Source organism: Chenopodium album, chromosome 8, assembly GCF_948465745.1.
Source record: "Chenopodium album chromosome 8, dcCheAlbu1.1, whole genome shotgun sequence".
Lineage (NCBI taxonomy): Eukaryota > Viridiplantae > Streptophyta > Magnoliopsida > Caryophyllales > Amaranthaceae > Chenopodium > Chenopodium album.
The window spans coordinates 72820914-72965092 of NC_137841.1; the positions used below are offsets into that span (position 1 = coordinate 72820914).

The 144179-nt window shown below is 36.2% G+C and overlaps 10 protein-coding genes and 1 pseudogene across 12 annotated transcripts; 5 read left to right on the top strand and 6 right to left on the bottom strand.

Moving 5' to 3' along the window:
* Positions 1-1442: 1442 nt before the first annotated feature.
* On the top strand, positions 1443-2833 carry LOC145556587 (uncharacterized). Its single transcript, XM_081618241.1, has 2 exons — positions 1443-2542; positions 2643-2833. Exons 1-2 carry the CDS (start codon positions 1531-1533, stop codon positions 2696-2698), a joined length of 1068 nt encoding a protein of 355 aa, XP_081474367.1. The 5' UTR covers positions 1443-1530; the 3' UTR covers positions 2699-2833.
* A 7928-nt stretch (positions 2834-10761) lies between these two features.
* Positions 10762-18404, top strand: LOC145642311 (uncharacterized). Of its 2 annotated transcripts, none has more exons than XM_081693442.1 (7): positions 10762-11837; positions 14221-14355; positions 14757-15112; positions 15669-16413; positions 16511-16607; positions 16693-16747; positions 17942-18404. In XM_081693442.1, exons 1-7 carry the CDS (start codon positions 11288-11290, stop codon positions 18002-18004), a joined length of 2001 nt encoding a protein of 666 aa, XP_081549568.1. In that variant the 5' UTR covers positions 10762-11287; the 3' UTR covers positions 18005-18404. The 2 variants fall into 2 exon arrangements, with proteins under 2 accessions (XP_081549568.1, XP_081549569.1); XM_081693443.1 differs by having other exon boundaries at positions 14227-14355.
* Positions 18405-18684: 280 nt separating this feature from the next.
* LOC145642313 (transmembrane ascorbate ferrireductase 2-like) lies at positions 18685-22028 on the bottom strand. The gene is made up of 4 exons (XM_081693444.1): positions 21526-22028; positions 20232-20280; positions 19501-19700; positions 18685-19210 (listed from the first exon to the last, which is right to left on the bottom strand). Exons 1-4 carry the CDS (start codon positions 21667-21669, stop codon positions 18908-18910), a joined length of 696 nt encoding a protein of 231 aa, XP_081549570.1. The 5' UTR covers positions 21670-22028; the 3' UTR covers positions 18685-18907.
* Positions 22029-29174: 7146 nt separating this feature from the next.
* Positions 29175-36474, bottom strand: LOC145642314 (protein decapping 5-like). The gene is made up of 8 exons (XM_081693445.1): positions 36170-36474; positions 34067-34167; positions 33457-33528; positions 31801-32742; positions 31564-31635; positions 30498-30668; positions 30297-30407; positions 29175-29935 (listed from the first exon to the last, which is right to left on the bottom strand). Exons 1-8 carry the CDS (start codon positions 36318-36320, stop codon positions 29747-29749), a joined length of 1809 nt encoding a protein of 602 aa, XP_081549571.1. The 5' UTR covers positions 36321-36474; the 3' UTR covers positions 29175-29746.
* Positions 36475-38220: 1746 nt separating this feature from the next.
* LOC145642315 (histone acetyltransferase HAC1-like) lies at positions 38221-47945 on the top strand. Its single transcript, XM_081693447.1, has 16 exons — positions 38221-38538; positions 39497-39599; positions 39913-40174; positions 40260-40454; positions 41036-42735; positions 43525-43824; positions 43921-44199; positions 44346-44474; positions 44725-44925; positions 45056-45198; positions 45494-45791; positions 46091-46230; positions 46412-46490; positions 46668-47003; positions 47239-47465; positions 47553-47945. Exons 1-16 carry the CDS (start codon positions 38396-38398, stop codon positions 47587-47589), a joined length of 4572 nt encoding a protein of 1523 aa, XP_081549573.1. The 5' UTR covers positions 38221-38395; the 3' UTR covers positions 47590-47945.
* A 446-nt stretch (positions 47946-48391) lies between these two features.
* On the bottom strand, positions 48392-50733 carry LOC145556588 (pentatricopeptide repeat-containing protein At3g29230 pseudogene; annotated as a pseudogene).
* Positions 50734-59063: 8330 nt separating this feature from the next.
* LOC145555480 (putative disease resistance protein At3g14460) lies at positions 59064-60413 on the bottom strand. Its single transcript, XM_081617217.1, has one exon. It carries the CDS (start codon positions 60411-60413, stop codon positions 59064-59066), a length of 1350 nt encoding a protein of 449 aa, XP_081473343.1.
* A 1892-nt stretch (positions 60414-62305) lies between these two features.
* Positions 62306-69730, bottom strand: LOC145642316 (nuclear matrix constituent protein 1-like). The gene is made up of 8 exons (XM_081693448.1): positions 69180-69730; positions 67184-67393; positions 66539-66792; positions 66169-66439; positions 66007-66090; positions 63773-65838; positions 63040-63202; positions 62306-62920 (listed from the first exon to the last, which is right to left on the bottom strand). The coding sequence occupies exons 1-8, from the start codon at positions 69363-69365 to the stop codon at positions 62690-62692; spliced, it is 3465 nt and encodes a 1154-aa protein (XP_081549574.1). The 5' UTR covers positions 69366-69730; the 3' UTR covers positions 62306-62689.
* A 19680-nt stretch (positions 69731-89410) lies between these two features.
* On the top strand, positions 89411-93269 carry LOC145642317 (putative F-box/FBD/LRR-repeat protein At5g62970). Of its 2 annotated transcripts, XM_081693450.1 has the most exons (6): positions 89411-89565; positions 91104-91194; positions 91358-91382; positions 91470-92217; positions 92307-92450; positions 92889-93269. In XM_081693450.1, exons 4-6 carry the CDS (start codon positions 91474-91476, stop codon positions 93192-93194), a joined length of 1194 nt encoding a protein of 397 aa, XP_081549576.1. In that variant the 5' UTR covers positions 89411-89565; positions 91104-91194; positions 91358-91382; positions 91470-91473; the 3' UTR covers positions 93195-93269. The 2 variants fall into 2 exon arrangements, with proteins under 2 accessions (XP_081549576.1, XP_081549575.1); XM_081693449.1 differs by having other exon boundaries at positions 91358-92217.
* Positions 93270-93667: 398 nt separating this feature from the next.
* On the bottom strand, positions 93668-98136 carry LOC145642318 (uncharacterized). The gene is made up of 9 exons (XM_081693452.1): positions 97761-98136; positions 96169-96277; positions 95973-96085; positions 95433-95558; positions 95233-95353; positions 95056-95140; positions 94220-94333; positions 94078-94117; positions 93668-93940 (listed from the first exon to the last, which is right to left on the bottom strand). The coding sequence occupies exons 1-9, from the start codon at positions 97941-97943 to the stop codon at positions 93788-93790; spliced, it is 1044 nt and encodes a 347-aa protein (XP_081549578.1). The 5' UTR covers positions 97944-98136; the 3' UTR covers positions 93668-93787.
* A 2168-nt stretch (positions 98137-100304) lies between these two features.
* On the top strand, positions 100305-109227 carry LOC145555481 (uncharacterized). Its single transcript, XM_081617218.1, has 22 exons — positions 100305-100802; positions 101818-101894; positions 102025-102094; positions 102355-102435; positions 102850-102924; positions 103049-103150; positions 103236-103373; positions 104029-104094; positions 104189-104332; positions 104428-104518; positions 105003-105160; positions 105262-105305; positions 106135-106245; positions 106463-106647; positions 106737-107066; positions 107148-107394; positions 107486-107770; positions 107859-107945; positions 108116-108148; positions 108229-108288; positions 108390-108532; positions 108668-109227. The coding sequence occupies exons 1-22, from the start codon at positions 100534-100536 to the stop codon at positions 109214-109216; spliced, it is 3345 nt and encodes a 1114-aa protein (XP_081473344.1). The 5' UTR covers positions 100305-100533; the 3' UTR covers positions 109217-109227.
* Positions 109228-144179: the final 34952 nt, after the last annotated feature.

Consider the following 144179-nt stretch of genomic DNA (forward strand, 5'->3'; position numbering starts at 1 on the left):
AATGTGGCGCGTCGCTTCTGGGCGACGACCTAGCAACCCTTGCATACTTATCACTACACCCGGGTCTAGGAAGTGCAGCGCGTCGCTGAGTAGGGAACGCCCCCACGAAAATATCTGTTTGGCTCATGTCATGGGATGTGACGAAGTTTTATACTGGCTGTCACTGGCCTACCGTAACCCTCCTCCTTTATCCAGGCTTGGGACTGGCAGCGGGAAACCCACTGGCGGAGTTATAAAGTACCAACATACTGTAGGAATTTTGTTCAAGTACATTAGGAAGCAAATTTAAAATTAAGTCTCATGTCCCAAAGATTGGACAATGGTATAAATCTATTTTCCGAAACTAGACTATACTTTAGGCGTGATCGATGTGAAAAAAAAATATCTCTTATAAAAAATCCCTTAAAATGTATCCCTTATACATAGTTTTAGCTATATAACATTCACGTGATGCAGTTATCGAGAATGTCAGTGAATTTAACCAGTACAGTCTGTGCTGGGACGCAGGGTGATACCTCCAAAGATATGAACATGTTTAAATGTCATCATCATCATTATGACTCCTTTCAAACCAAAAAGCAAATTTGTCATGCATGCTTTGACCTAATGTTTACAGGTAAATTTAAAAAGTAAAAGAAAAGAAATAGTAAAATAAATAATAATAATAATAAAAAAAAAAAAAAAAAACCTTTCCAATCCAAAAGCTTAAAACCCTAATTCTGCATTTCTGTCATCAAGAAGGCATTAAATGCATATGAATGTTTTACTAACCAATTCAGCAGTCATATAAAAACAGCAGAAAAAACACAACTAGTCATAATAATACTGTATCTGATAAATAATCTTGAAATAAATAATTATCCAAAACTTCATAACTCAAAAAATAAGGGAATTTACAGTCAGATCCAATCACATGACTTGTCCATAAATAATTAAACATCTTAAACTGTTTCAAAAGAGAAACACAGTATTACTCAAAAAGGTCAAAATTCCATATTATAAAAAATACAAAGGCATAAATTAGCTTATCTTTTCAGATATTCATTTACATTCATATTCATTCTTTTTCTCCCTTCTTCTTCATTATTCATTTTATCAGCAACCAAAAACACACATTTTCTCTCTAAATCAATTGAGTGGCTTTCAACTACCTTGCCATCAACTCCTAGATCTGGGTTTTCTCTTCATTGTACTACTAAGCTAGTAGCGTGGATTACTAATCGAGTCGTGACTTCGACTTCAAAACATCATAAATCTAATCATATTATTATTTCATATTTTTTTTTACCTAATTAATTTTGTTCATACATCATCTACACAATTTTTAACACTCAGTTTTTTTGTTTTTTTTTTTTTTTTTTTTTTTTTTTTCATTTGTCACTTTCTTCCTTTCACTTTCTCACCTTTCTGTACTACTAGTTTATCTTATGAATTGTAGAAATCACAATCAAGTTTAATTAATTTTCTCCAAAAAATTTCAAAAAAACAAAAAGTTTTTTTTTTTCTTTATCTTTATTTTCATTTTCAAAGATGTTTTCATCAAATAATAATAATAATAACAACAATTCTTATCCTTTGTATTATAATCAATCTCCATCTATTTATACAAATCGCGCTATCCCTGAAAACAACAACATTTTTCTCCAACATTATTATGGAAAATTCTTACCACCAACTTCATACCCTCCAATTTCAGACAACTCAATTGTTAATTTTTCATCTGAAACTTCAATTAACCAACAAAATGGCTTGTTATGCCCTTCGAATGTACGTGTTTCGAGCTCTAGAAGAGCAGCTGGAAAGAAAGATAGACATACCAAGATCACCACTGCTCAAGGGGTTAGAGATAGGAGAGTGAGATTGTCAATGAGCATTGCGCGCGAGTTCTTCAACCTTCAAGACATGTTAGGATTTGATAAGGCTAGCAAAACCCTTGGATGGCTCTTGAATAAGTCTAAGGCCGCCATCGACGAGCTTGCTAGCACTTCAAATTTTAAGTCTCCTGTAACACCATTAGATGATGAAGTCGATGTCACTAGTGAGGAAGATCAACAACAACAAAAAGAATTTTGTAGTAGTAAAAATAATGAGAAATCGTCGAGTAAAAAGAGAAAGAGGAGAGAAAAAAATAACAATACTCGAAATGTTGTTAATGAGTTGAGGAGGAGAGAAGAGGCTAGAGAACGAGCTAGGGAGAGAACTCGAAAGAAGAAGATAGTCAATGATCATCACCAGAAGCATCTAGAGAGTTCGTCGAATTTGGTGATTTGTCAATTAAACCCTGAAATTAGTAATGGAGGAATAAGCAAAGAGGGTGGTAGTAGTAGTACTGTAAGAGAATCTGTTGTTATAAAGGGGAATTATAGTAATAAGTCAAATAATAATTATAATTATGAGATGATTAGTTCGAAAGATGAACAAGATAATTGTAATTATTACAATGATTATTTCAACAAATCTGCATCTGAAAGTTGTAATTACTACAGTGGGATTCTGCAGCCGAATGGGTTTCCTGCTTTGAACATCATCAATCTGTCCACAGGTTAATTAATTTTGTCCAAATTTTACGAGTTAAACAAGTTCGATTAGCAATGCTTTAGTTTGACTAACTAATGTGTTAATTATATGTTTTTTTTTTGCAGAAATTCACATCAATGCTAGACCTTGGGATACTTGCAGCAATCATATCCTGCACTAGGTGATAGTGTGGCGCGAACGAGGTTCAGTATTAGAGTTATTTTTGTCATGTAAGAACTTCTATACATAGCTCCTTCTTGTTGATGATCTTGATTTTTCAGTTGTACTCTTTGCTCGAAATATGTCCATATATTAAGAAAGCTTACATTTGAATTATTTTTCAGTTATATATTGAATGATTGAATATATAGCACATTAATTAGCTTGAATTTTTATTGATGGATTTTTGTCGTTTAAATGAATTACTATCCCATTTTTACCTAGCAACAGATGTTGTTATATGGATTGTGCTATTCGCCTATTAGTGTGAGTAATTCACACTTCCAAGTTTAATTCTGTATTTTTCAATGCATATAATCTGTACTAAAAATTGATTATTATGGAGTGTATAGTTTTTGTAAATATCTTTGTAAAGTCATGTTTCAAGCTGTAATTTTGATATTGGACTCACAATCCTGAAACTTCTCTAGCTAATTTGCTATATAATTCAAGCTGTTTGCTTAATTACATTTTGAACATCAATTGCATTTTTACTTTATAATTCAATCATTCACTTCTAAAAGATAGAAAACATTTTTTCATTTAAAAAAAAAAAGACAGAACCTTTTCATGAAGAAGCACTTAAAAGAAAATACATATATATTGTTTCAATTTCATATAAAGGTGTATGGATATCAATTGTAATACAGTAAAATAAAATTTTTAAACCAAATCAATGACCTCTAACACTAAAAAGCTAAGATGTTTATTGTGATCATACATATACTTTGTGTATTTACAATGTGCAGTGTTCTCATTTATTTGGTGATAAAAAAGATAGGAATTTGTACATTTTTATTAGAATACAAAAAAGGATATGATATATGTAGCCCTAAGGTCGGAATATCATAAGATTAAAAAGGGAAACACTTAATAATAACATTATTGATCAATGTGTGACTAGGCCATAAATTTCTAAACTATTGATCAACTAGGATCGGAAGTACCTATTACGGCTCTATTCTTCTCGCATTATTTTCACTTATTTAAGGTCTAACAAGATAAGATATGAGCTTATAAGTTCTAATAAGATAACATAAGGATTAACAATTCAAATAGTGTAATAGAAGGATTGATATGTTCATACATATAAGATAAGGGGTTTAATAATTTCTAAACGGTCTTAAGAACATGGACCTTATATAAGATAAGATCTCTTAAAATAAGGTATGATAAAGTGTTGATAAGTTGAAGTAAGATAAGATAAGAGTTAATAAGTTCGAGATTAATAATGTAAGTTAAGATAAGAGAAATTTAGGTAACAAAGAGCATTACCTAAATGTAAGAAATTGCTCATCTAAAGCCAAAGATAAAATGAAACTTAGCTTTTAACATGATATGATCAGGTTATCTCTAAGCAGTCAACCAAAATGTTCTAGCCATTTCCCAGGAAATACAAGATTGAATTAGTAAGGAGTTAAGTACATTATACAACTTAAATACATTATGTACAAGTTTCATTCAATTTATTTCTATATCCAAACAATGAAACAAGTCTAAAGTTCTTAGGATATCAATGTATAGAAAGTATTCTTGGGGAATTGAATGTTCATTAATATATACTCGATTTTTTCACTTTTGTTCATTTGGGAGAGCTCTGAATGATCAAAAAATGAGCGTGGGTGTACCATGTTCATGTACACCGGGTATAGTAGATCATCAAGCTAGCTAGTCTATTGCTTTTCATATGCAAATCGTCTTTGCTTGTGTGTGCAGTGTATGTGTGTGTGCTTTGGTGGGAACCTTTCCGAGTTTAGTTCACAATCTTACCCTCTATATACAACCAGATTAGATAATAAGTCTATAAAACCTAAGACAAACATAAGACAGCAAAAAAGTTCATTATTATGTGAAAATTCCATACTGAAACTTTTACTAGCTAGCTAATCTATAATGTTCTTCAAAGTTGTACACTTGTACGTACCTTATTACACACGTTTGTTGGAAGCTGATTAATATCACCATAGACTGATGATTTCCTTCTGGTGCTCTCATTATCTTAGCTAGCTGTTATATAACATATTGCAAAGTCTAATGTCAGATCAAGTAGTAAAAAAACTTCAATTCAGGATAAACGCATATTTCATGATTGATCTATCTGAAGCATTATTCGTTCTTATATATTGACTTTTCAATGCAACTTAAGCTGTATAAGTTTAACTACTGGAAATTTAAGGAGTAAGTTGCTCGAGTTCAGAAAGGTGTACCAGCTTGCCTGTCGAAAAGGAAATGTTGCAGTCGGATGCATTTGTGTGCAAATGAGCATCAGTTTAGCTTCTCTTGAATAATTTTATAGGATGGAGTTGCTATGTCTTTTGTATTTTATTCAGGGAGTTCATTCCAATATTAGAAAACCATGTAAGGTTAGTAAATCTTGAATTACCTAGCCTTCAAATTCAGTAGCTAGCTTAGCTAGCTAAGTAAGGAAGACATGTACCTGAAACAACTATGAGCATGAAACTAAAGTTATATATCCATGTTCGGAATCAATAGTCACACAAACTATACTGGCTCAAACCTCAAAGGTTTATTAGTGATACAGTATAGAATTAATCCTAAGACTCTAACCAAAGCTTTAACAAAAGCTTAAGTTGATGGTTAGTTTCCTGGATTGGTTTTACACTCTATAAAAGTTGATGGTTAGTCCTATGGTTCTATACTCTATCAATTAGGGTTCTATAGCTTCCTTATAGGTTTATTTTTGAGTTACATGCATGATAATTCTCACATGGCCATCTTCATTAAAGCTACTTAAAAAGCACCATTTTGTTTTTTGGGTTTGATTGAATTGAATTAATTATATATTTGTTGCACTTGGGTATTTTATGATGAATTCCTTGGACAAATAGTGCATGTTGAAATCTAAAAGAAGTAGAGCTTCCATATAGACATTGTGTAGCCATGCTTTAGTGGCTCTTTTTTGTTAATGTAGAGAGGCCACAAAACAATGGGCTAAAATCATGTAAATAAGATTTGATAGATCCCCATGTTTTGGGTACCACAGACCTTTAATACTTAAATTAGTTAAGGTTGTTGATTTCCATCCATAATACTTAATTAGTTATGGTTAATTATATACAAAAACTTCATTCATTAGATGAAAGGCTAATGATCAATCAAGATATATAGTAGATGAAATGGTAAATGCCTAATATTTAAGATCAAGTTGGTTTATGATCATAATATATGAGGTAATTGTAAATTTGTAATGCTAAGAGTGCTAACATTATAGTATTATACTGTGGTAACTAACTCTTACTACAAACAATTCAAGAAATAATTTTAATGGGAGAATGTGACTTGAAATGCTCAAAATTATTGCTTGCACAAAATCTTGAGCGGAAGTGCATAGACATTGAGCAAAATTTCAAAAGAGTTTTATTGAACACTAACCTAAAAGCTTAAGTTACACAACTAAGGTGTTTGGTGAAGGGCTTTTTGAGTCTTGATTGTAATTAAGCTCTTTTGCAATAAGTTTATATATATTCAAAACTTATTAATAAGAGTGAGGGATAGCTCAAGTGATTAGAGCTTGAGATTGATTATCATCTCCACTCTTGTGGCCCTCGAAACAACAACAACCCAAAAAAAAAAAAAAAAAAAAAAAACTTATTGAAAGGACATACATATATATCCAATGTTTTAATCCAATTATGTGTGATAGTGTCATACCATGAGACTTATTACTATTTTGATGACATATTGCGGTATTTATGTATGTTGAATATATAAGTTTAGGGGTGCTTATTGGGAGGTTTAGGGTAATGGAAAGTTTAAGGCAAAAAAAAAAAAAAAAAAAAAAAAAAAAAAAAGAGGTTCTCTAACAGTGTGTTGGATAAAGAAAGGGTGGAAGGAAAGAGGAAGGGGAAAATAATAAGTTTTTTTTTTTCCAAATCTCTCAATTGTTGAAGAGATCAATTTTTTACCATTTAATCCCTCGATGTCTCTCCTTTTCAAATCCACTCTTTCCACATTTGTTATCAAAATAAAATATGATCTATCCTTCAATCCAAACAAAGTGTAAAGAGTATGTTCCATTGACAAAGGAATGAGATAGGTTTGAATCTAATAAGCTAATTAAGAAAAAGAAAATTGTAGGATTTTTTATTTTTTATTTACAGGTTTGTGCATGTAATGGTGAAATAATTATGTTATCACTTAGGGTCTGTTTTAATTTACTGAACTGATTGGAGCTGAACATTGTTGTTTATGAGAGAAGGAAATTAAGAACTAAACTGAATGATTGGAGCTGAACTGAATTTAAGCTCAAGAGAGCAGACCCTTACACTTTGTCAAATTTTCTCCTTTACCAAAGATTCCCTCCCCCCCCCCCCCCCCTAATATATTATTTCAATATCCTTAGTTGATTGGTCACATTACCTACTAAAGTATGTAGCAGATACCTAATGTTGATACATCAAATACTTTTACACTAGTAGCTAGCTAGTCAAACTAACTAATATAATCATGTGTATAAGGTCCTATGCTATTCTCATTTTTTTCACTCAATTATTTCTGATTTATTTCAGATTTTATAAGTTCATATAATTTCAAGCTAAGTGAGATAATAAGTTTAGGACAAATAAGTTATGATGATTAAGGGTTACTCAAGTTCAAATTACAACTAAATAAGCTTTAACAAGGTCCAATAGTCTCAATTAAATTCGAATAGCATAGGATAAGATAAGTTCAGATGTAAATGAATATCAGGTTAATAAAACGCAACCTAAATAAACAAACTACTTTATGCACAACTAGCCTCTAATTACCAAACATAACCTTTGACTTTGTTAGTAAAATATTTTAATTCTCAAAAGTCTTTGTTTCAACAATTTGGCTCAAGTGTTTCTTTTCTTTAAAAAACCATATAAATTCAATTTACTGCCTCATGGAAATTACTCCATAGCAAACTACACACAGGTGATACAGAACAACTTAATAAAATTCCAAGAATCAAAGCAAGTTACTAGTTATTACAAAGGCATTACACACTTTAATTGAGTGAAATATTAATTGGTATATGAATTTAGCACTAGGAGGTTCCAAGTGACACATAATAATAATTTATGACTTTGGCATACTAATGTCGTATTTTTCTTTGTTCTTCCTACTTAAACTTTTGTAGTCAAACTTTAGAAATTTGTATATTTTAAGATTTTATTTATCTCAAAAAATAAATTTATCAAGATAAGTTATTACCTTCATAAATCACTAAGGAAGTATGATAAAAGGGTAAAAATTGATATGGAGTGAAATGTGAAAAAAATATTTAATTTATGAGCATAACTTCAAAATGAAGTATGATTTCACATAATTAAGCTAATCTAAGCAACCAAACAACTAGGAATTAAACAACAAGTTAATTAGTTTGAGTACAAATAAACTACATTATTGATTATTTTTTTTTTGTAAGAACTTATTGTCTTTAAATTAATAAATCTTTAAGTGCTAAATTCTCTAATTTTTACAGAAAGATAAATGCAACAGCACATAAAAATACTTTATAATACCTAAAGAATTTGAAGCTTGAAGAAAACACCAAATTGAAACTTAATAATACTCCAAAAGTATATAAAGCTAAAATTAACAGTAAAATCACTATACATTAAATTTACAGTATAAATCCCAAAGCATATAATATATAATATAATATAAATATAAAATGCATGGAATATATGATAAAAACTTCAAACGTACCATGATTTTTCCTCTGTAGCAAAACTGTAAAGCCATTTATTTACAGAGAAAATTGAGAGAAAAATACTAGGATTTTTTGTGAAATTAAAGAAGGTGAAAGCAAGTGTTTCATTATTGCAAAATAAATTTATATAAACAGATGATGAAATATTTTAATTTTTAAAGCTACTAGGTAGTACACGTAGTACTAGGAGTATGGTGAATTGTACGAAAGTTGATATGTGAGGCAAAATCTATTCAAAATCTAATTTTTTATTTCTGAACAAACGGCTGAGATTCAATATATTATTAAAAAAATTAAATCTATTGGTGTAGAATGTCAGCTAGTCCAATACTAAACTCACAAATTGTGTGAATATTGACTACGTCGATTCTTTTAAGGGGACAAAAAATATATTTTTGAAATTTTTGGATTTAAAATTTTACCAAATCAAATCATTTACACCGACTTGAGGACAAATTTCTACTGTAATTTTTTAAAAGGTATGGTAACGATAATAGAATTTGTTATATATATTCGAATGTATAGTACATCCAACTAACTTAATATTAATTTTTTGCTTTTTATTTGATGATAAATTGAAAAACAATCATCAAAATGAAAATAAATACTCATAGGTGTATGATACACCTTGATGTATATAACAATCTCTTGAACAAAAATGTTACATGTAATTCTAAGAGTCAGTTTTGTTTGGATTTAGCTTTGCTTTATTTGAATATGTTTTCAATGTAGCAATGTTGTTGCCTTGTTGGTAACTTAAACTTGTTTTGTTTCAACATTTTGAATAAAAATCTATCTTGTTCAATAAGTCAAACTGTTAATAAAATAGATATTTGTTTTTTTTTTTTTTTTTGGGAGCTCAAGTAAATTATATGATCTGACCCGTCTGTCAACATATATATGTGATTCAACCTATCTAATTCTAGAAAACAAATACCTAATATGGTTTCCTCTAAATTCAATGATTTCGGATTGGATGTGAATTATGTTCGAGACAAATTCAAACGACCTTTAACCAGAATAAAAATATTTTTCCCTACAAAAGGAAATAATTACGATTTTATGACAAATAGTAACTAAAGTTTACTTAAAATAAGACTTGTAATTATCATTTTAAATTTTTTTGAGGGTTCAAAATATTTGGAAATAAACCCAAATATATATAATATCCAAGAAATTGGATTTTTATTCCGATTTTTTCTAAACATAATCATATATGGATTATTCCAAATGAATAACTAATCTTTACAAATTGATCAGATTGGCTAGCCTTAATAAACTGAAATAACAAACAAAAGAAGAAAAAAAAAACAACAACTATATGGCTCTAGAATCTTGTCAATATTGGTTAGTAGGTCCAATAGATAAGCTATGTCAAACTATGATTAGGATGGCAATTAAGTACGATTCGATCCGAACAAAAAAAAAATCCGATTCGAATACGTTTAGAGTTAGTTTGAATCCGAATAGGAGGCGGCAAATCAAACTTGGACCCTACGCAAAGTCCGAATGAGTCCAAGTTTGAGTCCGAGAGTATGAGCATATGCCTTATAACTTGAGACAATTGGTTGTTTGTTTTGTAGCAAAATTTTGTTATGTAACTCAGTTCATAGGTGTATCAAATATTAAAAAAAAAAATATTTGGATTATTTGGAGGGCCGAATAAACGGACCGTATTCGGATCCTAAAATTACGAGTAGGATTGGACTCTAACTTGAATTTTTCAAATTCGGATCCAAGTCTAGGGTCCGTTTACCAAACAAATCGGATTCATTTGGATTTAGCTGCATTCGACTTGAATCCGATGTGTTGCCATTCCTAATTATGACTACCAATATTAATTATTCAACAATCCATGCTTAGAGCCCTAGATGGCTACACCCTAGCCAAGTCTTCCTTGGGCTTGTCCAACATGACTGAGATGAATAATTCTAAAGTTATGCAACCTTTTAACACCATTACTCGTATTAATATTTACATTTTACCTACAGTACTGAGTATACTATTCTTATGGTGGAATTAAAGGATATAACAAATTTTTATGTGTAGTTGGTCATACCATGTGGCCGGGGTTATTTATTAAGGGGTTATTCGATTGGTTATGGGTTATTCAGTCAGCTAGGAGTTACTTAGCCAGTCAAGAGTTACTTTACACTAAAAACGCACTAACCGATTAAGTAACCCTATAAATGAGTAATCATTACCGATTGAGTAACCTCTATATAGGTAGCCCCTAAATCAAGGGTTCTGCCCACACACTGTGACCAGCCACACATAGAAAAATCACCATTTATCACAATTTTTTATATGCGTAAAAAAAGAAATTTGCATTTTATAATATTGATTACATGGATCGCACGTGTGATGTGTCCAATAATCGAATAATTAATCCCTTAATAAAATAAATAAATAAATTAATACTGTAATATAATTGGCATATGAAATTACAAAAATAACCTTCATGAAGATCTGACGTACATGATCATCGATGAGTTTGATGCCGTATCCTCCACCAACACCATCGTTCTCCCTCCAATCCTTCCTTCTTGCTTAAACCCTACCCATTTTCTTTTTTTCTCTCATTATATTTAATTAATTTAATTTAATTTTATTCCAAAAACCCCCAATTTTTCCTCCATTAAAATGAAATTAAACCTTCAAAATTCACTCTAAAATTCCCCCAAAAATTTAAAAAATTAAAAATTCGATATGCCATTTTCATCAATAATTCTTCTTCAACAATCTTATCTTCTTCTTCTTCCTTCATCATCTTCTTCCCTCAAACCCTTCAATTCCTAGCCCTAATTCAAACCCTAACCCTAACCCTAATTTTCTCTCTCCTCCATTTCCATGGATCCTCCTCCTCGCCGCGGCGCTCGTGCTGTCATCGACCCGAAAGTCCGACAAGTCGGGTTTTTCGCGCCCGACAGAACCCGCTCCGATTCCTTCTCTTCTTCGTCGTCGTCTTCTCCGGTCGGCGAGATTTCACCTTCCGGCAACTCCCTTTCTCCGGTGATGATCCCACCACCTCGCCATTCTTCCGACACCCATTTACTGCTATCTTCTTCTCGTCCTGTGGGACCCCATTACCCTCCAGTGCCATCTTCGCCACTTCGTCGTCCTGCTTCTGATGTTGCAAATGCCCATCTTGTTGTTGGGAGCTATAATCCTTCGGATATATTTCCTTCGGAGTCGGAGAATTCGGAAGATGTAATGGTTTCGCCTTCGGGTGGTGGGAAGGGCAGGAAGGGTGGTAGTAAGTTTGCTTCTTCGATGCCGAGTGGCGCCGGTGGTGGGTTTGATTTGATGGTTGGTAAAGCGGGGAGAAATGGCGGTGTTGGAGTGATTAGTGGTAGCTTGATTACAGCTTCTGGGGTTAATTTAGCAGCTGTTGCTTCAGGTACATTGTTGATTTCTTGATGGTTTTGTTGTGATTTTGAGGTTTTTTTTGTTGGTTTAGTTTAGGTATATTGCTGAATTTTTTCTGGGTTTGTTGTGAATTTGTGTTTACTTTTGGATTAAACCAGATACTTTTTCTTATTTTGTTGATCAAATAATTGGCATTTTACATTGTAGAGTATGACTAGCTTTAATGTTTGAATTGCATTGGCAATATAAGACAAAACAATGTGGTTTTGGGAGTTGCTTTTCCATATGTTTGTGTATGGTAGGCAAATTAATTGCGAATTTGAGGTTTTGTCCACATATAAGATGATATACTAAATTGCCTTGAGTTGGAGAGGAGAGTGGAATGTGATTATGTCTCACTGGCAAGGCAATAGGTAGCAAACAAGATCCCGGAATCTACACAGTTTGACAATATTCCTTAATTTGGGACAGATTTTAGGTTTTGCTGCTGTGTAATTGAGAAAGAGTATCAATTGGGTTTCTTGTTAGTTTATCTTGTGACTAGCTTATATGTGAGACTGTGAGGAACTGAAGTATGAAATTGTTAGTTTGCATTGACTGCGCGAGTAGGGTAGGCAATGGGAAGGACTTTTTTATGTTTAGTGATGACCATTAGTAAATAAAATCTCAAATTTCTCCACAAAACCTGCAGAAAAGCTCAACTTGGACGAGCTTGATGTTTTTGTTTGTTAAAAACTTCTGAAATAAATATTAATTGTGTTTGTTGAAAATTAGATGGCTAAGAGAACTAAACCCTCTGTCAAGTGTCTACAGGATGGCATCCAAGAGACCATAAAATTATTAGTGCTCAATATATTTTTTTCCCTTACTATAGGAATATTAAGCATAAAATTATTAAGCTTATTTTTTTTCATAGTCCCACAAATCTCTCTTGCAGTTGCTTGAATTTGGTTTCTCATACAGCCCTGGCTACTAAGTATTGTTAAATGCCAATCAGGAAATGATTTTCCTCTTCCCAAACAAAGGTCCCTCTTTTTTTCTAGAAGAAGGACATGAAACTTCGGATATTGCTTCATCCTTGTGTGATCAAACTCACATTTAGTGCTATTTTATGGATTTCATATAGTATACAGTATATGGGTTGTTGTTGGAAAAATTTTGGTGGGTAGGGGTTGGGGCAAGGAGTGTTTCAGAAAACTGTTGCATGGCTTTAACAATGTTCCCACCTCTCACAACTAGGTGGTACCCATTATGTTTTGGTAAAATAGTATCCAATTGGTTGAAGAGGTTAGACTGTGATAGCATTGGTCCTTGTCCTTGCAAAAATTACTTAGTACTTGAGGTCCTTAGGGATTATTAGAAGTGTTATTGGCCTGTAGGAAGAAGTTAAGGTTGAATTAAGCTCCATTTTAGTTTGGTAGTTGGTTGAATTCAAATGTGAGTTGATGATTCTAAACGGAGCATTTGTGGTGTCCATTTTCTTGGGCAAATCTAAGCAGTGCACCATTTTGTGGCAACTTGAAAGCCATCAATCCATTATGTTCAATATATTCTGCAGTCTGCAACTCTGCACACATGTTTGTCACTTTAATACAAAATCCATTGATCCTTGTAAAAAATTTATTGTGAATATCTTGTTGGGTTGAAGTTAAATTTTGAGATTTACATCATTTTCAACTGGTTATGACTTGACTGTAAAAATACTCCGTAGTTTATTATTTTTTTCCCAGTGATTTTGTATATACTTTTGAGTTAAAGTAATGAGTGTGTTTTTGCTTTTTCTTGATGTATAATCTGTTAGATCTCAATGTTTATATAAGTGCCAATTCATCTATTATTTATTACTTTTATGATTTATTACTACCTATTAGTAAATACTAGTCCACCCAAATCTATATGAAGGATAGAGTAGAAAAGGGATGCAAATATTTATGTGTATGATTAGTTAATGTCTTGATGCTCATGGTCATCACATGACAAATAAGCCTTCTCTTCCTATCGAGTCATTCATTGTGGATCATTTCATAATTAGAGCATATGCTAATTAAACTTTGACCATAATTTCCCAGCCATGAAGGGAAAGTTGGCTTTATATTGTATTCAACTTTTAAACTAATGCTTGTGGACATGTGGTAATTCGATTTGGATAGGACTGCTCATGTTCAGTAAAATATTAGTATAAGTGGAAAGTTAGCTTATCAAGGTACTTTTATTGAGCGGAATACAGTGTTGTGGGCAGAGATCCGTGTTATTATTGTCTTTTATAATATCAACTAGGTCCACCTCCCCACTTTTTCTAGATTTAAGGTTTTTAGCACACTATGCAGATCCATGTCAATTTCTTTGTCTACTATACATCAAATTTGCTTATCTGAGCTGTTGTAGCATTATTAAAAAATGAAGAATTTCCATAGAAAAAGTTGGAGATGCATCAACAGATGCTCAAAGTGAACAACATGGCAATGCAAAGCCATCAAAGGAAAAAATGTCAAAAGCAGAAAGACGTGCACTTCAAGAAGCCCAAAGGGCTGCAAAAGCTGCTGCGAAAGGTATGTATTACCTTATTGTCTTCATTATTTATGAATTTGATGTATACTCCTAAGAAAATTTTGATAGCAGCCGTTCTTCAAGATATATTCTTAAGTGAAAACTCTTGTTGTTTGGAATATGGAATTAGTGGTGTTTGTTGATTTAGGAGGTTTAGATAGCCTAGTCATGCCTCACAATTTATAATTACATATGCATCTAATGTTGTTTGTCTCGTCTATTTTGCAAATGGTTTTTGTTCATTTTTCGTTCCATTTGTTGTCAATACTCCATGTGCTTGTCACTTTGTCAGCAATATTAGAAGGTTTTATTCATTTATTATTTTAATTGACAGTTGTCCCAATTGGCATCTTTTTACACTGTATTGATTATCTATATACTTTGATTTGCTTTGCGTCCGTAGCTGAAATGGGTAAGGCGTCAGCTGCAGCTTCTGGAGTAGGGAGTTCTAAGCAGGTGAAAGCTGCTAAGGCTTCTGTTCAAAATAAAGACAATGTTTCTGTTGCAGCATCTGAGAAGAAAGGCGTTGATCGTCAGTCAGAGAAAGAGAGGAAGAAAGATGTCCCTCATCCGCGCATGCAGTTTGATGATAAGACACGGGTGGAGAAAGCGAAAAAGAGAGCAGTTGTGAACCAAACTGAAGCCAGAAATAGGGTTGAACTTTTTAGGCACCTGCCTCAATATGAGCATGGAACACAGCTTCCAGATCTGGAGTCAAAGTTTTTCCAACTAGAACCAATGCATCCAGCCGTTTACAAGGTATTATCTGAAATGTTTTGCTAGCTTGAAGTAGAGAGGCTGTTTAATGATTAATTATAATACTGCAGACCTCTCTCATTTGATATTGCCTCTGTTTATCTTGTTTCGGTTGAAATTGTAGGTTTCTCGGTGTTGGAATTGGAATGAGATTGATAGTTCTGTTGCTTATAACTCTAGTTTTCTGGATGGTGCCCCTATTAGGACTTGAAGTTATGGGCCTTTTCTATTTGAATGTGGTAATATTTGGTGACAAAAGTCTATAAATCTCTTGACCTTGCTCCATACCTATCTCCTTAGCCCTTTTGTCTTCCACCATACCTTCTGTCCTGTCTTTCCAGTGTCCGCGCTCACCTTCATCTCTTTCCTCCTCCATTTTATTAAACAGTGTAACCACTTAAAAAAGTTATTGTAACAATGATATTGTGAAATAGTGGGAATGGTTTATGGACTGTTTGTAGCTTAGTGTTTATATTTATATATTTAGGTACTATGTTTACTCTTCTAGTTTTTTCCATCAGAGCAAAGGGTTATTGTAATAGTAATAGTTGGATTTCAGGTTGGACTGCGTTATTTGACTGGAGATATTTCTGGTGGCAACGCTCGTTGCATTGCAATGCTTCAAGCATTTCAAGAGGCAATAAACGACTACTCAACACCACCGGAGAAAGCTCTGATCAGAGACCTTACTGCAAGAATCGGTAGTTATGTTTCATTTCTGATCGAGTGCAGGCCCCTTTCAATTAGTATGGGTAATGCGATTAGATTCTTAAAGAATCGAATTGCCAAGCTGCCTATGTGTTTGTCAGAGTCTGAAGCAAAGGCCTCTCTGCAATCAGATATTAATCATTTTATTAGTGAGAAGATACTGATTGCTGACAAAGTGATAGTCAAACATGCTGTGACCAAAATTAGAGACGGGGACGTCCTCCTCACATATGGATCATCCTCAGCTGTGGAAATGATATTGCTACATGCACATGAGATGGGGAAACAATTTCGCGTAGTCATAGTGGACTCTCGTCCAAAGCTTGAGGGTCAACTTTTACTTCGCAGATTGGTGGCTAAGGGTGTTAACTGTACATACACACATATAAATGCTGTTTCGTATACTATGCATGAAGTCACTCGAGTTTTCTTAGGGGCTGCTTCAGTTTTGTCTAATGGAACTGTTTACTCAAGGGTTGGGACTGCTTGTGTAGCTATGGTTGCTCATGCCTTCCATGTTCCGGTATTGGTTTGCTGTGAAGCATATAAGTTTCATGAAAGGGTTCAACTTGATTCCATATGTTTTAATGAACTTGGTATATAATTTTGACCATTTAATTTTCTGTAATCTGATTCTGTTGGTCTCTATCTCTAAATGCTTGGGTTATTCATGACTTTTTGCTTTTTTGCCAGGTGACCCTGATGCAATTTTGAAAGTTCCTGGTAGAAGGGAAATCAATTACTTAAAAGATTGGACTAGTAATGAGAATTTGCAACTTTTAAATTTGATGTAAGTTTCTAGAGTGATTGTCCAATATGCTTGTAAATTAAAATTTTTGTTTTCATAACTCAAAACTCGTCTCGTCTTTCAACAGGTACGATACAACTCCTTCAGATTACATTTCTATGATTATTACGGACTATGGCATGGTGAGTTTTCTGTCAGTTGTAGTGGAGCTGTGGACCTATTGGTCCAGAAAGGCAGAAACCAATATAATCTTGATTTCTCATAGACCTTGTTAAATTTTGATTTTTTTTCGCGTATTATGGTTTGAATAGGATATCTCTAATTGTATACCTGGAATCCATCATGGTTGAATCTAATACTATATATCAAATTCATACTACGTATATAACATGAATATTGGATCATCATCTGAAATACAAAGTAATATCTTTCACGGAATCATGGCAGCTAGTTGGTTTGCTTGAATAGTAAGAATTCTTAATGCTTTGCAACTAGTTTTGATTTGTCATAAGCAATGAACTTATTATGAACATTACCTGGTTAGAAAATAAGGTCATCTTTTATTTTCATTATAATCACTTGAACCCTTATGAACTATGAGTGGTAGTATTGATTATTTGTCAACTATCTCAGTATCAGAATGTGAGATGATATATTTACTTTTCTGTTTTAATGTGTATATTTTGAAAGATTAGTATACCCCTCATGTTTGGATGGAACTTGGAAGACCAAACAGAAAATTTGGAATTCCATTTTCTCTTAGTTGGGCTAAGAGGTGAGGGAAGAAAGTAAGGATATTGATACTAATAACTTCTACAGACTCCCCAGTTTTTAAAATAAGCAAATCACCACATGTCATGTCATGTAAATCAATAAGTCATTGAATTTTTCCTTTTTGGGACTTAGAACTATGCTGTTTATTTTTAGTTACAAGTTCCATATGGCACATGCCGTGTTTTCAAGTCATGAATATTTTGCATCCCACCCCACCCATTTGGTGATGATTCAGGATTAGTGGAAAGAACCTACTTCATTCTAGGGAAAGGGAACTTCCTGTCCTTCCTGTAGATGTAATTTGTGTTATGATTCTTTTCCTGTTCAATTTCTGCCCTTCCTGTTCATGAATGCATTTCTTCTTGATGTTCAGTTATTTAAATTCTGTAGATTTTGTTTTTGTAAATTTCATATTCTCGCTTGGACCTTTGTGTACTCTCTGCACTATAAATTAAGAAGTGGACCTTACTTTCCAATGCTTCCCTTTGCTTTCCTATGAACTTGTGTATGTGTCTCTAAAGCTGATGCAATGATGGATGATTGCCTGATCCAAGCTGCGTCTATCAAGTTTGAATTTACGAGTTTGTGTCTTTGCATTCCAGATTCCACCGACAAGTGTGCCAGTCATTGTGCGGGAATATCGGAGGGAACACTTGTGGGGCTAGGCAAGAGGACAGTAATAACATCACATTTTTGTATCCTGCGGTGAGGACTGTTACCAAATGAATGAAACATGGCAATAAAGCTTGAATCTTCTACTTCACACCATGTTCTTAATTTTGGATTAACATTTTCTTGTATCCAATTTTACCAATGTTTAGTTATTTTTTTGGTCTTAACCTGACTCTGTGTAGAGTGCGAATCCTCGCCTCTCCGGGCAGTTATAGTAATGCATTCCCGGCCCATGTTTGTAGCGAATCCATTTTTCCCCCTTCCCCTTTTTTGGGGTTCCAAATGTACTTTTGGGAGTTAGTTGTAAGAAGCAGAGAGGTGTTAAATTTTCAGAGAACATTATATGTAATTTTGTTATCTCGGCTTATTTATATCTACTACATATTCTCTGTGGCTTAAGCTTTTTTTATGTTAGACTTTTGGTAAGCTCCTTGATTCTCTCAAGGGCGTTTGGATCAGGATCCGTGGTTTCCATTGTAATAGAGAGAGAGAGAAGGCAATGTGGTTGCGTCATTTCATGGGTTGCTATGCTAAGCTTCTTTTTCAAATTCGTTCAATGTAAAGAAGGCAACAAATCTTTTCTTGGCCGTTCAGCTACATTGTTGTAAATATGCTCTAATTTGTAATGTTACAGAGCTCGCCTGCATTAATTGCTTAGCAGCGCAAGTAATAATGTAAAGAACCCGTTAAAACACCTGTAATAAATTAATAATAGTAGAATGTCTAGCAATCAACTCGGAACTACAGCTAAATCCTTTTGGAAAATAATTTTTCAAGCTTTTTAATCATTTATCCCAATTCAAGGGTTAACAATGTGGTTCAAATGAAATTCCCTAAGAATATGTATTGTTAATGTTCATGCCATAAGGAGCCCCAGTTTTGCCAAACGCATAAAGCTATTCTGCAGTTCGGGGAATTTCACCTTTTCCATTCACGGGCGCGACAAGAGCCAGAATAACGAAACCTCCAAGGACCATTATCAAGATACCCATAGAGTTAATCAGCAAAGCTTCAGTGGAGTACCGAGATATAATATGGCTAGCTTGCAGAAACGTAGCTTTCTCTAAGATACCCGTCACAGTTGTAACTATGGCAAAAGCATATATATAGACACCGAGGAAAACATGCCACGGAAGCAAGAAAGCTCTGCTGTTTCTCGAGCCACCAGGGTACCAAAATGTTGTAAAGCCAGCAGCCCACTGTAAAAAAAAAAGGTATCTTAGATAAGACTATTCATCAATGTCACAATACCCGGTGGTCTGACCTAACTCGAAATTGGCCCAACCCAACCAATACATGTACGAGACTACCATTGACTAATTTATCATGATTATAAACACTATTCACAATACACCTAGATATGACCCGATTCAAGATAAAACCAAATGATTTGGTACACGAAAGCAACCCAAACTGAACTCAACATGGAGTAATTTCTAGCTCAAATCACATGACAGAAGAAAAGTGAAGATGGCGTTGTAGCACGTACCTGAAGAGTGAACAGGAAAAGACAGCCAAGACCAAGCCATGAGTGGAGACTGTAGAAGTGGTCAATGCCCTTATCGCTGTGGAACTTGAAAGCAGCCCAGATACCAATAATAGCTAAGCAAAAAGAGAGGAACTGCAGGGAGAGATGGACCAGCTTTTTAAAGGCTTTTGTTCCTGGAACCGTTTTGTATGCTAGCATGGCTACATGAACAAACCACAATTCACATGTCATCAGGTGAACTGAATTCTTCTCATATTAGACTGATACTATACTTGGAGTAAATATCACTTCGGCTTTAGATATACTATATCAATTTTCACAGCACATAACAAAATGCATGTGGTTTATAATTTATATGAATACCTATCATATAGCATGCTACAACAAAAAAAGGTATCTATATAAGGCAACACAGATATGTCCTATGGCAGGGCAGTTATTTTCTATTTTGGATGTTAAATTATACATTAGAAAAAGTATCCAACTTTGGGTATCCATCCAATTCATAACTTACGCAAGTGAACTCAAATTTTAGGCAGATCAAGGTTACAGCCCAGGTAGTCACTAGTCAGGTATATGAAATGTTCAAAATGTGAAAATGTAGTTGAAAATAGAGCATAATCAAGGTGGACTGGCCAAGCATTTCGGTGAGCATCAAGTGGTACCTAGTCTTCATTACATAGTATATAATTGTTGATTATTACATACACAAGGAACCAGTGTAGTATTACCTTCTCCATTTAGCAGTACAAGGCTAATGACCATCAAAGCAGGATGAACCTGCGAGATAGAGAAAAAAACAACCATTATCCTGTGAAGCAATTCCACAAAAGCAATTATTTTCATATCTCCACTTGAAAGAAAGATATGATCAGCAACCAACCAGGCTAATGTTAACATCTGACAGATTGTTAAGGCAGAGTGTGTTAAAGTGCCAAATTAGAGCAACAAATATCAGCACTTATCACAAATTATGGTGATCTAACAATTTTTCAATTAGTGTCCGTTATCAACATGAATATGTTTAGAACTCCTGCATAAAATATTCCTCACATCCTTTTTGTAATCCTTTACCATGAGTGAATTATTCATTTATACCCTAAGACAAAAAGATTACTCCGAAGTCCAAACAATATATAGGAATCAGCTAATACTCATGATAATATAGAGGTCATTGTGATCAGTCCACTCAACTGCTCAAGTGATATCCTTTGACTCATCAAGAGAAGCATACCCACTCAAAAAGGATGACATGATACACATCACAAATAAATACAAGACAAATAGGCGAAATATCATCAGCCTTTAGCACATGTGATGCTGAATTACAATCCATTAACATATACTTCGTAATAATTTTAAGAATCACTCGAACAAGTGCCCTTTGGTCCTCTACAAAATAATTTGTTCAACAAACTACCTATGCCCCTATAATCCTGTCCGAGTACAATCTCTAAAAAAAACTTAAAACTCTTACAACCTGAGACGCTTATTCAAAGTGCAAACACGAACTAATAGGAATCAAACCAACCAATGGACATGAGAATGCAGCTCTCACATTGTCATACATCAACAACCAAAACATTAACGAGTAATGATTCCTAGGCATTCCTTAATTTGACCATTAACTGTTCAATCACACAGTACAATGTATAAAATCTAGGGCAATTATACCTTAATATGATCTAAACTTTAGCAAAATTACAGCGATTCTTCTCAAAACATGAACTCGAAATTTACCCAAAAGAAAAAATCTTGTAGCACCAGGACTTTTACAATGCTGAGCTGCAATAATAACAATTTCCTCCATCAAAATCTACTATTTCTTAAACAGTTTCGTGTAATCAACCAAAATTTCTCCTATTCATCATTTTCATCAATCATTCCAAAAATCCCACAATCAAATATAACATTACAAACATATAAACTAGAAATTCAACTTTAACACATTAAGAACAATCCCAATTAAAATTCAAACGTTCATTAAAATTAATTTAGAAAAGAAAATAGGGAGAGAGAGATTACATTGAAGATTTGAGCTTTATTATCAGAGATAAGAGCAAGGCCACCTCTATAATGAAGAGTCCAGGTGAAAACAAGAGCAGCCACTATGATTCCGATCAATCTAATCACCATGTAAATGGGAAATTTCACCACTGGAACCGCCATTTTTGTACCTCCAAAGCTTCACCCGGAAAACCCAGAATTAATTTAACAAGAAATCAGAAAAACAATCAAGGGTTTTTGAGGAATGAATCAAAGAATGAAAGATTCCAAATTGAGGAGTAAAAGGTTATGGATTTGAGTTGAAGTAATAACAATGGAAGAATATTCTTGAATTGAAGTAATTAGAGGGAAAATTTAGATGATGGAGATGAGATTCGATCTGGGACAGAAGGATAATTGTGAAAGTGTAACAGAAATGAATTGAAGGGAAATTTTGAAAGTGCAAATTTCTGGGTTTATGCTATGGCAACCATTACTTTGCCATTACTTTAGTAAGTTGACATGAATTTCTCAAGTGTGTATCGCACACATTGGTCAAAGGAAAGGTGATGATACAGATAAGGAAAGGTCATTTTCAAATCGGGTCATTCTCGGGTTCAAGTCGGATTCAGTTCAAGTCGATAATTTGCGGGTTATAATCAGGTTGGGTCATTTCCAAGTCGGGTCATTCTCGGATTCAAGTCGGATTATGTTCAAATCAATAATTTGCAGGTTACAATCAGGTCAAGTCATTTCCAAGTCAGGCCTCAACTAACTATAAATAGATAATTATCATTTTTATCAAGCTAATTATTTCCTTTGACTATAATATATTTGACAATATACTAGGGAAATATAGTCTATAATTTAGGAAGATAATTATCTCCTTTGACCATACAACAAATATATACTATATTTAACTCTTAAATTTGAGAATGATGCTCCTTTCTTTTGCTGGCCTGGACCGACTTGGTCTCCCTAGACAAAATGCTTTGATAAACAATAATAAGGTGGTCTAAGTTGCATTTAAGGTGATTTGAAATCGGGTGAGGAACAATTTGGGTTAAATTTAGGTCGGGTCAATAACAAGTCGAATTAATTTCGAGTCAGGTTAGTAACAGATCGAGTTGAATTTATGGGTAGGGTAAATAATATGTTTGGTAAAATTCGGGTCGGGCCAATAACAAGTCAGGTTGAATTTGGGTCAGGTCAATAACAAGTCGGGTTGATTTCGGGTCAGGTTTGTAACAGATTGGGTTAAATTCAGGTCGGGTTAGGAACAGGTCGGGTTGAATTCAAGTTAGGTTAGTGACAAGTCGGGTTAAATTCGGGTTTTGACGGGTTAAAACGGGTTTGGGTCAATTTCGGTGCAAGTTAATTATTTTGGCCGTTGTAAACCGGTAAATTGGCCGTTTAAAAGCAAATTGGATGGTTCCACACACCCAATTGGACTCCTTGAAAGTATTAGGGACCATGGTAAACATTTTGGCAATTTTTATTTCCGTGCGAAAAAAAGTCAAAAAATTCCAAAATTGTAGGCTAATATCCACGATTTTTGAGAAATTTTGGAGGTTTCGGGGCCCGGTGTCGAAAAGTTTTGAAATTATTAGGGATACATCTCGGGGTCATATAATGCCGTTTGGAACCATATATGATCATTATTTGTTGTCATAAATGTTCGTGGTAGGCTTGAGTTAATTAAATCGGTGCAAGTTGTAAACCGGCAAATTGATCGTTTAAAGGCAAATTGGATGGTTCCACCCACCCAATTGGACTCCCGGAGGGTATTAGGGACCATGGTAAACATTTCGGCAATTTTTATTTTTTGGCGAAAAAAGTCAAAAAATTTAAAAATTGAAGGCCAATATGCACGCTTTTTGTGAAATTTTAGAGGTTTCGGGGCCCGGTGTAGAAAGTCTTGATATTTTAGGAGATACATATCGGGGTCATATTATTCCGTTTGGAACCATATATGATCATTATATGTTGTCATAAATGTTCGTAGTAGGCTTGAATTAATGAAATCCGTGCAAGTTATAAACCGGTAAATTGGTTGTTTAAAAGAAAATTGGATGGTTCCACCAATCCAATTGGACTCCTGGAGGATATTAGGGATCATGGTAAACTTTTCGGAAATTTTAATTTCCGGGCGAAAAAAAATTCAAAAATTTTCAAATTGAAGGCTAATATCCACGCTTTTTAAGAAATTTTGGAGGATTCGGGGCCCGGAGTCAAAAAATCTTGAAATTTTAGGGGATGCATCTCGGGGTCATATAATGCCGTTTGGAACCATATATGATCATTATTTGTTGTCATAAATGTTCGTGGTAGGTTAGAGTTAATGAAATCGGTGCAAGTTGTAAACCGGTAGATTGGCCGTTTAAAGGCAAATTGGATGGTTTCAATCACCCAATTGGACTCTCGGAGGTCATTAGGAACCATGACAAACATTTCGGTAATTTTTATTTCTAGGCGAAAAAAGTCAAGAATTCCAAAATTAAAGGCTAATATCCATGCTTTTGGAACAAATTTTGGAGGTTTCAGTGCCTGGTATCGAATAGCCTTGAGATTCTAGGGAATACATCTCGGGGTCATATAATGTCGTTTGGAACCATATATGATCATTATTTGTTGTCATAAATGTTCGTGATAGGCTTGAGTTAATGAAATCGGTTCAAGTGGTAAACCGGTAATTGGCCGTTTAAAGGCAAATTGGATCGTTCCACCCACCGAATCGAACTACCGGAGGATATTAGGGATCATGATAAACATTTCGACAATTTTTATTTTCGATCGAAAAAAGGTGATTTTTTTTAAAATTAAGGGCTAATTTTCACACTTTTTGAGAAATTCTGGAGATTTTAAGGCCCGGTGTCGCAAAGTATTGGGATTTTAGGGAATACATCTGCGGGTTATATAATGCCGTTTGGAACCATACATGATCATTATATATTGACATAGATGTTCATGGTAGGCTTGATTTAATGAAATCGTTGCTAGTTGTAAACCGGTACATTGGTCTTTTAAAGGCAAATTGGATGGTTTCACCCACCCAATTGGTCTCCCGGAGGGTATTAGGCACCATGGTAAACATTTCGACAATTTTTATTTCCGTGCGTAAAAAAAGTTTAAAAATTCCAAAATTGTAGGCTAATATCCACGTTTTTTGAGAAATTTTGGATGTTTCAAGGCCCAGTGTCGAAAAGTCTTGAAATTCTATGGGATACATCTCGAGGTCATATAATGCCGTTTGAAACCATATATGATCATAATTTGTTGTCATAAATGTTCGTGGTAGGCTTGAATTAATAATGAAATTGGTGCAAGTTGTAAATCGGTAAATTGGTCGTTTAAAGGTAAATTGGATGGATACACTCACCCAATTGGACTCCTAGAGGGTACTAGGGACCATGGTAAATATTTTGTCCATTTTTAATTTCGGGCGAAAAAATTCAAAAAATTGCAAAATTAAAGGCTTAAATCCACGCTTTTTGAGAAATTTTGTAGGTTTCGGAGCACGGTGTCAAAAAGCCTTGAGATTTTAGGGAATTGATATGTCTAGTTTATATAGTGTTTTATCCCCGCCCCGTGGTCGTTATTAGTAGTGTTTTTGGCTCTTTCGGGCCACTTTTATTACTAATTTGTGTGTTCTAGTGTTTTCGTAGTTTTAGTTGTATTTTACAGGAAATTGCACTCTTGGAGCATTTTCCCGGACTTTATTGGATCGACTACGGAAGGTAGAAGGACACGACCACTTTTGGAGCCCAAGATCGGTGAGAGCCGGTGATTAAGGGCTCGGTAATTGGGATCACGAGGCATTTGGGCCATGTATTCGAGACCCGAGAGGAAATATGGATTGGGCCGAGAAATTTAGCCCAATCGAAGTCCAAGCCTCGAAGAAGAAGACCGGGCCCGATCGGGCAAGCATACGCCCGATCGGGCGGATGAGCGCAAAGGCACTCTCAAGGGAGAGGCGCGCCCGATCGGGTGAGCATAGGCTCGATCGGGCGCGGCACATTAGTATAGGCGTTGTGAAAAAGGCGAGCCCGAACGGGCGGCCCTTCGCCCGATCGGGCGCGTGTTTTCCTAGAGTCTGATTAGTTTAGTTTTAATTCGTGTTTTAGGAAAGGTTTAAATACGATTTGTACGGAATTAGGACTTATCTCTTTTCTTAGACTTTCTCTCTCTACTTAGTTTTCTCTCTCTCTTAATCTCTCTCTAAACCTTTGTTCTTAATTATTTTCATTAATTCCAGATTTATTTTGGTAACGATTTTTTTTCCCTTAATCTTAGTTATTTATTTTATTCTTATCACCATGATTTATTTTATTACTTTGATTAGTTTAGTTTTTAATATGTGTGAGTAGTTTAATTTCTAGGGTTTATGGGGATCTAATAAATAATATGATGGGGTAAATTATTGTTGTTGATTATCAATGCTAGATTAATTTCCTATTGATTGATTTAATGCTCTGTGACTAGATTAGGCCTATCTTTTATGCATGAGTTTGACAATATTGATTCAAGAATCGAGAGATGAGAATTAATGTTTAGGTCTAGTTTCAATAGGCAAGTTAATTTATAAATGGTTAAGTCAAGATTCGAGAGATGAGATTTAATACCGGTAAATTAATTGTGTGATTGTAATACGTAGCGAGAGCCCTTTACAATTTGGTTAATTGATGCATTGATGATTGACTATTATTGATTATTGGTATTGCATGATAATTTTTTATTGGATTGTTTTAATGTTTTACAATTGCGGCTTGTAAAAGTATAGCAATATTAAATTGATGAATCGAGCAGATGTTAATTTGATATTAAAGGCTATTTTCAATAAGAACTTAGATCTAGTAAATTACGAGAGCCTGTTAGATCTATGTTGATTAATAAATTGCGAGAGCCTGTTAATCATGTTATTTATGCGATGTCAATGATTGATTACTATGTTTTACCCTGGAGTATTATTTATTGGTGAACCTATGCCCTAGATCCTTTCATATATTGTTTTCTTCCCATTCTCAACCTTAGTAGTTTAATCTTTTACTTAATTATAAATATTGGTTACTTAAATAATTTAGATTATAATATTTAATTAGGAGTAAAAAGACTTATTTCCTTGTGGAGATCGACCCTACTTCCCTATCTACCTTAGTTAGTGATTTAGGTAATTATTTTTGATTAGGGGATACGACTTTACCCTGTCAGGAATACATCTCGGGGTCATATAATGCCGTTTGTAACCATATATGATCATTATATGTTGTCATAAAATTTTGTGGTAGGCTTGAATTAATGAAATAGGTGCAAGTTGTAAACCGGTAAATTGGTCGTTTAAAAGCAAATTGGATGGTTCCACCCACCCAATTGGAATCCCGAAGGATATTAGGGACCATGGTAAATATTTTGGCAATTTTTATTTATGGGCGTAAAAAGGTCAAAAAATTTCAATATTGAAGGCTAATAATATGCACGCTTTTTGAGAAATTTTAGAGGTTTCGTGGCCCGGTGTAGAAAAGTCTTGATATTTTAGGGGATACATCTCGGGGTCATATAATGTCGTTTGGAACCATAAATGATCAGTATATGTTGTATAAATGTTCGTTGTAGGCTTGAATTAATGAAATCCGTGCAAGTTGTAAAACGGTAAATTGGCCGTTTAAAGGCAAATGGGATGGTTCCACCAACCCAATTGGACTCCCGGAGAATATTAGGGACCATGGTAAATATTTCGGCAATTTTTATTTCCGAGCGTAAAAAAGTCAAAAAAATTCCAAAATTGAATACATATCCATGCTTTTTGAGAAATTTGGAGGTTTCGGGGTCCGGTTTCAAAAAGTTTTCAAATTCTTGGGGATACATCTCTGGGTCATAAAATGCCGATTGGAACCATATATGATCATCATTTGTTGTCATAAATGTTCGTGGTAGGCTTTAGTTAATGAAATCGGTGCAAGTTGTAAACCGGTAAATTGGTCGTTTAAAGGCAAATTGGATGGTTCCACCCACTCATTGGGACTCCCGGACGGTATTAGGGACCATGGTAAACATTTCGACAATTTTTATTTCCAGCCGAAAAAGAAAGTCAAAATTTTCAAAATTAAAGGCTAATGTTCACGCTTTTTGAGAAATTTTGGAGGCTTCGGCGGCAGATGTTGAAAAGTCTTGAAATTTTAGGGAATACATCTCGAGGTCATATAATGTCGTTTGAAACCATATATGATCATTATTTGTTGTCATAAATTTTCGTGGTAGGCTTGAGTTAATGAAATTGATGCAGGTTGTAAACAGGTAAATTGGGTTGAATTTGGGGTCATGTTAATAGCAAGTCGGGTTGATTTCGGGTCGGGTTTGTAACAGGTTGGGTTAAATTCGGGTCAGGTTAGGAACGGGTCGGGTTGAATTCAGATCTGGTTAGTAACAAGTTGGGTTAAATTCGGGTTTTGACGGGTTAAAACGGGTTTTTGTAAATTTTGATTTAAGTCGAGTTCGTTTCAGGTCAATAATTTACGGGTTACATTCAGATCGGGTCATATCCTGGTCTGTTCATGTTCGGGTTCGGGTCTCACATACTCGGGTCAACTCGGGTCTAAGGTTGTTTCAGGTCGGGTTTGAGTCACCTTTTTTCGAGTTCAGATGAGTCAGTTAATAATCGGGTTTGAGTCGGTATTTCGGGTCAGGTCAACTTTTGACAGCTGTAATCATAATAACAATGTAATCTATTTTGTACATTTAACTAGTAAATAAAAAGGAAAATTTTCACAAATAATTACTCGTAAAAAAATCCCTAGACCGAGACTCTTAATTCAGACTCTACCACGTCAGCTTTCCACTAAGTTTAAATTATTTTTTAATTATAAGACTCATATCAGACTTTCTCCACTTTTAATACATTATCTCAAGACTCACTTTAGATTTACTATTTATATATCTATTTCTTTTATATAAATCAACAACTTTTTTGAGCTGATGAGTTGCCAGCTCTTTATTGGCCAACAAAAAAAAATCAGATTGCTTTTTGTAAATTTGTAGGGTCTTAAGATGAGTTTTAGAATCCAAAACTCATCTCAAGACTCTCCCCATAGTTTTGCACCACTTGATTGCAAAAACTATATAGTCTGGTATGTGAGTCTTGAGTTAAGACTCCACTCAAGACTCACCGATAAACTCACCCTTAGTCTAAATTGGTATAACGAAAGACATAAACAACATTGCCACTTTTAGATTTTATTTCTTTTCATTAATGTTCTTCGTCGTTTTAGTCTTCCATCGAATGTGAAGATGTTTAATCCATCAAAAGTTTGATAATTAAAATTAAAATGTTCAGATTAGATCTCTATCATACTTTCTTGCTTGTTGATTTCTTATTTATTATATAAAAAAAAAAAAAAAAAACCATGTATAATCAACGTCTTCTGCACCCTTTAAAATTTAACCACTACAATGCTTATACTTCAAAGTCTTCTTTTTTTTTTACCAATTGTTGATAAGAATATGTAACACCCACATAATTTACTAGCTCAACGAGGTTGAATACATGTAAATATGTCATTGAACAGTGTAGATAAAGAAGAGGTTGAATTTCAAAGGTCGAAACGATGAAGAGAAAGGGTGGTAAAAAACTCAAAATAGGAGACGGTGAAATTGTAAATTATTGAATTGTCTTTGACACCAGCCAACACCAAAACTGATAAAACGGAAACTCATAAAACACTAATAAATGCAAACTTGTTTGAAACACAGAAATACAATACCAAAGCAATGGTCATCAAATTGCTCCCTTGACTAATGTACTCAATATCAAGATCAAGTTCACAATTACTCAATTTACTCCAAGTACATGTCAATGACAACTGCAAACTACAGAGTTCAAAGTAACATAATTCATTGCCAGCATAAACGCATAACTTAGGTTTATTCTACTGCAGCAGATACTAAAATCATCTGCTGCTGAAGCCACCGCCAACTTTTGCCAGGAGTTACATAGAATCTACCTCAAACTAAACAGAATACATAAGATGTGAGCGATATGTGCCCATTAAGGAAGAGATTGTGAATCCTATGCCAGAATACCAACAATTAAGGAAAGTATTCTTCAATCTGCCAAACAAGGATATTGGGTTTAACCTAATTACGCCTATTGCCAAACCTCTAAATCTTGGTCTTGGGGTCTCTCTATAAACAAGCCAAACCACTATAACCACAAACGAGATCAGCAAACCTTAGCTTTTGCATCACTAGGATACTGTCAGTGTGCCAACTACATGGCACGGTACACATTATTCCCATAACCCTGCCCCTGCCCCTGCCCCTGCCCCTGCCCTTGCCCCCGCCCCCTTCCAACATAACCGTAGCCATAACCCCTCCCGTAATAACCACCTCGTGATCTTCCACCACCGGGTCCTCGCCCACCTCGAAATCCCCTGTTTCTTGGGAAATTGCCAAACGTCTGCATGGATGAACACCGAGATTACAATTAGAAGTAAAACTCTGCATCAGAGAAGGAAAAAAAAAAAAAAAGAAAAAAAAAAAAAAGAAAACCTAGTCGTCCAGCAAAACAACCACAAGCATATGAATTATACAAATACATCAACCTCAAGCAATTTAAAAAGCTGGGGAGTATCCAAAGGACTAACACCACCCAACAATGATCTGCCAAGGTTTGGGAAGGTCCAGATATATGCTTCCGTACAAGCCCCAACCAATACAGACTATACAATATAGATCATATACACCCCACCCTCCACCCCACATGTTTTACAGCAATATGATCATTGTACAACAATAAACAAAGAGGGCAAGATCCATACCTCAGTATCTAGCCTCATTTGATCAGAAAACCGAGTCCTTCCATTACGAGATTCGCGATCAAGTGCATTGCAAGACAGGGTGTCAAAGAAATCGTCCTTCTTATAAACAGGCTACATCACAAAAATCAGTCAAGACATCAGAACTCGATATTAGTCATAGAAGGAAAACAGAATAAAATACGACACGGGAAGATAAAGCACCTTTGAATCATTTTGTAGCACATCAACATCATCTTCATCTTGATCCTCTAACCCATCATCAGCCTTCGATTTATTCTTACCCAGATGCCCCCACACCTCATCTTTCTTGAATTTCTCATTCATTGCCTCGAAATCAAAGTCTTCAGTGAAGTTGGCCACAGGACGAGAAAACTGCAAGAGCAGGCAAAGAATGGCAGTCAATTTACAAAGCTTTTGAATAATTAGCTATCTTGCTTGCTTTTCTCACCTTAATTAGGTATAGGAGCTAGGAAAGGCAGGATAATATTAGTAAAGAATAAAACATACATTTGATGAGGGAAGAAAGAAGATTTCAAAGCAAAAAATATCATACACAACTATTAGATTAATATTGCCCAAAAACTTAGTAATAGCCATTCTTTTCAATTACTTAAGAGAAAAATTTACAAGATAATCTCTCTACTGGACCATCACATGATAAAAAATTAATAAATGTAACTACTAAAAGTCTAAAAGCATACAGGATAAATCCAACTGCACTGGCTAAATAAGAACAAAACTGGGTTTAAAGTCATTTAACATGTACACATTAATAGTTGGGTTTAATATGATTTGGTGGCAAATCATGGGTGAATATTCCAATTAATTTTTCCTAAATTTAAATTTCTGACTGAGCCATCCCAACAATGGAGTTACACTACCAATTTACAGCCAAGGATATGTTCAATTCTGCTTATTTATAAATGCTTAATTAAGAAATGATCAGACCAGTGGAATTAATAAATCATCAAATTTCAGATATTTGGAAAGTACACATAGATACAAAAACCTAATGACATCTCATTAGATAATATTTAATGTTAAGGATTAGGGTATATATAAGGTCAAGTCAAATCCAGAGATCACATCAAATCAAAACTTCCTATGGAGGAAACAAAGATATAATTTCCAAACTTTACACACATACTTCTATTTCTCAAAAGACAAAAGGTGAAGTGTTAAACAAGCATACAGAATATGACCACCTTCACTCAAGTAGGATTCAAAAACAAAATGCATTGTAAGTGCTGTAAGAGGTAAGTGTTACCTCATTTCCTCCTCTTCTTCCTCCACGGCCACCCCGATTGACATAACGAGTTTGAGAAGGAAACCCATTTACCTATAGAAAAAGAGGCATCGAGCAGCTAAAGCATTAGCAAGTTTGCATACAAATCACAAGCACTTTTAAAGCAATATAGAGACTACTCTGCAGCTAATGATAAGAACGAAACAAGGAAAGAAAATTATGAACAGCGGTGAGAGTAACAGAACATCAAAAACTTACCTTTGAATTTGATGGTGAGGGAAGCGGCAAAAGTGGTGCCTGAGCTTCTGCTGTTCCTGGAGCATTCCCTGCTGTTGATGAAATTGTAGATGGTTGTGGTGATGACACCAAAGCAGGTACCTGAACCACTTCAACATCCTTCTGCTCTGTTTGTGCACTCTGGGATACGGTGGGTCCAGGTTGTAAAAATTGGCCTGGAGTCACCAGTGCAGGTGAAGTGGACTTCCCCCCAGCAGCAGATAGGGATTCAGAAAAGCTGTTGAAGGGCATAGTAGCAGTAGACATAGGTTTTGCCTGATTAGGGATCAACGGTCCAACAGTGCTTTTATCCAACACATTAGATGTGACAGGTGGCACAAGAGGCGAGTTAGTACTCTGGGATGATACAGCTTGAGCAGGAACCAAGGAGGGCATCCTATTAGTTGAGGAGTCTTGAGCTACCACAGAAGACTGATCAGGAAGCACATTGGATTGCATAGACACAGTGCTGCTAACAATAGGCTGTAGCAACAGAGGGGGAAAGTCCACGGATTGCGAATCTGGTATGTTGGAAGCTCCAGTGGGTATAGATGAATTCATTATCGGATACTGAATGGGTTGTTGAGCTCCAGCGGGTAGAGGCTGCATTGAGGGTGGCATTGAAAAACCTTGACCAGGTCGAACCAATGGCTGTTGTTGTGCCTGTTGGGAGCCTGAGGGTCCATAATATCCTTGATAATACATCGGCACAGAGATACCATTGACATTAGTTGTGGGTGGATTTGAAGGATTCCATTGAGCCAAAATTCCTCCAGGTGGATACATGGGGACACTGTTCTGATATGTAGTTATTGGAACTCCAGGCTGTGACATTTGGTTACTAAAATCTGACAAGGATCCAGCAGCAGAAGGAACAGAAGCAGTAGGAATACTTGAAGATGCAGTTGGAGTGGTATAGTGAGACTGTCCCAAGGAAGAAAATGTTATTCATAGCGTGTGCCATTTTAAGTATGTGCATGCTCAAATTTCAGTATAAGGAAAAATCTAGTTTTCAATTGAATTGCATGGAACTAACAATTTAAATATGTGCATACTCAAATTTCAGTACAAGGAAATATCTATTTTTCAATTGAATTGCATGGAGTAGATGTCAATGTAGTGTCATCATTCGACAGCCATGCAAATTTGGAACATAGTAATAAAAGATCAAAAGGTGCAAAATGAGATGTCATCCAGAAATCATTTTCATATTTAACAGGAATCTCAGCATTAGAAGCAATTTGATTGAAGAAACTGACAGCAGGATGATGAACAGATATCAAGACAATCCAAAAAAGATTCAGATACCAAGGAATACCTTTCAGCAGATCACTTAAGGAAATATAACCCACAGGAAACTACGATATTGCACATAATACATAATATATCTACAGTGAAGATTTCTAATTAGACAAAACTGAGAAAACAAGCAAAAAATAGCATTAACTTAGTATTAAGAGACAAGAAGATTCACAAATAAATGTCAAACATTAACCCAACATACTCCTCTTCTTAATCTAGAACACAATACTTGATTAAAGCTTATAAAGGGATATCTTGACATAGTTCCTACTTCATTAAAATATGACCTGAGATTACTTGCGCTTGGACTTCTATAAGATTGTATTGACCAATTACCTGTATGATAGCTGGATCGCTATGAACTGGCGGAGCAGTCTGTACGGGTGGGGAAGATTTGACCTGCAAGTCCTGTACGAAAAGGAAAAAAAAATGTAAAATTATTCAGCTTTACAATAATATCTTCGGAAATCTTTCCAACAATATTTATAAAAAAAAAAAAAAAAAACAGTGCAAAATTACAAATGGCATGGTGCAAGGACAATGAGCTGAGGGGAAATTAAGGTGCCAAAAAAATTCTTCTACAAAATGTCTTACTAGAGTACAACATTGGAGAATAACTATACACTGTTTCCAATTCAGTATAAGATGACTTGACTGAAGGAAATGACAACTTAATGTATGCGTTACTTAATACCAGGCACCAAAAAGGAAAAATCTTTGCAATACAAGTAGTAGGTAAATGAAGTGCAATATAGTCAATGGATCAAGACTATAAGATGGCACATATTGATATATCATACAAATTACAAACTCAAGACACTCAGAAAGCAGCAAAAAATAACAAAGTATATAACATAATACGAGGTTGAAGGACAATTGTTGTTTACAAGATAATAGAATAGTTTCCCGTCCAAGAGTTTCAAGTTTCAAGCAAGGTTAAGTTTACCTTGATATCACTTCCTCTAAATACTATATATTCATAAACTTTGTCACTTGCAGGAACTTGTTGACCATCCTTTCTGCGACCTTCTGTTCCAAAAGATCGAACTGCAAAAATTATCATTATCAGGATCTTAATTTTTCAAGCAATGATAAACTTCTGTTAAGCACTAAGAAGCAAGTTATACTTAACTACATTCTAAAATGAACTCCAACTATTCATTGGACAACTTTTGGAAAAGAAACCGTACCAAATTAATGAGTAACATACCAAGATGAAGCACATTTGCAAAAATATCTGTCTATTTATTGAAGACATCTCAACAAGAAGATGAGCAACTTTAATTTACCATGTTGCAATTTGCAGGCATTGCAGCTGATAGACACGAGAAAAATGTCCATAATTGACAATAATTTCAATGAACAAGATTACTTGTAAGCAGAAAATTCTAAATCTCCAACTCCTTCCACCAATAAACCATTTTTCATTTGGTAACTAAAAAGAATCATAATGCAGCATAAAAAATTCTGACTTAGGTAGCTTTACGCAATTCCAGAGAAAACAGATATATAACCAACGATAAAACAGGTGGACATGGACAGTCACGTGACATCACTCTTTTGCTCGACATCTCAGAGAGAATTTCTTACTTCTACTAATCACCAGAGTCATCCAATTAAACAAATCATTCAAGTCTAAAATCACACCGCATTACCTTTGAAGAAGCATCAACTTTAAAGCATGTTAAGAGGAATCAATTTTTAAATTTAAAGCACAAGCCTACAATATATAGCAAACTTTAACCAACACATGATCTACAACTCTACTACGTAACATCCCTGCTGGGCCAATAGGTTGTTATAACGGACATGAGGAGTGAGAAGACAGAAAAACAACGAAACGCAAATTTCCGATAAATGATGCAGAAGCAGCTAACTACTCTGTCAAATCAAAGATACAAACAGCCAAGAGCCCAGGGCATCTAAAAACACGGTAAAGTAGTGAAAAACCCTCCATCTTTTTCCTTTTTTTTTTTTAAAAAAAACACGGAAATTTCAGTGTCAGGTCATAATTAATTTTAAAATGGAAACAAACCTAGGAGAAAGCCCCATCCTAGATTCAATAGGTGAGCAATTCACAAGCCTTTCAAAGGTGCTAACCAAACTTCTTGTGTAAAGAGCAGCCTCTAGACCATTTCATCAGGAGTTATGGTAAGGAAAGGCATGGAAAGGAAGCCACTTTCTAGCTCTAGCTTTTGGTTTCATCAATTGTGTGGAGCAAGATGAAAATAAGAGAGCGGCAATCAGGTAATCTTTATAATAACTTCAATTCCTTCCCGAACTGATGCATTTTCTTATGGAAACAAAGCTAATAACTTAAATTCACTTAATTTCTTCAAATTCTTTCAATTCCAAGATTTCCAACCATTTTAACCAACTAACATCGCTACCTCCCTTCCATTTATCTCTCCTCCGTTCTCTCCTTTCAAACTGACCAACCAACTTCTCTTCCTATCTTTCCCTCCCATCCCCTCCTCTTCCTTTCCTTTCTAATCTATTATCTTTTTAATCCAAATAAAAACTAGTTAAGCTAAGCTCTGTCAAAAGTTCCACCTAAACCAAAGCGAACGCCATATCAGACCGGAATAGTTGGAATGCCTCTCGAGGCTTACCATATCAGACCGAATAGGTGGAATGCTTCTAAAGTAAGCTTCGGAGACCTGGACCTTATAACAAAAGAATCTTATCCTTCAAATTAGAGGCGCAACCATCAAACAACAAATCCAAATAATCAAACTTTCGAATTTATGTAATCGTAACATTAAACACTTGAAAATCTTAGCAAAGAACAGAAACACAACAATTAAAAAAAAAAAATCTACATCTTCAAATTTCCTCAAGTACAAAGAACTCATGTCCTATAACATTTAATCAAATCCTAGTATTCAACCTCAATATCAAAATATTCATCCTTAACCCTAACATCAAATAAACAAAACCTAACCAACTAACAATCAATCAATTCAACAAAAACAAATGAAAATCAACGCCAAAAAAAACCTAAAAAATCGAAAAAAACAAATCGCAAGAAACTAAAAGAGTTTAATACCATTGCGAAGACCGATGCTAGCTTCATCGGTATTGATATTGAAGAGAATGCCTTCGTATCGGATTTCAGACTTGGAAGTTAAGCTAATCAAACTGCCGAGATAAGAATCTGCGGAACCAGTAGCAGCAGATCTAGAAGCTTCGGCCGCCATTGTTGTTCGCTACTATCGAACACTGGAAGCGAGGAGAGAGAGTGAGAGAAAAAGATTGTTGATTGATTGATTGAATTAATTTTTTGATTTTCTGGATTTGTGAATTTTGTTTTCGGAGAAAAATGGGATGAGGGAGACAAACCCTATATGTCTCTTTCGATGTTTGGAAAATTAAGGAGACTATTTCTTCTTTGGGTTGAAGATTCATTTTATAAGGATTTTCTTGACTTTTTTATGATTTTTTTTTAAGAGTAATTAATAATTGCATGGATAATAGGTTTTTTTTTTTCTTAATTATTGGATTTTTTTTATTATTACTATTACACTTAAGTCTTCAGCTTATTTTCAATTTAATTAAGCTCAAATCAATTCAGTTCCTAATTTCCTTCTCTCATAAAATATTTAGTTCAATTCCGTTCAGTAAATCTGAACAAACCCTAAGTTTGTAACAATAACTTTTAAGCGGGTTATTTGTGGGAAAATACTTTTTACAAAAAAATGACACATTAGGATCTCAAAATATATTTTTGTCGGGTGGAGTCTTTGCTCAGATTTACAATCATTGACTCACTTTCTGACGTTTACATGCAAAACATGTGTGTTATCAAACGTCTTGATTGTCTCCCTTTCTTCTTTGCGGCCACCCTATTTGCCATCTCACTACCATTTCATTGCCATTCAATCATATTCCCAATTCCCATCACCATCTTACTTAACATCATGCATAAGGAATTAAACGCGGGGAAGGAAGCTAAAGAGGGTTGTTTGGGACTTTGAGGTGTTGTCCTTACTAGGTCTATGTGGTAGAAATAATGGAGAAGATAGCACAAGAGGGAGAGTGATAGACTTATAGTGAAGAAATGAAAAGCAATAATGTGGTAGGTTATGGTGGTTTAACCGTTTAAGGGGTATGTAAGCATAATGGTAAGGTGATTGTGTGAGTTGGTAGCGTGGCTATCACAAACCCTTTGTGGTGGCTTGAGATCGATGGTGATGGTTAGGTGGTAAAAATGGTGGTTAGTGTTGGTATAGTAGCTATTAAATGGTGGGGGTACAAGGCTAGGGATGGCGGGCATGGTGGATGACTGGATGGGAAAGAAAAAGGAAAAATATGAAGTTATATGGTAAAACTACGATGGTTTTGGCTGGAAAGTATAGGTCAATGACCAAAAAAAAAAAAAAAAAAAAAAAATCATATTACGACTTACAAGTATGGTATTTTTTGAGTCTTACAAAATTTTCTTTTAAATTATACTTTTACATTCCCTTCGTATTTAATTAATTATTTCCGTTCCTTTAGCGATCATATTTAAATAGTTGCTCAATTTTCTTTTTTGAAAACTTTTAACAATATTTACTATTTTCTTCTTCATTAGAGGTCGGTTATCTCATCATATTTTAATGCGCGTATTTACACCCACTTTCGTTTTTTCAAATTTTTATATTTTTCAATCTACCACACTTTAATAATAAATTAATGCTTTTCTAAATTCCTCTTTTAAGGCCCCGTTCTATTCACCTTTTTTTTGCCGAACTGAAATTATTTTTACTGAAACAAAATTATATTTGCTAAACTTAAATTATTTTTACCGAACTTAAATTAATATTATTGAACTGAATTTTTTTTGCTGAACTCAAAAAAAATTTTTATACTAAACTGAACTTAATTTTACTGAACTGTACTTATTTTAACTGAACTGAAATTATTTTTACTTAATATTAATTTTTTTAAGGTGAAGAGAACAGGCTTAACACAGTGTTCAAAAGACTTGGATCAATTATTTAAACCCGAAGGAAATACTGTATACACCGTATAAAAAATCCACTTCTTGTTAGGTCAATACGAGTACACTTCTACTATAAGTATACAAGTACTTGTACACACTTTAGATTTGGCGGTCTTATTTGATACGGAGTACAATATCTATTTGCCCTAGAATTTCCCCCAATTCCTCAAAACTTGGGTTTCAATTTTTTTTCTTGATTTTAATTTCTCATCGCCTTTTCTTAATTCTTTCATGAATTGAAATTTTTATACCAATTTGATTTGTCGCTGTGCTTCGCGTTATGTGATCATGGCGAGTATTCACTATTCTCCCGCTTTCAATTTGTCGGAAGACGGAAAATTAGGGTTTTGTCGCCCCGAATCGGATCCCCAATTCAATTGGCGCAACAATCCAAATATTGATTCGTATCGTGAACTCGTTAGAAACAGAATGTTGGTGATGTTTCCCTTTTTTCTTTTTCCATTCCAATTTTTTGCTATAATTTTAACTCCAATTTAGGTATTATTATTATTATTGTTGAATTTCATTTATGATCATAGTTATGATATGATTATATATAAGCATATTGGAGATCAACTGGGTCTTTTTTTTAATATTCTGAATTAATGAAAGTGATTGAATTACACTATTAATTAATTTTTTGTAAAGGTGCTGTTTTTATGTTAAGGTGTTAGATGGCATGTTTCTGGGATTTGGGCGGGAAATTTTCCTTTTGAGGATATGCTTTTATCTGGGAATGGGGTGGTACTATCTTCAGTGTTCTAGTGGGGTGATTTGTTTAAGGAATCTTAACTAAATGTTAGCATCAGGGTAATTGATTGCCAAACTCGAATCATTGTGGGTAATCTGTTGTTTAAGGAATCTTAACTTAATGTTATGATTGAGGTAATTGATTACCGAACTCGAATCATCGTGTATAGAGTGCTATCGGCCTATTTGGTAAATGGTAATAAATGGTGGTAAACTGGTAATGGGAATGAGTCAATGTCCACTCTCATGATAATGATAGATCACCACATATTATTTTGTTCTTCACAAATTTCCATTACCATTTAAGGATGTTATTGGACATTTATGAAGTAAAACACAAGTTTGGATATGTGATTACATTACTATGGAGATTAGGATAAATCTTGCTGGCCTAATTACACGCAATCCTATTCCCATTACCGCTTTTTACAAATGGCTACCAAATGGGTCATGCAAGTAGTTTTTAGCACTGAGGTAATTGATCGTAAAACTTGAATTATCTCATACAGAGTACTACAAGTAGTATATATGGTGTATTTGGAATAACTTAATCATCTTTGAGAGCTTTACCTTTCCTTTTAAACAGGGCTGTGAAATATTTCTTCTATTGATTTTTTTTTTTGTTTTCCATTTTTAAAGCCAGGTGTTTCTTGCCCAATATGCATTTCAGCAGTATGCGTTACAAATCCCTTTTGTTGCTGCCAGTCTGGAAAATCAAATCTTCATGGATGCTCTTTCCGAGGTCTACTGTCTTTATCTTTCTTTTTTCTTTTATTTTCTTGAACTTTTAATAGTTTACTGTGTTGATTGACTAGTATTGTAGTATTTGCACTACTTTTTTTCATGAAATTTAATCATCTTTGCATTGTGAACTGAGGATAGCTTGTGCTTTATTTTTCTTGCCCAAAAGTGTTCTTACGTATTGATCTTAAAAATTTACTGCATTTGGAAATTGGTTTTAGTGGATTAAATCTGAATGTCTGTCTTTTAGTGAAAATGTATTGATTTTTCCCCTTCCATTGTAGTTTATTAAGAGTAACATTTATTTGTTTCAGAATGACTACCTGGATCAACAGAATTTTCTTGATCGCCTTATGAAGGTAATTAAACGGAGTTGGGAGTCCGGTCAGCATGAAGCAATGCATACCACTACATCACTACCAAAAAATGTTTCTGCTTCAACCCTTGCAACGAAAAATATTTTTTGCAAAAACATTGATAAGCCACACCGTGATAAATATGTTAGTGATGATGCTTGCTTTAAGTCGGATCATGCACCAGAGCTTTTAGCTGATGTACCCAGGAGTAGGATATATGGTAATGAATCTAGTTGTTGTATAGATTAAAATAATAATAATATTATTTCTTTTATGTCTTAGTGTTGGGCATGTGTTTTTTGCAGGATCACAAAAATGTATATTGGATGCCAATGTGTGGCAACCTGAGCTGGTGCTACCTAATAATTATTCTTCTGGGATGGGTTTTTTTAATGCTGATTCTGGTGATAGTGAAATTACCTATACTGGAAGTGGGTTGCAGTATGATTCTGAGGCATCCTTTGAGAGTCATTGCAATCAATACCAGAACTCTGCCAAAGGTGTGCTTTCTTTTCTTTTCTTTTTTTTTCACCCTCTTTTTAATTTATTATTTATTTATTTTTTAACGTATCTACCTCAGTAGCTGTAAATCATCCTCTCTGTCGCTTGCAATCTTTTATAACGGGGCTTTTCATATTGGTTGTTGTCTTCACTACCCACAACTACTTTCTGAATTGTTCTCGCTCTCTCTTGCTGAAGTATTCATTTTGTTATACTACAAAGAAAGTGATGAGTTGTAGTAATATAGCATCAGTGTTCTTTAGCTAGATATATTGATAGACTGAACTAAACATCTTCATTTTTTGGCTGCATTGATATGGTATTGTTTGAGGTGATTTTGAAATCTTTCAGCACGGTGGTATCTTCATTCTTACCACCGTGCTGAGTGTTTTTTCTGGACAATTCTTGTCATAGGATTTTAATTAGCTTTACTCTTTTCCAAGTTGTGATTTGATCTTGCTCATGTGCTTCATCAAGAATAAGATAATGAGCATAGAAACTATGGGAAGAACTCTGTTCCTTTGTATGTAATGAATGAAATTGGTTTTTCTTTGTCTGACTTGTCTCTTTGGTTCATAAGGTGAAACGAATTTCAACATCTTTAGTGACCAGAATGATCCTTCTTTGTATTCACCTGCTACGGTGAGGGAGAACTTGAAATTTGAAGTGTCCACTGTCTCTGATGGTTTGCATATGCGACAGCCAGTTCTGGGACCCCTGCAGTTTAATCAACCGCTCCTACATTGTGATGGACACTTTACGGAGATTAAAACTGTTGGAAGCTTACCAGTGCAAAATAGAAATTTGTATACCTCTCCGCGCGCCACATCAACCCCTAGAGATACACAGCAGCTTTCTAAGCAGACAGAGAATCTCAACATCCTATACAGTTATATTAATTACAAAAAAGATGGGCATAAAGTTCCCTTTTTGGAATACATACATTCACTGAAGTGCAAAGATGGCTGTGAATGTGAGACATATAGGGGGTTGCTTACACATTACGACAGTTGTGGCTCTGCTGACTGTGATACTTGTGGATCTGCTGCAAAGGGTTTTATACAATCTGGATTAAGAAATCAAGGAAATGGCTTTGTTAGGCTGACACATGGTAATGATTCTGGCAAGAGAGTCCGTGCTAACACTTCTGAAGACTTTATATACTCTGCAAAATTAAGGAAGTTGGATTCGTCTCCTAGACGTGATTCACCATGTGATGTTTCTGCATTAAGTGAGGAGCCATTCAGTCCTTCAGGACCTTTGAACTTTGAGCAACTGTCTAAATCCCCAGTAATGGCTACTCCTGTTAACCCAGGGGAAAATGCTTATATTACCACTAGTCATACTGATGATGTTTTAAGAATTAGTGAATCTGACAACAGTCATCTGGACGATGCTCTGGGATTTAAATATGGGGATGCTATCATTCCTTCTGAAGGCCCGTCTTTTGATTGTTCGCAGAAGGTTGAAAGAGTCTCTTGTCATATTGATGATGCTGCAAGAATAAGTCTACAAGGTAATGTCACCATTGCCTTGTATGATACTCGTGGAAGTAACTCTGGTGATGCTACTAATTTTGCCGATCATCCATCTGCTGATTCCTGTCAGAAGGAGATTGAACCTGTAGTCAATGAACTCAAAGATACAGTTCCTGACCCTGGTTGTGATTTGCCATCTGATTATGTTCCATACCTGTTTGAAGACAAGTCTATTGCTCAAAGGGTAGAGTTTATACCACGGAGTGATTCAGAAGAAATTCATCAGACAGCTGGTTCTAGGACTTGGATGAAGGGATTTAAGTCTGGGGATGCTATCATTCCTTCTGAAGGCCCGTCTTCTAATTGTTCGCAGAAGGTTGAAAGAGCCTCTTGTCATATTGATGATGCTGCAAGAATTAGTCAACAAGGCAATGGTGCCACTGCCTTGTATGATACTTGTGGAAGTAAATCTGATAATGCTACCAATTTTGCCGACGATCCATCTGCTTATTCCTATCAGAAGGAGATCGAACCTGTAGTCGATGAACTCAAAGATACAGTTTCTGACCCTGGTTGTGATTTGCCATCTGATTATGTTCCAAACCTGTTTGAAGACAAGCCTATTGCTCAGAAGGTAGAGTTTATCCCACGGAGTGATTCAAAAGAAATTCATCAGATAGCTGGTCCTAGGACTCGGATGAAGTCAGAAAAACAAAAGGTGGATGGCATCAGTTTAATTGACTTTTTCACGCCTGAGGAAATCAAACGACATTTGTCTAGTCTCAAGCAGAGAGATGATCAGGTAATTCCCCTTTTTCATTAGATATATATCCAAAGTAGGCATTATAGCTGTAATCCAGGCTGTCTCTCAGTGAAAACCTTTTTGAAAAAAAAAAAAAAAATTCTCGTAGGGGCAATTTTTTTGTACCTTCAAGAGGTTTTGCTGGTGTTGTGCTGTTGTCTAATTGATGGTATTTATATTTTATATTTTTGATATCCAAGTCCTTTGTTTTCGATGTATTATTAGGTGTAGCACAATAATCTGCAATTATAGTCCTTAATATTTGGACTAATTTGTTTGTAATGCTTCTCCAGGCTCAGCTATTACAACTTGGATTGAAAAGTTTTTGGTTCATGTTGTTTAAACAAAGGTTTTGGCCATCCCATAGTGGAACCAATTTAAAATTCTATGATGTTCTAGACTGTTTCTATTGATTATGTAATTTATCTTGAAACTCTCATGTAGGATAAAGATGCTCATATGTATGACTGATGATTGGAGTGCTATAAATTCTATTTTGATCCGTTTCCCATCATAATAAAGTTTTTAATTTCATGGACATTAATAATCATGTTGCAGTGTATGGTTTTTTCCGTACAATTCTGGTAACTCCTTTTTTCTTTATCCAATGGGGTGCTTGACTAGATGAGTATTGGAGTTAAATGTACAATAGGAATCCCATTTCCATAAAATTTAATATTATTTAACTTTCCTCCTTTCTCTTTATATTGTTGTTACCTCTTCAAGGTTTTTTCTTCTCTTGACCATTCAATTATGACTTTGCCAGCTGATGATGCACTTATTTTGTAGGGCATAGCTGGAAAAATGGCTGAAAATGGAGCAAGCTGTTCACTCAGTGAAAACTTCTGCCAGCTATGTGCTTTGCCTCAGCTTGCATTTTCACCAATGCCGCTGTATTGTTTATTCTGCGGGGCACGTATAAAGAACCATGCAACATATTACGCCACAATCGATAAAACCTCTGATCAATTATGCTTTTGCACCACATGCTATAACAAGTGTCACCGTGGTACTTTCACATTATATGGGTTGTCTATATCTAAGTCCAATCTCAAGACCCAAAAGAATGATTTGGTGACTGTAGAATCGGTGAGATATACTGCTTTATTGTGTTAACTATTTTTTGTTCTTGTTTTTTTTTGTATTTTATTATTACAGCTCATGCATATGGCTTTGATCTTGTAGTGGGTTCAATGTGATAGATGTGAAGGATGGCAACACCAGATATGTGCCCTCTTTAATGATAAAAAAGACTTAGGAGGTGATTCAGAGTATCTTTGTCCAAAGTGCTACTTAGAAGACCTAGAATTTGAGGGGCTAATGCCTTTGCCACGTTCTTCTTCTTTGGATGCACATCACCTTCCTCAAACTTTGCTTAGTGATCATCTTGAGCAACGACTCTTTGGACGTCTTAAGCAAGAGAGAGAAAACAGGGCAAAAGCTGCAGGAAAGAATCCTGAAGAGGTAAGATGTTAGGCTTCGTTTATCTGACAATTTTAGTTTGCTGGTTGTCTATGTGGTGGGTTCTGTCTTTTGTTCATGTGTTCCACTTACACATATATATATGTATATTTAAAATTAACTGTCAACTTCTGTAATTTATATGATAGGTGCCATGTCCTGCTGATCTTGCTGTAAGGGTGGTATCATCTGTTGACAAAAGACTGAAAGTGAAGCAACAATTTTTGGACATATTTCCTGAAAATGGTTACCCTGCAGAGTTTCCTTACAGATCAAAAGTAAGCTTAATTGCATCTGAATTATCTGTTGTATAGGAGTGACGAGTGAACTTTCTTCTGGTGGATACTACTTTTGGAAATTATTGTTAGCTCTGGTAACAATTAGAGTTTGAAAGGTTTATGTTATGCATGTGCAGTCATGACTCTGAGCTTTTAATGAGTTTTAAGTATGAAGTGGCTCTTTCCAGTTCTCTACTATGAGAGTTTATTCATTGAATCATGTGTGATTTTTATAATATTTCCATCCCAGGTTATTCTTTTATTTCAAAGGATTGAAGGTGTAGATGTGTGCCTTTTTGCCATGTATGTCCAAGAGTTTGGATCAGCCTGCAGCCTACCAAATCAAAGATGCGTCTATATATCATATCTTGATTCTGTCAAGTATTTTAGGCCTGAGACAAAAACTCTGAAAGGAGAAGCTCTTCGAACTTTTGTTTATCATGAAATTTTGGTATATTTCTACGACTGATTTTTTTTTATTTTTTTTCCTTTCTAATCTTGTTGTCTTTTTTATAATCTAAAGAGAATAATAACTGGAGATAATTTCATAATTGTCTGGCATTGTCTATTCTTTTTCTTAGATTGGATACCTTGATTATTGCAAGAAACGAGGCTTTGCCACCTGCTATATATGGGCTTGTCCACCTGTGAAGGGAGAAGACTACATTCTATACTGTCATCCAGAGACGCAAAAAACCCCCAAACCTGACAAGCTGCGGCTATGGTATACCTTTAATATATATATTTTTTGACAATGACATGTGTTATGATATTATTAGCTTTCTCATTTTCTCATTTCTCATTCTAGCAATTCTACTACGTATATTTTTTTCCCCCCTCTACTTACAAAATTCATGATTATTTATTTTCATTCAATTTCATTATATCCTCATGTTCATACAATTCTTGTGCTGATTTTTGGGTTGATTTAACTATTGTTTTATTGTATTTCTTCTTTTTTTCAATTACTTTGATCATGGTTATAGGTACTTACTGAATTGATTTTTGTACCAAATCAGGTATCAGTCAATGCTAAAGAAAGCAACAGAAGAAAAGATTGTAGTGAATTTTTCAAATTTATATGAGAAGTTCTTTGTGCCTACTGGGGAAAGGAAGACCAAAGTTACAGCAGCCAGGTTGCCTTACTTTGATGGTGATTATTGGTCTAGTGTTGTTGAGAGTATGATTAAGAAGATTGATTTAGAAAGTGGAGGAGACCCTGAAAAGCAGCTCAAAAAGAAGTGGAGGAGCGTGAAAGCTTTTGGACATAGTAACCCTTCAGCTAATGATGTGAAAGACGTCTTGTTGATGCAAGCAGTAAGTTTGCTCTCTCAAATTTGTAATTTTATGTGAATGTAGCTTTCTGAATTAGCGGTGAAGGGGTGAAATTTATGTCATTTTGTGAGGACAGTAACCATATAAGATTGGTATCTCTTCCTGTGTTCTTCCTTTTCTTTCCCGGATGACAATATGTCATGTGTAACTTTCAGAAATTACGTGGGTGAGGATGTGTTGAGAGACTGAATTGATGTTCTTAGTAATAAATGAATTTTTACTGTTGTTCATCATCTTCTTCTACTGTCCTTTAATGAATTTTGTTTGCTATTTTCTCGCAGCTTGGACATATTATATCATCAGCAAAGGAAGACTTCATTATTGTGAACTTGCAATCCGTCTGTATAAACTGCCATGAAATCATATTATCAGGGCAAAGGTGGTTTTGTAATCAGTGCAAAAATTATCAGCTATGTGCAAGGTAATTATCGTTAAGTTTGGATGAAATATGCAATATATAGATAGAATTTTCATGCTGAGATTATGACATGGACATCCCTCTCTTTCTTGACTTGCTAATTGAGTTAGAAAATCGGCTACCTATTTTCTGTTAGACTTAAGAACTGTGGTGCGTTTTACATATCTTAATTTTTGATTAGCAGATGCCATGATGTGACTGAATTAGTTGGACCAGGAGACACCCACATATCTAGTGGTGGTCAGAGACATGCTCTCTCTCAGGTATCATTTTAGTTCATCTCCTACCTCATAGGCCTATAATACTCTCTTTTCAACAATCTAAACCAATTTTAAAGAAAAAATTGAATTACGCATTGAGTTTTACTAGAAACTGTACATTTGAAGTGAAAATTAAATCTTTAGGCAACTATGTAAATGTTATGGCTTTTGTTTTTTCAGGAAGTGGTGAATGATGTACCAACTGATACAGAAGACAATGATGCCATAATGGACAACTGTTTTCTAGAAAACAGACATGCTCTTTTGAGTTTCTGTCAAGGAAATCACTATCAGTTTGACTCACTTCGTCGTGCAAAGCACTCCTCTATGATGATTCTGTATTATCTCCACTATCCGAATGGGTCTGTTGCTGGGATTTCCTGCAATTTATGCCTCAAGGAGACAGGTGCTGATCAAAGATGGGTGTGTGAGACATGCCCAGAATTTAATGTTTGTAGCTCATGCTATGATAGACATGGTGCTAATTGTCACAATCATACATTGATTATTTGTTTGGTAAGAACTTAGAAGTGCTCACTCGTATTATTTTTTGTTCTATATTTCCAGTAGATGGGCAGCCTGTTGGTTTAATTTGTTTTAAGTTGTGCTGTAAAGTTGTACTTGTTGAATATACATGTTATAGATCAATCTTCAATAGGACCTGAATTTGGTAATGAATCTCTTGGGAACAAGTTTTTGTACATTTCATTCCTTTCCTACTATATGCTGACATTGCAAACTGGCAATGCAGGTCAAACAGCTGCTTGATGTTCTACTGCATGCATCTCAGTGTCATACTACAGTGAATCTTCCCTGTTCTTATCCAAATTGTTCGATTCTTAGGAGACTCTTTTCCCATGCACATGCATGTAATATTCGAATAGCTGGTGGGTGTCGGCATTGTAAGAAGACGTGGTTTATTCTGTTGATGCATTCTCGAAGGTGTAAAGATCCGAGTTGCAACATCCCTAGATGCATGTATGTTTCACTTCAGTTGTTATTTGTTATAAATTTCTCTTGAACTAGCAGGTCTGAAGTAAAACAATATTTTGATTGCTGTTTCAGGGATTTGAAGAATCATGAAAAAATGCTTGAATCATAACGTGTCTCCCAGTCAGTGTTATAAGCTGATTATAATTTCTCATGTACAGCACCTTTTTTAGATTTGTCGTCAGAGCAGAAAACTGGTTGTAGATTCTTTCAGTGAGAGGCAATTGTACAGGTAGATAGCAGCAGGAGTCTTTCAGAATCGAACTTTTTTTTTCAGAATCAAACTTAGATAGTCATTCAGAAATAATGAGAATTCCGGGGCAAAAATTATTTCTGTTCCTAGGATGGGAAGCTTTGTATAGGATAAAGAAAAAAAAAAATATTTATGATTTTAGTGTTATCCCCATGCTCGGTGTAGCAAGTCCCTTTTGTGTTGCTATAATAAAATCCCAAGCTTAAATTTTTGAAGTGATTTTGTTTTAGCTTAGAAATTCTTTTTGGTTAAGAGAATATTAGCATTTTGGTAACTACAATTGTAAGATTCACATTAAGGGTATTTGCCGTGTTATGTCTTATGTATCATGGTTTTCTGAGTAAATTTCATATGATTGCTACTTGTATTATTCTTGTGAGGCTCCAGCATTTTTGTGCACTAAAATGTATGGGGGGGTTATTTCTATTTTATAAATATTTTTTAATTAATATGGTTAATTTTGATAAGAACCTCACATCTACTGATTTACTCTTAAATCTTTACCTAGTCCTACTCAATCGATCCTTGGTGTAATCTTTAGATGACTTGAGATATGTATATTCTGGAATAAGATGAATTATTTGGTCTAATATGGTGTCCTACTTTACCTTAATCCAAACTATAAATTCATGTTAATTTGCTAATGTGTATTTTTCAAATATCTAATTTTTGTAATTTTTATTGATTCGTAAATAATGTCAAAAATAAACATTTAGTGTTGACAGCCTAACAGGAATAAGAAATTCTATTCTAATCTCGACAATCTTAGTGTTGAGATATGGTAAAAATAGGTTCTTTATGGTAAGCCTTGGTCTCATTGATGTCAATAAAGTTACTCTAAACAATATTCAATGACGGAGTATTTGGAACGCTAGAGGCTAGTGTGATGCCATGCACAGCATACTTCCCTGAAATCTGTAATCAGTCTTATTTTATTACTCTTTCTGGCAAAGTATTGTTCTGTAGATACAGAGGGCGCCGCGGTGGAGAGAGAAAACGACTGTACATCATCTGCTCCACAGTTAAGCAACTTCGACCTCATGTATGGTACCCTACCAGTTTACCGCCACAGTACAAACAACTACGAAGGCCAGTGGCTTGATGGTTATTTAACCATATGTTGGCCTCGGGGCACAGCCAGATTCCTTAAGTTGTGGGCGTAATAAATGGATCATCTGATATATACCTTCTGAATTTGGGTGAGAATCGTCAAATACAGTAAATTCATGAACCTCACCATCCAGGTCAAGAGTACTAGCCCCAGAGGGTTTTTGCACTCCTATATTCTTCATAGTTCGTCTAACATTTGCAACGTTACCCCAATCCCCCGCAGCAGCATATATATTAGATAACATTGAGAAATTTCCGGCTTCTGTTGGATCAACTTTGACCAAATGCTTCAAAACCTCCTGTGCAATTTCCACAGGGTAATGCAACCGGCATGCTCCTAAGAGCGTACCCCAAATGACAGCATTTGGTTCCATTGGCATATTCTGCACAACCTCCAAAGCTTCCTTTAGACGCCCACCCCGACCTAATAGATCAACCAAGCAGCCATAATGCTCTATTTGGGGGACAATGTCATAATCCCTTTCCATAGAATAAAAATAATCAAGACCCTTGTCAACATAACCCATGTGAGTGCAAGCACATAAGATACCAATGAAAGTGAATTTATCAGGTCGAAAACCACTTTTTTTCATCCTTGAGAAAAGCTTGAGTGCTGTCACTCCATCTCCATGCATAGCTAAACCTTGGATAATGGTGTTCCAGGAAACTAAATCTCTTTCAGACATCCCCTGGAATACAACTAATGCTTTTTCTGCACATCCGCACTTGGCATACATATCAATCAATGCATTATTCACTGCGACACTACATCTAAAACCAGTTGCCACAATTGAGGAACGAACTCTCTTCCCAAGTGTGAGCAAACCAGACTCGGCGCAAGCAGCTAGGATACTAATAATGGTCCCATCATCAAATTTCAATCCTAAACTTTCCATTTCATTATACAAAGATATAGCCTCCTTTGTGAATCCATTTCCAGCATACCCAGAAATTATTATTGTCCATGACACCAAATTCTTAACAGGCATCTTATCAAAGAGTAACCTAGCCATATCCAAATCCCCTGCTTTCGTATAACCCGAAACCATGGTAGACCAAGATACAACATTTCTCTCAGGCATCTTCTCAAACAATTGAAACGCAGCATCCATGTCTTTTGCTTTAACATACCCATCTAACATTATATTCCAGCTCACAGCATCTTTCTCAGGCATTTCATCAAACAGTTGGCGAGCATCTTTCAAATTACCCCCTTTAACCAACCCCCTAATCAATGAATTCCAAGAAACAATATCTCTATCCTCCATGAACACAAACAACTTCCTAGCAGAACTAACACCAATCACCCCACACTTACAGTAACTATCAATCAACGAATTGGGTACAAAAATATCACCAAAAAAACCTAACTTTATCATCTGGGTATGAACCATTTGAACCAATTGCAATGAACAGGGTCCACTACAAGCCTTAAGAAGAAAAGGGTATGTAAAATTATCAGGGAAAACGCCATTATTAAGCATATCAAGAAAAGTAATGAAAGCTTGAGAAGATTGAGAATTCTGGGTTTGAGCTCTAATAAGACTATTATACAAATGAACATTGGGAAATTGAACTTGATTGAATACATTAATGGCTAACCCTAATTGATGGCAGAGAGAGAAAGCAGAGATTAATTTAGGTGCTATAAAAGGGTCATTATGAAGATTAGCTTTGAAAATTTGAGCATGAATTTGTTTCAAATGTGATAAATTTGAACATTTGTGAAGTTCAGAAACTTTGAGTTCGAGTTGCCTTCTAGTGGAGAACCAAGTTGGAGCTCTAATGGGAGTTGTCATTGGTGGTCTGAAATTGGTGTGTGGTTGGAGTTTAGCCATATCATAATGTGTAGAATGTAGAAGATGATTGACTGCTCGTTATTTTGAAGTTTGGAATTAACTAATTAACTACTCTTTTCATTTTTTAAAAGTATATCCCGATTTTCGAGTTTCGAGGTGGATTTTTTTATTAATTGACACGGGATTACACAAATTTTTCGATATTCCTGTTTATTGAAAGGAAAATGCTATACATAACTATAAGGGTTGCATATAAGCATTAAATTTGCACTTGAAAATCGTAAAAAGTTAAGAAATCATAAAAATATACACTTATTACACTGATTTACGCGTGTTTTTGTCATGAATTCCTAACTTTATTTAATTTCCAAAAATGCATTTAATGCTTATATATAGCCCTTAGGGCTACATATAGCATTACCCTTATTGAAATGGTAAATTGGGGTAGAAATTACTTTTGTAATTAAGAAACTATAGAGTATTATCTTCGAGAAGTTTTTTGACAATATTATCTTCGACAAGTTTAAATATGTTTTTTTTTTTTTTTTTTTTTTATCAAACTTCATACTTCCTCTTCTCCTGTTCTTTTTTACTACTTATTTATTTTATTATGCTTGCCAATGCAAAACTTTAGCAACCAATAACTTTAATTCTTCATAAGTAAAAATTATAAAAGTTGTATATTATGATAGTACTTATTGAAACGAATTAAAAAATTATCATATGAATATATTTTGCCTTACATAACATTCACAAAAGACGGCCAAAGGAGAGTAATGAATAGTATAAAAGTCAAAGCGGGTCAAGTAAAAAAGAACGGAGGAAGTATATCCTAATAATTACCTTGTTTTGATCGTTTGTTTCATTCATGTTTACGGACTGTTATTTTGACCGTTACGAATATGTTTATTGTAACGGGCATAGCATTGCCCGTTACAAATAAACCGTTACGAATGACAATTTTTCCACTAGTGATGGTTCCAAACGACATTATATGACCCCGAGATGTATCCCCTATAATCTAAAGGCTTTTCGACACCGTGCCTCGAAACCCCTAAAATTTCTCAAAAAGCGTGGATATTAGACTTCAGTTTTGGAATTTTTTTTAATTTTTTTGCCCGGAAATAAAAATTGACGAAATGTTTACCATGGTCCCTAATACCCTCCGAGAGTTTAATTGAGTGGGTGGAACCATCCAATTTGCCTTTAAACGTCCAATTTACCGGTTTACAACTTGCACCGATTTCATTAACTCAAGCCTACCAGAACATTTATGACAACAAATAATGATCATATATGGATCCAAACGACATTATATGACCCCGACATATATCCCTTGAATTTCAAGACTTTTAGACACCGGGCCCCGAAACCTCCAAAATTTATCAAAAAGTTGTGGATATAAGCCTTCAATTTTGAATTTTTTTTGACTTTTTTCGCCCATAAATAAAAATTGCCGAATTGTTTACCAAAGGTTCCTAATACCCTCTTGGAGTCCAATTGGATGGATGAAACCATCCAATTTGCCTTAAATCGGCCAATTTACAGCTATACAACTTGCACCGATTTCATTCACTCAAGCCTACCACGAACATTTATGACAACATATAATGATTATTTATGATTCCAAACGGCGTTTTATGAGACCTAGATGTATCCCTTAAATTTTCAAGGCTTTTCAACACCGAGCCTTGAAATCTCCAAAATTTCTCAAAAATCGTGGATATTAGCCTTTAATTTTGGAAATTTTCGACTTTTTTTCGCCCGGAAATAAAAATTTTCGAAATGTTTACCATGGTCCTTAATACCCTCAGGGAGTCCAATTGGCTGGGTGGAACTATCCAATTTGCCTTTAAACACCCAATTTACCGGGTTACAACTTGCACCGGTTTCATCAACTCAAGCCTACCACGAACATTTATGACAAAAAATAATGATTATATATGATTCCAACCGACATTATATGACCCCGAGATATATCCCTTAAATTTTCGAGGCTTTTCGACACCGGGCCTTGAAATATCAGAAGATTCTCCAAAAGCGTGGATATTAGGCTTCAGTTTTTGAATTTTTCAACTTTTTTTCGCCCGCAAATAAAAATTGCCGAAATGTTTTACCATGGTCACTAATACTCTCCGAGAGTCAAATTAAGTATGTGGAACCACCAATTTTCCTTTAAACGGCTAATTTACCGATTTACAAATTACACCGATTTCATTAACTCAAGCCTACCACGAACATTTATGACAACATATAATGATCATATATGGTTCCAAACGTCATTATATGACCCCGAGATGTATTTCCTAAAATCTCAAGGCTTTTCGACACCGTGACCCGAAACCTCCAAAATTTCTCAAAAAGCGTGGATATTAGCCTCCAATTTTTGACTTTTTTTCGGTTGCCAATAAAAATTGCCAAAATTTTTACTATGGTTCTTAATATCCTCCGGGAGTCCAATCGGGTGGGTTGAACTATCCAATTTGCCTTTAAACGGCTAATTTACCTGTTTACAACTTGCACCGATTTCATTAACTCAAGCCCACCACGAACATTTATGACAACATATGATGATTATAATTTAAATGGCTCCAAACGGCATTATATGAAACCGATATATATCCAATAGAATTTCAAGCCTTTTAGACACCGGGCCCCGAAACCTCCAAAATTTCTCAAAAAGTGTGGATATTAGCCTTCAATTTTGAAATTTTTTTGACTTTTTTCGCCCAGAAATAAAAATTGTCGAATTGTTTACCATGGTCCCTAATACCCTTTTGGAGTCCAATTGGGTGGATGAAACCATCCAATTTGCCTTAAATCGGCCAATTTACAGGTATACAACTTAAACCGATTTCATTAACTCAAGCCTACCACGAACATTTATGACAACATATAATGATTATTTATGATTCCAAACGGCGTTACATGAGACCGAGATGTATCCCTTAAATTTTCAAGGCTTTTCGACACCGAGCCTTGAAATCTCCAAAATTTCTCAAAAATCGTGGATAATAGCCTTTAATTTTGGAAATTTTTGACTTTTTTCGCCCGGAAATAAAAATTTCCGAAATGTTTACCATGGTCCTTAAGACCCTTAGGGAGTCCAATTGAATGGGTGGAACTATCCAATTTGCCTTTAAACACCCAATTTACTGGGTTACAACTTGCACCGGTTTCATCAACTCAAGCCTACAACAAATAGTGATTATATATGATTCCAACAGGCATTATATGACCCCGAGATATATCCCTTAAATTTTCTAGGCTTTTCGACACCAGGCCTTGAAATATCAGAAAATTCTCAAAAAAGCGTGGATATTAGGCTTCAGTTTTTGAATTTTTCGACTTTTTTTCGCCCGGAAATAAAAATTGCCGAAATGTTTACCATGATCACTAATACCCTCCGAGAGTCAAATTAAGTGGGTGGAACCACCAAATTTTCTTTAAACGGCTAATTTACCGATTTACAAATTACACCGATTTCATTAACTCAAGCCTACCACGAACATTTATGACAACATATAATGATCATATATGGTTCCAAACGTCATTATATGACCCCGAGATATATTCCCTAAAATCTCAAGGATTTTCGACACCGTGACCCGAAACTTCTAAAATTTCTCAAAAACCGTGGATATTAGCCTTCAATTTTTGATTTTTTTGACTTTTTTTCGCTTGCAAATAAAAATTGCCAAAATTTTTACCATGGTTCCTAATACCCTCTGGTAGTCCAATTGGGTGGGTTGAACTATCCAATTTGCCTTTAAACGGCTAATTTACCTGGTTATAACTTGCACCGATTTCATTAACTCAAACCCACCACGAACATTTATGAAAACATATAATGATCATAAATGGCTCCAAACGGCATTATATGACCCCGAGATATATCCCCTATAATTTCAAGGCTTTTCGACACCGGTCCCTGAATCCTACAAGATTTCTCAAAAAGCGAGGATATTAGCCTTCAATTTTGAAATTTTTGACTTTTTTAAGCTCGGAAATAAAAATTGCCGAAATGTTTACCATGGTCCCTAATATCCTCCGGGAGTCCAATTGGGTTGGTGGAACCATCCAATTTGCCTTTAAACGGCCAAATTATCGGTTTACAACTTGCACGGGTTTCATTAATTCAAGCATACTATGAACATTAATGACAACATATAATGATCATATATGGTTCCAAACGGCATTATATGACCCTGAGATGTATCCCCTTAAATATCAAGACTTTTCTACACTAGGCCCCGAAACCTCTAATTTTTTCAAAAAACGTGGATATTAGCCTTCAATTTTGGAATTTTTTGACTTTTTCTTCTCCCGGAAATAAAAATTGCCGAAATATTTACCATGGTCCCTAATACATTCCGGGAGTCCAATTGGGTGTGTGGTACCATCCAATTTGACGTTAAACGACCAATATACCGATTTACAACTTGCACCGATTATTAATTCAGGCCTACCACGACCACTTCTGACAACAAATAATGATCATATATGGTTCCAAACGGCATTCTATGACCCCGATATGTATTTCCTAAAATCTCAAGGCTTTTCGACATCGTGACCCGAAACCTCCAAAATTTATCAAAAGCGTGGATATTAGCCTTCAATTTTCGCTTTTTTTGACTTTTTTCGCTTACCAATAAAAATTGCCAAAATTTTTACCATGGTTCCTAATATCCTCCGGGAGTCCAATTAGGTGGGTTGAACTATCCAATTTGCCTTTAAACGGCTAATTTACCTGTTTACAACTTGTACCGATTTTATTAACTCAAGCCCACCACGAACATTTATGACAGCATATGATGATCATAAATGGATCCAAACGGCATTATATGAACCCGAGATATATTCCCTAGAATTTCAAGCCTTTTCAACACCGGTACCCGAATCCTCCAAAATTTCTCAAAAACCGTGGATATTAGCCTTCAATTTGTAATTTTTGACTTTTTAAAGCTCGGAAATAAAAATTGCCGAAATGTTTATCATGGTCCCTAATATCCTCTGGGAGTCCAATTGGGTTGCTGGAACCATCCAATTTGCCTTTAAACGGCCAATTTATAGGTTTACAACTTGTACGGATTTCATTAATTCAAGCATACTATGAACATTAATGACAACATATAATGATCACATATGGTTCCAAACTTCATTATATGACCATGAGATGTATCCCCTTAAATATCAAGACTTTTCTTCACTAGACCCCGAAACCTCTAAAAATTTTCAAAAAACGTGGATATTAGCCTTCAATTTTGGATTTTTTTGACTTTTTCTTCGCCCGAAATAAAAATTGCCGAAATGTTTACCATGGTCCCTAATACATTCCGGGAGTCCAATTGGGCGTGTGGAACCATCCAATTTGCCGTTAAACGACCAATATACCGATTTACAACTTGCACCGATTTCATTAATTCAGGCCTACCATGAACATTTATGACAACAAATAATGATCATATATGGTTCCAAACTGCATTCTATGACCCCGATATGTATTTCCTAAAATCTCAAGGCTTTTCGACACCGTGACCCGAAACCTCCAAAATTTCTCAAAAGCGTGGATATTAGCCTTCAATTTTTTATTTTTTTTGACTTTTTTTCGATTGCAAATAAAAATTGCAAAAATTTTAACTATGGTTCCTAATACCCTCCGGGAGTCCAATTGGGTGGGTTGAACTATCCAATTTGCCTTTAAACGGCTAATTTACCTGTTTACAACTTGCACCGATTTCATTAACTCAAGCCCACCACGAACATTTATGACGGCATATGATGATCATAAATGGCTCCAAACAACATTATATGACCCCGAGATATATCCCCTAGAATTTCAAGCCTTTTCGACACCGGTCCCCGAATCCTCCCAAATTTCTCAAAAACCGTGGATATTAGCCTTCAATTTTGTAATTTTTGACTTTTTTAAGCTCGGAAATAAAAATTGCTGAAATGTTTACCATGGTCCCTAATATCCTCCGGGAGTCCAATTGGGTAGGTGGAACCATCCAATTTGCCTTTAAACGACCAATTTATCAGTTTACAACTTGCACGGATTTCATTAATTCAAGCATACTATGAACATTAATGACAACATATAATGATCATATATGGTTCCAAATGGCATTATATGACCCTGAGATGTATCCCCTTAAATATCAAGACTTTTCTTCACTAGGCCCCGAAACCTCTAAAAATTTTCAAAAAACGTGGATATTAGCCTTCAATTTTGGAATTTTTTTGACCTTTTTTTCTCCTGGAAATAAAAATTGCCGAAATGTTTACCATGGTCCCTAATACATTCCGTGAGTCCAATTGGGTGTGTGGAACCATCCAATTTGCCGTTAAACAACCAATATACCGATTTACAACTTGCACCGATTTCATTAATTCAGGCCTACCACGAACATTTATGACAACAAATAATGATCATATATGGTTTCAAATGACATTATATGACCCTAAGATTTATCCCATTGAATTTCAAGACTGTTCGACACCAAGCCCTGAAACCTCCAAAATTACTCAAAAAGCGTGGATATTAGCCTTCAATTTTGGAATTTTTAGTCTTTTTTTTCCGGAAATAAAAATTGCCGAAATGTTTACCATGGTCCTTAATATCCTACGGGAGTCTAATTTGGTGTGTGGAACCATCCAATTTGTTGTTAAATGGCCAATTTACCGGTTTACAACGACCTATTTAATTAACTTGCACCGGACCCGACTTGAACCGAAATTGACCCTAACATGCATGTTTTAACCCGTCAAAACCCGAATTTAACCCGACTTGTTACTAACCTGACTTGAATTCAGCCCTACTCGTTCCTAATCCGACCTGAATTTAACCAACCTGTTACAATTACGACCCAAAATCAACCCGACTTGTTATTGACCCGACCCAAATTCAACCTGACTTGTTATTGACCGACCCAAATTTCACCAAACCTATTACTTACCCGACCAAAAAAATTCAACCCGATCTGTTACTAACTTGACTCGAAATTAACACGACTTCTTGTTGACCCGACCTAAATTCAAGTATTCAACCCAAATTGTTCCTAACCCGATTTCAAATCACCTTAAATGCAATTTAGACCACCTTAATTATTATTGTTGATCAAAGCATTTTGTCTAGGGAGACCAAGTCGGTCCAGGCCAGCAAAGGAAAGGAGCATCATCCTCAACTTTAAGAGTTAAATATAGTATATATTTGTTGTATGGTCAAATGTGATAATTATCTTCCTAAATTATAGAATATAGTTCCCTAGTATATTGTCATATATATTATAGTCAAAGGAAATAATTAGCTGTATAAAAATGATAATTATCTACTCCCTTCGTGTTTTTTTAAGTGTTACACTTTCTTTTTTGGCAAAAAGCTACATTAAAATATTATATCTCTCTCCTCTCATGGTCCCCACCCAAACCCACTACTACTTTTTTTTATTATATCTTTTCTTTCACATTCATTACTTTTCAATAAACTATTAACCCCATTATCTTTCTTTTACAATTTTTTAATACTCCAACTACTCCACTTACCTCTTATTTTATTTAAGTCAATTAAATTGCCTAAAACTATGTGACGTTCAGACTGTAACACTTAAAAAAACACGGAGGGAGTATTTATAGTTAATTGAACCCGAATATGAACTGACTTGGAAATGACCCGACCTGATTGTAATCTGCAAATTATTGACTTGAACATAACCCTTGAATCCGAGAATGACCCGACTTGGAAATGACCCAACCTGATTATAACCCGCAAATTATTGACTTGAACCTAATCCGACTTGAACCCGAGAATGACCCGACCTGATTATAATCCGCAAATTATTGACGTAAACCGAACCTGACTCAAACCCGAGAATGACCCGACCTGATTCTAACTCGCAAATTATTGACTTGAACCGAACCCGACTCGAACCCGAGAATTACCCTAACCCGTTTTAACCCGTGAAAACCCGACCCGAATATAACCCGACCTGTTATTAACCCGACCTAAACTCGACCCAAACCCGATAAGAAGTATGACCCGATGTGACCCGACTAAAGCATGACCCAACCCAAACCCGACCCGCATAGATTATGGAATTAATCCGAATTGACCCGACCCACTCTTACCCGACCCGTTTACCCAAATTTACAGTTCTACTCCGTAGTAAAATTGCTTTAAGATTCATGACATTCATAAAAAAAAAAATTGGAAACCTTACGTAGCTTTATAAGGAACAAAAATGAAGTACTTCCACAATACGGTGTATGATCAAATGCGTATTTTAAAATACTGTTTTGGCAAATAAACTCTTTCATAGTAATTAATTTTAAAATTATTTAGACATTCACATAGGCATATCAGCCCAACTGTCAAAACTACTTTCATTGTAGGGATTAAGTTTCTTGAGGAGCTTGTTGCCAACTTCACACACATGTTCCTGACAATTCACTATTAACAGTCTTAAGCTTGGGAGGTAGGCAGCTTTCATCTCCCAAGGATTCGAGCTTCGGACAATGCTGAACATGAAGATCACTCAAGTTGGGGAAGTTCCAGGATATGGATTTCAAAGATTGGAAATGACTTATATCCAACTTAGACAAGGATGAGGGTAGTTGAAGATCTGAAATTGGAATGCACTCCACTAAAGCTGATGAGAAGCCTGTATCGCGAAGTCTAAGATCTTGGAGGGAATCGAGGAGGCCTAATCCCCACTCCTCGAGTGGCTGCTTTATGTTCATGTATTCGATGTGAAGTTCTTCAAGGGACCTAGGAAGACCCTCTCCTGGAAAAGACTGGATGTTGGGACACTTTTTAATGCTCAAGTATTTCAGAGAGGTAAAATTTTGTATCTGATTGGGAAGGCCACTAAAATTAGCATTGTCCTCGATCATAAGCTCTTTTATAGCAGGAAGAATTAGATCTTCTGGCAATGACAGAAGTTTAGGACATTCTGCTATTCTTAATACAGCTAGATGTGCAAGTTTCAAGGGAGTTTCAAGGTTTTTGTCTATCCTGTTAATCATCAGAGACTTGAGAGATTCGCAATTGTGTATCTTCAACCAGCTAATCTTCTCTGGAATATCAAGAGTTGTCAGAGACTTACAATCAGAAATGTAGATGTTCTGTACATTAGAGGTCGCGGAAGATGATTTCTTGAGTTCCACAGACTGTATGTCATCACAATTATAAATCTGCAACTGGGTAAGTGTGGCAGGTATCTGATGTAATTTCAAAAGGGAGTGACAATCTGATATGAAGACAGTCTGACAAGAATTTGGCAAAGGAAAGTCTGTGACTTCTGTGACATCAGGAAGGTCCATTGATTCTGAACAAACGATACTAGATGCAGTAGACATCTGCAGTGCTTTACATGTAATTATGGACAGATTCTCGAGCAAAGGGAGGCTTGTAAGTGTGACACTTAACTGATGGCAATATGAGACCGAAATCTTTTTTAATGAAAGGAGACAGGGACGTAAACATCCCTGCAGTGATTCACAATGTGAAAGTGAAAGCTGCTCGAGGTGTGGGAATGCCACCATACTAGTGCTGTCAACTGATGCTGTGTGCAACCACTTCTTCCAGGAACTCATGAGAGAGAATGCTAGAGTTGTCAACGCCGGAAAAGGATTTAAAGACTGTCCATAAAATTCAGGTCCAACCTTCTTTATATTGTCCATTCTTTCAACTCGAAGCTCCTTTAAAGAGGGTAGCAATCCTAGTGGTGGCAAGCTTTCACAGCTCACACAATCCATCAAAATTACGCGGACCATGTATTTGAAAAATCTGTTTCCTAAGCAAGCAGGGAATGCTAAGCCCTGCTTGCATCCTTTAAATTCACAGACTTTCATGCAATTGTGAGGCTGCCGCCACTTCATACCTTTTTTTGGTGTTGCCATCAACCTCAACACTAAAGATGATACAGTCGGAAAGACCCTGGGTCTGAATATCTTGCATGCGGCTGCTCATCTCTTCAATCCTGGATGAAAGGTCTCCGCCTAAGTGTTGAAAACGTTGCACATCTCTAGAATCACCAGTTGAAACGCTCTTCAACTAATCAAAGACAGAAAAGTGAGGCATATATAATCAGTTGCTAAAGAAAGAATTTCATGAGCTATTTAACATAATGGCTTTGTACATAATACAAGTACGTAGTATAATGATAAAAGAACATAAAGGTATGAAGTATGATAAAATGCCATTAACCCGGATCATAGACTACACTCTACAGGACTACAGTTATGATAGCTTTGTACATAGAACTTTGGTAAACAAGAGGATGTTTAAGGCTGTCACAAATCAATAAGGATCACAACGAGAAACTTGAGCTTACATGACCGAGGTAGTGTGGAACACGAATACACAGCCTACTCGGCTACTCATGTTAGTGAAATAAGTACCAATCTGCTCAAATCAGCTTAAGAAAGCCTTTTGTTTGTGAGGATGGTCTGTTTCTTTGCACCATTTTAGATTTTTAGGCTCTCTTTCTTTTTTTATTAATGGCTGAAGTTCAGCAACTAATAATATGATTCTTAGTAAATTTCATTTATGAATACAAACGAATCTGATCTATATAAATACGAGGATATCAGATATAGTTTAAACTCCCCTAATCACAAGTAGAAAAATTCTTTTCATTATTTTCCTGTAGTACTCATCTTCTGTTTACAACACTTAACAAGCAAAATAATTTACATGATTCGAAAATCCTTTTTTTTCCCCATTAATACCTGACCGTCCATTAAATTTCGTAAATAAAAACAAAATCATAGAACAGGATAAAATAAAGGAAGAAAGAAAGAAGAAAGCTGAGATAGATCAATACACACCTTTTTTCTAATTGACCCAAGAATATTATTACATCCAATATCCTTGTTCATTTCATGAAGTTCTCGAGTTTGAGCAACAAAGTCATCCAAAATACCCTCCAACCCGTAAGCCAAGTCTTGTAAATCTTCTAACCATACCTTGATAAGCTTATTTTGACATTGCCTCTGCTCAGCTTCACTTAACAGCGGTTCGATCATCCTTAGCATTTTCTCCCATTCTTGAAAGCAGTCTGTTTCGAGTTGTTTTACCCCTCCTTCAACAACAAACTGACTCACCCCTACAGATGCCAGTTTTTCGATAACTAGTTGAACAGATGCCGCGACAAATATATCTCCGGTCTCCATGTTTGATTCTTCGACGATCAATAGCTGCTCAAATCAAGCAAATGAAAATGATTATGAGATCAGAATGTCAACTGTGGTGAAGAAGTGGCCTTTGGTAAGCTGTTTGGGTTACAGCACAAATCTGTATTATTCTGATTTATGGATTATATAACCATAAATCACAATTACTAAAGTCAACTTCATTGTTTTTTTTACACAGTTTGGAATAAATAAAAAATGGAGTAATAATTTCATGATTATCATTACATTAGCTTAAATTTTAGTGTCATTTTATCATAGTCCTTAATTTTAATTCGTACTTGTATAAATTAACCAGCTTCCTTGTATGCGTAAAATTTTCAAGTTACAGTTTTTCCCTACTCAATAACATCAAACTCCAAAGCTTTTAACTCGTAAACTTCTCCTAGAATAGCCAAGCTGGTAAAGAGGATAGAACACAGGTCAAGGTATCGATAATTAGAGCAAAAGTCTTCACATAGGGAGAATTAAGCAAGAGAATACAAAATGAGCAAAAGATTTCAATCATCTCCAAACCAATGATACAAACAAATTTGAAATTCACTAAAAAAATGTGGTAAGCTAAGTCCTGCGTAAAAAAACGCACAGGCCCACGACTACACTCGTCTAAGCTTCTGTAAATAATAGACAGAAGACATCCCATTACTCCTACCAGAAAGCACAAGACACAGACTAAACAGAACTCTTCCTAAAACTTTGTATAGAGATTCCGTGGCTCACAACTCTAGGTTCAATATGCTAATACACAAGTACATGGACATTCCCGAATGGAAGAATTAAGGGGATAATAATCAATGGTGACGAAATTGAAGAACAAACGCTGAATCAGCTGATAATTGATGCTTCTATATGTGCCATCATGTAGTCAAGAATTTCCACAGCTTCTTTCCTATTGAAGCTTCACCTGGATGCTCAGCCTCTTCATCATCATTGTCATCATCATCCTCTTCCTCCGCAATACTACCATCTTCATCACCATACTCACCATGTCTATCAGGAGTTCCATTTACCTCTTCACTCTGCACAATGCTTTTGACATTCCTTTTAGGTACAGGAGTAGTGTATATGTTTGTCTCCTCAACCTGAACCTGTCAGTGATGAAAAAAATCACTAAGATGGTACAAAATAGACATTCTTTGTCTGTACTTGAGATAAGAATTTGCTTAAGAAAAAGCAACAATACAAGATTGCAAACAATAGTCCTCACCTCCATCAAGTTTATACTCGTTGCACCATCTTCACTAGCGACTCCGGCTGAATGTGAGGGCCCAGGTTTTGAATTTCCATCTAGAATCTCCTTTTGTCCATCTTCTTCATCATTACCTTTACTTGCATCAGATGCTATTTTTACAGCTGCGCCTGTGGCAACTCTATAACCAGCATAAACCCAAAGTAAGAATCAAACCTTGACATGATGCATTATAATCACACTGACAATTTGACAAACCATCTCTGACTTGAGACCAATTCATAATTTTTTAAGGAAATACCTAAACATTTTTGTTGAAAAAATAATAATTAGGAAAAATCAAACGCAAGAATTAATTTACTAGTTTTGCAGATTTAGCAGAGTGTTTCCATCACATAAACATCTAGTTCAAACGCTTGAGCACCCAAAACTCATTAGAAAACCACACAGAACACAATACACCACGAGATAAGAGGCATAGATTCCCTTCACTCTGAACAAATTGTGAATATATGGACAGGTAAAACAAAATTAGGCAAAGAATAGAAAGTTGCTTAAACATAGGAACTACAGCATTAAGGATAAGATACATCATAATTAAAGGCCAAGCAATTTGTAGTTGCCTTCTTACTTATTTATATTTGTTTAAATGTGTCTCTGATCGTTTATAGTTGGGGCAAAATTAAAGGTTAAAACCCCTGACATCACATTAAACAGAAGAAAAAAGTATAAAATTCATAATAATACTTACTTCTTTGGCCTCCGGAGATTATATCGTCTTTCAGCAGGCGCTTGCACACCTGTAGAGACTTTTCGTCGCCTCGTCCTGGGACCTCCAGCCACAACACTGTCGGAACGCCCTTCGCTTTCCCCATCATCCTGCTCACTTGCGGTAGCTTGTGAAGTGAGAGCACGACCGCGTTTTCTTCCCTTTTTTCTATTTTCTTTGTCTGCAAGACTAGAAACCTCCCGACTCCCACCATCCATATGAGTAGAGTCTTCAGCATCACCATTTGGATGCTCACTAACACTTGGTTCAATTGAATCACCAACAATGTCCTTAGCATCTTTAATTACGTCCTTCACCGAGCGTGTCCTGACTCTGAGCCTTTCTCTCTTTCCAGCTCTGTGTTGATCTGAGTTCTGGGAAGGTTCAGGCTCCTTACCACTGTCAGTATTACCCCACGCTCCAACTGAAGGATCTTGATCACCTTCTACCTCCCTGACATTCTCATCAACTGCTGCCTGTACATCTAATGAATCACTTGCCATCCTAAATGACAATTCTTGCACTTCTTCAACATTATCATGTTTATCAGAAGTAAGTCCTGCATTAGCATCCTGGTCTGCTGGAGAACCATCTGATGCAGCTGGTTCTTCTCTTTTGATAGGTGATAAGTTCAGTATCTTTTGTGTGCATTTCCGCAACCAAGACACGGTTTTCCCTGGGGTAAATGACTCCACATTTCCACGAACAGGGGACTCAGGTGAATGGAGATTCTCCTTAAAGCTGTTTCGGATATAATCTTCAGCCAGCTTTGGCAGAGGAAGAATCTCCCTATTCTCCATGTCAGTTAAAAACTGAAGATCAGAAAGCATAAATTCCCGGGTTACTTCACCACATTGTTCACAACTCTTAAATCTCTGAACAAATGAAATGAACCTCTCCCTCTCCTTTACAAGCTGCTCTCTCTGATCCTTTAATTTGTTACTAAGAGCAAAAAGCTCATCAACATCCTTCTGAATTTCAAGTCTACGCCCTTCCAAGTCTTTCTTACTAGCAGCCACTTCTTCTGTCTGCTTTGAAATTCTTCTTTGCTCTTCTTTTAAGTCTGCCATTCCCCTTTCAGCTATTTCTCGCAAGTAATTTAGATTATTCTGCTCCTTTTCTCTTTCTTCCTCAAACAGACGCTCTCTTTCAGAAAGATTTGCTTCCTTCTCTTCAATCACCTTCCGCATTTCAATCTCGAGGTCTCTTTTCTTCCGTTCAAGATCATCAATCATCTTTCTCTTCTCGGTCTCTTCTCTCTCTGACAACAGTGACTTCTGATACTCCATGTGAGCTGCAAATGAATCCTTTTCTAATTCAAAAGCTTTAAGCTCACTTTCCATCTTCTTCTGAGAAGCCAGACTCTCATTCCTCAATCTTTCCTCTTCCAAATGTCTCCATTTTTCCCATTTCTCTTTCTCTTCTGTTAACTTTTTCAGCTCCCGTTCAACTTCCGCCTTCTTCTCATCCAACGATTCCCAATCTTGCTCAAATGCCATCCTTTCCTGTTTCAACTCAGCAGCTTCTTTCAAAAGTACTTCCTTCTGTGATCTGCATTCATCTATCTCCCGCTTTAATTCAGACTGGAGACGCAAATGCTCTGATTTCTCTTCTTCAGTCACTCTAAGCTCTTCCTTCTCTTGTTGTATCCTCAACAGCTGTTTCTCGTTGGCAGCCTTAATATTTTCCAGTTCTTCCTTGAGCTTAAGTAAGTTTTCAGAGTCAATCACTATCTGCTTCTTTTCCTTCTCTAATTGTTTATTCTCTTCCCTTGCAATCTTTTCTTTTTCCTTCAATGCTTTGGTTTTTGATTCTAAGTCCTTCTCTTTCTCCTTACACTTCTCCAATTTCTTGTCCAGAGCCTGTTCACGCTTTGCGATTTTTTCTTCTGCATGACTGATATCAGCTTCCTTTTTCTCTAATTCAACGACCTTACCTTTCAATTCTTCATCAACGGATCTCCTCTTCTTATCCATCTCAAACTCAAACTCCTGCTTCTTAGCATCTAATTGAGCGTTGTGCTCATCAAGAAGACTTTGGAGCTCATTCTGCAGGAGGTGAGAAAAACATAAAGTTAGAAGTCAATGCTACAACAATTTAACAGCTTGTTTATACAAACACAGACTCACTACTGATCAAGCAGTTACAAATTACTCTGGCATAAAAAGGCATTAATGTTTGGACACGAATATATCACCAAATAATTTAAAAATCACCTTTTCTCTCTCATTAAGTTTTTCTTCCTGAGCAGATAGCTCTTTCTCTTTTCCTTCAATTCTCAATTTCATAGCATCAATTTCCTGCAAGCTCAAAAACGATCAGAACAGCAACTATTACAAAATAGAATTTAGATAGACAAGTTTATTTAGTAAATTCACCTTCTCTTTTACAGTCAAGCTGGATAGCCTCTGGCTTATATCCTCCTCTTTCTTCTTCAAATCCATATTAGCTTTATCTATCTTCTTTTGTACCTCAGCCAGTTCTAACTCTTTTTGCTTGCAGCCCTTATCAATTTCATTGGCTCTCTCTTCCCTTTGATTAAGGATTCTCCGAGCCTCACATAATCTCTCTTCTCCTTCTTGTAACTTCCTCTCCCATTCCAGCAAGTCTTCTCTTTGTTTAGACAAAGTAGCATCATGCGCGTCTTTCCTATTGAAAAGAACAATAATATATTAGTTAGGTTATATTGAGCACAAAACATTAGCATAGCCGTTTATATAAGAGATATAACACAAGTCTATCACATACTCTGAGTTAAAAGACAATCGCTCCCTTCGAAGAGCACTTTCTCGACTTTCTAAATCTTGTAATTTTCTCTCTATTTCAGAGCTCTTTCTGCTTGCCTCTGCATACTTAACGTCAGCCGCACGCAGTTTTGCTTCAACTTCTAAAGATTTCTCTTCAATGTTAGCTGCCAGAGAATTGGCTTCGGCCAATTTTGAATCAGCTGTAAATTTAATTTCAGCATATTCTGACCGCATCTCCCGCAAGGCCTTCTCCAGCTACAATAACCAACAATTGACAATTTTAGCCAGTTATAATACAAGATGACCACCAAATGTCTGAAATCTAAATGTGTTTGTCTATGACAGACTGACAATAAGAGAGTTGTAAAAAAGCAGCCACTAACACCAAAGAAATTACAGGAGTCATAAGGTGGGACTGCAAACTCAGAAGCACGCACACAAATCTGAAATATGACTAGTTTGATATATGCCATTAAAGCTCCAATTGATAATTCATAATGCAAGTTTAAACTAAATGAACAATAAAGCAAATTTAGCACAAAAGGCAGAAAGCAAATTGATATCTGAAATACAGACGAAGAATCAATGCATAGGCTCATCTTCGAAGGGTAAAATGAGTAAAGGAGTAATTGAGGGCAAATCTTACATCTTTAACACACTGTTTCTCCACACCCAATGCCTTCTTTAGATCTTCCTCCCTCTTCTCAAGATCAGATATTGCAATCAAATGAGCTGCCTGCTCTCGTTTAAGTGCATCCTTCTGCTCAGCTAATGCATGCTGAAGATCTTCAAACTTCGAACTCCATTCCTTCTTCTCAATCAAGAGAAGTCCCATATTGTATTGGTATTCAAATAACTGTAAGAATCAATCACATGATCAAAAACATGCAGACAAAACCTCTACACAAAACTTAGCATGCATGGCATAAGTGTTGCCACACAGAACTAGTAACCAGATTTTAAACTTCACATAAAATAACAACCGAGCCAAAATACTTCGCTAATAATAAGCCAGACAGATAGTGTTAACTATACTCCCCTGAATTTTCTCACAACAACCAACTTTGCAGAATATGACTATTCATAGTAAATTGAATGACAAAGTTCAGCTAATCCTGGAAACCTTTAATTTCTGTAGCCAAGACAGGGGTTTTTCAAAACAAGAAACTAATTGGGCTCATTCAGGTGGATTTTCCTTGTTCCATGGGGAAGTGGAATCCGGACGAGAAAAATGAGCGTCCAAAAAGAAGATAGGCTTACAAGAATAAATGATGACAGGAATCTACCCCAAAACTAGCTGCTCCCTAAATCAATGACCATCAATTCAAGCAGCAAACCAGCTTTATAAATCCAATTATAGTCCGTAAAAACAACTAAACAAGGCTACAATAGGATCTTAAGCTCCTAAAAATAGGCTATTATCACTGCCCCTTAGACAAAGTAGTTTTTAGGTATAACTATAAAATCCAAAGTTCCTAAATTTTCGCCGAAAAAATCCACAAGTCACAACACCTTATATTCATTAGAGCTGGGCATGGGCCGGGTCAGCACGCGGGCGGCCCGGGCACGGCCCGAGGATGGCCCGGCACGGCACGGCCCGCTGAGTGGCCCGGCCCGGCACGACGGCACGCCCCTCGTGCCTCGTGCGGGCTGCGTTAAAAAAAAAACAAAAAATGGCACGGCCCGGCACGAGCCCGTGAAATGGCCCGCCGGCACGGCCCGAGGCACGGCCCGCCGGCACGGCCCGAGGCACGGCCCGCAGCACGGCCCGTGGGTAACGGCTAGTTGGCAGCAGCTCTATTTCCCTCCAACGGCTATAAACGTTAATATAATTCAAATATAACTTAACTCCATAAAAAATTTAATAATTATTAAATTCAAATATTAAATTGTATAATTATTCAATTCAATTTTTTCTTTCATAAAAAAAATTCAAGTTTTTTTAAAGTTTTTTTTAATTGTTTTTTTTAAAAAAGAAAAAGAAAAAAGGGTAAGCCGTGGGCCGGCACGGTGGCCGGCACGACGGGCGGCCCGGCACGGCACGACCGGCACGGTGGGCCGTGCCGTGCCGTGGACAGGGGAAGCTTGAAGGCCGGCACGGCACGGCACGGCCCGCCTCCACCGTGGGCCGGCACGGCCCGGCACGACACTGTTCATGGCCCGCCTAGGCACGGCCCACGGTAGGCCCGGCACGGCCCATGCCCACCGCTAATATTCATCATACCCACCAACTGATGGTCAATCGACATTTTGGTACAAACGAAGAAGCAAATAACCCAATGCACCTCACATCCACTGCACCAAACACTTCACTGACAACATACACAGCTTCAAGCTTCTTCTTTTTATATGGGTGGGGAATTCCAATTAAAAAAGGGCAAAAAAAACAACTAATTTTCAACCTCGCTTAAGTAGAACCAACATTCATTAATAATATACTGCAAACAATATGAAGTACTTATATTGTTAAGCAAAAAAACAAATCTACACAAAAAATAATGAAAAAAGTAAAGTAAGACCCTCAAAAATAAAGTAAAAACAGAGCAAACCCAGGTGAGCAAAACTCGTAATTCATGCAAAAAAAAAAAAGGGAAATTAAGTAATTAAGATAAAACAGAGCTAATTAACCAAAAAAAACCCACCTCATTTTCAAGCTTAGCAGTTCTTTCATCCAAATCTTCGAGATCGTCTCCATCCCTAACAACAATCGCACCTCCATTTTCAGAAATTCGCGCGCTAGAATTCGAATTCGGCACTGGAGTTTTCTGATTCTCTCTCCTCGGCGACAAAGACCAGCCCGAAAAAACCTTCTTCTGGGGTGTAAACATTGCTTCAAACTACAATTCAACCGATTTACAGCAGCAGAAATCAACCCAGTAACTCAACTTCATCAAAAAAGATGAACAATTTTGGTTAAAGCAAATCAAGATTCGAGTATCTTGAAAACCAACCAAAAACCCTAACCCTAACCCTAGAATTTCGAAATCAGGCGAAAAAAACAAAGGATAAGACAATAAAACCCCCAGAAAACGCCGGACTTGAAAGTTGAAAATCCAATTCACCGGCGAAACGAAGAAGAAAGACGTTTGAAATCCGATAACGTCTCTCCCAACGAACACTTTCTCTCTCTAATAAGAAGTTTTGTTCTTTCTCTCTCTAGAAAAATACTTTATTCTCTCTCCTACTTAGCCACCTTTCGTGGAGCGCGGGGATCAGTAACGTTCGTGTTATTTATTTCTTTTTATTTTTCAACTTTTTTATTTTTAATTTTAATTGTAAAAAATAAAAATAAAATATAAAAAAAACCAAAAAGTGTCCGACAGCAATTTTGTGCTGTGAAAAAGACATTTTTATCCTCAGGCTGTTTTGGAGTTGTAGCATTACTTTAGGGGTAATTTGGGAAGTATAACGGTCTTCTTTTTTGGACTGAACATGGGTTGCTTGGGGTGAAGTGATGAATTGACGAAAATACCCTCATCCATCTTATTAGTGTTAAGGGTGTTAAGGGTATTTTAGTCATTTTAGATGACGGAATGATAAAGAAAGAATATACGAAATTGAAATGCCACGGTGTTGACGGGCTGTTATGTAGCATTATATGAAAATTATTAAATTTAAAATAATAAATTAATAAAAGGAAGGTTTAAACTTTGGGAAATGAAGATGTGAATGACTTTATGAGGATAAGAATCACTTTTATTATCCATTTTGTTAATTATTTAATTTAATTAATATACTATAGTTTTTTATTTGAGGGCCATCATTCATTATTCATTTATACAATTTGGCAAATTGCACTTTACTCTTTGGGTAGGAGAATTTAGTTATTTATCGGTAAAAAAGGACAAAAGTGGTAAAAAAAATGTGCAACAAAAATCTTACATGCATTTGGTGCCTTCTAAAGAATAGTAACTTTGAAGGCAATTCGTTAATAAATATACTATAAAATGTCATTGTTTGATAAAATGTCATTTTGTATGTGTCATTGTCTTAAACTGTTTTCTCTATTAAGTACACTAGTTAAATTTAATTAAGAGATATTTATTGAATGGGTTGTAAGATGTTTATGGTAGGAGTCAACGACTCAATGCTAGGTTAATAGTAATGTTTACATCTATACTACTTTTAATTATTTTTGAATAATACAAATATGCTTTCAACAAGATTCGAACTCATAACCTCCAATATATATAGATAATACTTTTACCATCTCAACTAACTATTATTAATGTTTTAAGTATCACATAATATTATAATATTCCTTTCATTTATTAAGTACTCCCTCCGTTTTTAAATACTTGCTCCATTTTCCTTTTTCGGCCATTTTTAAATACTTGCTCCATTTCCTTATTTGAAAAGTTTTTACAATATTTAACTAATTTCTCTCACCTAGTGGACCCAGCACATATTTTCTCTCCTCCAATCCTCTCCACTACTTTTGCTTTTTACAATTTTATATTCTTCCACTTACCCCACTACATCCATATATTATTATTTTCTCCTAAAACTCCGCGCATGGAGAAATGGAGCAAGTTTTTAAAAACGGAGGGAGTAATATAATTCATTTATTTTCACAAGATTAAAATATTAATACATATGATGTAAAAAAATAAGGTGACATCCAAGGCAATGCCCGAACCACTACACACACTAACTACACAAATAGTCGAACATAATTGTTAAATTAAAGCAACAATTACACAAACTAGCAACCCGGGGCATCGCCCGAGGTACACACTAGTTTATGTATTAAAAAATGGTAAAATCGTATAATTATTATAATTAGCAACGGTATATATATAGAGAGAAAGAAAGTTATTAGCAAATTACATCTTACGAAAAGTTAACATTAATTGACAACATTAAGCAAGTAATTCTTCATAATTCTCCATTGCGATTTATAGATATTTAGGACTTTAATAATTTTTGCTTATAAGCAAGCTGCATTTATGGTTTACATTATTACATTACAATTACGAGTATAATGGTACTTTTTACCATCCTATAAAGTTCTAACTAATTGCTAAATTATCATCCTATATGCGCTGAAATCAATAGGCGCTATGCACCAATTTCAAAGGCAAGCAATGTTACCTCCAAACGGTACTTCATTTTAGCATGTACACAATTTCTTCCACAAGTGCTTGGAAATCGAATTATGATAATGTTGTCTAGAAAGAATCAAGTGATGCGAAAGTTCCATACATATGCATATCAATTCAAGGCAATTGATAACTTTTGTGCAATAATTCTTGTAAGCAAAAGAGTGACTAAGCCTTTTCAGGTCCCTTTCTGATAGATTTGATGTAAATTCACTTGTGTTATGTGATGTACACAGTGAATTAAAGAGTTGGAAAAGAGTTCTCAAAATGCAAGTCTAAAGTGCACAGCTAACCATAATACATTTTAAACCAATAATAAGCTTCAGTGGCATGCTTGGGTTTCATTGCAAAAAACAAATGTGTAAGTGTGACAGGCATCTGATGAACTTTCAGAAGGGAGTGGCAATGCGATATTAAGACAGTCTGACAAAAAAATTGGCATAGCATAGCCTGTGACACCATGATTTCTCATCGATTCTGAACAAATGATAGTAGGTGCAGTAGATATCAATGCTTTACATTTAATCATGCACAAGTCCCTTGAGGCTTGTAAGTATGATACAAAGTTGAGGGCAATATGAGGTGCAGTAGAAAGGAGATAGGGAGGTAAGCACCCTTGCAGTGATTGACAATGTGCAAGTGACAGCTGCTCGAGGTGTGGGAATGCCACCATGTAACCACTTGTTCCAGGAAATAAAAAGAGAGAAAGGAAGAGTAGTTGTTAATGCAGGAAAAGGATTCAAAGACTGTCCATCAAAAACAGGTTCTACCTTGTTAATATATACTGTCCATTCTTTCAACTGAATCAACTCAAATTAAAGCTCCAGCGAGCTTTCGCAGCTCACACAACGTACCCTTCAAACTTATGCATTAGAAAAATCTATGACACACCCAAAGAACACATACTACAGGAATCAAACAGTCTTAACTCAACAAATATGCAAATAGTCCTTTAATTTATTTGTTATGTTTATGTAAGAAAAAACAGAAATGTTAGCAGAAAGTCCAAGGATTTCATATAATCCTTCTCCTGTTGATTCAATACCACAGAAATGTTGAACAGCTAAATGAGAACATTCAGAAGTTCCAGCAGTCAAAGAATTGACCCTTAACACTGAAATTATATGACAATCAGCAATTCGCGTTATTTGCAAGTCATAAAATCCTTGCTGCATAGTATAACTCAGGTGTTGAAACTAGGGCAATCAACACACCAAATATGTAACATAAATTACCAAATACTCAAATTATTACTATCAATTCAGCATTAGTATTACATATAATGCTTCTCATTCATTTAACACCAGTGTTGAAAATTTCATCAAACTAAGAAATAGATAATGGATTAAAGAATGCAATAAGCTCCAAATCCAAAATTTTGATTGCAACAGTAAGTTGAATGTACATCAACCAAAATCAAAACACACCTAATATAGGATGAAACTAGGGTTACCAACTCAAGTTACTCAACAACCTCCTGACCACTCGAGCACGCATCATCATCCTCCGGATCTGACTGTCAGTAGCGCCGGGTCGGATGAAGAACTCCACATGATCACCAGCAAGCTTATCCGCATAATCGAACTCGACGATGTTGCCGACAATAATGGTCTCTGCGTCATGTATGAGTTGATCCAATTGTAATCTCATACCCAAATCCTCCCTCGCAATATCAATGAAGGTATTGTTCTCGTTCAACCATAACTCGGTCTTAACCCCCTCATCAAGAAAAAATGGAGGCGGAATGTCTGAAACGGGAACCTCCATTATCGGAGGAGAGAAAGCTGGTGCATATTCGGCCATGCTCAACAAATCGATTTTCTTTGTTTTCAATTTTTCATTTTTGCGTATTATTACACCGACTTTGTAAACTTTAAATGGCGGCCATGCAGTCATGCTAATGTTATTGTTTCGATTGGGCCGGTTTTTGTTTGTTTTGCTTTGGCACATTTTTTTACCTTAATTTGGGTCCAAAATTATTATTATTTTTTTATTTTGGGTTATACAAATTACTCCGTAGTTATTATTCTTTTAGAATTCAATATACTATGTTCTTAAAAAGGAAATATATATATATATATATATATATATATATATATATATATATATATATATATATATATATATATATATATATATATATATATATATCAATACACTATTGAATGTTTAATTTTTATTTGATTAGATATTCATAAATCGAGTACCCTAATTCATTAAATTTTGAAAGCTAAATAATTTAAAAATTGTGATCTTCGTGGGCTAGTTGTGGTCATGATCCTAGCTATGCTTGGAGAAGCATGTGGAATGCTAAGGTGTTGCTTCTCGATGTTCTCAAGTGGAGCGTGGGAAATAAAAGTGCAATTAACGTGTGTGGTGATGAGTGGCTAGTGGGTAACTCTTCTGCTATTGTGTCAACCCTGTTGCATCGAGGGTAAGTGATTTAATTAATCACAATGGTTGGTGCGGGATTTGGAAGTTCAGACCAGCAATTTTTGTGAGGAGGGTATAGCAAAACTTCTGACTATTCCTTTGTCTCCTCCCCCCCCCCCCCCCCCAAATTTAATGTTTTGATGGTCGTTGAAGGATGGTGCATATAACGTGAAGTCAAGGTACTGATTAGGCTAGAAAGAGTTGAATACGATTCAAAATGTGGATATGAATTAGGTATGGTCCATTGTTTGGTCATTGGTGTTGTTTAGGATAAAAATAACCTATCATGTGGTCCAAGCTCATGACGACACGTGGTCCAATAAAAGGACAACACGTGTCTATAAAGGGCTTATTTGCCCAACTAACTTCACAATCTCGACCCATCGGCTTATATAATGTTGCATACAAAATCATAACAAAAGTGATTATCAATCGCTTGAAGCCAATTCTTCCTGTTTTGATTTCTAATACTCAGGCTAGTTTTGTTCCAGGGAGGCAAATAACAGATAACATTGTAATAATGCAAGAGGTCATTCATACTATGCGTCGGAAACAGAGATCTAAAGAATATATGGTTCTAAAAATCGACTTTGAGAAGGCTTATGATAGATTTTGGTGATCCTTTACTCGGGATACTTTGATCCAAATGAATTTGCCCATAACGGCAGGATTCACAAACAACTATACAAAACACATTTTTTTTTTTTGCTTCCGTGTTTTAATTATGGAGTACGATGGTTGACCACCACCGGCAGCCTCTCTTGTGCTCCGACTTCCCACCACACATATTGAAGATTTGTGCACCACCTCTACCTCTTGGTTCTCCACCTGATACGCCACCTTGCTCACTCATAGTCCTCCATCTTTAGCCTAATCTGTGAGTAAATTGCAAGCTTGCATAACGTATCGTCATCTCCTAATGACTTATAGTAGTCTTGGTTGAGCTAGACTCACGAACCACCCTTTTGTTAGTCTTTTTCTCGATGTCGTTGTTGGCAGGATCTTCCTCAGCAACAAGAACGCCAACAAAGTCGCCCTCCACCACCTTAGTTGTCGTCTCGCTCACTCCGAGCCCCCTTAGCTTTCCCCAGCGGAGGTCTTTTATTTTCTTTGGTTGGATCCTTATTCAACTACACTACAACAACTTTAAGAGGAGGTGTTGGATTATTTTTGTACTAGCAAAAATATGTTTTTGACTTTTTTTTTTTAATTTATTTTTATTTTTACCACAAGTGCATAGCCGCAACTTTGGTTTATTGTTGGTGGGATTTATCTCCTTTTGTGGGTCATTTTTTTTTAGAGGTAAATTTATCAAGTGGTTAAGTGGTGGGAATTTAGTAGCTTCTTGAGCAATTTTATTTGCTTTTCTTCAACTGTGATTTCCTGTAGTAGTGTAGTGTCTTCTCCGCGATGATGGTTTGATCCCTTAGCTTCTTCTTTGGATTTGCAACTTGGCCAAGTCTATGTGCGGCTCTTCTCCTTCTCCTCCGGCTTAAAAGCGCTTATCTTTACTCTATGTAGGTCGTGGTTGTTTCTTCTCATCGTCATCACCGGCACACGTCTACTACTTCTCTTTTGATCATGGGTTACCATACTATCCTTACCGTTTGATGCGCGATTCAGATCCAGTCTGAGCATCCGATTTTCTCCCGCTTCGACTGCGCGGTGTGATAGAGAATATCCATAGAATATTCACATCTTAGATTTAGGATATATTTGGAATATGATTATCTTTTATATTTGTACATATCTTATAGTTACCTAATATGATTAGGTTTCTCATTGTGACCCTATAAATATTGATCAATGGAAATCACTCTAATCAAAGAGTTGATATTATCTGACAATAAAAGATCATTGCACAATAACTCATTAGGGAAAATCAAATCATTTACATTAAGCAAGTTAAATTTATTACACAATAAAGATCTACCTAATTTATCCATAATAGTCTAATTTAGGAATAATATTCAAAGATATCCCAAGGCATCGCACGGGCCACGGGGCACATACTACGATACTAGTACTCGTGATTGTATACGATTAATCACAATTTGATCCGTCATCCTTCCAGAGCTAGGCATGAAACATATATCAAATGGGTGGCTCCTAATATTGGCTGGCTAGCTTTGAATACTGACAGGGCAGCCAAAGGGGCACCTGAATCAGCAGGGGGAGGAGGTCTAATTAGAGATGCTTTTGGCAGAATGCTACATGCTTTCTCTATTAAGATAGGTGTCTGTGATGCTTTTATGGCCGAACTTAAGGCAATTGAATATGGGTTGGAGTTTGCGTAAAGAATGAGAGTAGGTAAGCTCCAAGTTCAAATTGATAGCCAATGTGTAATAGTTGCACTCAATAATCAAGTCATAAACCAAGGGCAGGGATATCATATCATTCAAAGGTGCAAGCAGCTAATTGAAGATGGGTGTTGGCAAGTGCAAATTATCCATGTGTATCGTGAAGCAAATAGGGCTGCAGATTGGTTAGCAAACCATGGAGTCGCTCAGAACAACAACATCGAGTTGATTCAATTCCCTCCTATCGAATTAGGACGTATTTTGCATGACGATAGTGTAGGGGTGGCTTTTCCACGTTTAATTTCTGTTTAGTATTTTATACTAGTGTAAGACCTGTGCCATGCACGGATAAAATTTAATCATTATTATTATGATTAATAATGGTCATAATATAAGACAACCTTTTTATAATCGGTATTGTAAATATATATTTATTTTTTTACGGAGAATTAGAAGTTAAGTTAGTAAATGTTTAGCCATTTTTTATAATTATATACATTAATACATATATAAACTAATGAGTCTAAAGATATCGTCTCAAGATTGTTCTTTTATATTGAGGGTTTTTTTTTTTTTTTTTTTTTTTTTTTTTTAAATACCATCCAACATTTCTATAGTTAAACTTTTAGATCCATATATGAGGTCGTGGTGGGTACATACATTTTATTTATAAGGACAAAATAATTTAACAATAATGTTTTATAAGTGAATAATAATTTGCACGGACCTAAATCTAACCATTTCTTAAATTTTTTTACCATTGAAGACTTTTAATTGTTACTTGTCGTATAATACACATATTATATAGTATTGTCTATTGTGGAATATAATATATGCATTATCTTAAAATATTTATTTTATTACTATTGATCAGCAGTTAGAATTTTTATTACAAATTCTTCCGTTTTGTATAATGTGTTTTCCGGCTTTCGGTGAACGATGTGAACTTTCATTTCTACCAAACCATAGGCTAGAATCTACGTTGCTTATTCTGGTGTTATTAGAGGAAGATGCTAGTTCACTCGAAGCACCCAATTGACATTGACCCACAAATGATCGTTCATAATCATTTGAAGTGTAAAATTGAGATTTTTTAAGTTTATTTACACTATGTCATAGTGCTTGTACTATAAGTCATTTTAAAGGGCAGCTAAATTACAACAAAAATGAAAAAATTGTCACTAATTTGAAGTCATAGAAGCAAAAACTTACAATTTGATATGTCACTGAGTGGTCTTCTTAGTTGATTATCTGACCTTTGTGAATGATATGATAGTCGTTGTTGCTTTTCCTTCAAAATTCGATATCTATTTAACCTTGCATTTTTTTTATCGCATTGATCCATATCTTTGATATGAGTTAAAATGATATCATCTAACTATACATGTATATATAAAAAAAATTGAGAAATATATATGTAACTAATGTATATTTAGATTATCAATCAGACAACCTTTTTGTGTGATTTTATTAATAAAATTAATATTTCATAGTAAGTGAATATATATTTATTTTGATGGCAGTAAGGGAATATATATAGAATACAAATAAAACTATATCTAGATAGTATTGAAGAATTGCTTTTTTAAAAAAAAAAGATAGTATTGTGGAGTATAAAAATTATATTAGAATATTTAAGATTTTATATTGTTTTTTAACATTATTTCTATTTTAATAATGATATGGTTGATACTTGATACATTTACTATAAATATATATTTTTATATTAGTTAAATAATAATAATGAATCACTCAATTGTTTTAATCAAGATTATGAGTCACTTCTTTCCAAAGAAAAAAAAAAGATTATGGGTCACTTTTAAAAAAAATAAGTACTGGGAGATTTATGGGCATATGTTAGATAATCATTCTTTGAATTTATGGGTACATTTTAGATCATCCTGTCTTTGATTCATCTTTAGTAATTGAAAATCTTTAATAATTGAAAAGGTTTGGCATAATTTTGTTGGTGATGTGGCTAGTGCTTAAAATTATATTACAGAGTACCTTAATTCTTTATTATTCAACTTTCACGGTTTGTTATGGCTTATTATGTACAAATCAAAATTTACAAATGTGTGATATTTGTTATAAGTGGCGTTTCAATGTGTAGTATTTAAATATCATGTTTTCAACTTTTCATAATTAATTTTTATACGTAATTAAAGTGGTACTTAGTTATATATGTAAGTTAATTATTATTATTATATAAAATATAAGTGATTAAGACAAATAGAAATAGACGGAGCGAGAAATTTTAGTGAGGTTATTCTATAAACCTAAAGATATATTCTCTTATTAATATCTTTAACATAAATAAAGATAAATATATTTTTCTCCTAATAGGATTAATACAGAAAATATATCACACATATATTTTCCAATATTGATGATATCATATATCTTAACAATATCATAATTATTGAAGGTGTCTAGCAAAATAGCTCACATTATATTATTCTAAAAATAAAATTAGAAAAGAACATATTATTAATCTCAGAGTAACAACTTGAGCATACAACAAAGACTCGAGAATCATCTTCATCCTTTTCGTGCTCAACCTTAATCTTTCGATGATATTTGGTTGTAGAAAACTCAGTTGATGTAAATTGGTCATCTGCATTCATGTCATTAACATCTTTAAAAACACCTTTTTTGATTCGGCGTGGCACCACTATTTGAACAATTGTCATTCGAGTGCTCGTTGCTAGAAATCTGTAATTTTAATGTATATAGTGATATTAAAAAAAAAATTGCTAAAAATATAAAATAATATTTGTATTTAAGATGACTATGGAGTGAAAAAAACCTAATAATATTGATACCTGCCAACCTTATTGCAGTCATTGCCAATATGTGCAAAAGCTAAATAATAATAATAATAATAATAATAATAATAATAATAATAATAATAATAATAATAATAATAAAACGAATATTAATTATTAATCATCATAAACCTTAAGTCGAAACTAAGTAACAACCTTATAAGCATTGTCCGACTCCTCAAATCTATAAATCTATATCTATAAATATAACTAAAGTAACAACCGCTAACATAATCCCCTATTTAAATTGTACAGATGTCAAGTTGTGGTAAAAAATTAAAATTTCACGCCTAAATCAATTGCTGACATCATATTCTTATTTTTATTTTTACTTATTTTTTAAACCTTTTTATTTTTTTACCTTGAATTATTAAATTATAATACGGAGTTTTTTTGTTTTTTTTTGAGGATAATTATTATAATATGTTATTTCTATTTTTTTTTTTTTTACATTATTATGGATTTATAAAAAACTATCTCGATCCCAAATATAATTATTCTCGGTTTAAGAGTACTCCATATTGTATAATTTTGTTTATGGTTGTGTTTGTATATTATTATTTTTTTCTCATATGAGGTACATATATAAAATTTATGTATTTCAAAGAAATTTATTATGTCATGCATCGCACGGGGCTAATTTAATTTAGAACTATAGATCACCGTGCATGGCACGAGATCTAACCTAGTGATTTTATTAAGTTTTTATCTTCGGACATCTTCATAACTGTGAATAAGGGACAATATTGTCGAATATTATACTCATAAACTTTTATCTTAAACAAACATTTCCTTTCTAAGAGTTCATTCAAATCTTTAGGAATCAAATCCATATTATCTCCATCCTGCATCATTTTAAATTCATGATATCAGAATTGGCATTATTAATCACAAATTTAATTCAATTTACTAAAAAATTAAAATATTTACCATACCTTTGTTTGTTTTTCTCGTAGGTATAAAGCAGATTTACCTAGAAGATGCACCAATTCACGATCAAAACAACAAATGAAGCACTTCTAGAATCATCAACTACCCTAATCTGAACTTTGAATCTTGGAACAGGTTGAACATAAGTATTGCACTTTTCACACAAAAACTTTGTTAGCCCTTCAACATTTATCTCCTTAACCTTCTTAAAATCTTTTTTACAGGCAAGGTAGAACCATCCATTTTCAGTTTCAATGGAGTCAATTGTAGCTAATGTGACACAAACACACACCTACAAATATAAATAAATAAATAATATTTATAATAATAAATTTTAGTCATATAAATTTGATAACTGTTATTTTAAACAATATGATTTCTGCATCATAATTGTAAAATAAAATAGTAGTAGTAAGCACTTGCCTCTTGTGTATAACGGTTCTCGTCAACTGTTTTTCTTTCAGATTTGTTTTAAAAAAGTCACTCTCATTTTTTTGTGAGATATAACTATTTATGTCAGTCACCAATTCCGAAGAAGTATTTCCACCCTTATCAAATCTGCAAAATTAATGTAACAATCAATATATATTTTGTTGTATAAGTAATCAATATATATATTTTGGGGGATATTACTCTTTCAAGAATAGTATGCATATCTAAAAAAAATCATGTACCTATTCTTAAACTCATTCAACTCATGAATATCATAATTTAAATAGAGTTTAGTCACAAATAGGGAAGTTGATAGCATGGTAGTACTTGTTATTAAATAAAATTTAATAAACATGAATATAATAGATAGTACTAATAATATTGATGTCAAAACCAAAACCCGCAACTTTACATACCTTGCCAAGTCTTAATTTTTACAAACCGTAATAAGATGATAACTTGACGGCATGGATGCTCAGATAAATAATCTTGTAATTGATCAGCATATCGATTCCATAAAGTGCATCTTAAAACATTATTTCTGAATTTAATAAACAGAAATATCATTAATTCAATATTTACTATACCTTTTCATCCAATAGCACCATCTCAATAGAATAGATATCAGCAGAATTGGAGAATGATAGTGCCCATAAACGAATGACTCTAACTCGCAAGGTTACATTCTCAGTAGTAGAACTTATGTCCTTGATGAATACTAAATTTTCAGCCATGAATGAATGAAAATTATGGTTAAATAATATAATAATAATGGTTGAACAATATAATAAGAATTAAAACCCAAATCAATTGTGATTAATGATTATATATGGTTTATATATAGGGAATAGATCTTATGTAAATATGTAAAATTAAAATTTTTTACTCGTATCTATTGCCAATCATGCATAAAATTGACATTTAATGAAAAATTGCAACTATATTTAGATAGTATTGTGGAGCATAAAAATATATTGGAAGTTTGAAAAGATTTATACTACCTTAACATTTTTTACTCGTAACTCTCCTCAATCATGCATAAAATTGATATTTAACGGAAAATTGCAACTATATTTAGGTAGTTTTGTGGAGTATAAAAATAATATTGGAAGTTTGAAAAGATTCTATACTATCTTTTCACATTATTTACTCGTAACTCTCCTCAATCATGCATAAAATTGATATTGAAAATTGCAACTATATTTAGATAGTATTGTGGAGTATAAAAATAATATTGGAAGTTTGAAAAGATTTTATACTACCTTTTCACATTATTTCTGTTTTGTGAACCATATGGTTGATATAATTACTATGTAAAGAATAATAATCAATCCTAAGAAAAAAAAATATATAATAAACCGATTGGTAAAGAATAATAATCAATCCTAAGAAAAAAAAGAGTTAATTTTTTTTTATGCAATTTCAACTTCAATCAATTGACGAACTACATACCTAAATTGAAACATTGTAAATTAAACCTAAATTTCATAAAATTCACAGCTAAAACATTCAAACAAAAATAAAAATCAAATATAGCTGACAAGGTAAAGTCGTATCCCCTAATCAAAAATAATTACCTAATTCACTAACTAAAGTAGATAGGGAAGTAGGGTCGATCTCCACAGGGAAACAAGTCTTTTTACTCCTAATTAAATATTATAATCTAAATTATTTAAGTAACCAATATTAAAAGTTGGATATGAAACTAAACTAAAAAGAGTAGGAAAAGGGAGAAAATAATATATAAAAGGATTTAGGGTATAGGTTCACCAATAAATAATATTCTGGGGCAAAATAGGGTAATCAATCATTGACATTGCACAAATAACATGATTAACAGGCTCTCGCAATTTATTAACCAACATAGACCTAACAGGCTCTCGCAATTTACTAGATCTAAGTTCTTATTGAAAATAGCCTTTAATATCAAATTAACATCTGCTCGATTCATCAATTTAATATTGCTATACTTTTACAAGCCGCAATTGTAAAACATTAAAACAATCCAATAAGAAATCATCATGCAATACCAACAATCAATAATAGTCAATCATCAATGCATCAATTAACCAGATTGTAAAGGGCTCTCGCTACTTATTACAATCACACAATTAATTTATCGGTATTAAACCTCATCTCTCGAATCTTGACTTAACCATTTATAAATTAACTTGCCTATTGAAACTAGACCTAAACATTAATTCTCATCTCTCGATTCTTGAATCAATATTGTCAAACTCATGCATAAAAGATAGGCCTAATCTAGTCACAGAGCATTAAATCAATCAATAGGAAATTAATCTAGCATTGATAATTAACAACAATAATTTACCCCTTCATATTATTTATGGATCCCCACAAACCCTAGAAATTAAACTACTCACACATAATTAAATATAAACTAAGCAAAGCAATAAAATAAATCATGATCAAAGGAATAAAATAAATAACTAAGATTAAGGGAAGAGAAATTGTCACCAAAGTAAATCTGGAATTAATCAAAGAAATAAGAACAAAGGTTTAGAGAGAGATTAAGAGAGAGAAAACTAAGTAGAGAGAGAAAGTCTAGGAGAGAGGAGATAAAGGAAGAAGAAGAGAGAAGAAGATCTCCCCCAAAAAAAGAGACGATCTAAAAACGTATTACGGAGGAGTATTTATACTCCGTACAAAAATCCTAAACTAAAACAAATTAATACGACTCTAATTGTTTCCTAAATAAACACGCGCCTGATCGGGCGAGGCACCGCCCGATCGGGCGCGCCTTTTTATCTCTAATAGCAATCTCGCGCCCGGCCGGGCGCGTCACCGGGCGCTCCTCCCGCCCGGCCGGGCGCGCCTCCGGGCGCCAGCCTTTTTGGCCGGGCGGATCATTTGGGCCAATATTTGGACTTCGATTGGGCTCCAATTCTTCGGGCCAATCTGGGTTTCCTCTTTGGGTCTTGAATACTCGGTCCAAACGCCCCGGTATCACCTCTACCGAGCCCTTAATCACCTAATCAAAAGTATTACCTAAATCCTCTAACTAAAGTAGATAGGGAAGTAGGGTCGAATCCACAGGGAAACTGGTCTTTCTACTCCTAATTAATTAATATAGTCTAAATTATCAAGGTAACCAAATTGTTGTTATAATATGAAACTATACTACGAAGATTAAGTTTAAGGAGAAAATCAGATATAAGAAGGCCTAGGGTCACAGGTTCACCAATAATTAATATTCCGGGATAAAACATAACAATCAATCAATCAACATTGCACAAATAACATGATTAACAGGCTCTCGCAATTTATTAACCAGCATAGATCTAACAGGCTCTCGCAATTTACTAGATCTAAGTTCCTATTGAAAATAGCCTTTAATATCGAATTAACATCTGCTCGATTCATCAATTCAATATTGCTAAACATTCACAATCAAATTACATCTGCTCGATTCATAATCCAATTACAAAGAATTAGAACAAATCAATAAGAAATTATCATGCAAAGTCAATAATCAATAATAATAAATTACCCCTTCATATTAATTATGGATCCCCATAAACCCTAGAATTAAATTACTCGGACATAATCAAAACTAAACAAAGCATAATAATTAAACAAGACATAACAGAAATCAGAAAGAGTAAAATACTGAGATTAATTAAAGGAGAAATCGTACCAAAACGGCGGAATTACAAGAGTGTGAGGAACAAGGAAAGAAAATAAAATCTAGAGAGAGAAAGTTAAGTAGAGAGAAGGGAGAGGAAAACTAAACTAGAGTAATAATAATGACCAGAGATCCTAAACTTGCCTAATAGAATTACATTAATACTAAGCAAGAGTTAACGCTAAAACAAAACAAAACGGAAAGTTAATCGTCTCTGAGGAACGACACGCGCCCGGTCGGGCAAGGGCTCGCCCGACCGGGCCCGCCTTTTTTCTCCCCAAAAGCTTTCTCGCGCCCGGCCGGGCGCGTGCACCGGGCGCATGTTGACTTGGCCCGCCCGACCGGGCGCGCCTCCGGGCGGAGAGAGTGGACTTGGGCGATGCTCATAGGCTTCGAAATCTCCAACTCTTGGGCCTCCGAACTTGGCCCAAGTCCTCAAATCTTCACAACCGAGCCCTTAATCACCGATTCGATGGCTCCAACCGGCCCTGGGCTATAAAATCTGGTCGTGCTTCTCCAGTGCTTGTGATTGCTCCTAAATATCTCGGGAAAATACTCCAAAAGCATAAATCCCTGCAAAAGTCAACCAAATCTACGAAAACACTAGAAAACATCAATTAGTAATAAAAGTGGCTCTAAAGAGCCAAAAACACTACTAATTATGACCAAGGGACGGGGGTAAAATACTATATAAAATGGATACATCAAACTCCCCCAAGCCAAACCTTTGCTTGTCCCTAAGCAAAGATATCATCAATGAATCAATAAATATGCTTCACCCCAATAAGTAAAAATCAAGCACAAGCGATCCAGGGTAAATCAAATAAACACGCTTCAGAGTCAACCAATCAAATCCATCCAATTACCTTTCTTCCCTAACAATTGTCAAACAGAGCAAACCACAAGAGCATATAGAATTCAAGACTAGTGCTCACACACTCGACTCTCATTTATGTGGCGAGTAAAAGATGTACTCGATCGCTCTCCATCCAACCCCTCTAATGTGAACAATGCCCTCCCAACTCACACTCTCGTGTGTATAAAAACAATGAACGCTCAATCCTACTAGTCGACTCGAAATATGCCAAATCATAACTTGCATTGATAAGCAACACTTTCACATTCATACAATTCTATGCACAAAGGTCGGAAGGTCTTTAAAGCTTGTAATGTAAGGCTAGGGTAAAGGGTAGGATAAATTTGGGAATAAGTGAGAGAAAAGCTATGCTTAAAGGAGCCATATCCTAATAAATAAAACCAAGGTCAAAAATAAATAATAACCAATAAATCTCCAACATACTCAACTCCACCAAAAATTCACCAAATACAACTCCAATCATATCAAATAATTTCCAACACTTACAATAATCACTCATAAAAATATGATAATGTAGAACTTTGAGTGAAAAACAAACTTTGAACTCATTCTTTTTTTTTTCTTTTTTTTTTAATTAACCTTCACTTAGAACAGTTGAACATCAAACATTTTTCTTTTGCTCTTTTTTTTCTTTTCAACTCATATTGGAAATTTCAACTTTGAAACACAACATCAATATTTTCCAATCAGATATCAAAGAAAAATAACTCTTCTTTTATTCCCACATTGTGCAAATAATATGAACACCACAACTCCCTCACCTCACCAACTAATAGCTCCCCCAAGCCGAGCTTGGGACTAGTAACCAATGGGGCTCATATAGGCTTGTAATGTGGCTAAATAAACAATAAAAGGGCACAAGCAACAACATGGGTAATAAGAAGGGAACAAATGTATCTAATACTCTGAAGGCTACCTAAAAGAATGAACGCCTTCGTCCTCCTCATGTGCATAATAATAAGTCATGAGACACTACTCATAGTTGCAAATCAATACTCAAATTCATTGACATACCAGGAATTATGGAACTATCACACATTTCCTAACCAAATCAACTAGTCAAGCACTATATTCACAAGTAGTTGGACAAAATTGACGCATGTTAAGGTTTTCAAGGCAATCAAACTTCAAATCATGATTAATTAATCCACAATGCTTATCATCAAATACCAAGAATCAAAACAATTTTCTCAAGTAAGGGGCACAGGGAAGCATGATTTACAATTCATTGGAACAAAACTATTCTAAGAAAGTAATAAAATCTACACTAAGAAAAATAAAAATAAAAAGAGAAGAGAGAGAGTGAAAGATGTACCATACGAACACGAGAACCTCCCCCCAAGCTAAATCAGACAATGTCCTCATTGTCTTAAGGGAAGCTAGTAGTCAAGGTGACTACTCTTCATCATCACCACATCAATGTCACCAAAGCCTCGAAGATTGCAATGCATCTCTTTGGAACAAAATTGGGCAAGAAAGAAACAAAGTGTTAGTGGGAAAAAAGATAAAAATTGAGTCAGGTGCACTATTCTGATCATAACTTTTGATATATAATTGATAATGCAATGATTCTAATTTCATTGGAAAGTAGACTTGAAGAGCTTTCCAACGATAGGTCACACGCCAAAAACGGATAAGAAACGCAAAAGTTATGGCCTGTCGAAGTTGAGCAGTTTTGCTGATCCGCTCTCGCGCCCGGTCGGGCGCCAAACCGCCCGGTAGGGCGCCACACCGCCCGGTAGGGCGCCACACCGCCCGGTAGGGCGGTATAAACCCTCTAAATTCTCTTCATTCTCGCGCCCGGTCGGGCGCCATACCGCCCGGTCGGGCGGTCGAAATATCCGTACTCGTCAACTCTCGCGCCCGGTCGGGCGGTCCTTCGCCCGGTCGGGCCCGAGGCAATGTTTGGTACGAGAGACTCCTTCTCTTTTTTTTCAAATTTGACTAACTCTTTTCCTTCTAACCTGTACAACTCAATAAACTCATTAAACTCTCTCCTCTCTCCTCTCACAGGAAATAGAAAGAAGACTAAAAAAAACAAGAAAAATACGGGTTGCCTCCCGCAAAGCGCTGGTTTATTTAGGTCCCGCACGACCATACTCCTTCTCTCAATCGGAAGAATTCAATGCCTTGAGTAACTTATCAAACGCTCCTGCAAACATTTCATTAAGCACTATATAGGGCTTAATAGCAAGCACATTTATCCCTATAAAGAAAAAGTTAGGAGCACATAAAGAGAACTCAAGGTAGAAAGAAAAATCAAAAGAGGGAGATAAAAATACACCACAACCTTCTACTTCCTCCGCTAAAAATTTAGAATTAATAGAACGAACATGGAGGTAGTCATTGTCTTTATCATCCGATAATGACTTTAACAGGCTCTCGCAATTTATTAACCAACATAGACCTAACAGGCTCTCGCAATTTACTAGATCTAAGTTCTTATTGAAAATAGCCTTTAATATCAAATTAACATCTGCTCGATTCATCAATTTAATATTGCTATACTTTTACAAGCCGCAATTGTAAAACATTAAAACAATCCAATAAGAAATCATCATGCAATACCAACAATCAATAATAGTCAATCATCAATGCATCAATTAACCAGATTGTAAAGGGCTCTCGCTACTTATTACAATCACACAATTAATTTATCGGTATTAAACCTCATCTCTCGAATCTTGACTTAACCATTTATAAATTAACTTGCCTATTGAAACTAGACCTAAACATTAATTCTCATCTCTCGATTCTTGAATCAATATTGTCAAACTCATGCATAAAAGATAGGCCTAATCTAGTCACAGAGCATTGAATCAATCAATAGGAAATTAATCTAGCATTGATAATTAACAACAATAATTTACCCCTTCATATTATTTATGGATCCCCACAAACCCTAGAAATTAAACTACTCACACATAATTAAATATAAACTAAGCAAAGCAATAAAATAAATCATGATCAAAGGAATAAAATAAATAACTAAGATTAAGGGAAGAGAAATTGTCACCAAAGTAAATCTGGAATTAATCAAAGAAATAAGAACAAAGGTTTAGAGAGAGATTAAGAGAGAGAAAACTAAGTAGAGAGAGAAAGTCTAGGAGAGAGGAGATAAAGGAAGAAGAAGAGAGAAGAAGATCTCCCCCAAAAAAAGAGACGATCTAAAAACGTATTACGGAGGAGTATTTATACTCCGTACAAAAATCCTAAACTAAAACAAATTAATACGACTCTAATTGTTTCCTAAATAAACACGCGCCCGATCGGGCGAGGCACCGCCCGATCGGGCGCGCCTTTTTATCTCTAATAGCAATCTCGCGCCCGGCCGGGCGCGTCACCGGGCGCTCCTCCCGCCCGGCCGGGCGCGCCTCCGGGCGCCAGCCTTTTTGGCCGGGCGGATCATTTGGGCCAATATTTGGACTTCGATTGGGCTCCAATTCTTCGGGCCAATCTGGGTTTCCTCTTTGGGTCTTGAATACTCGGTCCAAACGCCCCGGTATCACCTCTACCGAGCCCTTAATCACCGGTTCGATGGCTCCAACCGGCCCTGGGCTATAAAATCTGGTCGTGCTTCTCCAGTGCTTGTGATTGCTCCTAAATATCTCGGGAAAATACTCCAAAAGCATAAATCCCTGCAAAAGTCAACCAAATCTACGAAAACACTAGAAAACATCAATTAGTAATAAAAGTGGCTCTAAAGAGCCAAAAACACTACTAATTATGACCAAGGGACGGGGGTAAAATACTATATAAAATGGATACATCAATAGCAACAATCCAAAAAATTAAAGTTGATAAATTGATTCAAGAGCAATAAAAATGAAAAATAAAAAACACTAACCTGTAATTAAATTAAGGGTTACGAAATGATGATGCTTTGTAATTGTACCTATATATCTTGGAAGTGTTAAAATTTGCTTCTTTCAAAGTTTGAAGAGGTGAAAAGAATATCAGTGAAGAAAAAGAAAAGAGAAAGAGTAAGTTCTAGATGTTTCATCTTTGGGATTCTAGAATCATGGTGAAGTGCTCCGTATTGAACTATTCCTTTTCGGGTGTTTAAACAATAAATAATGCATAATAATAATAATAATATATAAGGAAATAATTATATATAATAAAAAATATAATATAATAATAATTTAGGAATTAATGAAATTGGCAGGAAAAGAAGAAATGACATTGTGCCAAGTGTCATGCAAGGTTTCGCTTTTAGTATAGGTTAATAGAATAGATTCCCGGGGTTTTTTTGCCCCTCTTTCGCAACAAACAAACAAAAAAAAAATCACAATTTGATCCAGCTCTTCCCAATAAGGCCCTATTCACCTCGAGTCTCCGTAGATAAATAGAATTCGGGTAACAGCGTTCCTCTCTTTTCTCTCCTGTTTTACAGCCTTCTCCCGTTGTCACCTCTAGTCCGAGTTCTCTTCATTGAAACGCCTTTTCAGTTTTCCTCTCTTCTCGAACGGCTTCTCAGGTAATTTTGTTCATCTTTTTTTTTTAATAACGAAGTTCTATTTCACTAGGGTTTACTGTGATTATAGTCAATCTAGGGTTCTTTGTGGGTGGATCATTGAACTTTTGCTTATAATTTCTCAAGTTATGGAATTTTGGTGCTATCATTTTTCAATCACCAAGATATTCATAAGCTTAGAAGAATTTTAAGGCTCGAAAAAATTTAAATGCTAAAATTAAGGCTCCAATTTCCCAAGTTACAATTTTTTAAGGTTAATTATAACATTAAATTATGATAAACCTCAATTTAACCTTATAATTATATGGATTTTGCTAACGAACTCCCCTGGTGTTGGATAAGCGTTAAAAATATTATTTAAAGTGGTGTTAATTTGGAAAACACGACAAAATCACGCATCGATAGATGTAATCAATGTTAATTATATAATCTCTCTACTTTTAGTTAGCTTATCCAATGCCTTGTAGGCGTTCTTTAGCTTTTGCCTAATTATATTGCTGCCAAAAGTTAATTATTTTAAGGTTTCATGGTATTGGTTTTGAATGGTGGAAAAGGTATAGCTTGGAATGTTGGTAGATTGGAGGGCCTTGCTAGACTTAGTTTTGTAGCTCTTTGCAATGAGTAGAAGTTCCTAGCAAAACATGTAGCACAATAGCAGACTAGAAGCTGTTATAATAACATCAGAAATATCCTTTTGAAGGCGCTCGAAACATTTAAATCAGTTATTCTTTTTCAAGTATAATTTGCTGACATATAACTGCATTATAGATAAGCTTTGTTCACATGAAATTCTAATTCAAGTCTATGTAAACTTTGCTTACGGATATTGATAATAAGATTTCTACAGTATATTTTACTGAGTTCGTACCCCATTACCCAAATCCATGATACGCCATTGATTGTATGTAAATGTGCACCTTAGGGTATGGATATGTATAGCTCAACCCTTCATGCTTTTATTCCTCATTGGATTACTAATGACTTTTATGAACTGCCGTCAATATAATTCTTTGATGCAACTCTTATAGCAATTGGTTTTCGATACTACTATGACTTACAAAGTACCAGATTTTGCTTGAACTTATGAATATAATAGTGATTTTAGTTCCGAAGGCTTTAATGTGTCTCTAAAGTATGCAACTTTCTCTATTCAATGTCAATGGGTATGTCCCTGAAATTTTTTCTCAATCCTTATAGTCTTAGTCCTTTTCTCTTTCAGGTCTGGTTTAATTCTTTTATGTTGCTTTCCTTGTTGATATTGCATGTAACTGATGTAAACCTGCAAATTGTCTTTGGTTCATAGTTGATTTACTATATTTCTGTAACTTATGAAGTATTAAACTTCTTGCTCAGAGCCCAGAGCTAACTTGAAAAGCCTATGCCTATCCAAATGGTTTTGATGGAGGACCTCTTTATTGTGTGCATTTATAGTTTGTTTTAACAGCACAATATTCTGAACTTTTCCTTTGTGTATGGCATTTTAGCTTGTATGAAATTAAATCCAAGTTGAACTCTGTATTGACTTTTAAAGTTATTTTCAGTTAACTTAAGGAACCTTGGTGGTGTTAGTTTCCTGTTTTGATCTGTCTGATGGAGAAGTTTAAAGCAAGGCCAGTTCTCAATTCCCAAAAGGTGCATTTTTACCTTTCTATTGCTGATATCACATAGTTGTCTAAGTGCTAGTTTGATGGCATTTGCACACAGCTTCAACCCGTTTGCGATTATCTTGTCTTCTTTTTCTTCTTTGATCTTTTGGTTTTGATTTTAATCTTATGTTTCAATTACAACCACTCAGGATTACGAGACAAATGATCGTCTGAGTAAGCTTCCCGATCAAGTTTTGAGGCTTATATTGTGTCGTTTCTGACAATGAAGGAAGCTGTTCAAACTTGTATTCTTTCCCACAGATGGATGTGCTTGTGGAAGTATGTTCCCAAGTTGAACTTTGAAGATTCAAGGGCAATGGATAGGATTATAGCTTCGAGAAGTAAGGATGAGATAGTTGACTCGGAAAGATGTTGCTTTATTAGCTTTGTGAATCGTGTCTTGGAACAATCTCTGGGTGATATTGATGAAATGAGGATAAAATTTGATTTGGATAATCTTTGCAAATTTGATATTGGTAAGTGGGTGAATTTTGCAACGGCTAGGGAACTCAATAAGCTCGAATTAGACTTTTTTCCTGCATTGTTGATCTACCGAAGACGTCCTGGTAATAAAAGCTTCTTACCTCCTAAGTATCTATACACAGTTGACTTTAAGCCTACCCTAAAATCTCTGCATCTAAATTATGTTAATGTTTCAAATGAAACTGTGACGCTTCTTTTGGATTCCTGCCAGCTCCTTGAGAATCTGTGGCTCGAGTTTTCAGAAATTTTAACTAGTGTAACCTCTGCTTCCTTGTCACTACCTTTGAAGCATTTAACAGTTTTATACTGCTTTAAAATGCAAACAATTGATGTATCTGCTCCAAAGCTCTTGTCGTTAACATATTTTGGTGACCCTATTGAGTTCAATATTCGAAGTGCCTCCTCACTTTTGGAGCTATCTGTTGGTGGTGATAGGCATGTCAAAGTAGCATATGCTTTTGAACCTTTGGCAATATATCTTTCACAATTGAAGTATCTACACCTGCGGATGCGCTTTATTCATGGGGTTAGCTTTGTTATTCTATTCAACATGTCTTGTGCTATTGCAGCTTCTGTGTTTATGTGTATGCTTACTGTTGACTTCTTTTTATGCAGAATAATCTAGCGATTGAGCACTCACCTGCCTTCCCAAATCTGAAGCATCTTGAGCTGTATGTTTTGGCTGATTTTAACGAATCCCTCCTCGGATGGATCCCTCTGATTAAGGCTTGTCCTATCCTGCAGAAACTGACTCTGAAGGCAAGTCACCCTTCCCTTTGCTCATGCTTTTGGTTAGTGATGTTAAGAGTTTAATTATATGTTGTGACATTGATCTAATACAGCTTGAATAATCAGTTTCTTCTAGCTTATTATCCATAGTATTGCCTTGAGCAATATTCGCAAATCTTTACTTACATTGTTGCTGTCATTATCTTGTTCACCACACATTGAATATGATCTTTCTCTTTTTTGTGAAATTACTCCCTTTATCCATCTACGTTTGGACATTTTCCTATAAAATGTGTCCCAATAGTTAAACATTTCTGTTTTTGATTTATTTACGACCTCTCTTTCCCTTTTTTTTTTTCTCCATTCGTTATATATGTATCTGACTACTTAGTCATTCATTAATTTGTTGGATCGTTTGTCAAATGCTGTGATTTTATTAACTCTATACACCTCTTTTTTTTATTGTAGCTTGAGGGTTCAGGTCAGCCCTCATGGGAATTTCATAAGCGTGAAGGATGCCCTCTCCGATGCTTAAAGACTTTAGAGGTTTTTGGTTACTATGGAAGTCGCCTTGATGATGAACTTATCACATATGTGTTGGCGAATTCTGTTATTCTCAGTGAAGTAATTTTGGATGTGACCTCATTGTGGTCTATGGAGCCCAATGAAGATGCCGCCATCCGTGCTAGGAAGCTCGAAGATAAAGTTCCAAATGGTGCAAAACTTGTTATAAAGCGTTCCAATAGTGATGAGATATGGTCGTTAATTACTTGATCACACTAATCTTAATTACTTGTACTGGTTAGAAGAATATGATGCGTAGCTATAAATTGTAGTTTGTTGCAAGTACTTGGGAAGTCTTGTGTGGGATTTTTGTGAATCATTTTCCATTTTGGGTTGAAAATTGAAATTGACTAGATTATCAAAGCTCAAATTTTATAGAAATATCATTCTATCTTACAGGAAAGAATTATTGGATGAACATCTTCTGTTGAGACTTTACAGCCATCGTAGAAACATGTAGGTTACAAAAAATTAATGCAAGGTGAAACCAACAAATGCTTCAATCAATGTCGTAAAATCTCAAGACTATTCTGTATGTTAAATTTCTCATCAAAGACTAGTACTCGTATTCCAAAACTTACCCAAAAATAGTACATCTAAAGTCAGTCAATCAAGGTAGGATAATGTAGTGTTAAGAAAGAGAAATTCTAGCCATTGATCCCTCAAAGTTTTAAAAAAAAAAAAAAAAAAATCCTTCACACAATCTAACTAGGTTGGCTCCTTCAATCCTCATCCTTGCATGTCATCAAGCCTCTGGAAGAACTTGAAATCTTTAGACGATATACTATCAATAATCATCAGGTCTACCTGAGCCACCATCTTTGAATGACAGAAATGGGTGTGTCAAGGAATGGAGCATAGCGATGAATGACAGGGGAGACGCTCCTTCCTATCTTAGTCCATACACTTTGATGATAACCAGCAGTAACAGGGGCATGATACATGAGCTTCAACAGCTGCATCAAGAATTCAGGCACATTGTTAGCTTCCATTACAAATTTACAAGTATGCGGAGGCAAGCTAAGCATGGCTCCCCACCCAAAGATATAAGTGTTTAAATGTTATACCAAATACAATTACAAATGTAACATACCTGCCAGTACATGAAAATTTGGATGAAGTTGCGCTGCCATCTGCAAGGATATAAGCAAGGTTATTGGCTAACAGAATAGGAATGAGAGAGAGAATGGAGAAATTGACAAGGGGGAAAGTGATGAAAAGAAAAGTTAACTCACGAGAATAAGGAGATGATGAGAAGGAAACCAAGTCCAACCTCAGCATGTGAGGACAATATGCTGAGGGTGGTTACATTAGATTCCACCCATACGCAAAGCTCTTCCAAGTATTTTCTGTTAAGAAACAACAAATTTAAATGAGAAAAGTTCATCCAAAAAACAATCAATTCAACTCTTTACACTCAAGAACCACCACAATCTACAAATGATTATGATTTGGTCCAGGAATACTTGAAAAGCAGTAATGATCCATGTAAAGTAAGTTAGATTGAACATAATACATAACCTATAAAATCAAGCTGATGATAAAGTTACTTCAATGCAGGCTACTTTTAGTGATTTAGATAAATTTCAATGAGGTGTTATCGCTTGTCAAGCAGCAATCACAAAAGCTTAAGCAATAAAAACTTGTCATGACCCCACAAATATACTTTGTATGTAACAATGCTACAAGAGAAAGCCTTGCACCACATCTAAGAAGGCAAAAACTAACACATAACCTCAGCTGAACTTCAGCATAAACAAATAAAATCATGCTTTTCCTCAAACAAGGGCTCAAAGTATCAAACAATAAAATGTATAAAACCACCAAACCATCCACAGATCAGATGACCTATTGCTTTGTTTTTGGTCTAGCATCCTTTAGTGAAAACCAATAACATGAATGCATGAATCAAACCTAAACTTAACTATAACCTCTGAGGCTCTGAATCTTTATCAGCAAGATTAAGTGTCAATAAACTCAAGCTGCTTGGTTGTACCCAATCTTAAGCCATACAATTCAGATAAACTAGCACACATTCAATGAATCCAGTGCGAAGATGAAAATTCCCTACCTGTATAAAGTAGAACTGCTGAAATTACGCCTGAGAAACTTGGCAACATGTTCTAGCGATCGGCAGAGAATGGGAATTAAAGCAACTGCGAGATATTTTGACATTAGCACGTCAGGTGAAACTGTAATAGCAACATACATGTGTGCATTAATGAACAAACAATAAACAGACACTCACACCGGAGGCAATAATTTGATGTAACAAACATGAGGGAGTAAATGAAGTAAATAAAGTCCTTTGTTGCAAGTATTGACTGCAACCACATTTGAACAGCCTGCATATTCCATGCCCTGGGGGTCTGCAGAGTAGTCAAACAAAGATTTAGATAGAGTGATTAAACAGATATAGTAAAGGAGAGGAAACTGAAATATGCTTACCCCATATAGTGAGTACAAAGAATATAATGATGAACATGCAGTGCCCAGTAAAGATAGGCGAAAAGCCCTGTTTGAAAGATTTGCAGGAATAAGGGGAAGGGTTGAAAGTAAGGCTAAGACAAACACCTGCAAAGAAAGGGAAAAATGTATATAATATTACCAAATAGACACTGCAATTAAAAATAGTTAAGCTTCATGTCAGAAAATAAAAGCACTGTATTACTGTTAAGTAATCTTTCTCAAATACAGATGCCTCTATGGTTTCAAATGTCAGGCAATATTTTATTTTTTTCAAAATTTGCAATGTATAAAGTATCATGCTAACTTTTATTTCTAGCATTAAGGACCAGCATATAATTAAGAGAAGCAGATATGGAACAAGATAACCAACAAATCATCTAAGTGAACGTATATAGCTGATCCCTTTTATAATTCTGACTTCAGAAGGGAAGATAATTAACATATTGGCAACATGAAGTAGCCTGATGTGTCTGTACACAAGGTACACACATTTTAATGACCTTTGAGTAATTTGCATACCCAGGCATTCACAGAAAATTGTATGGTTTGCTTATCCCAGCGCATTGCAGTTGGAGCTGGACCAGGACTGGGAGTTGTTGATGTTCCAGATCCAGAGGTTCTAGTACTAGTGCCTGAAAATGAAATAAACTATCAGTGTATGTACATGACTTTTGATGGATGTAAAGTATCTACCAGTACTTCTTTCATAGCATACCAGAGCTACGAGATCTCACTTGATCGCTTGTAGGTGTTGATGCTGATGATGGTTTCACTGGCTGAGAGGAACCAGTTGAAGACATTGGCTCAACAATAAGACCAGGATCCTGGCAATGCAGTAGCATCCAAACAACATCAAGATTGGACAACAATAGGTAACTAAAGAATAATAAAAGACCATATACGCAAGATGCAGGAATATGACAGATTTTTCATGTATATAACAGATACAGTGTACATAGCAGCAGCAGAAAGAAAAAATTAAGTTCATATTTATGTAAAGCAAAAGTTATTTTTCTATAAGACAAAGCACCACAGACAGCAAAAAAACTCATCAAGCTTATCCTATATTGTTAGTACAACAACTCTACATTATGTAATTCATATACCTCCTTATTAGTAGGACCCATCATAGCGCAAAGAAAGAATTCATATACTTAACCAATGTCAAGCCCAAAAGCAAAGACAAAAAAAGATAAACTGCCTAAATATTTTAATGGCCCAAAGTATACTCGACAATGTAACTAAGATATGGCATGATAGAATAAGACAACCTGAACAGCAATTCTATAATTTTTCTTGCTATGCCTTATTCACTGGGAGGCTCCTTGTATATATTTCCTTTAATTTTTCTTCATTAGGCAACTTTGACAATTGTTGAGAAAGCTTTAATATTAATCCCACTCTCTAAGCCCATTGTTCATGGCTATGCCAACAAGTTCAAGTCAAGATATAAATACCACGAATAATTGAAAACATTTGACCTTTTGACCCCCAAAATTAATACCACTCTTTAAACCCATTGTTCATGGCTATGCCAACAATTTCTAGTCAAGACATGAATCCCACGAACAATTGAAAACATTTGACCTCCATGATCACCAGTAATTTTCCAATTGAATATGATGTTATCATCAAGTGCTTTATTGGAACATCTAAACATAAAAAAGAATGTCATTTAAGTATAAAAGAGGTCGTCATACACCAAATAACCTAGCTCACAAGAAAGGATACAAATTGAGAATTACGCAAGTAGTTTCATCAAAAGCAACTCAAAAGTCGATTTCGAAGTTTGCTATGAACAATAGAAGGACAATTATGAGTAACTGAATGAACACATCTACGCCATCTTTAACCCCTTACATGATTAAACTCAAGCCAATTATACATGTTGAAATTCAAAGGTTCACTAAAAACCCATGATTCTGCCAACTTCAACCAATCAATTTTTGAGTATGATCAGCATCCAAAAATAGTAAAAATAAAATCAGCACACAAACCACAAACGCCCCAAAAAATTAGGGATTACCAATAAACCAAAATCAAATTACAGAACACAATAGCATCCAAATCCAAACAAAGGCACAAACTTTAACCATAAAACCATCAAATTATGAAACTCCAGCAACCAAAAGCCAGTATATGAAACAAAACCCTTTAAATAAAGCAAACCCATCACCCAAAACATCAAATTGTACAATACCCACAAACTAAAAACTACTCTAATTGAAAATTAAACATAGTATAAAGAATCAAAAACATGAAAATTGAATAATTTGATTAAAATTGAAAAGGGGTATAAGTATATACGATGTAACGCTGGTAGAATTTGCGCTTGAAATGATCAACAACATCAGAACGCGAAGCCATATTAGGGGGGATGAGAATGTTGGACCAATAATCAGCCCATCTGGGATCTCTCTCATAATCGTATGAAGCTGCTGCGATTCTTTTCATCTTTTGCGCATCAACACCTTCATCTTCCTCTCCCATTTTTATTAATTTTCCACAAAATTTGAGATTCTACTAGAAATTATGGTGAAAGAGTGATTTTTTTGCTGTTCGCAGTTGACTCACGACCTCTCTCTCTTTCTCTCTCTTCTGAGTTAAGGGAAAAGAAGAGATGGATAGAAAAGAAGGAAACTGAATCTGAAATTTGGACTTTGAGCAACTTCGATGGGCTTGAGGGGTTGGACTCATGGATTCATGGAGGGGGTTGAATGGTTGATCCGTTCAAAGTGTGATTACTAGGTTATTAGGATTGTCAAACGGGTTGGTCCGGTGAGGTTTGATTACGATAATTTCGAGTTCAAATATTTTTTTTTACAATAATGATCTTAAACTTTCGGGTATAGATGGAGTTAATATTTTTGAAATTAAATGACGGATTTTTATATGGTTTTTTAATATGAAGATTTCGAGTTTGGATTTCTTTAACTTAAAATTAAACAATACTCATTGTGTAAAGATCTTAGACTTTCAGGATTAGGTGGAGTCCAATATTTCACGAGTGAAAGACCTTTTTTCTATGCTCATTAAAAGGCGTTATTTCGATATACATTATAGGTAGCAAGTAATTATCGTAATTTAAACATAATTTCTTTCTTTATACCTTTGTTGACATTCATGTGTTAATTAGTATGTGTTTGAACATCTTTCTAAATTTGTTTCCTAAAAACCTTTAACATATATACTGCTTTAGATTTACTCATTATCTTATTTGAACCCTTAAACTTATGTATGAGTAGAATGTGTGTTTCTTCTTTTTTGAGTTTAGAAGGCCATTAAATTTTGATTACTTATAAAGTTAGACATGAGTCGAGCCAACGTAAAATAGCTTTTGATGAGCAAATGAGATGATCAAATTTCTACGGTCTCTCAATACTTACCTCTAAATACTCTAAAAATTGGATTATATAATTGGGCTCTAATTTGAGCTCCAAATCACCCCATGCATGGACTCTAAGTCTAACAATATTGCAATTGACTTAGACTCTTAGAGTATAGATCAATAACTACCGTACCATGCATCAAGGTACCATGTTACACTCACGAATTAGATCAACTTCAAAGTTGGCTACCTGACCTAGAGTATAGACCACTAATCAACTTCGAAGTTAATTACAAGTATGTCATAATAATATTAGGTATAGAAAACAAGAAATGGACATGGAGCGGTGGGATTATAATGGGTGTCGTCAGTGGTCTGATTACTCCTCATTTTCAGTAAATCTGCATGAGTTTTGTTTATGGAAGCATGCTACATTGGAACATTGCTAAAGCTACCTACTATTTCGTTGTCATGCTTACTTAACTTTTACTCCTTTTTTTTTTTTTTTTTTTAAAGCATCCTTTGAGAAACCAACCAAAGACCCCAAAGCCAATGCTGGAACCCCTATGTCTAAAATTTGTTATATACACTCGGATATATCATATATCCAATTAATTCAATGTTAGTTTAGTTCTTTAGTTGATGATTAAATAAAAACAATTATCAAAATAAGAACAAAACACTTATTGGGTTTATGGTATACCCCGAGTGTATATAACAAGCTCTCCCTCTACCCAAAAAGTATATAGTGATTTAGGGTCTGTTCTCTTACGTTGAAATTCAATTTAGTTCAGTTCAGCTCCTAATTTCCTTCTTTTATAAAATATTCATTTCAGTTCAGTTCAGTTCAGCTCAGTTCAGTTCAGTTCAGCTCCTAATTTCTTTCTCTTATAAAATATTTATTTCAGTTCAGTTCAACTCAGTTCAACTCAGTTCAGCTTAGTTCAGCCCAATTCAATTCAGTTCAGTTTAGTTCAGCTGAGTTCAGTCAATGAGAACATGCCATTAGGTTTGCTTTTAACTAATACTCTTAGATCACTTCCTAAATTTTGTAAATTAAAAGGCTTAATATAAAGTTATATGTATACAATTCTTGTGTTTTTCTATATAATGATTTAGAGACCATAGATCAATCTGACTTAGATTAGTGCACAAGATTATTTGGGATTGAAAGTGAAGAGTAAAAGAATCACATGCTCAATGAGTTTCCATTAAGGTTTATTTTCACAAGAAAAAACACACCAAGTTTAATTGTATACAATACACGTGCAATTAACACAAATAGAAGTCCAACACAAATACAAAGCATATACAAGCTTTTTTACAATTACCATAATTTCATTTCCATAACTTAATAAAACTTGGCTACAAACAAATCTCCAAGATTCAAAAACTTTACGAGTGGTGTATGAATAGATTATAGATCACACCCTCAACTTCTCTAGAATTGCCTTCAACAATTTTGCTTTTGCTTTCAAGTTTTTTTTTTTTTTTTTTTTTTTTTTTTTTTTTGGCTTGCAATGATCACACGTCTCCACACAATGGCCCCACCTCCACGTGCCCCACACAAAAACTCTCTCTCAAAAAACATACGAAGAATTTTTTTTTATTTTTTCTTTATTTTTTCACGAAAATTAATTTGGACCCACAAAAAAATACAGCTATTGATTCGCTCAAACAAGATTCGTCCTTTTTTTTTTCTTTTTATATCGATCCATTTCCTGGGTTTCGTTTCTCTGCTAAATTTCGAAAATGGAGTCTGATACGGCGTCGTTTGAGGGGTCTGAAAAAGTTTCCATTTTTGGCAATAACAAAACAACCACCTTCGAAGAAAAAGAGGAGAGAGAAAGAAGCGAAATGGGTGACCGGGAACCGCTAATTGACAGTCACCGCCGGAGAATTTCCGGTATTGGGAATAAATCATTGTCAAGGCAATCGTCGTTTCGGCAGGATTTTGAGCATGCTGCTGCTGAGACTTACCTGATTACCGGTCTTAGTTTCAAGCTTCTTCGCTATCTTGGGTATTTTTTTTCCATATTTTTTAAATTTATTGATTTTGATGAATTGTTTGTTTTCTGTATTTTATTTAATGGGATTGCGTTAGATTACTATCTTGTAATGTCCGGAAAAAGTTGTCACGTGTTAGCATTTATAATGTTGCTATTATATTCACTTATTCTATTATTCAGTGTTAGTTGTGATTTTAAGAGGGATTGTGACCATGTAAGTATTTAACATGTTATTTTGTATGTGGGTCTTGGACTACTCTTGCTAATAAGAGTTTTTTCAATTGCATGATTTTTGGGTAATTTTGTGAATATATGATTGATTTTTCCTGTGAAGTGGTTCAAATATTTGGTTGTGTATTGAGACAACAAGAGAATTATGGTTTTCATACTGGTAAATAAGGCTATGTGATGTGCCTATGAGTATGTTTCAGTAAACATGTATTGGTGTGAAGTTGGTGAATGGAAGAGATACATAAGGCCATGGTTATGTGCTAACATAGGTATTTTAAGTGAATAGACATCTTGGTGTTCTTTGGATAAATTGTCGTGCTTTGGAGAATTCGGGAAATATGAAAGTTGGTACTTGTAGTGAAGGTAGTGTACAACTGAGTGGAGAAAAGATGTGTGATAATGGAAAGTTTTCATTAGAGGCATGTTCAGTTGATCGCTAATTCACTACCTGTGTGTGTGTGTGTGTGTGTGTGTTTCCTTTTCGATATAGAAAGGCTTTTTAAATGGTGTGGTGTTTCACTTAGAAGCAATGATAACTTCAGAATTTGAAAGTCAAACAATGGTGCTTGATTGTCATGATTATTGGATATGGAATATAAAAAAATAGTTCAATGATAAATAAACTTCTCGAGAGGATGCCTTCTTATTTGGGCTCGATTTGTTGTTTCAAGTTCTGGTGGTTACTATCTTGTACTTGGTATGACTTTCATGTTATTGATATGCATGTTTGAATTGAATTTTGAGCTTTTTTTTTACTTGAGTAGTTGTTTTGGTGTCTAATCATTTGCTCGTTCAGGGTAGGCTACCGCTGGATCACTAGACTACTTGCTCTTCTCTGTTATGCCATGCTACTCTTACCTGGTTTTCTTCAAGGTAAGTTGATTGTTTTGAGTAAATGCAGCAATCAGGTTATTTCTAGTAAATTGCAAGTGTTTACACTTAACATTACTTATTATAATTTTTGTAATATTATTATAATGAACTTCAATCATTCTTTGTGCAGTGGCATATAGTTACTACTTTTCCAACCAAGTACATCGTAGTATTATTTATGGAGATCAACCAAGAAATAGGTATGTCTTCAGTCTCTTCACTTTGTGTTGTTGTTTGTCTTTGGTGGTGACTTGTGAGACTTGTGACTCTTGTAAGACACATGCCAACAATGTTAGGAATCATTTTGTTCTGTAAGTACAGTAGAGGTCATCTTAGATAAATGAAGCTTAGGACTGTGCTTTATTACTCTTTATCCTAATTAAATCTCTTTTTTATTCACCTATATATGTATAGGTTCTTACTATTCTGTTGTCATACGGATGTGATTGTCATAATGCAGGCTAGATCTTTATTTACCAATGGGTCCTGATGGAAAGAAACCAGTTGTGATATTTGTCACTGGGGGAGCCTGGATTATTGGGTGAGTAATTTGTCTAGAACTCACTTTGAGTTATATCTTTATTGTTATGATTATTTTTTGTTGGAAGAGGAATTTCTCTGTTGTTTTGGTAACAACATTAGTTCAAGTGTCTGTATCAGTAAAGGTTTGAATCGAAATTGCAGAAGGGTCATGATTTATGCTCTTATTGATAGCTCTTGTGTTTTCGTCTAACAAACAAATGGATCTTAGAAGTATTTCATGCGTTCTAGTTCTATTACTATCCAATTTCATGAGATGGAACATTGAGACCCTGCTACAAAATTTTTTTAGTTTTTCAAAAAATTATATTGTTGTTTGAATCATTCAAGCTTGTCTAAAGTAATTACTGGTTGGGATATTTCACGTGTGCTTTCTTAAGTATTCTTTAATCTCTTTCTCTTCTTACCGATTTAGGTACAAAGCGTGGGGCTCCCTTCTTGGATTACAATTGGCAGAAAGAGACATCATAGTGGCCAGCCTTGACTATAGGTATTATAGCTTATTGCTCTTATGTGTTAACTTTGTGCGTGTGTGTCTTTTTTCATTTATTTATAGACGTTTCTAACATGATTGATGATCATGAGATATTCATACTACCAAACTTATTATGCAGAAATTTCCCTCAAGGAACCATCAGTGACATGATTAAAGATGTTTCCCAGGGCATCTCATTTGTTTGTAATAATATTGCCGCTGTTGGAGGTGATCCTGATAGGTATTTGACTTAAAATTCTATTTAAAATTTGTCAAGTTTTGCTTCTTGTCATATCATTAATTATTTCTGCCTTTTGTGGACACAGAATCTATCTCGTTGGGCAATCAGCTGGTGCACATATATCAGCTTGTGCTCTCTTGGAACAGGCAATCAGAGAGTCACAAGGAGAGAGCTGTTCTTGGAGTGTTTCACAGATAAAAACTTATTTTTCTTTATCTGGCGGGTATGCACTGATCTAAAATTTTACAATTTAGTGGTCATTTCTTGATCATTTTCAAGTCACTTTAATGCTTCTAATGTTCTGCTTCCTAAATGCTGATTACATTTTATTGAAATTGTGTTAGCCCATAGTGGTTGTTCTAACTAGCTCACTGGAATTGTTTTATGGCATATGTTGCATTATTGCAAATTTGTAAATATGACGATTCTAGATCACATGTATCCATCTTTAGTCTTAGATGTCTTGAGCATAAATAGGGTAGTAAACTTAGTAGTGAGATTAGGCAGAAATTAAGTGAGGAAACTTAAGAGAGTTGCAACCTCAAGTTGCTAGGAGATTTGTAGCCTCCCTTATTATCGTTCAACCACAATCAAACATTCAAGCTTTCAGCCTTAATTTACTGTTATTTGTGCTTAATTTCGGGTAGAGATATCTGGTCTATTACATGACATTTTGAACTCTACTAATTCCTTAGTTTAATTTTTAAGCAACTAGTTGGATTCACAGTAGACTAGTAGAGTATGTCTACCTGTTAATCTGGTTAGGAATAAAAATTGTGGTGATAGAATTCTTTTATTTTCACAGATTCATTTTTTTTGCCAGATAATATGAATGTCTTTCATTTTATCTAACAATCTCCTTTGAATCTTGGGAGTAGGTTTAACTTGGTGAATCTGGTTGATCACTTTAACAATCGAGGTCTCTATCGATCCATATTTTTGAGGTATTTATAATTTAAGCTTTCTATACTTTATTTAATTTATTTTTCTGTTTCTGTTTGACATCAATAATGTAATGGATACTGGATGCCCTTTCAGCATTATGGAAGGAGAAAGTTCTCTGAAGAAGTATTCTCCTGAGCTTCGGGTACAGGATAAAAGCATTGCAAAGGCCGTTTCATTGTTGCCCCCTTTCATTCTTTTTCATGGAACTGAAGACAAGTCCATTCCTTCAGTAGCCAGGTCTATAATATCTTCAAGCATTATTAGTGTGATTTGTTGTTGACGACTGTACAATTGTACATTGACTCTTCGCTATTGATCGTCTTTGTGTGCAGTGAAAATTTTGCAGATACTCTCAAAAATGCTGGTGGTCATGCTGATCTGATTTTATATGAAGGGAAAACTCATACTGATATGTTTGTTCAGGTTGAAACTTTCAGTCCTTTTGTTTGTCATACTTAATGTACTGGCGCATTTTTTCCAAGTACATGGCATTTCCCTATCCAAATTGGAGGGCATTTTTGGGGGAAAATTGGCGCAGAGTGGATGTATGAGTCCACTCTGTGCATGGCTTATACTTATCCCCTGGTTTATACCAATCATACTGTATACGACTAAACTTTAATGAACACTAATATGAATAAACAATTGGAAGCTTTTTCTGAAGAATAAGCCCATTCTATTCAGTGTACCTGACCCAAATCTGGATCAACAAAAAATCACTTTTTTCCCCATCTTTCAGTGTGTTCTCTGTTTCTCAATAAATTCCAGAAATCCTGTATAGCTTTAAACAAAAAGCATGGTAACAGAACCTATGCTTAGTCACAAAGAAATATTTTATAACGAGTCGTGTGTGTGTGAGTTTTAAGCAACCATGTGATTCCTTAACACGATACTATTAATGATGCAGGATCCATTAAGAGGCGGTAAAGATGAGCTGTTTGAGCATTTGGTTTCTGTCATACACACAGATGATGAGGAAGCTCTGATGAGGGATGCAAATGCTTCACCCATGAGACGCCTAGTCCCTGAGATATTGGTGAAGTTAGCCGGTCAAATAAGCCCTTTCTAGACTTTCTTCTTCTCAAATCGGGCATCAACTTCCATGGCTTATTGGTGTGCCACATACCCATTCTTTGTTACTGTCAGTTATAATTTCTTCTGTACAGGATTAGGAGCTTATTGCATTCTTTATTTAGTCCATCATTTATTGGTAATGTAGTTTACAATTATTTGTTAGCTTAACGAAATTTTGTAAATTTTGGTGTCAGATGAATTGAGTATAATTATATTTCATGATCCAAGTTCAACATAATACTGATGGTTGATATATACTCTATACTGCTATACATCTTTATGGCTTTAAACACACTATGCTTGCCAAAGATATAGGCTCATAGGTTTGAGCCCGGGAACGAAGAAACTTAATAATTGGTACGCCTACAGGTAACATTTTACGACAATCATCAATCAATACTATAAGGTCTATAACCTGATAATTTTACAATAGCTACAACAAAAGTGTTGTAATTACCTCTCATTTAGATTTAGACAGTTTATTTTTAACATTCAATCATAATATTGGCGGCAAACTATGATTTATATCCAACCGTTGTCTTCTAGTCCTCAATGCGGCAACTCGGCAAGCAAGCTTAAGAAAAAAACTTTTTTATTTTGAGGAAAAACTTCGACTGGATTTAAAATTTGTTTAATAGGCAAAAAGAACCAACGGTGAACATATATTATGGGTTAAAATGTTTTTTTTTTTTTTTTTTTTTTTTTTTTTTTTTTTTGTGTGTGTGTGTGTGTGTGTGAGGAGAGATGAAATCAGTTATTGACAAAATAGTAAAAATTTATTTCCTCAAAAAAAAAATTATTAATGATAAATTCAACTTAACTACCCAACAGTTAGTTTTGAAGAAAGAAACAACACTTCAACTTGTAACCGTTTCTTTCCTTGTTCATTTTTACTTTTGCATTCAATCTTCATTGTCTTTGGCATTTGTGTAAACAATAATATTCTTAAGACTGATTGTCAATAAATTCTGTTTTACTCGTTGATATTATGTGCAAGGTGGGCTGCTATTGGATTACTAGACTACTTGTACTTCCTTGGTTTGTCTTGCTTCTACTTCTGCCTGGTTGTATTCAAGGTATGATACGAAACCCCATCACAAATTAATTGCCGTGTTCTCGTGTTGATATTGTAACTTGAACTAGTAACGTAACAAAAAAAGTCTCAAGTCTGGACGGAGTTAGTATTAGATGTAGTATATGCAAAGTGTTAGTTGCTATATGTTTATGTATCCTTTATAATTAGTGGATTTACTAAGAATTTTCTGAGAAATGTGCATTCTTTCTTTGTTGCAGCCGAACCATGGAAAAGTTTTACTTCTAGGCTAGGGAAACCTCTGATTGTAGATGATGGAATTGTATATTCTTGTTCTGAGAAATTTTTGTATGCTTTTAAAAGCAATGGGTCTATGGTTTCGAGTGTACACTTGAATTATACGTGCAATGGCGGCATTGCTCCGGTTTATGGTGGAAAAGGGAAGGTAAATTTTATCAGCCTTTTTTAGTGAGTATGCAAGGGGTTTATGAATTCATGACTAGCAATTACGCGAACTTGTCAAATTGTTTGTAGGTGTACATCATTGCAGAAAACAAAGTGTTAAGGATCAATACTTTGACTGCTGGAACATCTGATCCAGCTGTTGAACTTTTCTTTGGTAATGAATCAACAAGAGAAAGATCAGATGAAATCCTTGGACTTTCTGCAAGTATGCTAACATCTTCTGTCTATATAAACATTAGAAATAAAGGACTTTTTGCATATTCGTTGAGAGGGAGGCTGCGTTGGAGTGCTTTACCGGTAGTTAATCAGTTCGGGTATTTTCAAGGTTGCAAGAATAATGTTACAGACTGTTATTTCAAGTCACCTCCCATTATTGATAGTTGTGAGAGCAGTGTATATGTAAGTAATCTCAGATCAGTCTTTCACAGTCATGTCATTTACAAGTTTTTGTTGAGTTTTTGTGTTTGATTTGGTGTGCAGATTTCAAATAATGAGGGTGAACTCTATTCTATATCAGCTCGTAATCCTCATTTTAAATGGATTCAGAATTTGAGTTCATTTGACAAAGTATTTACTGCCACTCCAGGAAACAATGGCTTCCTGTATGTTACAGTTCCTGCTAAGGCCATTGTACTCGGTTTAGATGCTTTTACAGGTGATATTTCATGGGAGATTAATATTGGACCTCTAAGTTCTGCAGAGCTTTTACCTGTAGTTGATGCCAATGGTAATTTAATTTGTCATAAAACTTGTTTCTAACAGTTGATTATTTTTTGTATTTGATTTCTGTAATATGTGTTCTTCTGTAAACATTGTAGGGTGGGTATCTATCGGTTCACTTGATGGATTCCTCTACTCCATCTCACCAACGGGGATCCTAAAAAAGTTCTCTAAGGCGTCTCCAGTGAACTCCGTGATTCAAGTCATTCCTGTTCTTGATTGCTCTGGCTATGCAGTTTATATATCACAGACAGAAGTGGAGGGTAAAAGCAGCCGTGTGATCAATAATTACACATTTGTTTCTGCAATGAAACCCAAGAATGTTGTTTTTTCATTGTTGGTTCCTGCCACTGAAGCTTTCTATTGGTCGGACATGTATCCTGGTAAGCTTTTCACTATAGAACTTGCATTTTGAGAACTCTTTTCCAATCTTTTAATCACTATGTGTACTGTGTACATCACTTAACACAGGTGAATTTGCATCAAACCTATCACGAAGTGACCTGAATAAGTTTAATCTAAACGAGGAGACTGCCCTTGCTTTTATTGCTGCAGCAAGTAAGGATCATAGTCACTCTTTTGCTTAAAAGAATTGTTGCATAAAATTAATTAATGGCCTTGAGTTGATATACATACTAAAGCTCTCATGCTGCTTGTTTTACTTCAGATTCTGCTAGAAATCCTAGAATACTCTGAGTGATTGGTTGCACTTTTATATTGTGATGCAGAGATCGGAAACCCACTTCCATGCAGGAGCACCAGTATTTCATCTGAGACACTCATTCTTTATGCCCTTAAATTGCATATTTCCAACATAACTGGTTTATGTTTCTGGTTGCAGATCTGAAGCTTGCATTTAGTTGCTCCGAGTTGAGGCCCAAGAGCATCAGTGTTTATACAGGTAGATCAGTTGTATTTTCATTCAGTATGTATTAGGAGTCTTAAGACTGGAAATTGATTAGTGTTTGACATTAATCGGGATGTTTTACTCTCTTTTCCTAGGAAACGAAAGAGCCATACTTTTATTCTTGCTGTTTGAAACCATTATCTTGGTTGCGTTGGCTATAAGTGTACGATTCTGTTGGATATTTTGGAGTAAGCAGAGGCTCCGAAATCAAGATCTTGGAAAATTCCTTGATAAACGAGTAAGTTAAGTATTAGTAACACACAGATTCACACACTGGTTCTATTACTATTAGCCAATTTCAGAACTACAAGATTAAATCCTGGAAATATGAATATGCAGTGGAATTCTGACATGCTGTTATATTTTTCTCTAGCAATCACTGCGGCTTAAAAAGAAAGAGTATGATCAGACGATTTCAGAGCTAGAGCAGAAGGCAGCCAAGGAGGCAACAACCAGCAACGTTTTGGAAAATTTGAGCAATCTAGTACGAGAAAGAAAAGGCATCGAAAGGAAACTCTCAACAACTTACAGCTTAGGAAAAGACAGCACAAGTTCACTGTCAAACCCTGTACTTCCAATATATGATAAGAAAGCAAGAAGCTATTCTTTTCAAGGGTCAAATACTGAGAATGTTACTATCTTTCACACATATAGCAGTACTTCAGGTGAAGAAAGTGATCAAGAAACAAATTCCGAGCATGATTTGCATACTGAAATAGAATTGGCTGCTAAAGATCTGAAGGGGAAAGCAAAGGCAGATGAAGCAATTGAAATAAGCTCTAGTGAATGGGAAGACTCGTATGACAGCTCCTCAAGAACAAGTTCGGGGTCTAGACGCCTTCATGATGTGAACAAGGTTCAAAGTAGGGGTGAAAAAGCATGGTTGTTCAGGAGAAGAAGGTCCTTGTCCTCTACTAATTAGGAGTGATGTTTTATGTATGTATTAATATGCTTTACAAATCAATATTTACATTTAATTATTCTATGAAAATAAAAAATGATGATAATACTAAGAAGAAAGCATTGGAGTAATTATCTAAATTGTTTCTGAAACAACATTGAAAGAGGTTAAATGGTCAATCATATTATTAGCAATATCATAAAAAATGCTTTGATAAAAAAGCTTTTTCTATTGAGCATTAAAAGTTTAATGTATTAATCCAACACACACAACCTAACCACATAGGAGATGATCGTAGTGAAGATAAGAGAATGAGGGATAACTCAAGTGGTTAGAGCTTTACTAATTAATTAGGATTGATCGATCTATACATATTTTTTTTTGAAACCAAGTAGCGAGCTAGCTAGTAGAATAGTAATAAATCAGGCAATACATAAGGTTGGACCTCGCGGATCCGAGGCAATGATCAACACATGAGACCAACTAACAAAAGAAAAGGAAGTACTAAGTAGAACAAACTAATACAGTTAGGCTAGACATTACTTGACTATAATAAACAACATAATACGAAGTAGAACAAAGTAACATAGTTAAGCTAAGACATTTGAAGTACGCAGTTGTCGTAGCGAGCTAGCGTTGAAAGTTCCTGTTGGCAGCTTGAGCAGCATTCTGAATGGCATCAGCTTCGTCCGTCGGGGTGCCGTCAATGAGACGAAAGCGGACATTTGATCTGGCATAAGGAAGAGCAAATTGGAATTGTCTTAAACTACCAACCCAAAGAAGCTCAGAATTTCGAATTCTGTTGTGAAATTCTTCAAGTCTTTTCTGTATCCTCTCCCCCTCTTCTCTGCGTTCATTCCACATTTTATGCTGCGCATCGTACCTATCTCTAAAATACATGGCTTGAGCCACAAGTGTTTCCGAGGGTGGAGGTTGCGCTTCCATACCTGCAAGTTCAACAGGATCCACATCATCTTCACCTACATTCATGACTTGAATACGAGCATCAAAGCTAAAACTAGTGTTACTGGTTTATTTGATGTAGTATTTCATAAGGCCAAGTGTGTATTTATGCATTGTATTGAACCCCGAGTACTATTGCTTCATCAATGCTTTCGGTACCTTCTGTTTCGGGGGTTTTTGTCCCTCGGGAGAGTTACAACACTGAAACTGGATTCAACTGAGGATGCATGTACCTGCAAAGCAAACGGACCGCCGGATGGTCGGTGGTCCGCCTCCGAAGATTAAGTCAGTAAATATTCGGAGATAAAACGTGCGGAAGTAAAGTTATCTGCTTGGATTCCAAGCTCAAGTAAAGTGCTGTGTGTTCCTTGAAAACGACAGCTCTGTGGTAAGTGACGTATTGTCTCGTATTGTGTGTCAAAAATTCTCTCTTTTTTCGTGTGTCGTCATAAATGACGTAATGTCCCTATTTATAGAGAAGAGTGTGCCCTCCTAGGATCTCGTGACCTAGGAGTTAGGTCACGCCGTTTTGCGGCGCCTCGGGATTTGGGCCTTAGAAGGCCGCCATCCCAGGGCCAATACCTGAGTGACACGTGTCACTGTGCCCAAAAGGATTCTGAAGCACCTTTTGGGTGACACGTGTCGCCGACTGAATGGTCCCTGCTGGACCTTCAGTCCACGTAGGACGGAGAAGAGTCCTCCCTCCACGTGTCATCATTCCGTAGGTCCAAATGGCACCTATATGGAGGACACGTGGCACTTTCTGATTGGGCCACTTGGCCGGGTATAAAATACCCAAATCATTTGCCCCTCACAGGGGACACGTGCATTGCACGCGACTCCTGTGACAGGTGTCAGTATCTGAGTGGTCAGATTCAAAAATTACTGGAGGGAAAAATTAGGGTTTTTACCCCCCTATAAATAGTAAGGTTTGACCCCCCTCTTGGATTCACACCTTGGCGAATCTCTGGAGAATCTTGGACTTTTTGACTTAAAGAATCTCAAAATTCCCTAAGCGTTTTTCAAGCATCCGACACTCGGCTACCAGTTCGACTGTTCTTTAGTCAACCAGGCGTCTTTCTCCCTTCTTCTAAAGGTAACGCCTGTATTTTCTTTTTACTCTTCATTTTTTCTTTGTTTTCGAAAAAATGGTTCCCCAATTGCATGCGGCACGGCGTAGGATAGTGATCAGCCGGTCACCGGGGACGGCTGAATCTAGAACTAGCAGTGCCGAATGCTTGGCCAAAGACCCTGCTTTGCGAACTTCTCCGAATCCGACCGTTTTCGTGTCTGTGCAGGACACTATGGCCAGAATCAAAAGAACAGCAAGACAGTGTAGCTCCGATGGAGTTTTCTACCATTCGGATGGGTCGACTGTTTTTTCAGACGACTCAATAAAAGTGCCTCGAAGTGAGCTGTCGGAACACCCTGACAGCCCTTCCTATCTTCCTCCTACCCCCACTTATTACCATTCGCCCACATCTAGTGGAACTCCCAGTGATGGAATCCTGGGGGAGGCGGATGAAGAATATCAACCCGGGCCTTCTGGACAGGCGCCGGAAGAGAGTCTAGGGGAGGACCCCGCTGGCACCAGTCGGCGGTCCCCTAGCTCTAATGAGAGCTCTGATGACGAGTCGGCCTCGTCATCTTCTTCAGAGAATGCCTCCGTAAAATCAGAGGAGGCTAGGTCAAACATAGATTCTGCCAGAGAGTCCCTGGCAGTGGATAGAGGGGAAAGCTGGGCCGAGCCGAGTGCTTCCAGGCGCTTGGAGAGAGCCCCCTACTATCAGCATGTTCCGCCAGGCAGGCGGAGTGCCATGGCATCCGGCCTTGCCAATTTTAGGCGCAAGGTCGTCCTAGGCTATGGCTACACTTTGTCGGTCCCTAACGAGGGCGACACCATAACCTGGCCGAGCCTGGCCAGCTATCAAGACAAAGCATTCGGCTGCTATGAAGCGGCCTTCCAGGCTGGCCTCCGCTTCCCTCTCCATCCGGCCGTGGAGAGGATCTTGGACGGATACCAACTAGGTATCTGGCAACTTGTACCCAACTCCTGGATCAATATTCTGGGGTATGTTGCCGCCTGTGAGATGCTGCAGGTGGAGGCGAGCTTTGAAGCATTCGCCCATATGCACTATCTGAGCAGGGCGCCTGCTAGGGGCGGTGAAGGCTGGTACACCTTGACCACTTGCAAGGGGTACATGATGGCTGTTGGCAAAGAGAACAAGTGGAAAGACTGGAGGACTAAGTTTTATATAGTCAAGTCTGCCGACAGCCGCCTGAACCAAAAGTATAACAGGTGGAATAAGGATCCACCTCTCCTAGCAGGCAGGAGCGCATTGCCGCCTATTCCCAGGCGGGCAAAGGAGGAGATCATGGACGCGGGGTTGTTTACCGTGTCCGTGTGGACGAATGATGAGGGGGACAAGGAGGTCACCCCTCAATGCTATCTCCCTTTGTACAAGTGGTTTGAAGAAGGGACATTCTTAGCCGCCTGTGGGCTAAGTTCTGAGATGCCGAGAGGTAGTCGGCCGTCTGTTTTATATGCAATTTACTTCCGCTTTTCAGTACTTGTTTAATGATGCTAATCACTTGTTCATTTTTGCAGATAAAGCAATGGAAAAGCTCTCGGCCACAAGGAAGCCGGTTGTATCTGCTGCTCGATATAGGTCGAACGTTTTAAACAGGGCAGAAGTAACCACTCACACCAAAGTGGATGAACAGAAAACTGGCGGCACCTCCAAGGTAGAAAATTGCTCTTTTATTTCTGACCAATATTAAATTTGCCCGAATGATTTCTAACTTGTGTTTATCTTGTGTTGATGTAGGGTGCGCCTTTCAAATCTCCTTCAAAACCATCCGACCCTAAAATCCAAAAGACTAGGGCGGGTGATGTGAGCGCATCCGGCAAGGGCGGCCGGAAGCACGTTGCTCATAAGCCCAAGAAGGGCCCAGACGCCTCTCCTCTCGAAGCTGAAAAGGAGATCAGCAAACCGGATGCCCAGAGGGCATCGAAGGGTGGCTTTAAGCAACCCACCACTGCTGTCGGCTCAGCAGGAGAGAAGAGAAGCCTGGGGAGAGAGGAGGAACAGAAGGACGACGGTAAAATTCATTCGCCCCCCTTGTTCTCCCATATAGATGTACTTTAGTTATTTTCTCTAACTTTCTCTCCTTCTCAGTTCCGGTGCAGAGGCCGACTGTAGTCCAGATGGCCAAGTCCATGCTGAGGGCGGTCGATCCTGACGACAAGGCGTCTGTCAGAGGAGTCGGCACCCTTGACTTGGATGGCATCTTGGGGAACCTCTGCGAGGTATGAGTTAGCTCAAGCAACTTTTTTTTTTTTTTTTTTTTTTTTTTGTAAGCATTATTCCTTTTTCCACCTGGTTTTAACCATTCGGCTCTTTTGCAGGCCATGCTGCGCGTCCAAGGGCTCAGGCAACCCCTCAAGGAGAAATCCAAAGAGGTAACAGTCGCTAAAGCTCAGGCCGAGTCCGCCTTGGATCGAGCTCAATTTGATATTGCTCAGAATGAGTATCTGACGCTTGATATGATGTATTCGCAGGCGGAAGCCAATATGCAGGTGAAGAAGGACCTGGACTCGGCCCGCCTGCGCATCACTTCCCTTAAGAAAGAGATTACAACTCTTAAAGAGAAGCTCGAGCCTCTTCAAGATGCCAAAGAAGAGGCCGAGAGAGCCAAGCAGAAGGTGGGCCGCCTGGAGCAGCGCCTCAGCAACCAGGAGCATCAGCTGAAGTCCAAGTTTGAGTCCGTGGCTGATCAAGAGAGAGAGGCTCTTGTTAAGCAAATGATGAGCGATTATGAAGCCATCATGCGGGACACTTGGGCGGCTGTTCAGCCGGACTCGGACTATCAGATTTGGAAATCCAAATTTGACGAAGCCAGCAAAGCATTCGACGCTCGCCTTATTGAAGAGACTGAGAATGCTGAGGCCGAGGAAAGTTCTGGGTCCGACTCTTCTGGGGAGTCGTCCTCTGGTGGCGAGGAGGAGGATCAGGCGGAGGAGCCAGAGAAAAAGGAGGAAGAGCAGCCGAAGGACGACAAGCCGGCTGCCACTGAAGAGGCTCTCCCCTGATCACTTAAGCTTTTTATTTTTTTTGTTTCTGTGGCCGAATGGCCAAGTACTTTGTTTTTCCGGCCTGCGTGCCGAGTATTTGTATTTTTACCGACCGAGGGGTCGGGTAATTTGACAATCTTTCTGGCTTTGCCAGGTAACAATCTTAACCAATCGTCTGGTGACGATTGGTCTTTTTTAATTTAAATCCTTCGGCTATTTGACTGAAGTTATCCATATTGTTGTTGTCCTTTGCATTTTGAATTTTTCATTGCATGTTTTTGGCTAAGTATTATAACCTGTATACCATGCGAATGTTCTTGCCCCTGGACGGATGTCGGGTGGTTTCGGTTTATTGGATTGATTGACTTAGAAATTTTTGATACTTAGAAGAGTATGCATGGTTTCTAAGTCAATCAATCACTATGGTGATTGCCCCAAACCACGCGGCAGACGTCCATCCAGAATTGGCAAACATAAGTGTTCATTCGGCCATTGGCTCGAACTAACTCAAATTTTCAACTTAGCTAATTTGCTAAGGGTAAACCTCCGCTTGTTCTGCCCCATAAGCAAAAACAAGCGCCTCCGGCCATAGGCCTCTTTGAGATAAAATGCTAAGTTTGTAACTTAACCAATTTTCTTTAAAAATAATTGTCCGCCTGTCTTGCCCCATAGGCAAGGATCAGGCGTCATCCGGCCAATAGCCTCAATAAGTGTTAAGTAGTTAACTTAACTTGTATATTAATCAAATATTCCGCCTGTTTTGCCCCTGAGCAATAACAGGCGCATCTGGCTTTATGCCTCAATTAGCCTCTACTCATGAAACAGTGACGACTGCGTTAAATAGAAAATTCAGGTCTTTTAGATTTCACTTTCGATTAAAACAAACGACTGCGAATGCTGCCTTAGCATTCGGTAGGGCCGCTTGATATATTCGTAGAGCAATGTGCCACCCAAATGGGAGATGCTTCTCCTCGACGAATTTGCCCAAATGGACGTCGCCGGTTATCTGACTCATGTTGGAGCAGACGGTCATGCTCATGTTGGAGCAGACTGTGACCATTCGGTCTCTTTTTGTTTATTAACATCCGGCCATAGGCCTCATCATGTTTTTATCTGGCCTTAGGCCTCTTAAATGATCAAGTAAATATTCATCAAGTGTTGGTGTAAACTTGATGAATTTCGTAGGGACGACTGTTCTAAAACAATCGGCTCCTTCAGAGGGATTGGGGCGTCTGCTGTTGGGACAGACGTTTTCCAGACATATTGGCCGTCTGTATTTGGTACAGGCGGCACTTACAAAACTTAAATAAAAAGATAAGTTGGGAAATGAAGACATATTCTCATTAACTATACGTGAGATTTACAAAATTGAGGTCTTTTCATTCGTACTTAGAAGTAGTACTTTTTCAAGTTGTCTACATTCCAAGTTCTGGGCAGCTGCCTGCCGTCTGGTTCTTCCAGGCGGTAGGTGCCGTCTCTTATCTCCTCATAAATTCGGTAGGGGCCTTCCCAATTTGGGGTTAGCTTTCCCTGTTCATTCGCCCTACCGACTGCCTCCATTTTCCGTAGCACAAAGTCCCCCACTTTGAGAGGACGCTTGTGTACTCTTTTGTTATAAGCCCGAGTCATTCTCAGACGGTATATCTCATGACGCAAGGCAGCATTGCCCCTGCGTTATGGAAGTGAGTCCAATGCTAGGCGCATGGCCTCCCAATTTGCCTCTTCATCATACAACATGATTCGAAGGGTAGGCTCATAGTGCTCGATGGGCAGAACAGCTTCTGCACCATACGCCATTAGGAACGGGGTTTCTCCCGTTGCCCCTTTAGTAGTCGTTCTGATGGACCAAAGGACGTGTGGTAATTCATCCGCCCAAAGGCCACCAGCCCGCTCAATCTTCTTTTTAATTCCGTCTGAGATTAACTTGTTGAAGGCTTCGACCTGGCCGTTTGCTTGTGGCCGGCCGACTGATGCGAAGAAGCTTGAGACCCCCTGGTCTCCCAGCCAAGTCTTGAGTTGAAGCGTCTCAAATTGAGGACCATTGTCAAAAACCATAGACATGGGCACCCCGAAACGAGTGATTATGTTCCTCCAGATAAAGGAAATGACGTCTTTAGTCTTGATGTTTTTGACTGCCTCAGCCTCTACCCACTTAGTAAAGTAATCCACAGCCACCAATATATAGCGCTTGCCGCCTGGTGCAGTTGTATATGGCCCCAGAATGTCCATGCCCCATTTGGCAAAGGGTATTGGGCTGTGGATGGCCGTCAGGTCTGTAGCCGGACGATGGATGAGCTTGCCAAACTTTTGGCACTTGTCACATTTTTTCACCATTTCCATGGCATCCGACTCCAGAGTCGGCCAAAAGTAAAGCCGCCTGGCCTTGGCCGCGAGGGATCTGCCGCCTATATGGGAGGCGCAGAATCCTGAATGCAACTCTTCGAGAACTTCCTTCCCCTTTTCAGGGGTAACACACTTCAACAGGGGTTTCAAAAAGCCAGCCCTGAAGAGCTCTCCTTGCCGTAACTCGAAGTTAGCTGCTCGTTTTTTTAGAACAGCCGCCTCCTGTGGTGAGTCAGGGAGCGTGCCGTCTGCAAGATAGGTCCGGATGCTGTCCATCCAGGTTGAGCTTCGGTCAAGAATTCCAATGGGGTCTTCCTCTGATATACTTCTTTTTTCCATGACCTCCCAGAAGACTGACCGAGGCGTTTCACAGGAGGCGGATGATGCCAATTTGGACAGAGCATCCGCCTGATTGTTTGAAGACCTGGGCACCTGAGTTAGATGAAATTCTTCAAGTGACCCAACTTTACTCTTGACCGCCTGCAAATACTTTATCATGGCCGGATGAGTGGCCTCGTACGTTCCATTAACCTGGAGTACGACCAGTTGAGAATCAGAGCAGGCGGATACCTTCTTCGCCCCTGCCGCCTTGCAATACCGGATGCCGGCCAGCAGGGCCTCATACTCGGCCTCATTATTAGAGACCTGAAACTTGAACCGTAGTGCGTATTCGTACTTATCTCCTTCAGGAGATTGACAGATAATCCCCGCACCACAGCCGTTCACAGTGGAGCTCCCATCCACATATACTTTCCAGACCTGGTCCGTATTGTCCGGAACAACCGGCCTTGTCATTTCGACAATAAAGTCAGCGAATTCTTGTCCCTTTATTGCCTTCCTTGATTCATAAGTGATTTCTAATCCTTGTATTTCGATTGCCCATTTGAGCATTCGTCCAGAAGACTCCAAGGTTGTGAGTGGCCGTTTGATCGGTTGGTCAGTATAGACCTCTACCGCATGCGCCAAGAAGTAAGGTTTAAGCTTCTTGATGGCCATGTAAAGGGCAAGGCCGAATTTCTCAACCATGGGGTACCGAAGCTCCGCATTTCTCAAAACATGGCTTATGAAATACACCGGGAGCTGGATGCCGTCTCTTTCAGCTAAGAGGACAGCACTGAGGGCATGATCAGAGACGGCTAAGTACATGAAGAGCTTCTCTTTAGGCAAAGGGCTGACAAGCCTCGGCAAAGAGTGCAGATGAGTTTTTAGCCTTTGAAAGGCCGCCTCTGCATCATCCCCCCATTCAAAGTTTGTCTTCTTTTTGATTGCCTGGAAAAAGTAGAGACACTTGTCGCCTGAACGGCTAAGGAATCTCCCCAGGGCTGCCAGACAACCTGTTAGTTTTTGCACTTCCTTCACAGTACGGGGCGACTGCATGTCGATTACCGCCTGTATTTTCTCAGGGTTGGCCTCTATTCCTCTTTGGTCAATCAAAAATCCGAGAAACTTCCCAGACTCAACACCAAAGACACACTTTTTTGGGTTAAGCATGACCTTGTGCCGCCTGAGTGTGGCGAATGTTTCTCGGAGATCAGCAAGGTGATCCGCCTGCTGTTTGGATTTGACTATCATATCATCAATGTACGCCTCTACATTCCTTCCGATTTGATTAATGAAGACCGTATTAATCATTCGTTGGAAGGTAGCAGGCGCATTCTTCAAACCAAACGGCATCACAGTATAACAGAACAACCCCTGATCAGTGACGAATGCCGTCTTTTCTTGATCTTTTTTCCACAGGGGGATCTGATGGAAACCTGAATAGGCGTCCATGAAACTCATCAGGGCATGTCCGGCTGTTGAGTCGACCAGACTGTCGATCTTAGGCAGCGGATAACTATCCTTTGGACATGCCTTGTTGAGGTCTGTGTAATCAACACACATCCGCCAAGTTCCATTCGGCTTTTTTACTAACACAACGTTAGCCACCCACTCAGGGAAGTTGCACGGCCGAATGAACTTGGCATCTAACAGCTTTTTTACTTCGGCAGCTGCCGCCTGACTTCTTTCTTCGCCGTGGTTTCTTTTCTTTTGCCGGATGGGCTTCTTATTAGGATCCACGGCGAGTTTGTGGACGGCGAGATCCGGGCTGATGCCTGGCATCTCTTCCACTTCAAAGGCAAAGATGTCTTTGAATTCCTTGAGCAGCTGGTGAAGGTTTTCACCCAATTTTGCAAAGGCAATCGTCCCCACCTTAACAGTCCGCTCTGAACGGCTATCATCCAGAGGGATATCAATGTGCTCTCCAGTAGGCTGGGGACGAAGATCATCCGACCTTTCCCCGGTCAGTGATTGCTATTGCTTTTCTTTTTTGACCACCACCAGCTGATCAGTCTTTCTTTTCTTTCCGGCTGGTGGGGCCGACTGTTCTTCCTCGACATCGTCGAGGTCAATCATTTGCTTGCCCTGGCCGGATGCTGCGGCCGCAGGCTTGACGTCCGAGAGATAACACTCTCGAGCCGTCTTTTGGTCCCCATTAAGGGAACCAACTGTTCCATCATCCTTCTCATACTTGAGTAGCATGAGAGCAGGGATGATGACGGCCTTACACTCATTAAGAGTGGGTCGGCCAAAGATGAGGTTGTAAGCCGTGAGCTCTTCAACCACTAGGAGACGGATGGTCATGTGTCGACCGTCTCCCCTGCTTCCCAGGCGGACAGGTAGGTCGATTCGTCCGACTGGGTGCACAAGTCCTCCTCCAAACCCAACTAAGGTGTGGGTGACTTCCATCATGCTATCCGGTTTGTACTTGAGATTGGACAAGCATTTGAGGCTGATGAGGTCAGAGGAACTTCCTGTGTCAATCAGAATTCGGCCAACCAGCTGGTTGGCGACTTTACATTCAATGACAACAGGGTCATCATGCGGCCGACAGACTTTGCCTCTGTCCTGTTCGGTGATGACAACTTTAGGGAAGGTGGATGTGCTAGATGTATCCCCCTCCTCAACAGAATTGACCATCTTTCTTAGATGGTCCTTGGTACCCCGAATGGTCGGGCCACCACCGGCAAATCCGCCTGCTATCGTATACACCGGTTCTTCATCAGTTTCGGCACTCACAGCAGGCTGGGGAGTCTTTTTCTTGGACTGCCTCGGATTTGCTTTTGAAGTCACTTTGGACTTCACATAGGACTTAAGCTGTCCTTTGTCGGCCAGTCGGTCGAGCTCCCGCTTGAGACTAAAGCAGTCGTTCGTGTCATGGCCAACATCCTCATGGAAATGGCAATGCTTGTTTTTGTTCCTATTTTCAGCGGAACCTTTCATAGCAGTCGGCTTTTCAAGAGTTAGCCGATCCTTAATTTCCAAAAGGATGGAGCAGCAGTCCTTGTGAAATTCGTACCTTGGGACGTACGGTTTCCACTCTTTTTTCTTCTTCTGGGCCGGTTGATCAGAGTTATCAATGGCCCAGACTTGCTTTTTCTTTTTGCTCTCTTCTGGCTTAGGAGCCGGCTGAGCAGACCGAGTCTCTTTCTGCCGGTCGGACTTCTTATGGTCCGACTGCTTATTGGAGGAGCAGAGTTCGGTCGCCTGTATGTAGGCTTCCGCCTCTCGCAAGGCTCCTTGCAGAGTAAAGATTTGTTTGCGGACGAGTTCGTACTTAAAAGTAGACCCGTCCTTCAGACCCTTAAAGAAGTCTGTGAAGGCGACCTCATCAGACAGCCCATGAATCTGGATTCGGACCAGATTGAACCGCCTGACGTAGGATCGCAAACCTTCTCTATCTCCCTGCTGTACATTGCCCAAGTCAAGACTTGTCTTTTTGGCAGGGATGTTCATAGAGAAGTTTGATGCAAACAAGAACGCAAGCGTCTTGAAGCTATTTATGCAGCCAGCCGGCAGGTTGCCAAACCACTGCTGGGCTATGCCCTTCAGGGTGGCTGGAAAGCAACGACACCATGCGGCATCATCCAACCCTTGTAAATACATGAGGTGGGTGTATGCTAGCAGGTGGTCTTCTGGGTTGGAGGTCCCGTCATAGGCTCCAACCAGAATGTTTTTAACTTTGGCCGGCTGTACGGCTTCAGTTATTTCCCTGGAGAAAGCAGAGGGTTGATCTCCAAGGTGTTGCAGCCTAAGCTGCCAGTCCATCGGCTGATAGTCGTATGCCGCCTGTCCTCCATAGAGGGTAGGTTGCATGTAAGGTACAACTGGCGCCTGGTACAATGGCTGTGCCATGTACTGGGCGGACTGAATCACATGTGGCCCAGACTGAACCCTTTGGCTGCTTGCTGGGGTCTCATGTACAGACTGGGAACACCTCACAGAGGTATTCCGAAAGCTATCATGATAAGTCGACGTTGAAGCCGACTCTGATTGCTGGGTTCTCCTCTCCTCAATGTATTGCCGAGCGTCAGAGAACGTTTTTTTGCTACCATCCGGCTGTATGTGCCGGATGGGTTTTCTTGCGCCCATTTCTGGGAAACAGAGCCGATTAAGGTCAAATTGGGGCCTGGCCTTCTCCTTAGGAGCAGGATGAGGAGTCGGCTGACGGTCCCTGACCGACTTCTGTTTGCCAGCTTGGGCTGGCTTCTTGGCCGACTGCTCCTTTCTAGGAGTAGGCGACTTCTTTGAGGCGAGCTGCTTGATTTCACCCCTGAGGCTGCTCAGGAGTGACATTAGCTCATCCCGAGTGACGGGAGTTGTTCCTGCCGCCTGGGAAGGATCAACCGGCCGCCCCGAGGGCTTCTTTGGCTGGCCAGCAGTTTTGCTTGGTCCTGCCTGAACATGGGGACGCTCTCGCCGTTCCTTACTGCGGATGCGTTTAGAGATGAGGGATCCATTTGGATCCACATAGGTTTCGACATCAGCGTCGTCACCTGAGTCATGGTCCGTTTGGACCAGTACATCATTTGGAGGCCGAATGGTCTCCGAATTTGGTACAAGCTCTTGTGAAGCCATTTCAGAGGTACTCTCCCCACAGACGGCGCCAAATGTTTCGGGGGTTTTTGTCCCTCGGGAGAGTTACAACACTGAAACTGGATTCAACTGAGGATGCCTGTACCTGCAAAGCAAACGGACCGCCGGATGGTCGGTGGTCCGCCTCCGAAGATTAAGTCAGTAAATATTCGGAGATAAAACGTGCGGAAGTAAAGTTATCTGCTTGGATTCCAAGCTCAGGTAAAGTGTTGTGTGTTCCTTGAAAACGACAGCTCTGTGGTAAGTGACGTATTGTCTCGTATTGTGTGTCAAAAATTCTCTCTTTTTTCGTGTGTCGTCATAAATGACGTAATGTCCCTATTTATAGAGAAGAGTGTGCCCTCCTAGGATCTCGTGACCTAGGAGTTAGGTCACGCCGTTTTGCGGCGCCTCGGGATTTGGGCCTTAGAAGGCCGCCATCCCAGGGCCAATACCTGAGTGACACGTGTCACTGTGCCCAAAAGGATTCTGAAGCACCTTTTGGGTGACACGTGTCGCCGACTGAATGGTCCCTGCTGGACCTTCAGTCCACGTAGGACGGAGAAGAGTCCTCCCTCCACGTGTCATCATTCCGTAGGTCCAAATGGCACCTATATGGAGGACACGTGGCACTTTCTGATTGGGCCACTTGGCCGGGTATAAAATACCCAAATCACCTTCGAATACAATTTCCACCTACTTGAGTACTTATCTCACTGAATACTTGAGTACTTGACAAGAGTATAGCAAAGATGAACAAATAATGTTTAACAAGGGCTTATTTTAATTTACAACTACTACTAGCTAGTGTCTAATTATTTTAATTTGGTTGAGGTTGAGGTAAAAAAATTGTAGCAAGTATATTGTGTGACGTATTGGTGTAGCAATATCATGAACAAGATTAACGTCATATACTTCCTCCGTTTCTATTTAGTTGACGCGTTTGATTTAGGCACATATATTAAGGAGAAGATAGAAAGTGAGAGAGAATGAAAAAGCAAGTGGGATATATAGCTTGTAAATACATGGTAAAAAATTGTAGATCAAATACAACTTATTGAGCCATAGTAGTGATTGCACGTTTTAAGGTCTACGTAATATAAATAATTCCGCACTAGTTTCAATCATGTGAAATGAATTACGGAGTAGCTACAACCAAGTGACCAACAATCCAACATATATAATCCAATCAGGAAAAACCACTTCTAAAAATTATAAGTTAACATAATTGATCCATTAAAGTGATCTAATAATAATACCATATGTAAATATACTATAGTTAAGCTACATAGCATTAAACAAATAAACACCTACATACACAACAGAGATCACAAAAATGAGTGATTTCAAATTCGATTAAAAAGGGTATAAGATACAAGTAAGACCTTGGGAAAGTACATATATATAGACTAATCATTAGATCATTAAATATCCTATAAATCTACAATAGTAATAGTTTGATCAATTGACCTATAAATTTATAGGCAAAAGTTAATGAGCGCTCCCGGGGCGTTAGATAAGAGAATTAAAAGTGGGAATATTAGAGTAAAATTAACATTAATTACACCGAACGACGCGTGATTTTGTCATGCATTCCTAACTTAATACCATTTCAACCAATATAATTATTCCTTATCTAACGCCCCGGGACACTTGTTAGCAAGATCGAAATCTATAACAAACGAGTATAACTCATTTTAATAATGAAAAGACTTACTCACAAATGATGCAAGGATAATAACAACATTTTCCCATAAGCATTAATATTGGTGGTTGGGTGACAACTTAACTGCACAAAATATAACTACTACAGTACTTCCTACTACGTAGTACGTACTACCTTTTGCATTGCATGGCTCTATCTTTATTTCTTTTGGCTCTTTTATCAACAACTCAACTGCAAAAAAAACAAAAAATTTTAAACGTCAGCTCCAAAACCTACATATATCTGAGGGTGGATTTGAGGTTGGGGGATAATATGTAGGTCTTGGAGCTGACGTTTAAAAATTTTTGTTATAGGGGGTTTACTGGAAGCTGAGGGTGGATTTGAGGTTGGGGGGATAATGGAATCTTTGACAAAACCTACTTGAGGATTTGAAGTTGGGGGGATAATGGAATCTCCGGGAAAACCTTCTTGAGATTTGGAGATGGAGGTTGAGGTGGCCTCAGGCTGATCGTAAAAGCTGTCATACTCGTGATGCTGATGGTAATGCACCTCTGACTGTCGAGAGTGAGATAAAGAGAAAGACTCCGATGATGCAGATGGACTTGATGCTGAAACATCTGACGAAGAGAGGAACAGATTAAAATAATATGGAGTAACGAGCGAAGGTGGCATATAAACCAAAACAAAATATGTAAAACAAAAAAAAAATAGTTCTCTTTTTTGCTTTGGCATTCAAAAAATTAGTAGATATTTGTTTTTTCAAGCACCCCAGCCAAACACCCTCTTATCTTGCCTCTTTCTTCTACGCTTAGCTTGCTCCAAATAGAAATTTGGACACGGACCATCTTTTTTCCTCCTGGCAGGCTTTGCCAAAGCCTAAAAAAAAAAAGAGTTCAGGGCAAGTTATTGTTTACATTTTATCTTTGAATAATTTGAAATCATTTAAGATATCTAAATATTCTAAATTATCATACCTGGTGCAATTCAAAATTTGAGGCTCCATGTTTCTCACCAGGCAAGATGTCGAATGTCTGTTTTGGGTGGGCTCGCCCATACCAAACATCAGCTACAAACTATATATATATATAAGTACCTATATTTTAGACTAATTGCTTCACTATCTAAAGATAGGTTTTGTTTGGTGAATGGATTCACCACTCATTTTTTTTCCCCTTGAGTTTGAGTTGTTGAATATTGATTGTTGAAGATGAAGGGGAAATATTGAATGACTTATATAGAGAAAGAGGAGATGGAATACGTACATTAGGGCCCCACTTGATCTTCTACGTTTTTATTAAGGAAAACAAAATAAATCTTTGAAATAAAATAAAATAAACCTTAAATTTGGATTGGTGTGAGTACTGTAATTAACAACACATTATTAATACCGCTTATGAGAAACATTGTTATTATTATCTTTGCATAATTTGTGAGTAAGGGTTTGTGTTCACATTTATTGAATTGAGTTAAATTGAATTGAACTGAACCGAACTAAAATGAATTGAATAAAGCTGAAATGAATATTTTATGAGAGAAGAAAATTAGGAGCTGAGCTAAACTGATCTGAACCGAACTGAAATTAAGCTGAAGTGAACATGTCCCAAGTCTTTTCATTATTAAAAAGATATATATATATGTAGGGGAGGGATCCGATAAGAACCCCTAGATATATAAGAACCCTAGATATATAAGAATCAATCTCAACCGTAGGATCAAGTTGTTTTAGATGGTTAAGATTAAAACACGTGTCCAACTTTTTCAACCCCTTACCCACCTCCCAACCTTTTCTCTCTCCTATAACTTTCTCTCTCTTCTTCCCGATTTTCTCATTTTCTCTCTCCTAAAACCCCCAAAAATCTGATAGAAGTTGCAATTTGAAGGATTTTCGCTTCAGGTATGTTTTTCTTTTCGATTTTCTTCAAATTTTCATGAAATTAGCATGATGTTCAAGTGAATTTGCAGTTTTAATTGGTGATTTTTGCAATTTTTAGGGTTCGGATTTAAGGTTCTATTTTTGCGATTTTAGGAGTCGATTTTTGCATATTATTTTGTGCGATTTTTGAGTTGGATTTTTCGTATGGAGTTTGATTATTTTGAGTTCGAGTTTAGCAAATTTAGGGTTCGAATCTTTGCGAATTATTTTGTTCGATTTTTGCGAATTATTTTGTGTGATTTTTGCGAATGATTTTCGATCGATTTTTGTTCGATTTTTTGATCGATTTTTGTTCATTATTTCGTTCGATTTTTGTTCGATTTTTCGATCGATTTTTCGTTCGATTTTTGTTCGATATCCGGTACTAAGGAGACCTTTGGCTGTGTAAAGATCAACACTCTTAGCTTCTTCTGAAGGCCTGCAATATGCAAATTGAATTGGCTGTAAATTCGGTGGCTGCTCTGTTATAGGTTGTTGGTGAGTGTGTGACGGTGGGTGGGACTCGAATTAGTGACAAAAATAGTGGCTATAGAGCTACGGGGTGAAGAAGGGTGCTGTTGTGGAGTGTGTGGCGACGCTGCGGTTATTTTTGGTTAATTGTTGTTGTTTGTTGGGGAATTGTGAGCAATTTGGCTGGTGTGCGTGGTGTTTGCGTGGATAGAGGTGGTTGTTGACGGTTTTGGCGGTGGCTTGAGGGGGCAGCTTGTAGTGATTGGAGGTTGTTGCTCTTGGGGATTTGTGGACAGCGTTGCTGCTGTTATTGTTGTTGTTGTGGAGTGCGTGAGGAGCAGGGGAGCAGGGGAGGTGTTGTGATGTTGGTGTGTGTTGTTTGGGGTGGTGTAGGATAGTTAAGGGTGTGGTGAAGGTTTAGGTGGCAGCAACTATGATGGCTTGGAAGGTTTTGAATTGTGAAATTTGACACATGACTTAATAATACATGAAGTTTTAAAATAGGCAGAATAAGTATGTATGAAGCTTAGTTGATTGTATCTATATATGATAATTGTTTTATTTTACTAATATAGGGAGGAAGTTCGCTCAGGCTGAGTAGTAGACAAATCATCCTCCTTTTGTCATCAATTTGGGCGCAATCAATCTCTCCTGAAAATACACCAGAAAACTTTGAGGCAATTGCACATACATACAGCCTGGTTTTACTGTTTTCTCGTGCCAAGGTAATTGTCATCAATTACCTGAATGAGTAACAACGGAAGAAGGAGAATTATCTTGAACAACATTGCACATGCTTATGCTTTCATATTAAGAAGGAGAATTTTTTTTCTTTATGTTCAAAAGTTTTCCCATATGTCCTAAAGTATTTCTATTATGTTCTAAAGTTTTCCCTTATGTTCTAAAGTTTTCTATTATGTTATATTATATTTTTTCCTTATGTTCTAAAATTTTCCCTTATGTTTTAAAGTATTTCTATTATGTTCTAACATTTTCTATCTCTCATATGTTCTAAAGTTTTAAAGCATTACTATAGTTTTGAAGTAATTATGCAATCCATGAAAAGGTAGCTTTTGATTATCTATTTACACGGATTTGTGTGTATGAGATTAATAGTGAGGTTTATTTATAATGCTAGTTGGATGATTGAGTTATTGCTGACTGAATTCCAGAATTTAAGATTAAGCTGCTACTATAGTAATGCCGCCTTAGGCTATGTTACCCAGACTCTGGTACTCGTGTTGGACACCAGCCGCCTATAGGTTTATAGTTTGAACGCACTGGTTATTACTTGTTACTGAACTTTTATTGTTGAGTAAGTATGATCCTAGTGGTTTGTAATTCATGTCCTATCCATATTGAAAAGCAATTATATTTTTGTTATTCTTCTTCCTTGTAGTAGTAGATTTCCTAGAAGTAAACCCAGCGGCATTTGCATATGCTTTATAAAAACTAAGACCCTCTTCGGGATCTTTGAACATCATCCCCAAACGAGGTTTTAACTCTTCGGGAACACTTGGAATCCATTCCTTAGTGGTACCACCAGGGCTAAACGATTCAACAACCTCAGGAGTACGATAAATAACACCAACTGCATTAGAACATAAAGAGAAAGAGAAACATACATAGAAAACTTTAGAATATAATGAAAAAAGTTTAGAACATTAAGAATAAACTTTAGAACATACATAATAAAATTTAGAATAAAGTGAAAAAATTTAGAAAATAAAGAATTACTTTAGAACATAACTAGAATTTTTTTTGAATATTAAACAAATTTTGAACATAATCAACAAATTTACAAAATTACTTTAAAATATACAACTAAGTAAAGTTTAGAACATGTAAGTAAATTGAAATTAAAGTATTAAAACAATGAAAATTACCTGAATGAGTAACAACGGAAGAAGGAGAATTATCTTGAACATCATCTAAATCCATGAATATGCCAAAACCTAATTATCATAAATACAAATTGTAGTAAAAAACCAATCTAAAATTACTTATAGAAGAAAAAGGTAATTAAAGTTTATGTATTATTTTTCCCTTATGTTCTAAAGTATTTCTTTTATATTCTAAGATTTTCTATTATGTTCTAAAGTATTTCTATTATGCCATAAAGTTTGCTATTATGTTCAAAAGTTTTCTATTATGTTCTATTATATTTTTCCCTTTATGTTCTAAAGTTTTCCCTTATGTTCTAAAGTATTTATATTATGTTCTAAAGTTTTCCCATATGTTCTAAAGTTTTCTACTATGTTCTAAAGTTTTCCCTTATTATGTTTTAAAGTTTTCTATTATGTTATAATGTTTCTATTATGTTCTAAAGTTTTCCCTTATGTTCTAAAGTATTCCCTTATTATGTTCTAAAGTTTTCTATTATGTTCTATTATATTTTATGTTCTAAAGTATTTATATTATGTTCTAAAGTTTTCCCATATGATCTAAAGTTTTCTACTATGTTCTAAAGTTTTCCCTTATTATGTTCTAAAGTTTTCTATTATGTTCTATTATATTTTCCCCTTATGTTCTAAAGTTTTCCCTTATGTTCTAAAGTATTTATATTATGTTCTAAAGTTTTCCCATATGTTCTAAAGTTTTCTACTATGTTCTAAAGTTTTCCCTTATTATGTTCTAAAGTTTTCCCTTATGTTCTAAAGTTTTCCCATATGTTCTAAAGTTTTCTACTATGTTCTAAAGTTTTCCCTTATTATGTTTTAAAGTTTTCTATTATGTTCTAAAGTTTTCCCATATGTTCTAAAGTATTTTATTATGTTCTAAAGTTTTCCCATATGTTCTAAAGTTTTCTATTATGTTTTATTATATTTTTTACTTATGTTCTAAAGTTTCCCCTTATGTTCAAAAGTATTTCTATTATGTTCTAACATTTTCTATCTATATGTTCTAAAGTATTTCTATTATGTTCTAAAATTTTCCCTTATGTTCTAAAGTTTTCTATTATAGTAAAAAAAACAATTTGAAATTAAAATCCAATAATAGAAAAATTCAAGCAAGAAAAAAAAATTGAAAATGAAAACTAGAAACTTAAAAAAAAAAAGCGAAAAAAATTAGGGAAAAAACGAGGAAAAAAAACGAATTAAAATTAAAAAATTGAAATCGAAAAAAAAAAACTGGAAAAAAAAAACGAAAAATAAAAAAAAAACTTGAAAATAAAAATCGAAAAAAAAAATGGAAAATGGACAAAAAAAAAAAAAAAAAAAAAACTGGAAAATATAAATAACAAAATGGAAAATCGAAAAAAAAAATTGAAAATAAGAAATTGAAAAAAAATGGAAAATCGACAAAAAAAAAAGGGAAAATAGAAAAAAAAATCGTAAAAAAAATTGAAAATAAGAAATCGAAAAAAAAAAATGGAAAATCGACAAAAAAAAAAATGGAAAAAAAAACTGAAAAATAGAATTAAAAAAATGGAAAATCGAAAAAAAAAAAATCGTAAAAAAAATTGAAAATAAGAAATCGAAAAAAAAATGGAAAATCGACCAAAAAAACTGGAAAATAAAAAAATAAAAAAAAAAACTGGAAAATCGTAAAAAAGAATCGAAAAATCTTATATAAGAAAATAAAAAATCGAAAAAAAAAAACTGGAAATTAAAAAAATATATTATTAAAAATCGAAAAAAATAAAAAAACCAAAAAAATAAACTTTAAATCGCCAAAAAAAATTCAACAAAATCGAACCAAATATAAAAACAATTGAACTTAAAATGGCAAAAAAAAAACGCAAAAAAAAATAAAATAAATAAACTTACCAAGTTCCTTGAGGTAGAGGAGAGAGAACAGAGAAAATGTTGAGGAGAGAGAAAATGTTGAGGAGGGAGAAAATGCTAAGGAGAGAGATTTAGGGTTTTCTTTTATTTAAAGATTGAAAAGGAGTTATTAAAATTACAAAAATGCCATTACTAAAGGGGGATTTTAGATGGTTAGATCAAAATCATTGAAGGGTTGAGATGGATTCTTATATAGAGGAGGGTTCTTATATGAGTCTTCCTCTCTCTCTCTCTCTCTCTCTCTCTCTCTCTCTCTCTCTCTCTCTCTCTCTCTATATATATATATATATATATATATATATATATATATATATATATATATATATATATATATATATATATATATATATATATATATATATATATATATATATATACATACTAGTTTATTAAAAAAAAATATTTACAGTTATACTCGTAAGTAGTACGAGTATTAGTTTTAATTAAATACTCATTTCTTAGCACAAGATCATCAATTAATCAAACTACTGAACTAGTATTGTAGATTTGTAGGATATTTAATGATCTAACGATTAGTCTATGTATATGTACTTTAATTTCCCAAGGTCTTACTTGTATCTTATACTCTGTACCCTTTTTTAAAGAAAATCTTAGGGTCTGTTCTCATACGATTATTTTCAGTTCAGTTTAGTTTAGCTCTAATAAGTTCAGTTCATTTCAGTTCAGCTCTTAATTTCCTTCTCTTATAAAATATTCATTTCAGTCCAGTTGGGTTCAGTTCAGTTCAGCTCTAATAAGTTCAGTTCAGTTGAGTTCAGTCAATGAGAACAGACCCTTATACCCTTTTTAAACGAATTTGAAATAACTCTTTTTTGTGATTTCTGTTTATATTATATTAGCTGATTCTTGATTCATTTTTTATGTCAAAATAATGATCTTTCTTTTTTTTAGTTATTTTAATTTTTGTAGTTAATTTATAAATTTTTTTAAATTTTAGTAATAATAAAAGCTGAATTTTGAAAAATAATTAGATAAATTATAAAAATAATTCAAAATTAGTAAATGATTTTAAAAATTAGATAGATAATTTATAATTAATTTTGACATTAAAATATAAATAAAAAACATTTAATAAAGGATTAGTATAATGATAGTTATTTTAAGGATAATTACCGTAGAATCTCCCATTATAAGGAGTTTTTATGATGTCATCTCGGAGAAATTAAAGTAGAGCGACTCCCAAGAGTCCCAACTACATACAAATGCCAATCAATGGGACACCAATCACCATCAATGTCTTTCCTTACATATAATGTTGTGGTTAGAGCAGTCAATTCGAGTAAACGGGTCAGGTTTGGGTCGGGTAAGAGTGGATCGGGTCAATTCGGGTCGAGTCAATTCGGAATAATTTCATAACCTTTAAGGGTCGGGTTTAGGTTGGGTCATGCTTGAGTCGGGTCACGTCGGGTCATACTTCTTATTGGGTTTGGGTCGGGTTAATAATAGGTCGGGTTACATTCGGGTCGGGTGAACAATAGGTCGGGTTTAATTCTGGTTTTCACGGGTTAAAACAGGTTAGGGTAATTCTTGGATTTGAGTCAGGTTCGATTCAAGTCAATAATTTGCGGGTTAGAATCAGGTCAGGTCATTCTCGGGTTTGAGTCGGGTTCGGTTCAAGTTAATAATTTGCAGATTATAATCAAATCGGGTCATTTTCAAGTCGGATCATTCTCGGGTTCAAGTAGGGTTCGGTTCAAGTCAATAATTTGCGGGTTATAATCAGGTTGGGTCATTTTCAAGTCGGGTAATTCTCGGATACAAATCGGGTTAGGTTCAAGTCAATAATTTGCAAGTTACAATCAGGTCGTGTCATTTCCAAGTCAGGTCATATTCGGGTTCAACTAACTATTAATAGATAATTATCATTTTTATCAAGCTAATGATTTCCTTTGACTATAATATATATGACAATATACTAGGGAACCATAGTCTAAAATTTAGGAAGATAATTAACTCCTTTGACCATACAACAAATACATACTATATTTAACTCTTAAATTTGAGGATAATGCTCATTTCTTTTGCTGGCCTGGACCGACTTGGTCTCCCTAGCCAAAATGCTTTAATGAACAATAATAAGGTGGTCTAAATTGCATTTAAGGTGATTTGAAATCAGGTCAGGAACAATTTGGGTTGAATTTAGGTCGGGTCAATAACAAGTCGTGTTAATTTTGAGTCGGGTTACTAACAGATCGGGTCGGATTTTTGGGTCGGGTAAGTAATAGATCTGGTAAAATTTGGGTCGGGTCAATAGCAAGTCGGGTTATTTCGGGTCGGGTTTGTATCAGGATGAGTTAAATTCGGGTCGGGTTAGGAACAGGACGGGTTGAATTCAGGTCAGGTTAGTAATAAGTCGGGTTAAATTAGGGTTTTGATGGGTTAAAACGGGTTTGGGTCAACTTCGGTTCAAGTCGGGTTCGGTGCAAGTTAATTAAATTGGCCGTTGTAAACCGGTAAATTAGTGCAAGTTGTAAACCGGTATATTGACCGTTTAAAACAAAATTGGATGGTTCCACACACCCAATTGGACTCCCGGAGGATATTAGGGATCATGGTAAACATGTTGGCAATTTTTATTTCAGGACAAAAAAAATTCAAAAAAATCCAAAATTGAAGGTTAATATCCACGCTTTTTGAGAAATTTTGGAGGTTTCGGACCCGGTGTCAAAAAGTCTTGAAATTCTATGGGATACATCTCGAGTTCATATAATGCCGTTTGGAACCATATATAATCATTATTTGTTGTCATAAATGTTCGTGGTAGGCTTGAATTACTAAAATTATCGGTGCAAATTGTAAACCGGTAAATTGGTCGTTTAAAGGCAAATTGGATGGTTCCACCCACCCAATTGGACTCCCAGAGGGTATTATGGACCATGGTAAACATTTCGGCAATTTTTATTTTCAGGCGAAAAAAAGTCAAAAAAATTCCAAAATTGAAAGCTAATTATATCCACATTTTTTGAAAATTTTTGGAGGTTTTGGGGCCCAGTGTAGAAAAGTCTTGATATTTTAGGGGATACATCTTGGATTCATATAGTGCCGTTTGGAACTATATATGATCATTATATGTTGTCATAAATGTTTGTAGTATGCTCGAGTTAGTGAAATCCGTGCAAATTGTAAACCGGTAAATTGGACGTTTAAAGTCAAATTGGATGGTTCCACCAACCCAATTGGACTCCCGGAGGATATTAGGGATCTTTGTAAACATTTCGGCAATTTTTATTTTCGGGTGAAAAAAGGCAAAAAAAAAATCCAAAATTAAAGACTAATATCCACGATTTTTGAGAAATTTTGGAGGTTTCGAGGCCCGATGTCGAAAAGTCTTGAAATTCTTGGGGATACATCTCAAGGTCAAATAATGCCGTTTGGAACCATATATGATCATTATTTGTTGTCATAATTGTTCATGGTAGGCTTGAGTTAATGAAATCGGTGCAAGTTGTAAAACGGTAAATTAGTCGTTTAAAGGCAAATTGGATTGTTCCACCCACCCAATGGGACTCCTGGACAATATTAGGGATCCTGGTAAACATTTCGGAAATTTTTATTTCCGGGCGAAAAAAGTCAAAAATTTCAAAATTGAAGGATAATATCCCCGCTTTTGAGAATTTTTGGAGGATTCGGGGCCCGGTGTCGAAGAGTTTTGAAATTCTAAGGGATATGATACATCTCGGGGTCATATAATGACATTTGTAACCATATATGATTATTATATGTTGTCATAACTGTTCGTGGCATGCTTGATTTAATGAAATCGATGCAAGTTATAAACTGGTAAATAGGCCGTTTAAAGGCAAGTTGGATGGTTCCGCACACCCAATTGGAATCCCGAAGGGTATTAGGGACCATTGTAAAAATTTCGGCAATTATTATTTTCAGGCAAAAAAAAAGTCTAAAAATTCCAAAAATAAAGGCTAATATCCACGTTTTTTGAGAAATTTTGGAGGTTTCGAGGCCCGGTGTAGAAAAACTTGCCTTGAGATTTTAGGGTATACATCTCAGGGTCATATAATGTCGTTTGAAACCATATATGATCGTTATTTTTTGTCATAATATTCGTGGTAGGCTTGAGTTAATGAAATCGGTGCAAGTTGTAAATCGATTTATTGGCCGTTTAAAGGAAAGTTGGATGGATACACCCACCCAATTGGAGTCCCAAAGGGTATTAGGGAGCATGGTAAACATTTCGGCAATTTTTATTTTTAGGAGAAAAAAAGTCAAAAAATTCCAAAATTGAAGGCTAATGTCCACGGTTTTTGAGAAATTTTGGAGATTCCGGAGCCCAGTGTAGCAAAGCCTTGAGATTTTAGGGAATACATCCCGAGGTCATATACCGACGTTTGGAACCATATATGATAATTATATGTTATCATAGATGTTCGTGGTAGGGTTGATATAAAGAAATCGGTGTAAGTTAATTATAAACCGGTAAATTGGCCGTTTGAAGGCAAATTGGATGGTTCCACCCACCCAATTGGACTCCCAGAATTGAAGGCTAATATATCCACCCCTTTTGAGAAATTTGAAGGTTTCGAGGCTCGGTGTCGAAAAGTCTCGAAAATTTAAGAGATACATCTCGGGGTCATATAACGCCGTTTGGAATCATATATAATCATTATTTGTTGTCATAAATGTTTGTGGTAAGCTTGAGTTAATGAAATCGGTGCAAGTTGTAAATCGGTAAATTGGTCGTTTGAAGGAAAATTGGATGGTTCCACCCACCGAGTTGGACTGCCGGAGGGTATCAGGGACCATGGTAACATTTCGGGAATTTTTATTTTCGGGCGAAAAAATGTCAATAACTTCCAATATTGAAGGCTAATATCCACGTTTTTTGTGAAATTTCGAAGGTTTCCAGGTCGGTGTCAAAAAGTTTTGAAATTGTAGAGGATACATCTCGGTGTCATATAATACCGTTTGGAACCATATACGATCATTATTTGTTGTCATAAATGTTCGTGGTATGCTTAAGTTGATAAAATCGGTGCAAGTTGTAAACCGGTAAATTGGTCGTTTAAAGGCAAATTGGATATTTCAAACCACCCAATGGGACTTTCGGACGTTAGTAGGGACCATGGTAAACATTTCGGTAATTTTTATTTCTGGGCGAATAAAAGTAAAAAATTTCAAAATTAAAGGCTAATATCCACGCTTTTTGAGAAATTTTGGAGGTTTCGGGGCCCGGTGTCGAAAAGTTTTGAAATTCTAGGGGTTACATCAATGATCATATATGATCATTATATGTTGTCATAAATGTTCGTGGTAGGCTTGAGTTAATGAAATCGGTGCAAGTTGTAAAGCGATAAATTGGTCGTTTAAAGGCATATTGGATAGTTACACCCACCCAATTGGATGCCCGGAGGGTATTAGGGACCATGCATGGTAAACATTTTGAAAATTTTTATTTTCGGGCGAAAATAAGTCAAAAAATTCCAAAATTAAAGGCTAAGCTAATATCCACGCTTTTTGAGAAATTTTGGAGGTTTCGGGATCCGGTGTTGAAAAGTGTTGAAATTTTAGGTAATACATCTCGGGGTTATATAATGTCGTTTGGGACCATATATTATCATTATTTGTTTTCATAAATGTTCGTGGTAGGCTCGAGTTAATGAAATCGGTGTAAGTTGTAAACCGGTAAATTGGTTGTTTAAAGGCAAATTGGATTGTTCCACCCATCCAATTGGACTCACGAAGAGTATTAGGGACCATGTTAAACATTTCATCAATTTTTATTTACGGGCGAAGAAAAAATAAAAGATTTTCAAAATTGAATCCACGCATTTTGCGAAATTTTTGGAGGTTTCGGTACTGGTGTCGAAAAGTCTTGAAATTCTAAGGGATACATCTCGGGAAATTAGATAGTTCAACCCACCCAATTGAACTCCGCAAGGTATTAGTGACCATGGTAAACATTTCGGTAATTTTTATATCCGGGCGAAAATAAGTCTTAAAATTCCAAAATTTAACGCTAATATCCACGTTTTTTGAGAAATTTTGGTGGTTTCGGGGCCCGTTGTAGAAAAGCCTTGAGATTTTAGGAGATACATGTCAGGGGGTCATATAATGTCGTTTGGAACTATATATGATCATTATATGTTGTCATAAATGTTCGTGGAAAACTTAAGTTAATGAAATCGGTGCAAGTTGTAAACCGGTAAATTGGTCGTTTAAAGACGAATTGGATGATTCCACCCACTCAATTGGACGTGCGGAGCGTATTAGGGACCATGGAAAACATTTTGGAAATTTTTATTTCGGGCGAAAAAAAGTAAAAAATTTTCAAAATTGAAGGCTATTCCATGCTTTTTGAGAAATTTCGAAGGTTTCGGGACCTGGTGTCGAAAAGCAATGAGATTGTAGGTGATACATCTCGGAGTTATATATTGCCATTTTGAGCCTTATATGATTATAATATGTTGTCATAAATGTTCGTGATAGGCTTGAATTAATGAAATCGGTGCTAGTTGTAAACCAGTAAATTGGCCGCTTAAAGGCAAATTTGATGGTTCCACTCAGCCAATTGGAATCCCAGAGGGTATTAAGGACCATGGTAAAAATTTTGGAAAATTTTATTTACGGACGAAAAAAAAAGTCAAAAAATTCCAAAATTAAAGGCTTAGATTCCACGCTTTTTGAGAAATTTTGGAGATTTCGAGACTCGGTGTCGAAAAGTCTTGAAAATTTAAGGGATACATCTCGAGGTCATATAATGCCGTTTGGAATCATATATAATCATTATACGTTGCCATAAATGTTCGTGGTAAAATTGTGTTAATGAAATTAGTGTAGGTTGTAAACTAGTAAATTGGTCGTTTAAAGGCAAATTGGATGGTACCACCCACCTAACTGGAATCCCGAAGGGTATTAGGGACCATGATAAACATTTCGGCAGTTTTTTTATTTCTGGGCTAAAAAAGTTAAAAATTCAAAAGTTGAACGCTATTATCCACCTTTTTGAGAAATTTTGGAATATTATATTCGGGGCCTGATGTCGAAAAGTATCGAAATTAGGGAATACATTTCGGGGTCATATAATATCGTTTGGAACCATATGTGATCATTATTTGTTGTCATAAATGTTCGAGGTAGGCTTGAGTTAATGAAATCGGTGCAAGTTGTAAACCGGTAAATTGTTCGTTTAAAGGCAAATTGGATGGTTCCAACCACCCAATTGGACTCCCGGATGGTAAAAATTTCGGCAATTTTTATTTCCAGGCGAAAAAAAAGTCAAAAAATTCAAAAATTGAAGGCTAACATTCACGCTTTTTGAGAAATTCGAAGGTTTCGGGACACGGTGTCGAAAAGAAATGAGATTTTATGGGATACATCTCGAGGTCATATAATGACGTTTGAAACCATAAATGACCATTGTATGTTTTCATAAATGTTCGTGGTGGGCTTGAGTTAATGAAATCAGTGCTAGTTGTAAACCGATAAATTGGTCGTTTAAAGGCAAATTGGATGGTTCCACCCAACCAATTGGACTCCCGGAGAGTATTAAGGACCATGGTAAACATTATAGAAATTTTTATTTCTGGGCGAAAAAAAGTCAAAAGTTCCACACTTTTTGAAATTTTTTTGAGGTTTCGGGACCTAGTGTCGAAAAGGTTTGAGATTTTATGGGATACATTTCGGGGTCATATAATACTGTTTTAAACCATAAATGATCAATATCTGTTGTCGTAAATGTTCGTGGTAGGCTTGAGTTAATGAAATCAGTGCAAGTTGTAAATCGATAAATTAACCATTTAAATGCAAATTGGATGGTTCCACCCACCTAATTTGACTCTCGGAGGGTATTAGGGAACATGGTATACATTTCGGCAATTTTTATTTCCGAGAGAAAAAAAAAATCAAAAAGTTCCAAAATTGAAGGCTAATATCCACGTTTTTAAAGAAATTTAGAGGTTTCGAGTCCTGGTGTCGAAAATCCTTGAGATTTTAGGGGATACATCTCGGGGTCATATAATGTCGTTTGGAACCATATATGATAATTATATGTCGTCATAAATGTTCGTGGTAGGCTTGAGGTAATGAAATTGGTGCAAGTTGTAAACCGGTAAATTGACCGTTTAAAGGCAAATTGAATAATTCCACCCAGCCAATTGGACTCCCGGAGGGCGATAGAGACTATGCAAAATATTTCGAAAATTTTTATTTCCGAGAGAAAGAAAGTCAAAAAATTCCAAAATTGAAGGCTAATATCCACACTTTTTGAGAAATTTTGGAGGTTTCGGGGTCTTGTGTCGAAAATGCTTGAGATTTTAGGGGATAAATTTCGGAGTCATACTATGCTATATATTTGGAACCATATATGATTAATATATGTTGTCATAAATGTTCGCCGTAACCTTGAGTGAATGAAATCGGTGCAAGATGTAAATTGGAAAATTGGTCGTTTAAAGGCAAATTGGATGGTTCCACCCACTCAATTGCACTCGCGGAGGATAGTAGGGACCATGGTAAACATTTCGGAAATTTTTATTTTTAGGCGAAAAAAAGTCGGAAAATTCAAAAATTGAAGGCTTATATCCACGTTTTTTGAGAAATTTTGTAGGTTTCGGGGTCTAGTGTCGAAAATCCTTTAGATTTTTGGTGATACATCTCGGGGTCATATAATGGCGTTTGGAACCATATATGATCATTATATGTTGTCATAAATGTTCGTGATAAGATTGAGTTAATGAAATCGGTGCAAGTTGTAAACCGGTAAATTGGTCGTTTAATGGCAAGTTGGATGGTTCCACCCATCCAATTGGACTCCCGTAGGATATTAGGAATCAAGGTAAACATTTTGCGAATTTTAATAACGGGTGAAAAAAGTCAAAAAATTCCAAAATTGAAGGCTAATATCCACGATTTTTGAAAAATTTCGAATGTTTCGAGGCCTGGTGTTGAAAAGTCTTGATATTTTAGGGGATACATCTCGGGTCTATATTATGCAGTTTGGAACCATATATGATCATTATATGTTGTCATAAATGTTCGTGGTAGGCTTGAATTAATAAAATCATTGAAGTTGTAAGCCGGTAAATTGGCCGTTTAAAGGCAAATTGAATATTTTTACCCACCCAATTGGACTCCCGAAGAATAGTAGGGACCATGGTAAACATTTTGGCAATTTTTATTTTCAGGTGAAAAAAATTCAAAAGTTCCAAAATTGAAGACTAATCCACGCTTTTTGAGAAATTTTGGAGTATTTGAGGCCCGGTGTCTTAAAGTCTTCAAATTCTAGTTAATACATCTCGTGGTCTTATAATGTAGTATGGACCCATATATGATCATTATTTGTTGTCATAAATGTTCGTGGTAGGCTTGAGTTAATGAAATCGGTGCATGTTTTAAACCGGTAAAAATGTCGTTTAAAGGCAAATTGGATGGTTCCACCCACCCAATTGGACTCTTGTGGGGTATTATGGAACATGGTAAACATTTTGACAATTTTTATTTCTTGGCGAATAAAAGTAAAAAAATTCCAAAATTGAAATTCACGCTTTTTGAGAAATTTGGGATGTTTCGAGGCCCGACGTCGAAAAGTTTTGAGATTTTATAAGATACATCTCGGGGTCATATAATGCCGTTTGGAACCGTGTATGATCATTAAATGTTGTCATAAATGTTCGTAGTAGGCTTGAGTTAATTAAATAGGTGCAAGTTGTAAACCGGTAAATTAGTCGTTTAAAGGCAAATAGGATGGTTCCACCCATCCAATTGGACTCCCGAAGGGAGTTAGGGACCATGGTAAACATTTCGGCAATTTTTATTTCCGGGCGAAAAAAAGTAATAAAATTTCCAAAATTGAAGTCTAATATCCACGCTTTTTGAGAAATTTTGAAGGTTTCAGGGCCCGGTGTCAAAAAGTCTTTAGATTATTGGGGATACATCGTCTCGGGGTCACGTAATGTCGTTTGGAACTTTATATGTTCATTATATGTTGTCATATATGTTTGTGGTAGACTTGAGTTAATGAAATCGACCTAAGTTGTTAACCGGTAAATTTGCTGTTTAAAGGCAAATTGGATGGTTCCACCCACCCAATTGGACTCCCGGAAGGTATTAGGGACTATGGTAAACATTTTGGCAATTTTTTTTCTCCGGGTGAAAAAAACAAAAAATTCCAAAATTGCAGGCTAATATCCACGCTTTTTGAGAAATTTTGAATGTTTCAGGGCCCGGTGTCGAAAATCATTGATATTTTAGGGGATACATCTCAGGGTCATATAATGTTGTTTGGAACAATATATGATCATTATATGTTGTCATAAATATTGTGGTAGGCTTGAGTTGATGAAATCGATTCAAGTTGTAAACCGGTAAATTGGTCATTTAAAGACAAATTGGATGGTTCCACTCATCCAATTGGATTCTCGGAGGAAATTAAGGACCATGGTAAACATTTCGGCAGTTTTTATTTTCAGGTGAAAAATGTCAAAAAAATTCCAAAATTGAAGGCTAATATTCACGTTTTTAAAGAAATTTTGGAGGTTTCGAGTAGAGCTGTCAATTCGGGTAAACGAGTCGGGTTTAGGTCGGTGAGAGTGGGTCGGGTCAACTCGGGTCGGGTCAATTCAGATTAATTCCATAGCCTATGCGGGTAGGGTTTGGGTTTGGTCATGCTTGAGTCGGGTCACGTTGGGTCATACTTCTTGTCGGGTTTAGGTCGGGTTAATAGCACTTCGGGTTAGATTCGGGTCGGGTGAACAATAGTTCGGATTTTCACGAGTTAAAAACGGGTTAGGGTAATTCTCGGGTTCGAGTTGGGTTCGGTTCAACTCAATAATTTGCGGGTTAGAATCAGGTCGGGTCATTCTCAGGTTTTAGTCGGGTTCGGTTAAAGTGAATATTTTGCGGGTTATAATCAGGTCGGGTCATTTTTAAGTCGGGTCATTCCCGGGTTCAAGTTGGGTTCGGTTCAAGTAAATAATTTGAGGGTTATAATCAGGTTAGGTCATTTTCAAGTCGGGTCATTCTCGGATTCAAGTCGGGTTACGTTCAAGTCAATAATTTGCAGGTTATAATCAGGTCGGGTCATTTCCAAGTCGATCAGGTCATATTCGGGTTCAACTAACTATAAATAGATAATTATCATTTTTATCCAGCTAATTATTTCCTTTGACTATAATATATATGGCAATATAATAGGGAACTATAGTCTATAATTTAAGAAGATAATTATCTCCTTTGACCTACAAAAAATATATACTATATTTAACTCTTAAATTTGAGGATGATGCTCTTTTCTTTTGCTGGCCTGGACCGACTTTGTCTCCCTAGACAAAATATTTTGATCAACAATAATAAGGTGGTCTAAATTTCATTTAAGGTGATTTGAAATCGGGTCAGGAATAATTTAGGTAGAATTTAGGTCGGGTCAATAACAAGTCGTGCTAATTTCGAGTCGGATTAGTAACAAATCGGGTTGATTTTTTTGGTCGAGTTAGTAATAGGTCAGGTCAATAACAAGTCGGGTTGTATTTGGGTATGGTCAATAACAAGTCGGGTTGATTTTGAGTCGGGTTTGTAACAGTTGGGTTAAATTCGGATCGGGTTAGGAACGAGTCGGGTTGAATTCAGGTCAGGTTAGTAATAAGTCGGGTTAAATTCAGGTTTTGACAGGTTAAAATGGGTTTGGGTCAATTTTGTTTTAAGTCGGGTTCGGTTCAGGTTAATAATTTATGGGTAATATTCGGGTCGGGTCATCTCTAGGTCAGTTCATGTTCGGGTTCGTGTCTCACATACTCGGGTCAACTCGGGTCTAGGGTTGGTTTCAGGTCGGGTCAGGTCGGGTTTGGGTCACCATTTTTTCGGGTTCAGATGGGTTGGTTAATAATCGGGTTTGTGTCGGTATTTCAAGTCGGATCAACTTTTAATAGTTGTAGTTGCGGCGTTGACATTAGGAGGAATACGATACGGAGTATAAGAAACAAAGTACGAAGTACATTTTTTTTTTGATAAGAAAGTACGAAGTACATGTTTTTTTTTTTATTTTTTTTTTTTTGACACAAATGGAGTACATATTGTTGGATGTAATGTAATGTGCATTTTTGTTGTTGTCAGACAATGAATTATTGATGTGTTCGTTTGAGTAATTATTGATGCTCTACCCAACTCTGCAAGCGCTGTGTAGCTGACCACCTATTGCAGTTTCATGTTGTTAAAACCTTGAATCTGCCATTAGAAAACCTCAAGTCGAAGAAAGAGTTTTGAATGGAGGAAGAGGAAGAAGAGAGAGAAAGTAAAGTCAATTGAATTAGTTGAGAAAAGTTATTACACAATTAATACAACTTTGCATGACTTAAATAGTCAGCAAGAAAAGGAAAAATAAAATAATGAAAATTACAGCTGGAAATTAGAAAGTTAGTTATAACAGAATTCTGTTAGAGAATTCTGGGCTTAGACTCCTGTGTTTTTGGGCTGGGCTTAGCAGCATTCTCAACACCCCCCCGCAAGCTAGACTGTGGGATGAACAGGCCTAGCTTGGATAGCAAATCTGCAAACTGAACTGAGGGAAGAATCTTTGTAAACACATCAGCAAGTTGAGACTTGGTTGGCAGATAAGTCAATTGTATCAATCCTTCAAGCACTTTTTCCCTTGTAAAATGGCAGTCAATGTCTATATGCTTGGTTCGTTCATGGAACACGGGATTCTTAGCTATATGTATGGCAGACTGATTGTCACAGTGCAAGGTGACAGGTTGTAGATTAGGAACACCAAGCTCAGACAGTAATCTGACTACCCAAGTAATTTCAGCAGCAGCAGAGGCCATTGTCCTGTATTCTGACTCTGATGAAGACTTAGAAACTATAGGTTGTTTCTTGGACTTCCAACTAATAGGTGAAGAGCCAAATTATAAAACATAACCAGTAATGCTCCTCCTTGAATCAGGACATGATGCCCAATCAGAGTCACTGAATGCTTGTAGAGTAAGAGCATCAGACCCTTTTAATAAAATTCCTTGTCCTGCAGTATGTGCCAGATATCTGAGAGTATGTTGAAGTGCTTCCATATGAGTTGTTCTTGGTCTTTGCATGAATTGACTGAGGGTTTGAACACTGTAAGAAAAATCAGGCCTTGTGTTTGTTAAGAAATTCAATTTCCCAACTAGGCTTCTGTAAAGAGTGGCATCAGAAAGTAACTCTCCATCATTAGCTGCAAGTTTTTGGTGTTGTGGCAAAGGAGTAACTGGACTTCTATCCAAGGGAAAGGTGCACTCAGCTAGTAGCTCCTGAGTAAACTTCTTCTGAGTGAGAGCAACACCTTCTGCAAGATAACTGACTTCTATTCCCAGAAAAAAAACTCAATTTGCCTAAGTCTTTGATGCTGAACACACTGTCTAGATGAGACTTGAGATTGACTATTGTACTGTCATCATCTCCTGTCAGAATAATGTCATCCACATATATAGCTACAATAGTGATCTTTCCACCATTTTTATTTAAGAATAATGATGCATCACTATTAGATTGAGAAAACCCAAGTTTCCTTAACTCAGCAACCAATCTAGAAAACCACTGTCTTGAGGCTTGCTTTAGCCCATATAGTGATTTTTTCAACTTGCAGACCTTACCAGGAACTCCATTCATCCCTTCTGGAATAGCCATATATATATCTTCACTCAAATCCCCATGCAAGAAAGCATTATTTACATCCAGTTGATGCATCTCCCATTTTTTACAGGCTGCCAAAGCTATAACTGCTCTGATTGTAGTCATCTTTACCACAGGAGAAAAAGTCTCCTCATAGTCAATACCAAATTTTTGTGTATACCCTTTTGCAACTAACCTAGCCTTGTATCTTTCAATAGTTCCATCTGCCTTTAGCTTGATCTTGAAGACCCATTTGCATCCAATAGCCTTTTTCTTAGGTGGAAGGTCAACAATATCCCAAGTTTTGTTCTTCTCCAATGCCTCTATTTCTTTTTTCATAGCAGAAACCCACTCAGGATGTTTAGCAGCAGCTTTGTATGTTGTTGGTTCAGATAGAGAAGATGACTGAGCTATTAAAGCTTTGTGAGAAATAGGAATGTCAGAGTAAAAAACTAGGTTACACCAATGAGCAGATGGCTTAGCAGGCAGTTTGCAAACATAATCTTTCATCCATTTAGGAGGTTGAGTAGGTTTGGAAGACTGTCTATGCTGTAAGGTTGGTTGTGATTGTGCTGTGGCTAGAATATCACTGATCTCATAATTATCAATAGTTGGATAGGGTAAGGAAGAAGAGTTGGTTGTGAAAGAATCATTTATTGAGGTAGAAGAATTGGTTGTGAAAGAATCAGAAGAGTTGGAGGTAGGTATATTTGTGTGAGGTGAGTCATGAGCTGTGTTTTGTATTGTTTGGATGGGATTTTCAATGACTGTTGTTCTATGAGTTGGATATCCTTCTGAAAAATCTACAAAAGGATCAATGAAAATGTGACTGTTGTTCTGATTTGGAAGAAAAAATTGAAAGGTGGGTTTATCTGAGGTATGAATGTGAAAGGGAAAATGTTGTTCATAAAAATGAACATCTCTAGTGACTGATATTTGCTTGTCACCCAAATGAAGAACCCTGTAACCTTTCTGAGTAGGAGAGTATCCAATAAAAACACATGGATATGCCTTTGGATCAAATTTTGTCCTGTTCACTTTGTTAGTAGAAACATAACATAGACAACCAAATGATCTAAGATGTGAAATATCAGGTGGCCTATTAAACAACTTTTGATAGGGTGAAACATTATGTAAAACTGACAAAGGCATTCTGTTAATAATATGAGCAGCAGTAAGAATACATTCACCCCAATACTTTTGTGGAACTTTAGACTGAAAATATAATGCTCTAGCTGTTTCAAGAAGATGCTTAT

Coding starts and splice junctions, on each gene's coding strand:
- LOC145556587 (XM_081618241.1), top strand. CDS start 1,531: ATGTTTTCATCAAATAATAATAATAATAACAACAATTCTTATCCTTTG. Junction 2,543..2,642: donor CATCATCAATCTGTCCACAG/GTTAATTAATTT, acceptor TTTTTTTTGCAG/AAATTCACATCAATGCTAGA.
- LOC145642311 (XM_081693442.1), top strand. CDS start 11,288: ATGGATCCTCCTCCTCGCCGCGGCGCTCGTGCTGTCATCGACCCGAAA. Junction 11,838..14,220: donor TTTAGCAGCTGTTGCTTCAG/GTACATTGTTGA, acceptor GAATTTCCATAG/AAAAAGTTGGAGATGCATCA. Junction 15,113..15,668: donor TGCATCCAGCCGTTTACAAG/GTATTATCTGAA, acceptor GTTGGATTTCAG/GTTGGACTGCGTTATTTGAC.
- LOC145642313 (XM_081693444.1), bottom strand. CDS start 21,669: ATGGCGGTTCCAGTGGTGAAATTTCCCATTTACATGGTGATTAGATTG. Junction 19,701..20,231: donor TGTACTGCTAAATGGAGAAG/GTAATACTACAC, acceptor TTGTTCATGTAG/CCATGCTAGCATACAAAACG. Junction 19,211..19,500: donor TTTTCCTGTTCACTCTTCAG/GTACGTGCTACA, acceptor TTTTTTTTACAG/TGGGCTGCTGGCTTTACAAC.
- LOC145642314 (XM_081693445.1), bottom strand. CDS start 36,320: ATGGCGGCCGAAGCTTCTAGATCTGCTGCTACTGGTTCCGCAGATTCT. Junction 34,168..36,169: donor TAGCATCGGTCTTCGCAATG/GTATTAAACTCT, acceptor TAATTTTTGCAG/TTCGATCTTTTGGAACAGAA. Junction 33,529..34,066: donor TTAGAGGAAGTGATATCAAG/GTAAACTTAACC, acceptor CTTTTCGTACAG/GACTTGCAGGTCAAATCTTC.
- LOC145642315 (XM_081693447.1), top strand. CDS start 38,396: ATGGCGAGTATTCACTATTCTCCCGCTTTCAATTTGTCGGAAGACGGA. Junction 46,231..46,411: donor AATTATCAGCTATGTGCAAG/GTAATTATCGTT, acceptor TTTGATTAGCAG/ATGCCATGATGTGACTGAAT. Junction 47,004..47,238: donor ATACATTGATTATTTGTTTG/GTAAGAACTTAG, acceptor CTGGCAATGCAG/GTCAAACAGCTGCTTGATGT.
- LOC145555480 (XM_081617217.1), bottom strand. CDS start 60,413: ATGGTCCGCGTAATTTTGATGGATTGTGTGAGCTGTGAAAGCTTGCCA.
- LOC145642316 (XM_081693448.1), bottom strand. CDS start 69,365: ATGTTTACACCCCAGAAGAAGGTTTTTTCGGGCTGGTCTTTGTCGCCG. Junction 66,440..66,538: donor CGATTGTCTTTTAACTCAGA/GTATGTGATAGA, acceptor TCTTTTCAATAG/GAAAGACGCGCATGATGCTA. Junction 66,091..66,168: donor GCTTGACTGTAAAAGAGAAG/GTGAATTTACTA, acceptor TTGAGCTTGCAG/GAAATTGATGCTATGAAATT.
- LOC145642317 (XM_081693449.1), top strand. CDS start 91,432: ATGAAGGAAGCTGTTCAAACTTGTATTCTTTCCCACAGATGGATGTGC. Junction 92,218..92,306: donor GGATGCGCTTTATTCATGGG/GTTAGCTTTGTT, acceptor CTTTTTATGCAG/AATAATCTAGCGATTGAGCA. Junction 92,451..92,888: donor TGCAGAAACTGACTCTGAAG/GCAAGTCACCCT, acceptor TTTTTATTGTAG/CTTGAGGGTTCAGGTCAGCC.
- LOC145642318 (XM_081693452.1), bottom strand. CDS start 97,943: ATGGGAGAGGAAGATGAAGGTGTTGATGCGCAAAAGATGAAAAGAATC. Junction 95,141..95,232: donor ATCAAATTATTGCCTCCGGT/GTGAGTGTCTGT, acceptor AATATCTCGCAG/TTGCTTTAATTCCCATTCTC. Junction 94,334..95,055: donor AGCAGTTCTACTTTATACAG/GTAGGGAATTTT, acceptor GTTTCTTAACAG/AAAATACTTGGAAGAGCTTT.
- LOC145555481 (XM_081617218.1), top strand. CDS start 100,534: ATGGAGTCTGATACGGCGTCGTTTGAGGGGTCTGAAAAAGTTTCCATT. Junction 104,333..104,427: donor TCCATTCCTTCAGTAGCCAG/GTCTATAATATC, acceptor CTTTGTGTGCAG/TGAAAATTTTGCAGATACTC. Junction 108,533..108,667: donor GAAAATTCCTTGATAAACGA/GTAAGTTAAGTA, acceptor ATTTTTCTCTAG/CAATCACTGCGGCTTAAAAA.